Here is a 113234-nt window from a genome sequence, read left to right as displayed (position 1 = left end):
CTCTCCCACCCAGATTTTTGCGCGTTGGTAAGGAAATCTTGGGATGAAGCTAAGATTGAAGGATGGAGTTGCTTTGTGTTCAAAGAGAAATTGAAATTGGTGAAGAGTGCGTTGAAAGAGTGGAATATGAGGATTTATGGCAACATTGAGCACGACTTGACAGATCTTAAGGATGAACTTCAGGAGCTGGACATTTTTGATGACACCTTTGGTCTTGAGGAGAGTGACACAATCAGGAGAAATGAATTACGAGCAAAGATTTTCCTTAAATCCAAAGAAAAATGTAGTCTTCTCCAACAAAAGGCGAAAATCAAATGGGTCAAGGAGGGCGATCTGAATACTAGTTTTTATCACAAAGCAATTGTTGGGAGAAGAAAGAAGAATGAAATTGCAGGGCTTGATGTTGGGGGTTGCTGGATCGAGGATCCAAAGATCATTAAGGAGAACGTCAAAACGTTCTTCGAGAATCACTTCAAGAAGACGCCGCGCGTCCTACCTATGATACCGGGAGATTTCACTGCTCGGAAAATTTCTGCAGCAAATAATGCGGAGCTGATCAAACCTTTTTCAGAATCAGAAATTAAAGAGGCCATTTGGAGCTGTGACGGTGACAAGAGCCCGGGACCGGATGGCTTTAACCTCAAGTTCTGGAAAGCGTCATGGGAGATTATCAAGAAAGATTTTTTAAAGGTGATGACTGAATTTCACTCCAATGGCAAAATCCCTCGGGGATGTAACTCTTCATTCATCGTTCTCATTCCTAAAAAAGAAGGAGCTTGCTCACTTGAGGAGTTTAGGCCTATTTCACTTATTTGTAGCCTCTACAAAGTCATTGCGAAGGTTTTGGCAAATAGGATGAAACAGGTCATGGATTCAGTTATTTCGGATAATCAGAGTGCCTTCATTGGCGGCCGTTACATTCTAGATGGAGTGGTGGTTCTAAATGAAGCAATCGCGGAGGCTTCTAAGAAGAGAAAGGGGAGGATTATCTTCAAGGTGGATTTCGCGAAAGCCTATGACTCCGTTGAGTGGGATTTCTTGGATTTAATGCTTGAAAGAATGGATTTTGAGCCATTATGGAGGAAATGGATCCGAGGTTGTATCTCCTCGGCGACGACGAATATTTTGGTAAATGGATCTCCATCTGGTGAGGTGTGTTTAGAAAGAGGATTACGGCAGGGGGATCCGCTTTCCCCGTTTCTATTTCTTGTTGCAGCGGAGGGGCTCCACTCTTTGATTACGAGAGCTGTTGAGAAGGAGCTGATTAAGCCGGTAAAGGTAGGAAATGATGATATTTCAATTCCGCACCTCCAATACGCCGATGACACGGTCTTCTTGATGGAGGATGATGAAAGAAATGCAGTGGCAGTTAAAATGATTCTCAGAGTGTTCCAGCTACTATCAGGGCTTGCCGTCAATTTCAAAAAATGTTGTCTCTTCGGAGTTGGGGTCGAGGAGGATACGATCGAGAGGATGGCGGCTGTTTTGGGCTGTGAGGTGGGCTCCTTACCTTTCAATTACCTCGGTATTAAAGTGGGCAGCAAGGGTAAAAAGGTTGCTGATTGGAAATACTTGGTTGAGAAGGTGAGAAAGAAAATCGATTCGTGGAAAAATGGGAAGTTCTCTCTCGCGGGCCGTGTGACCTTGGTGAAGGCTGTGCTTCAATCCATACCGATTTATCAGCTCTCTTTTACCTGTTTACCAAAATCAATTGTGAGTTCTCTAAATGCTTTACTTGGTAATTTTCTGTGGGGAGGGGGTGCTAGTAAAAGTGCGATTGCTTGGGTGAAGTGGAAGGTGCTTTGTGCTTCAAAAGATGAAGGAGGTTTGGGGCTTAAAAATATTGAGTGGTTTAATCAGGCTCTAGTCGTTAAATGGTTGTGGCGGTACCTTACTGGAAGGGACATGCTTTGGGCAAAAATTGTTAGGTCCATTTATGGTGAGGTTGAGTGGGGAGAGACAGGTATGGAAAACGCGGGGAAAGGTAGATTTAGAGATGGGTGGTGGCCGAAGATCGTTTCTGCGGCGGGAGGGGCGAGCAATTTTTGGTTTGTTCAAAATTTGAAGCCAAAGGTGGGGGATGGGAAGACCTTTAAATTCTGGACTCAGTGGTGGGTTGGTCAAAAGCCGTTGAAGTTTACTTTTCCTAGACTTTTTCAGTTGAGTGCGAATAAAGAAGCTGCAATCTGTGAAGTTGGGGAATGGACTGATACTGGATGGTGTTGGGATTTAAGGTGGAGAAGAGAGCTGTTTGAGAGAGAGAGGGAAGGAGTTTCGGAGCTGCTTAGCCTTGTTTCTGGTACTAATCTGTGTGCAGGTAACAAGGATGGATGGACATGGAATGGCGACACTGGGAGAGGCTTTACAACCAAGTCCGCTTATGAAGCTATTAAAGATCAAGCAAACGAGACTGCGGAGGTGGTGGAGGAAACTGATACGAGTACGAAGGTGTGGAAGATCCCTATTCCAAACAAAGTCAAGCTTACCGCATGGAGAATTTTGAAGAACAGAATTCCGACGTGTGACAACCTCTTGAGAAGAAATGTGATGTTGTGTGAAGTCGAGGTGGGATGTAACGCCTGTTTTCATCGGCAGGAATCCACGAACCACGTGCTGATCCACTGTCCAAAGACCTCAAAGGTATGGGAAGCAATCTTTCAATGGCTCGGTGTTAGCATGGCGCAACCATATGATGTGCCCTCGCACTTCCAGTTCTTTACTAGTTTGAGTGGCCAGAAAAGAAATAAGAAGCTCTTGATGGCTCTTTGGTGTTGTACTACTTGGCTTATTTGGAAAATGCGGAATGAGAGTAGATTTGAGAACAAAAGATTGGAGAGTGCAAACTTGTTTGGAGAAATCAAAGCTAGAGTGTGGAGTTGGGGTAGAATTTTTGGTTTTGTTAATGATGGAGTTGGGTTTCATAGGTGGATGTCGAATGATGAATCCCCGATGATTTTGTAATCTTCTTGGTACTACTGGTGCCTTATCGTTCTATAATATTTACTTTCTTTATCAAAAAAAAAAATAATCATTTAAATTTAGATTTGAGCCTTGAAAGAAAATTTCACCACATTACCTAAATTACGGCTATTCGTGTATTACAAATAGATCATTCGATACAAATGAGTAAATGACGAATCTAAAGTAAACACAGCATATATATGTAGAGATATATTAATACATCTCCATACATATGAAAAATAGCATATTAATCTTAAACTCAAAATTTCATATCGAACAGCCAAACAAGTCAAATTTATTATACGGTACAAATATCCAAATCCAAACCGTTAATAGGTACTATATATATCAATAATACGAGTGTTCTGTACTGGTGACTACTCGAAAGGAACTTCAAGGTTAAGCGTGCTTGACTTAGAACACAAGTAAGATGGGTGACCTACTGGGAAGTTCGTCAAATGGTATGCAATTAAGGTCAAAATACATTAGAAATACACAAAAAATACTTGTGGGATACAAAGATATAAAAAATATATATATATATTTTTTTCGAAAAAAAATTATTTTTTTTATTAATTTTTAACGACCGAAAATTCGGTCGTTAAAAATAAAATTTCGGTCGTTATTTAAAAAAAATAAAAAAAAAATATTTTTTTTATTTAAATTTTTTTTTTCTCTTTTTAACGACCGAAATTTCGGTCGTTAAAAATAAAAAACGGTCGTTAAATTTAACGACCGAAAAAACGGTCGTTAAAACTCGGGCGACGATGCAAACAACGACCGAAAAAAACGGTCGTTAAATCGGTCGTTAAAAATATTAACGACCAATTTTTGGGTTTTAACGACCGAAATTTCGATCGTTAGAGCCGCATTTTCTTGTAGTGATTTGGCTTATTTGTTATTCCAATTATAACAACAAATAGAATTCTCACTGGATCTCAATTCATATATATATATATATATATATATATATATATATATATATATATATGGAGGGGCTAGACGAAAAATAACTTTTAAAAAATAAGAATCAGCTAAAATGTATGAATTATATGTAGAACACGTATAAATTCGTTGTGTAAATGTTTGAATTTTAAAAATTAAAAATTTTCGCTACTTATGAGATTCGAACTCAGGACCATAAATTTATCCAAAAAATGATGAATCAACCGTAGATCTTGATGATCTAAGGGTTGAAAATGTTTATTATTTTTTATTTTAAGAGGTGTTTTTATTTTGGTCCACCCTTATATATAGGGAGAGATTAGGGGAAAATCAACTCTTAAAATAAAAAAATGTGAACGAGCTAAAATGTATAAATTATACTCCATGTAGAATATGTATGAATTCGTTATGTAATTGTTTGAATTTTTAAAATTAATATTTTCGCTGCCTATAAGATTCGAACTCAGGACTACGAATTCATCCAAAAAAATTGATGAATCAATTGTAGATATTGATGAAGTAAGGATTAAAAATGATTCTTATTTTTTATTTTAAGATGTGTTTTTATTTTATTTTTTCAAAAAATATAATGCATTTTTGTGTGAAAGTATATGCATTTTTGTGTGAAAATATATGCATTTCTGTGCTTAAGTATATGCATGTAAAACATGTAATTTTTTTATGCATGTAAAAATCAATTTTTCAAAAAAAAAATTTTTTTTTTTGGGAGTGGGGGAGGGGTCAGTGGTCAGAAAATCAGTTTTTGAGAAAAAAAAAATTGGTAGGGGGTGGGTCAGTGGTCAGAAAATCAGTTTTTAAAAAAATAAAAAAAATAATAAAAAATTTGGGCGGGGGGGGGGAGTGGGGGGGTAGGGGTTGGGTGGGGTGGGGTTCAGGGGTGTGGGGGGTGGGGTTGGGGTGGGGTGAAATCTTATGCATTTTTATATGAAACTTTATGCATTTTTATATGAAAGTTCATGCATTCTCGTACGAAACTTTATGCATCTAAAATATACCTATTTTGAGAAAATCTATTTTTTTTTTTAATTTAGAAAATTAGATTCCAATTTTACTCCTCTCCAGATTTTGCCTTGAAATGCCTTGCCACGTGTCACCATCTTGATGAGCCACATGTCATAAATGTGTGGTCTAGATTTGGATCTACGGATCTATTATAAACTTGGATACTACCGGAACCCAACCCTATATATATATATATATATATATATATATATATAGGGAGAGGTTCAAATAAGAACCACTAATAAAATAAGAACAGAGAACCATTTTAAGCCATTCGATCATCAAGATCTACGGTGGATGCAGATGCTGGGTTCGAATCCTGAAGGAAGCAAAAAAATTATTTTTTTTGGATGCATTAAATTTAATAGCGGATGCATTAATTTGTATAGCAGATGCAGTAATTTTATTGGTTCTTATGTTCTCACGATAATTGTGGTTCTCACTATAACTGCACCATATATATATATATATATATATATATATATATATATATATATATATAGGGAGAGGTTCAAGAAAGAACCATAAATAAAAGAAGACCGGAGAACCATTTTCAGCCATTCGATCATCAAGATCTACGGTGGATGCATCACCTTGTTGGATGAATGCAGATCTTGGGTTCGAATCCTGAAGGGAGCATTTTTTTTTAATTTTTTTAGTGCATTAATTTTAACAGCGAATACATTAATTTTTACAGTGGATGCATTAGATTTGATGGTTCTCCCGTTCTCACAAATAATGTAGTTCTCTCTAGAACCACACCCTATATATATATATATATATAAAATGTGTAATATCTTTTTTTTTAGGAAATGTGTATATAATATTTTAGGGTAGTTAGTTTGTGAATTTAGCGGGGACACGTTGAACATTATGCTAACTGGGTTGTACCTAGAAGACACAAAGAAGCAGTAGAATTAATAAAAGAAGTGATTTCTTTATTAACTTGCTTTAATTATTTTATCCTTACCTACATTTTGACAAAAAAAATCGCCTAGTTCTTAAGATTTTCAACTAAACGATAGAATTATAATATTATATTGGACGCGTGATGTGAAATAAAATGAAATTTAAAATTAATTGTAATAAAAATATTGAAGACCCCAAAAGCGGAAGACCCATTTTAGACGGATAGGAGAAGCTCCTCCCGAAATCAAGCAACCATGTTTTAGCCTCTTGTGATTAAATTAAGCCATGCCATCCAATAATAGTTGTTCTAATTTGTTCTAAATATTAAAAAAAAAAACAATAATGCTATAAAAAATTAGGGTGACCAAATTAAAAAGATAAGAGCAATGGTCCATATGCTTTGACTTCAACAAATACTACCAATTTTGAATTGAAAAGCCAATCTTTGAATTCAACTGATGAGATGAGACATTGATCAGTAAAAGCTTCTTTAATTAATTATTAATAATCAGAACCCCATGTAAATACATGCACATTTGACATTCACATTCAACAAGATAAATACAGTTTAATAAAACCCTTAAAATATTGGCTTTTATTTAGCAGCTTCTATGCTTAGCCTACTTTTAAGATCTTGATGATAAATTTTAAGCGTTTCAAAGAAAAAGATATCTTGATAAATTACTTTTATTTTAGGCTGTTAATTGTATATCCTGTAAACCACATTGCATTTTATATTTTTCAAAGATAAATAAGAAATGGTTTAAGAAATGAGATCTGATTTTGATAATTAACACTTATGAATTATTTGAGTCCACGTTTGATCAAGACAGAATTAAGGCCATAAATGCAGCATTAACGGAGAGGGGTCGAGGTCCCATTTACATACATCTATCAAGGCCATAAATATTCAACAAATCCAATTAAATAAAATGCAACTCCGATCCATAATATGTATATAAAGATTCTACGGAGAATGTTATACATTTAGATAATGGAGAATACGTGTAAATAAGTCAATAATATATATGAGATCTGCCCTTCTAAAATTGTGTTTCACTCGTATGATGGTGGAATCAAACGTGAATGTAATTTCCACGATGATAATTAAAGCCGCAGCATCGTGTTTATCGCCTTTCTTGAAAACCCCATTTCAAATTTAACACTATATATATTCCACCACACACACACATATATGCCATATTTTGTGTGTGTGGAACAACATGAGATAGATGAAATGAAACCTAAGACATTGTACCTGGAAAAAATGAAGCTTTTGTTGCAGTGATCGATTTTCAGACAAGATGGAGTGGCTCATGATGGTGAAGATGGGCACATGAAGAACTAACTCTTTCACACACTGAAGGTGCAGTGTGTGTTTTTAGCTAGCTTGTCTGAAAATAGTGTGTGTGTCTGAGTTAGCAGTGCACGTGCCCTGCTTCTCCATCGCGCTCATCACTCATCTTAAATTATCAAATTGCAACTGCAGTAGACCTTATAGTTCTCAAAATATATAGTCTCAAGATTGGAGTTTGAAAATTAGGTGGGGTGGAGGGTATTATATACTCCCTCCGTCCACCAATTCATGTCCTAATTTTTATTTTGATTCGTCCACTAATTCGTGTCTTACTCATTTTTAATAACTATATCTTTAATAAATAAATCATTTTTTCTTAAAAGTCGTGCCCCTTTCTCCACTCAATAAATAAACAATACACTTTTTCTTAAAACTTGTGTCCCTCCCTCTAGGACACGAATTAGTGGAGAGAAGGAGTAATATATAACCTTGAATTGATTCTCAAATATTAATTAATTTATAGCAAGAATGGCGATACGGAAGTTAAGTGTTTTGGTTGGTGCAAAGGAGGTGAAATCCCTTTAATAAATAAATTACCCGAGAAGATTAAATTTAACGTCTTGCGCCACATAAATTTAACTATTATATTAATATCCACTTACAACAATCGAAAAACTCGTACGAACTTCACCAATTCTTTTTTACAAATTCCTCGGCAAATTTTAAAAGAAATACAACAATTTTTTCTAATTATGAACACTGTATACTATATAGATATGTGAGTGTGTCTAGCAGATTCAATCGAATCATACACATATTCAAGTATTCAACCAGCAGCGGATCTAGAAATTTGATCATGATCAAGTGAGATTTAATTTCATTTAAACTTTATGATCGGACGGATCTATATTCTCTCTTTTTTTTTAAATCACATATAGGTAATAAAAATAAAAAGAAAATTTAAATGGGCGGCCGAGCCTCTAAAATCGCGCCCCCTGTATGGGATGAGATCCAGTGTCCCACAATTTTATGTGTGCCACTGTGTCCCAATCTTATATCTATTATTTTAAAAATATTTTTTTATAAAAATAAAATTTATTATGATACTATGAATTATATTTAATTTTTTTAAAAAAAAATTAAAATTTTTAAAAAATATATACCATAACTTTGAATTTATCAACCTATTATTAACTAATAAAAGTGAAATTAAATGATAAAAAATAATTATATACCCTAGATTGATGGAATAAACCCTAGTTAATAATCACAAAATTAAACTAAAGCATATAAAGTTGAAATTGAAAAAAAAATATACAAGAAAATAAATAAAATTGAAAGTGGGACATAAAATGTGGTACACTGAATCTCATTCTCGTATTCAACTATACATATGTCAACTAAATGTGCACCCGATATACATCTTCATTCATCGCATCGATCTCTAGCCCTAACCCTATACTCTATAGTTGAAATTAGCAAGAACCCTTTTTTTGAGGGCATTGTAGAAGAAAAAAATTGCAAATGCAAGATCCACCTAAGGTGGATAATTATAGAGAATGAAAATAATTAGTTGAAGTGGGACCTTTTACTCACAACCTAGAAAAATTTCCCATAAATAAAACAAATAGGACCACCCATGGCGTTAAGACTTTAACCTTAAATCCAAAATGTGATATTTTTTCCAACATATGCTATTGCAAACCAACGGTAGATTATATTTCTTGGTGGTGAGTCTTCATCAACATTTTCAATTGTGTCCAAAGCAATTAATTTATATCCAATTTTTTTTTTTTTCATAACTTTGTTAAAGAAGAAGAAAACTCATCTTCCCAAAATAAATTTCATCAATAATCGAATCGAACCGAACCGAGATCGAGGAATTAATGGTGCCAGCACCTGAGGTACATAAATGCAAGAAATTAAATCTGCCAAATTTTTAAGGCTCTTTCAATTGCTCTATCTACCGCCTTTAGTAGGCCATCTGCAGGTTTTATATACCAAACAAATTTTTGCTATTTTCACCTAAATTTAATATCTTTGTTACTTCATTTCATGTCACAGTTTTTAACTTTTTATTAATCTGTCATGAATCATAATAAAATGTGTCTGTTTATAGACATTTTTAATTTATATTTTCTCTTACAGCGTTTTGGACAAGTTCGTCGTACACATCTTGCCTGAATTAATAAATTTCTAGCAATTTTTGGAAGATCCAATATTGAGTTGTGCCACGTGTCGGCAATCTGCATGCTCTCTTGCATCTCGATTTTTTTTCTTGATTAATTGAATTACAATTTTTTTTTTCCTTCCAAAAATACTATGCAAGAAACTTTGAAGTGGTTGAACTGTTAAAGTGTCTGAAGATTGTTGCATTTTGGGATAAAATCCTGCAGGTGAAATTATCGTATTTCATTAATTATATCAGTCGACATCGTTATTTTCTTTGAGAAAATAGGGACAACACATTAAGAAAAATGTGCATATCTGTGTGTATAAAGGACTTCGAAATAGTGTTGTTGATGCTACTTATCATTATTATCAACAAATATTTGGTACAAAGATGCTGGAATCATATGTAGAGGGGGCAATCACCATGAATACGACGTCGTTTTTTATGGGAACTTTAATTTTAATTTTCCTAGTTTAAATCAATCACATTTTTTGACCGGCAATCTTACTATGTCTTAATATAATTAACAGCCTTTTTTCTTTTCTTTCATGCTTTTATTGATTTGATGTAGATAGTCATAGATGCTACTCATGCCCTAAGAAAAATGTGGGGAGGACAAATTTCTCATACATTATCTTCCTTTTAGTTTTAGTCACAAAATTATTTTTTCAACTTTATTTAGAGTCCTTAAATCTTATCTCGACACTATTATAAGATTTTTAAACGATATATTTACATCAATATATATTTTTCTTCATGGTAATTTGGTACAAATTATATATGTCAAAATCAGGTAAGGACTGTATATTTGTTGATGAAAGTGTATTGTTTAAAATCGAGCTAAGAATATAATATGAATCGTAAAAGTTTGTAGTAAAAGAAATGAATTTTATCTTATACTATTAGTTTTTTTTTTTTTAATTAAAGCATGCTCCATTACATTTGAATACAAAGCTTCTATTCATAATTATTGTCAGTCTAAACATAATATTAAGATTCATTGGGTAACACTCATTAGCCCAAAAGATAATATACATACAATTTAAATATTGAAGCGTTCTTCTATATTTCGGATCTATTTTACGTCTTCATTATGTATGCTTCTGTATCTTTTACTTTTCAGTCTTCCCCGCTTGCTCTACGTCAAATCTTTTTATGACTTCCTTCATATTTAATTTGACTGATGGCCAATTGTTCCTCTCTAAAGAATTGCTCTGTTCTAATAAGTACAATTTTAAATATGTGAGATTATTAAAATAAATACTGATAAAATAAACTACTCCTTCTAACCAAGTATGGGCTTATGGGCTTATATACTAAAAAAGAGACCCCTAATTCTATCCACTCAATATTGATCCCATTTAATTAACAATTGTTTTTGTTTAGGCTACATTTCTTATACTACTAGTAGAACTAGGTAGGGATGACAATGGATCCTAGATTCGGTCCAAATCCGCGGATTCAGATCCTTTTTAGAGGATCTGGGCTTTGTAAAAAATGGACCCTATGGATCCGGAACAAATCTAGATTACTCCTAAGATTTGCGGGATCTGGATCTGGAGCAAAAGTTTTAAGACCACCCAGATCCGGCCCGCGGATCCAGTAATATATAAAAAATATAACTATAATTTTATTTTATTGTTATTGAACTCTACCCTAAAATCTATTTCTAATCTATACATCTCTTTTTATAAATAATACTCCCTCCGTCCGCCAAAAGTATTCCACAATTACTATATTTGGCGTCCGCAAAAAGTATTCCACTTTCCTTTTTAAGCCATGGTCCCACCATCCACCTTTATATTTTATCCTTACAAACACTCTTTATTTACAAAAAACCCACCCCAAATTCAATCTCAACCACACATCTCATAAAGTGGTGGGATCCTTTCTCCACTACATCAACATCATCACACATTTTATTAAACTCCGTGCCCGGCCAAAGTGGAATACTTTTGGCGGACGGAGGGAGTATATAATTCTATTAAAGATAATATTTTACTTATATCTTAATTTAAACTTTAGTTATTATTATTATTATTATTACTATTATTATTATTATTATTATTATTATTATTATTATTATTATTATTATTATTACTTTTTTTTCAATGTCAAAATAGAAGACATGTTGTTCTATTATTACTAAATATTGTGCTGAAGATAGAGACGAAATTGATTTTAATGTTATAATTAATTTTCACCATTTTTTACATATATAGTTACAATAAGTGTATATCTCATTATAATACTGACATATTATTTAGTACTTGATTATTATAATCTTAGAATTTTATAGTAATTTTTTTATATAGATTATGATTTAGTTATTCATTGTTTAATAATTGTTGAAAGTCTTGATCAAATTCGATTTTAATTTTAGTTTATTTAAAATTTATAAATGTTTTGAAAAGAAAAAAAAATATGGATCTGGGTCTTGACCCGAGACCCTGTGAATCATATGAATCTGAACTTGGATCTTATTTTTTTAGATCCAATGGATCTGGACTGGATCCAAACCTAAGTAAAAAAATATGGATCTGGATCTGGACATAAAGATTCTTGGTTAGCCACGTGGCTTATTGTGTAATCAATTAAGTGAGATGAAAGAAAAACTATGAGTAGACATCCATAAAAATCTTAATCAGCCTCTATGAGAAATTAAATGAAAAATAAATGGTACCCTAAAAAAAATGGTCCAGGCTGGACATATAAAAAAGTGGAATGTTAAAAATTAATAGTATTATCAATCGAAAAAAAATTAATAGTATTAATTTGGTGGTGGGATATATATACAGATTGCAAACACCTTTTTGTTGGCTTGTTAGGTGTCGTGATAATAATAAAAGGGTTCAAATATTTGTACCTAATCTACATCACTAACTGAGTTTAATCTGGATAGTACCTTTTCAAAATGATGTACTTATTTCAAAGTATTAGTTTTTAAAATTAATAAAATATAGCAGCCCATCATATTCACCTGGGTTTCCACAGACAGATAAATGAGTTTATATATAAAATCGCCAACTATTTTGAATTTGTAATTTTAACGTGACTTTCGAAGTGTGACAAATTAAATCACCACCTTTTCAATTTTTGCAATTTTCTCCCCCTAATTTTTTTTTATTGTTGAATTGTTGAGTTGAAGTTTACGTTGATTAGTTCGTCACATAATATTCATGTTACGAAGTTACTTTCTATAAAATTGCTTAATATTGAAAATTATGGTACAAATACATGATACAATTTCTTTATAATTTGGAGAATTTTTTTTAATGAAATTGTACAAAACGACGTCATTTAGGCCTCACAAAAACGACACCGTCTTTACTAATTCACGTAAGCTCCAATTCAATACTCTGACAATCGAAAAAAATTGGGAGACGAAATTGCAAAAATTATAAAGGTGGTGATTTAATTCGCCACACTTCAAAAGTCACGTTAAAATTGCAAATTTGAAATAGTTAGTGATTTTATTTGCCAAAACCCCTAAAAGAAATAATAAATACTATACTATTAATGAGTATAAACCTATATATATTTTTTATTTTTGTAATTGAAATACAAATTTGTTGATAAAATTAATATTTTAACGCCGTTATGGTGATTATTGCAGCGATCACGGTGACGCGCGCCTTTCCCTTTCTAGTTTCTACCCAACACACTGCTAATTTCCACTCTGTTAATAAAATATTAGTAATATGATTTAATAAACCATAATTAACTGACTATGATATCTAAACATAATACAGACAACCTAATTAATCATGATTGCGACAACCATTAGAGATAATTTGGGAGTCTTTTTGTTTTCTTTTTCTGGAAAAACCATGGAATCATATCCTAACGTTTTTTCCTCAAAATTGATAACACGTAAGGAAATTACGATTATTTATTTATTTATTTTCATTCTGTAAAAAATATATTTTAACACACCGTTGTTGTAAACGGAAGGGGGTTGAAGTTCAAAAATTCAATCTACCATTGATAATTGTATGACTTACGATTATCATATTTTTTAGCACACCGTTATAGTTAATTTTATTTTTTTGAGAATATAGTTAAATATTTTTTTAATTACAAGTATACATTTTGTGTTATTTTTTTATAAAGAAATAATAATGGTAAAATAATATTTTTTATAATTAGTAAAATACTAATTCTCATAAGGAATGATTGTTTAATAATCATCGCGTACCATTTCACATTTATTTTTAAGTTTTAAATTCATATGAAATAAAGAGAAGAGCCCACTAGAACATGTTCAGCCTTTTCTTTGTCGTTTACAAATTGACATATTACCTATAAATTAATTATAAAGCTTCAAAATTATAATTGTTGTTTCATGCTAAAAAATGTTTTTAGTGACGCATGGTACGTCATACCTTTGGAATCGCATCAATGTATATAATGTTTTTTCCAAAAAAAAAAAAAATCAAGAAATGTATATAAAAGTATTTAATTTCTTTTACCATTGAGTTTAGTTAATTATTTGTCAATTCAGTAGTACATTCCTCAAGCCATGCCATTTAATTTACAATCTATGAATAGAAACAAGGTCGATACTTTTTTTTTTGGCAAATTCTTGGGTGAGGTCAACCTCACCCTATAAGACGGGTTTGCCCGACAATCCGACCCGCGTCCCGAATCCGAAAGTCCTAACCTGCACTTCACACCCTAAACCGTAACTTCTTAGTTACAGTCGCATTTCTTCTACCTCTCTATCTCTCTCTCTCTTTCTTACTCTCCCTTCCTCTATCTCTCTCGCGCAGCAAACAGATGGCCAACAAGAATCGACGACGTTGCTCCTTCATCGCGCTCAGTGACATCTCGCGTCACCTTGCGCGTCCGTGTTCAGTGGTGACTCCGCCGATGCCCCTGTCTGCTCCAATTGATATCGCCGCCTCGTACCGCCCAGCCCCACCAGCGGTTTAATGTGCTGAATTGTAAGGAGATAGAGAGGCTTGCAAAGCAATTAAATATTTTAGGGAAAGAGAGATGAGTCAAAGGAACAGTATGATGATTACTTTATCAAACAATGTTCTTGAGTCAAAGTAAACATTATTGTCGTGACAAAAAGTAATCATCGGTATGATGAAAGGTAATGTTTTAAAATATTACATTTATTCTTAACTATTTGGTTAAGTAATGGTATTTTGACTCGCTAGAACTTTTATTCTTAACTATTTGGTTAAGTAATTATTGTCGTAATAAAAAGTAATTATTGTTACAATAAAATATAATGTTTTAAAATTATTACATTTGTTCACAATGATTGTTACTTTTGTTTATGAGAATTTGTACTTTTAAATTGCAACAAAATGTAATCATTGATATGTATAAAAGTAATGTTATTTTTACTCATTAGAACTTGTACTTTTATATATTTGGTCAAGTAATTATTGTCATAAGAAAAAGTAACTATTCATATGATGAAAAGTAATGTTTGAAAAATATTACTACATTTTTTCATGTCAATAATTACTTTTCATTATAATGATAATTACTTTGAATAACATTAAAATAAATAATACTATACAAAAAAAAATCAAGTAATAATCATTGTCGTACGGTAAAGTAAGTATTGATATGACGAAAAGTAATGCTTCAAGAACATTACTTTTAGAGTTAATATATAGATATGACCACTTTCATATAGTAAAATTAAAATTTGGCCTATGAAATAAAAACATTAAAAATTGAACAGTTTTTGTGTAAAAGTACAAAATTACCTCTTACATTAAAATTTTAAAAAATGGCCACTTTCCTCTATCTCTCTCAAAGCTTCACAGACTTCTCACAATTTCGATTTCGACTCTCTCTCTCTCTCTCTCTCCACCATCTTCTTCGTCGTCGTACCATCGCGCCGCCCCTCCGCCTGCAAATTGCCGTCGCGCACTGCCGCCGTCACGTAAGGTTCATCTTCTTCGTCGCGCACTCTCCGGAGCTCGCTCCGCATCTTCGCCGGCTACGCCATCGTAGAGAGAACCAGGACCAGCTCCCAGGCGGCGGCGTGCTACGATGTGCTAGGGATCGACGCCGGCGCAACTTTTCAGGAAATCAAGTTTGCGTACTGGAAGCTTGATAACACTCATGTTTCCATGGTTTTTAGTGTTCATATGATGTTAATTTTATAGGAAATTGAGTGTTGGATGATTGTTTTGTGCTTTTATTGCTTTATCTTGTGAACTATGTTACTTGCTCGAACTTTGATGGATTTTACAGGATTTTTGAGATGGAATTTGGAAAAGTTGTCTGAAATAGAAGTTGTAGTTCGTCTCAAGAGGAGTTCATGAGAACAAACGGATTGTAAATCGGAGTTCGGAAGAAAAAGTTATGGCCAAAACAAGAAAGTCGCGCGCAGCAGTGAATAGTGTTGACGGAAATTTCCGAATTTTCGGGAATTTTCGGGTTTTTTATATTTTCTCAGTATTTTCGAGTTCTACACTGTATTTATCTCATGTGCCTATATATAGGTCATTTCCCTGACCTATTAGACACATCTTTTCACATCTCTTTACCTCTTTTCTCCATCTTTTCAGTTTTAGACTTAGACTTTTATTGTTTTCATAGATTAGCTTTATTTTCCTACAAGATTCAAGCTGTCATTCAACATTCTTCTGGGTTTTATCTATTTTATTTATTTCAATTGCTTTATTTTATTTATGCTTTTATTTTATTTTATGATGTTTGGCTAGTTCTTTTATCTGAACCTAGGGTTTGTACAAAGTTGATTTAATATGTGTGTTTGATTTGTTGATATCAATTTGCCCTCCAACTTGTGATTCATGATTCCTGGTGCCTGTTTTCTTGTTATTTACCTGATCAATAATTTACATGTCTAGCTGTTCAGTTTGAGTCTTGAATGCGATAATCGTTCAGCCGATTCAGGAATGCATGATATAGTGTTAGCCTTGAGTCTTGAATGCGACAGGTGAAGCTATAGGAAGCTATTCTTTGTGTGTTATTTGGAGTAAATTTATTCATTGGAGTCTTGAATGTGAAAATGGGTAAATTAATCTACGTTCATAGGTGTTCGTTAGAGAAGCTTGTGAATAATATAGTGATCTTTCATCATGGTTGGATTAAATTGGTAATTGAATCAATTGGTTGAATACATGTGTTTGATTAACAATAGTACATCCCTAGGGTCAGAGTCTTTTATTATTTGAGTTTTTATCCTATTTTATTTGCTTTGTTTTGATTTTAGTTTTGTTCTTCGTTTTCGTGGGAGTTTGCCTGAATACTACTAGAGTTTACTCGGGATTACTTAGAGTGATTCGTTATAATAGTCCATGTGGATACGATACTCGACTTGATGTTTTGTGCTACAATTACACTGTTTAGTTACAGTTATTGTTGTTAAGAAATTAGCGATCAAAGCTGGCTAGGAGTTTGAATGTGATATGATTTCGATTGGAAACTGTGGTGGTATGTTTTGTTTAGAAGATTTGTGATATGACTTCATCGGAAATTGTGGTTGTTGAATGAGTGAAATTCAAGCATCTGTGATTTCTTTCTATTGAGGGATTTTTGTGATTTTTGACACAAAAAAAACCTATGGTGGCCGAAGGTACAGATTCGAGTTTGGAGCTGTTTGGGGATCTGAATTGGTTCGAGTAGAGAGAGGGAGCCGAGTGGGTTGGGGGAGGGGGAGGGAGAGAGAGAGAGTGTGTGAATGGTGGGCTTGTGCAATTTGGTAATTGCGATAACCAAGAGAATGAATAGGATTTTGTTTTGGGGAGATGAATTTGGAGCTGATAGTTCCAAGTTGGAAAGAGTGGGTGAGAACTCAATGCAGAATGCTCATCATCACAAAGGCCGTATGATATGTGAATGGTTGATAACTCTTAAAATTATGGTTTAATTGTAATTTATGGTTTAAACTTAATATTATTGAATGAATCACAATCTAATGTTCTTGAATTCACAACCAGATCTATGTGATGAGGACTAGAATACTCATCAGCGCTGTGCTTGGCAACACAAGAACATTTTACTTGATTACTATTATGGTTATTATTATCAAAGGAACTAACGAGCGCAGGTCTAATTAAAAAGACTTGCTAACAAATGAATACGAAGAGTCAATCAGCCTTGGCCAAAGTGCAGAGCTGCGCAGCTAGAGCGGCGCAGACCAGAGCAGTGCAGCAAAGCTGCGTGGCCAGAGCAGAGCTGCGCAGCCAGGACTTGGCAGCGTAGACAAAGAAACGGACTTGGCAGCGTAGACAAAAAAACGAACTTGGCAGCGTAGACAAAGAAACGGACTTGGCAGCGTAGACGAAGAAACGGACTTGGCAGCGCAGACGAAGAAACAGACTTGGCAGCGCAGACGAAGAAACGGACTTGGCGGCGCAGACAAAGGGACCTAGCGGTGCGGACTCGCCTGCGCAGCTCAAGGAACTACTCAACACGGGCAACGAAGGACAGCGCAGATGGGTCAAATCAATTCTAAAGTGTATTAAGGCCTTAAAGGGCTAAACCCAATTATTAGAATTCATGGGCCTAAGGCCTTTAGGGCTCACTTTCACATCTATAAATAGAGGGTTAGCATTAGCATTGAGGAGGATGATTTACTTTCTAAGCAACACTTGTAATATGTAAAGACTCTCTCAAAGTATAGTGAAACCAACGAAGAACACCCGTGGATGTAGGTCTTAACGGCCGAACTACGTAAATCCTGTCTCGGTTATTGCTTTTTAGATTAGGCGTTGATTTCATGCTTCACCACTATGAATTCACAACTTAATGTTCTTGAATTCACGACCACATCTATGAATTCACAACTTAATATTCTTGAATTCACAACTAAAATAAATTCTAGTTGTAGTTGTGAATTCAAACTTTAAAAACTCAAATTCACAACTACTTGAATTCACAACCAAAATAAATTCTGGTTGTGAATTCACAACCAAAATAAATTTGGTTGTGAATTAAATTTTGGTTGTGAATTCGACTGGTTGTGAATTCACAACCAAAAAATTCTGGTTGTGAATTCGACTGGTTGTAAAATCACAATCAAAAATTTTGGTTGTGAATTCGACTGATTGTGAAATGCGCGAATTTTTAAAGGGGTGATGTTTAAAGGGTAAAATGGTAACAATGGCCATTTTTTAAGTTTTTTTTATCTTAGTGGACAATTTTTAATTTTACTAAAACAAATAGGTCATTTTCAAAATCCACTCTTACTTTTATTTATGATAATAATTATTTTGAAATAAATTAAAAATAAAAAAATACAAACAAAATAAATTAAAAAAAATATTGTAAAAAAAAAAAAAAAAAAAAACCGGCAAAAACATTACTTTTCTTTATGACAATAATTACTTTGAAATAAATTAACAAAAAAATAAGTAATTATTCAAGTAATCATTGTCATACGGTAAAGTAACTATTGATATGATGAAAAGTAATACTTAAAAAATATTACTTTTATTTATTACAATAATTACTTTGAAATAAATTTTAAAAAAATACAAACAAAATAAATTAAAAAAAATATTGCAAAATAATCAGGAAAAAATACTGGCAAAAAAATTACTTTTCTTTATGACGATAATTACTTTGAAATAAATTAAAAATAAAAAAATACAAACAAAATAAATTGCAAAAAACATTGTAAAAAATCAAAAAAAAAAAAAACTTGCTATAGGGTTTCGAACCCAATACTCATGGGTTGAAAGTGAGAGACCTTACCCACTACACTAACAATTAAATCCAACAAATTTATACTCTCTCCGTCCCACGAATCTTGACACGTTTGGTTTCGACACGAGAATTAAGAAGTTGTAGATTAGTGTTTTAAGTGTATAATTGATAAAGTATAAAAGTGATAAAGTAGGAACGAGAAGGTAATAATTATTACCTTATTTGGAAATGTGTCAAGATTCGTGGGACGATCCAAAAAAGAAAACGTGTCAAGATTCGTGGGACGGAGGGAATATCAAGTTATTAATTTATCCGCTTCTGCGCACGCCCAGCCTGCATACCTTCAACCCAGCCCGCATACCCGCACTCCGACCCGACCCGTCTCATGGTATGAGGTCAACCTCACCCAAGATCAACTTTTTTTTTTTTCCATAAAAAAAGGTCAATACTGTTTAGATTGACATATACAGAATTGTATGTAACAACATACAAAAGTGTTGATTAAAATAATTAATACGTGATAACTAATTATGAAAATAAGATGTGACAGATAAACATGTAATTTTCCAAATATGGATATTATGGTATTTATAATTACGTTTAAATCAAGGTATTTGAATTTTGAATTGGACGATAGTCGATTTTGATTTTGAAATGTCATGAAAGATTACTTACGTGAGGAATTAAAATAAAGTTCACATCATTAAATCATCAAAATCGATAAGATTTTACACCTTGTAACAATCTATAATAATCCTATTTGTTGCAACTACAAGGTCAAATTGCACTATTTATTTTATCAAAATTATTAGTTTGTTAACAAACTATTTATTCTTACATCTTTGAAAAACTATTATCTTTTTTTTTGTATATTAAATTATTGCTTTTATTTTCTATCGCAATTAAGAAAATAAACATAGTTCACTAACTTGCACCAATGGGCCGAGGAACATGTTATGTTTTATAGCCCAACTGTAATGGGCTTAGTAAGAAGTTGTAAAAGAATATTGGATACATATATTATTAACATCGAGTTTTATATAGGTAAAATAAATGTAATAATACTGTGCACTAAAGAATATTACATGCTTTTGAAGAGCAATTCATATTACATGCTCTCGAAAATTAGACCTTGAGCACAAGTAGTATTCCTAACTAATATTACATTCAAGATCTTAAATTGATGCTATTAAAGTAGCACAAGTAATATTCATAAAGAATATTGCATGCTCTTGAAGAGAAATTCATATTATATGCTCTCGAAAATTAGACCGTAAAAGTCAAATGGCTCTAAAGGCCAAATGGTTGTACTCTTTTTCCCTTACTAAATTTGTTCCTACGAGGTTTTCTTAGTTAAGGTTTTTAAATAGGCAACTAGTGTAATATATGAGTAAATATATATGTCTTGTACTCTTTTCCTCTACCGAATTTTTTCCATAGTGTTTTTATGGAGATGTTTTTAACAAGGCATGAACATCTATACACTAACATCATATGGAATCTTGTGATATTTGTCTTGGTGATAGTGCCACTACACATATTATTCTTCAAATGAAGAAGTTCCTTAAGTTGACATTAGTTGAGGATAATGTTAACACAATATCAGGTGCATCAAACATCATTGAAGGCTTCGGAAGAGCTTGTATCATTTTGTTAAATGATACTAAATTAGATATTGAAAATGTCCTATACTCTAGTAAGTTTAAAAGAAACTTACTAAGTTTCAAAGATATCTGCAATAATGGACACCACATCGAGACAATTGTGAAAGGTAGCAATGAATATCTTTACATAAATTCTTTTGTTTCAGGCTATAAGCTGACAAAAGAAAAATTAGCAATACCACCTTCTGAAATGTATTACACATTCATAACAGCAATTGAGACAAACCATGTCATGAGCGTGAAGTTCAATGACATAAAAAGCTTTAAGCTTTGGCATGATAGGTTTGGACATCCTGGAGCAACTATGATGCGCTGAATAATCAATAATTCATATGGGCACAACATAAAAAAAATCAAAAAGTTCTTTTCTACAAATGAATTCCCATATGATGCTTGTGCGCAAGGCAAGTTAGTCATTAAACCTTCATATACGAAGGTTAATACTGAATCTCCACCTCTCTTAGAAAGAATTCAAGGAGACATTTGTGGACCTTTTTGATACTTTATGGTATTGATTGATTCTTCTTCTAGATGGTCACATGTATGCTTATTTTTTACTAGAAATGCAGCATTTGCTAGACTACTTGCTCAAATCATAAAATTAAGAGCTCAATTACCAGACAATTCAATTAAAAGAATTCGCCTTGATAATGCTAGTGAGTTTACGTCTCAAGCATTTGAAAACTATTGTATGGTTATTGGAATTAAAATTGAACATCCAGTCACTCATGTCCATACTCAAAATGGTTTAAGTGGAATCATTTATTAAACGCTTTCAAATTATTGCTAGACCATTACTTATGAAATCAAACTCCCAACTACTGCTTGAGGTCATGCCATATTACATGCTGCAACATTAGTTCGACTAAGGACATAAGTCAATCATGAATACTCCCCAATGCAAATTATTTTTGGCCGAGAACCTGGTGTTTCTCAATTACGAACTTTTGGTTGCACGGTTCAAGTCCCAATTGCACCCCCACAACGAACAAAAATGGATCCCCAACAAAGACTTGAGATATATGTTGGATTTGATTCACCCTCGATTATAAGGTATATAGAACCTTTAACACGTGATTTATTTACTGCACATTTTGCAGATTGTCATTTTGACGAAATGACATTTCCAACATTAGGAGGAACAAATCTACATCTAGAAAAGCACAACAAAATCTCTTGAAACGAGAAAAACTTATCACATTTTGATTCTAGAACAAATCAATGTGAACAAGAAATTGAAAAGATCATTCATTTACAAAAATGATCGCAAATCAAATTCCTGATGCTTTTGTAGATACAAAAAAAGTGACACAATTTCACATACATGCTGCAAATACTCTAGCTAAAATTGATGTCCCTGAAGGAAAAATAGTTTTGATAGAAAATGAGTCTAAAATTCGTCAAAAACGTGGTCGACCAGTTGGTTCCAAAGATTCTATGCCTAAAAAAAGAAAGAGGCAAGATGGAAACTAAACAATGACGAAAATGACTAATCAACCAAATGAAAGTGATGTAATTCTTTACCTAAAGAATTACAAGTATTTGAAAATCATGAGATCTCAATAAATTATTTACATCAGATACTAGAGAGAGAAAATATCATTGTTGATGATATATTTTTCTCTCTTCATGTTTTAAATGAGTATCCTCAACTAAAATCTTTTGCAGAACGCAAACAGACACTTGATTGACCAAAGTGAAAAGAAGTTATAGAAAGGGAATTAAATTCATGTGATAACCGAAAAGTATTTGGACCTATAGCCCTAACTCTGGAATCCAAAATTCCTGTTGGATACAGATGGATCTTTGTTAGAAAGAGAAATAAAAAAATGAAGTTACGAGATATAAAACAAGACTCGTAGCACAAGGTTTCTCTAAAAAACCAGGAATTGATTATGAGGAAACACATGCTCCCGTAATGAACGCTATTACTTTCAGATTTTGATTAGTCTGGTTGTATCACAAAGGCTTGATATGCGCCTTAGGGATGTAGTAACTGCTTATCTATATAGGTCATTAGATAATGACATATACTCCCTGATACGATCCTTGCCGAACCGTTCAATCGAACACGCAAACGGAAGACTTAAGAACGAACGATAGATATGGAATCCCCAACGTGATGTTGACGCAGCAACTCGAGAATGATGAATGACACCCGATGAGGGTTGGTTGACTCGTCGTTACGTCGATAGATGAATTCATCTTGGAATAATAAAGAGGAATTCGAAAACTCTCAAAAGAGAATTAAGATTCATGATTTTTTTATATATTTATCAAAAAAACTCCTAGTTTGGTTATGTTTTTGCATACCCTATATATTTATCAAAAATTCATGAGTTTTACTTCTCTCTTGAGAGTTTTCGAATTCCTCTTGAATATTCCACGACGAATTCATCTATCGACGTAACGACGAGTCAACCAATCCTCGTCGGGTATCATTCATCGTCCTCGAGTTACTGCGTCAACATCACGTTGGGGTATAGGGAATTCATTCGCCTATATCATTCTATGTGTTAGATTAAGAGGTTTTGGGATTCCATATCTATCGTTCGTTCTTAAGTCTTCCGTTTGCGTGTTCGATTGAACAGTTTGGCAAGGATCGTATCATTCCCCATGTCCCTGAAATAACTTCCTCTTTGGTGATGGCACAGGTTTTAAGGAAAAGTTGTAAAGTGTATTGATAGTGGAGAAATAGTGTTAGAATTATTATTGGAAGTTGTGAAAATGTGTTATAATTAGTATTGAGAGTGATGAAAAGTGAAAAATAAGAATAAATAAATATTATTAGTGGTGGGAAGGTTGTCCAAAAATGGAAAGAAAGAAAGAGGAAGTTATTTGGAGGACGTCCCAAAAAAGAAAAATATGAAGTTATTTCAAGGACGGATGGAGTATATGAAAATTCCCGAAGGATTTAAAACTCCTGAAGGATTGCAGTCAAAACCCGAAAGCATGTATTCAATTAAACTACAAAAATTGTTGTATGGGTTGAAACAGTCTGGTCGTATGTGGTACAATATACTGACACTACAAAAAATAATTTAATCGCCGGCGGCAACTCCCGTCGCTAAAAATGAGGCGACCGCCGGTGAAGCAATTAGCGGCGGCGTTTCCTGCGGCACCGTGCCGCTGACAATTTTCTCGTCGGAGATGTGATCCACGATGGCAAAATGAAGCCGTTGGCGATTCCCGGCGGCTATTACCGCCGATAAACGTTGTCGGCCAAGTCGGGTGGTTGGCCGAACTTTTACCGGCTGCGGACGCCGCCGACGAGTCGTGGCTGCGATAATGCCGCCGGAAATTAGCGACGACATTTCTGCCGCCGGAAACACTGACGGTCTCTGATGGCTTGCCGTGGCCGGACTATCACCGGCGGCCCTCTGCCGCCGCTAATTAAATAATTTCATTTTTAATTATTTAATTATTTTATTTATTTATTTATATCCACAAGTATTTCCGTATTTATACAGTATTTCAAACCTTGGACGAACTTCCCAGTGGGTCACCCATCTTAGTTGTGCTCTAAGTCAAGCACGCTTAACCTTGAAGTTCCTTTCGAATGGTCACCAATAGAGAACAGTCGTATTATTGATATATTTATTACCTATTAATTCATTTAAACTCTATTTCAATATACAATATATATCATATATTCATAAGATTAGAATATGACGAGATGATATCCAAGTGATGTTGTTAATTACGGATCGGTCTCGTTTCCGCTCTTATTTTTATGGCGAAAAAATATTTAATTTTTAATTAATTTTTTTATCAATATAGTTTATAAACCATAAGTATTTTAATTTGATAATTTTAATGTATTTTTGAATTCATTTGCATATATATCCTTATTTTTATGTCGAAAAAATATATTTATTTATTTATTTATATGTTATTATTTTTTTTATCAATCTACTTTATAGAGCATAAGTATTTTAATTTTGTAATTTGTAATGTATTTTGAATTCATTTGCATACGTTGAATTCACTCACAATAAATAGGGGATGAAAAACGATTTGAAAACATGAAATAATTAAATTGCATGTTCAATAAAACACAAATGTAAAACAAAGTGCAAGTGTAATTTTATTTGTTCCAAAACATAACATAAATAAAATACTTCAACATGTCCAGATACGTAGAAGTGCTGCTCAAGGTAGCTGACCCGACCGCCTCAGTATCTCCTCGAATTGAGCCATCCGCTGCTCAAGGGCCTTGATTTATGGCTAATTGTTCGTATTTTGGGGGTTTGATTGTGCTATATTTGAGCTAAATATTCTGAAAGTTGGTGCGTTTATGAGTTTGTTAATGCTTTGAAGGAGCTTTTGATAAAACAGGAGGAAGAATGCTAAGTTCGAGTTTTTGGATCAAAAATTGATATTTTGGGCTTAAAGTGGTGCCAGCGCTGACTCCGCATACTCTGCTGCCAAGCCAGAGCTGAATTCCAGAGTCGGCAGAGCTGACAATCCCGCGCCAGAACTGATCAAGCTCGACAGAGCTGAAACGCCATAGCCAGAGTTGACTTCCATAGTCAGAGCTCACCATCTCCAGAGTAGAACTCATTTGCCAGAGCAGAGCTAGAACTCGACAGAGCTGAAACTCAGTCACCAGAGCGGACTGTACTCGCTAGAGTCAACACAATTCCAGATCTGACTACTTATCCAGAGCTAACTTCCAGCTCTGCCATGACTTCCAGCTTTGCTATGAACGCCAGAGCTGCCAAGACGCCAAAATTGCCAGAGCTGCCAAAACTTGTTGAGCAAGTTATCCTGAAGTCCCCTATACGCGCACGCTGCTTTGATGCTTATCTTTTCAGCCCAGTTTTGATGGGCCGTTTTTAGGGATTTTAGGGTTGATCGGTTGTCTATACATAGGGCTTAATGTGCTTCATGAAAATCATTCCTTTAGCCTTTGTGCCAAGAATAGCTTAGACCTTAGGTAATCAAAACAATCTTAGTTTAATGCTCGTTTTTCATAGATAGTTCTTAGTTTTGAGTTTTAGTTAGTTCTTAGTTAGCTTTTAATTCCATTTTAGTTAGTTCTTCGTTCGAGTTGTAATCAAGTGACAGATTTGCTTCTCGACGATTTCGGTATTTATTTTATTTACGTTTATTTACTTGATTCTACTTTAATTATGCTTTACTTTCAATTATGCAATTTCGTTTCTGCCTAGTTAGATTAGAAGCTTTTAATTAAAGTTATTTAAATTCTTAGCCTAGTAGTGTTTAAATTCAACTCGCCTAATTAATTCTTTTACTTTATGCTTTTAATTTTGTCTAGGGTTTTAATGGTTAATTTTCGCACAGGCATTAGTTAATGATTCTTTCTCGCCTAGTTAATTTTAAGATTAAGTTTTAAGTTTAAGTTTTCATTAGAAGCATTAGTTTAATTCTTTTTCTGCCTAGTTAATTCTAAGTTTAAGTTTCTAGTTAAGTTTAATTTCCAAGGCTTTAGTTAATTTTACTACTTTCAATCCGATCTTTACTGCTTTCTTATGATACAATTAGAAGCCTTTTAAGATCTTCCTTGAGAGACGACATTGGGTCAACTCACCATTGCTAGAGTGTCCTTGTCTTATTGCAAGTCAATTTAGAGGTGTTTTAGGTTGAGTCAAATTTTGGCGCCGTTGTTGGGAAGGTTTTAGGCTTTTTAGTTGTGTCACTTTTCTTTCCATTTTTACTTGCTTTATTTTTCCTTTTTCTCGTTTTTGTTACTCTTTCCCGCCGGTGCGTTTGATCTGTGTGTTTAGTGCTGCGTATGCAGGGACGCCGTAGTCTGAAAAGAAAACTGGTGTCTCCCTTAGACAGCACACACACGGGTATCTTCAGAAAGGCGTGTGATAGAGCAGACGATTCTGAGTCTGATTCTGTCAGAAAAGAGCGTTCCAGAGCAGGCGAATTCTACTCTAACTCTGGCTTTGGATCGAACTCTGACTCTGACTCTGACCATACAGAGCAGACCATAGAAAGGAAGGAAAAAGTCGACTCTGACTCTGACTGTCCAGAGCAGACTTTAAATCAGGAGGAAGAAGAGATGGCGCAGAATATTCCTCAGTTTATGGGAGACTGCACCAGGCCCGTCATAGGGGACACTAACACCTCGGCTATTGTACTCCCTACTGCAGTCAGAAATTACAACTTGATGCCAAACGATTCAAGTTTGCTACCTCTTTTCCACGGGATGCCGAACGAGGACGCCTTGCAGTTCATTCACGATTTTTGCACTCAAATGCAAACCATCCCACTGCTGAATCTTACTGAGGATCAATTAAAGCTTAAGTGCTTCTCTTATGCACTTAAGGATAGGGCCAGGACGTGGATGCTATCTCTGCCGCCCAAATCCATAACCACTTGGGGAGAAGCTTGTGAGAAATTCATGTTGAAATATTACCCGAATCACAAGACACAAGAGATCAGAGCTCAAATAATGAATTTCATCCAAGGAACGGACGAGCTCTTTCATGAGGCTTGGGAGAGATTTCAAGAACTCCTCAGCCAGTGCCCGCAACATCAATTTACCAATGTAATGTTGATGCAATTTTTCTACGACGGGCTAGTACAGACTGCCCAATTCATGGTGGACAGCACGGCAGGAGAAAACATAGCTAGGAAGACTGCAGACGAGCTAAAGGGAATATTCAAAACTCTAGCTGAAAGCTCCCAATAGAAATCAGTTCGTGGAAAGAAGGTAGAGGCCAGCGCTGTATCACAGACCGGTGATCTGCAGAAATAGTTGGCTACACTGATGCGCGAAGTACAACAACTCAAGATGAGCAATATGGAAGTTGCACCTGTCCCTGCGCAGAGCATAGAACCTTGTGGAATCTGTGGTGATTTTAGCCACGGAGTTAATCAATGCAATAGAATGGGCTATTTTACTCCAGATGGTGCATCTGAAGTTTATGCGGCGCAAGAAATTCAGAGCAGACCGCAATTTGGGCAGACCTTCAATAGCGGATGGAGAGGTCAACAGCCCTATGCACCGCAGCAAAATTTTCCCCAACAATATCCACCGAGGTATCAGCAGCAAGGGAATTTTCAGCCTGCTCAACAATTTCAGAATGCCCCACAGTATCAAAAGCAGGTTCAGCCCCAGAAGTCATCCTTAGAGGACACTATGCAATCTTTCATTGAGATGACCAAGCAAAATATGAAGTCTCAGTCAGCCACCATCAAACGCCTTGAGACTACTGTGGGGAAGCTGTCGGGAACTCTAAACCAGCTACAGCAGCAACAACAGCCAGGGAAACTTCACGGTCAGCCTTTGCAGGCTCATCAGGCTCTGGCTATTACCAGAGCAGACAACGCCGCCAGCGCTGTCAAGGTTGCCAGAGCAGACTAGGGCGCCAGAGCTGAGAAGGGTACCAGAGCTGAGAAATGCGCCAGAGTTGAGAAGAGCGCCAGAGCTGAGAAGGGCGCCAGAGCTGAGAAGGGCGCCAGAGCTGATTAGGACGCCAGAGCTGATAAGACAGCCAGAGCTAACTAGTGTACCAGAGCAGACCAGGGCGCCAGAGCTGAGAAGGGCGCCAGAGCTGATAAGGCTGCCAGAGCAGAAACTTCACAAGTCCACTATGCCATATCGACCATTGAAAGCTATCTGTAACACCCCGTATTTTGAGAAGCTATTTGTGCCCTAGCTCAGACTTAAATTGAGAGTTTATTAGGAGTCGATATTATTTTCTCGGGCCTTATAAATTCTATTATGGAGAAACCTATCTTCGCCCTATATTTTTATTGAAATGTCTATGTGATATAAATATTTTACTTGGTAGAATATTCACATATGAATTATTGATGCATTGTTATTATGATATTAGTAATATCATAATTGAGATAATTTTTCCTCATGCATGAATAGATATATTTTCATGGAATATATTCCTACACACAAGATGAGAGATAAATTATTCAAGTATATATATATATATATATATATATATATATATATATCTCCCGTCTATCTCCCTTCTCTCTTTCTCTTCTCTTTCTTTTCCCTACATTAAGCACACATGCATGCATAGTAACCCCCCCTAAACCTAACTCTAACTAGCAAACAATCCTCCACAATTCATGCACTCACAAGTACATGCACACTTCTTCTCTCTTCTCTCTCCCCTCTCACGACTTCTCTCATTTCTCTCTTACCTCTCCCTCACCTCTCACCTTTTCTCTTCACTCTACCTTATTCTCTTCCCTATCTACTTATCCTCACTCCTCTTTCTTCTTTCTTTCTTTCTCCCTCTCCTCCTTCCTCCTAACCCCACAACACTCTCCCATTTTTCAACCCCTAATACCTACATTTCATAGCAATCTCTTGAAGATTATGTATTTATTGTGATGAGACCACACAATCCCATCACCTCTCACTCTAAATATGGTTTCTCTCCTTCTTTCTTCTCTTAAGTTTCGGCCAGCACCTTCCTCCATTTAGCCTCACTATTTTCTCCTTTTGTCTTACCAAATATAGTAAAAGATTAAGGTTCCAAAAGTGTTCATCTCCAAGCTCAAGCTTCAAGAAAATACTAAGCATCATCCTCTACTCCACCTTCTTTGATTTTGTTGGAAGTAAGCTCATATCCCCATCTTATGATATGTGTATATGTATGTATAAGATGAATAAGCATGTATACAATTGAAGCATGATGAGTTCTTGGTATGAAAAAGCATGAATATAGTGGTGGAAATTATAGATCTATGAGGATATGTGAAGTAGACTTTGAATATATCAGCTTTGGTTTTTCAACCATTTGAGAATTCTTCACTAAGCTTCTGTACTGCTGAGTCGACGAGGTTTTCCTTGTCCAAAAATCTTGAAACTTTTATGCTGTGTAGACAGAGGTGTCGTGAACATGCTTGTAAAATTTCAAGTCATTTGGACTTCGTTTACTACCTTTATAAATTATAAAACTTCTACTGCAAAATTCTACCGGAAATTTGGAAGGGCAGTCACTGGAGTCACACTCTGCTCAGCTCTGCTAAGCTCAGCACTGCCAGATATGCTCTGCTCAGCTCTGCTATGCTCTTCCAGCTCAGCTCTGCTAAGCTCTGTTCTGCTCAGCTTAGCTCAGCTCTGCTAAGCTCAGCTCTGCTAAGCTCTGTTATGCTCAGCTCTGCTAAGCTTAGCTCTGCTCAGCTTTGCTAACCAGCTGATCCATCGATCCGACATGGACGACTGAGATCTTATTCACAAAAGCAAACTTAAGTAATTGCCATTCAATCCCTCCGTATTTCTGAATTAGCAATTAAGTCCCTAAAGTTTTCTGTGTAAATAATTGATGCATAGATGTGAAGACACATATGCAACAAAAAACATTCAGCCTTCCAAATTTTTATATTAGAAAGATACATGTGTTATACAGATGCACATCGAATTTCAAGCCATTTGGGCAACGTTTACTATTTTTCAAAAATCTTAACTTCCAGTTGTCCGAAACAGCCAAATCTGGTAGACTGTGGGAAAACATCCATATCTCTTAAACCACTTGGAGTTTTTCACCCTACTTTTTTTTAAATGAAACTAGACTCAAAGAGGTTTTCAAAGGTATAAGTCTTGAATCTAGGAGATTTCTGAGATGAAATAGTTTATTCTTTAAAGACAAGGCAGTGCAGAAGCAGTAAGTTGTAGGTGTTCGAAATTTCTTACTTTTGATATTGTATTGAGAATTTTAAAGTTTTGGTGGAGAAATACACCATGTTGTGTCATGAAAATGCTACTGGAATATATATATACATATATATATTTGAAAATTGGAATTTTTCAAAAAGGATTTATGAGATTTAATTGTCACAATTCTTATAGGAAATGATTGTTTGGACTTTTAAAGGTTTGAAAAAAAATGTTTGAGTGGAAAAACTCTTTTATATATATATTCCATAGCTTACATGAATAATTGAGAATTTACTTACAAGGGAAAAAGATTTCAAGTTTCATAGAGTGACTTTAAAGTCATTTGACTATTGAAATAAATTGTGAAAATGTATTATGTGGAATAATTGATTAATTTGAAGTGTGAATGACTATGTGAATTATTTGAATGCTATTTACCTATAAGATTGAGAGTCTTTTGATTGGATAAGATATCCAATTAAATTGGGAGGTCCAATTGGGTAAATAGTGGAGAAGTTATAAGATGAGATTAAGCATATGATGAAAGTATGAGTATTAGATATTAGTTAGATGAATTTCTAACTAGAGTTTATTTTGTCACATGGCAATCAAAACCACGTGCGCTACCAAAGGTTCGAGTGACGGCCGACGTTAGTACGACTCTGAGCTCTACGTCATCGACCCTTGAGACATGTGAGCTTTATTCTAACTCTATTATGGCAAGCTACCATGATAATGAGTTCAAATGCAAATCTTATGAAAATGAAGCATGTTGAAGTATTATTGATGAGTATTATGAAAATTGTCAACTTGCCATATTTATTAGGGATTATAGCCAAAAAATACACGAACTTTGATAAAAGTTGCAATTTTCACATGAACTTTCAAATTGGCCAAAATATACCTGAACTTATATTTTTTGTTGTAAATTTCACCTCGACGGAGTTCAATCATTGTAAGTTCAGGTGAAATTTACAACAAAAAATATAAGTTCAGGTATATTTTGGGTAATTTGAAAGTTCAGGTGAAAATTGCAATTTTTATCAAAGTTCGTGTATTTTTTGGCTATAATCCCTATTTATTATTGGTGAGAATGAAATGTGGTATGTTGCCTCTATGAAAGACATGACTATGATCACGATGCAAGATATCGGCCTTTGACTGATTTAGATGACAGTAAAGGTTTTGTGCGCAGAGGTGATCGTGAGCCGTCTCTAGTCGGCCGATCACGGTGATTTGAAGGAGGCCTCCTTCTCTTCACCTAATATATATATATATATATATATATATATATATATATATATATATATATATATAGGGTTAGGTTCAATGAAAAAGACCTAAATGTATGAAAGAAGAGAGAAATAGTCTCATCCGTTGATCTTATCTAATCTAACGGACATAATTTATTCACGCCATGTTCAACGGATTTTTTCGTTGAACATTCATGAACATATACAATATTTTTGGAGGTTTTGGGTTTCGACCCCCCATATGTTCAATGAAAAAATCCGTTGAACATGGCGTGAATAATTCATGTCCGTTAGATTAGATAAGATCAACGGATGAGATTACTTCTCTCTTCTTTCTTACATTTAGGCCTTCTTCATTGAACCTTGGCCTATATATATATATATATATATATATATATATATATATATATATATGAGTTCTCATAGTTGGCACATCCCCTGAATATATATTGTCTGCAGACTAATGATATTATTATGATGATGCAAATGAGTTTATGACAGAAAAACATGAGCATGTATTTTTAATCTCACTTAATCCTGTTCATGCATTTAAAAGGGCAAGGTTGACATATAGCTCTAAGAGCAACATTTCAATTATTTCCGGCATGAGTCCACTGAGTGCTTTTTGGTACTCAGCCCTGCATATATTTCTAAATGTGCAGGTCTTGCTTGGCGCGAGGATGGGCGAAGGCTGTTGGAACTGTCAGTTGGCCGTGTCTTTCTATGTCTCAAACTTATCTTTATACGCTTTGACTCTATAAGTAACTGAACTCCCTGCTATATGTCTTCACACATATAGTAACGTATCTCGCTGCATAACTCTGATGAAACTTTTTATTCAATTTGCTTATGCCTGTAATATCCCATAAGGGAAAATACTTTTCAAACCCTTGCTAAGTCTCCAATTGCTTATTTATGTTTTACCCAAGTAAGAAAATATTTAGTCTTAAAATCCTTCTTGAAAATGAATAAAGTTTGCAAATGCTTCCGCTAAAACAAGATGTATTTCTATTTCTTTCACTATTACTTTTATTAGTCGTACGATACTTGGTATACGCTATCACTGGCTATATCGGGCTGCGACACTATCCAACGTCCCAGCCAGCCTCTGCGCGCTACAAGAATTTAAGGGTTTTAGCCACACATGGATGTGTGGCTAAAAGTATATTTATGTGTCACTGTACATTTTTACCCACACATAAGTCAAATGTCAACATGCAACATGTGTGGGTAAAACTTTGTAAAGAAAGGTTTTTACCCATACATATGTATATGTGTGGATAAATCACCTAACATTTACCTACACATATATATGTCACGAATAATATCTTTTATGTGTGAGAAAAGATATTTATGATATAATGTAGTGATGATGTGGAAATGACGTCGCATTTACACATGGCAAATGTTATGTGTGGGTAAATCTTATAAATTATGAGAAGATAATTCTTTTTTCAATAATTAAATATTAGATAAAATTTTTGTTATTTATTAAATATTATAAATAAGCGTGGGTAAAATGTACATTATGCGAACAATATTTTTTCTGACAATTTTCATGTAAATATAAAATATCTTATCATACATTATATGAGCCAAATATGATAAATTACAAAATACAAATGACGAATACATTAATTTAAGCAATTACAATTTAAAAACTTAACAATATTCAATAAAATTAAACTAGCTACATAATATTTTTACGAGAACTACAAAAAAATTATAACTCTAACTAACTACACACTTAATTTAAACAATTACAATTTTTTTGAGTTCCTGACAGCAACTTTTCAACTGTCTCAACTTTATATGAGTAAGTGCTTCATTTATTCCTGCTAAGATAATAGAAACATAATGTTATTCAAATACACCATACAAAAAATAATCCAAATCTAATATAATCATATAAGAGCTATAGAAAATTTGGAATCAAATATAATTACACTTAATACAAGAAAATTCTTTTTAAAGGCATATACAAGAAAATTCTTAAAGTTATTGCCATATCATGTGTATAAAATATATTCCTACAAGAAACTGTAACATAAAACATATAATTGAGTAAAACGATATATGCTAGAACACTAATTATGTTATAGTTTGATGAGATAATTAGAGAAGGAAGAATAATTCCACAAATTACAACATCTCAATATGTATGTTTTAATAAAGGAAAGGGGGTTAATGATAGTCCAGACATACCACATATTAGATACAAATGAGCATACGATTGCGAACAACTAAGCATATAAACGTAATTTGAAACAAAAAAAAGGCAAGCATAAGAATGTACTATTGAAGAATGCTAACGTTACTAATCATACAATTAAAACTTTATTTAGGCTCTTCGACAACCTGCTCAATGTGCTACACACATATACTACCCCACCACCTGTTTGCCAAAAATTCAAAGAGTAATTAAAAAAAAATCCAGTCAATATCCAACAACAGAGATAGAAAATTAAAGATTAAAGAATTATAGGTAAAAGCCAAAAGAACTACTATCCCAAAATTTGATTTACCCCAACACGTGGTAGCCACCATTATGCACAGCTTGAGAAAAATCAAACCATCAATCCTATGCTTCCACCTTCATAAACCAAGTCTATGTTCCTCTAAAACTGTATATCATTAATAACTTCATTGAAATAAACAGATATAGATAGATAGTAATACATAATAATTCGGGCGCAACGATTTTCCTATTCTTTCTAGGCCATCCGTTGTGGTTGCGGCTACAATAGGTGTTGGAGGAGGGGCGGCGCTATGAGTCGGAGTCGCAGTCGGGGTCGCGACGGCGCCCTTAAAATTTGAACATCAGAGAAAAATGAGAAATTGAGAAAATCGGAGAGGACGAGTAGTGGGGATTCTAATGGAGGAGAGGAATTGGCAATCTAAACTCCACTATGATTGTGGATAAACTGCCAAGTTTCGTAGATAGGTTTTTAGAGGGATTTTTGGTAAATGGCGGTAAAATGAAAATAATTATACGTGGTTAAATTTTTTTTATAAATTTTCCATATATTAAAGCATAGATTTTTGGGGGAATGTGATTCCCGCCAATTACAACATTGTCTAACCCAAAGGATGTTGCTCGAATTGTCCGCTGGTTAACAGAAGCTATGCAGATTTGATTGCTGTCCAGCTGGCTCCAGCTGGTTCCATTAATAAAGAATAGAAAAACTGGCAGCCAAATTATATTTGAATTTCAAAATCTGCTCACTTTGGAGCCAATTGGTTAAACAACTCAGCCTATAAATATGAGATTATTTCACAATGCATTTTCACAACGCAGAGTTTCTCTCTCTATATTTGTTGTAATTTCTCTCTCTATTCTTACTTTTCTTAGTTGTTCCAAATCTAAATCTTTTTATGTTATGTTCTTATGTGGCACTTTCATTTTAATTGTATTTAGTTTTTATGGCCATTTACGGTCTCAATACAATTCAATGTACAATATTTATTTCTACTTGATGCATAAACTCTAAATCTGGAATATAAATAGCTAATATTTCTGAATTTTCTCTGCAGATGAAGGCTTGAATCTGGAGCATGGGAACCTCTCGAATTCTGCAAAAGCAACAAATAAATGGTTTGTGTATATTCCAGATTTATAGGAAAAATAGATAAAAGTAGCTAATATTTATTTATGAATTTTCTCAGCAGATCAATGGAGCACGGAAGATCTGCAAAAGCCTCAATCATCTTTCAATGGAGCATGGAAGATCTACAAAAGACAAAAAAATTGTTTTAGAGTATATTCAAGATTTACAGCATGTATAAAGAAGAAGAAATGGTATATTCAAGATTTACAACAAGTAGGCATCAAGAAGAAGAATTACATATCACCCCTTAAAGGGTTTCCTCATGTTAATTTTTCAGTGAAAAAATAAAGCAATACATTATAATCACATGCAAATACATATATACATTTCGATATTTCGATAGGTTTCAAATCCAAGAATTTATTGTATATTATCTTTCATTTTCATTAGTTTTTCATTTATATATTATTGAAATAGTTTCATTATATATATTTATTTTCCTTTTAGCATGCGTTCCTATCTGTGCCATAACTTTTCATTTACTGTTTTTGCTTTCCATCTAAAGCCAGACTCATCAGAATTGTGAAAATAGTGTCAAATAGCCAAGTTAGATAAACTATTTTAAATCACAAAAAATCTGATCTAAATTTTTAAGATAGTGATGATACTTTTTTTTCAAAAAAGCTGCGAGTGCTTGACAGAGACCAACGGTGGTAGTGGACTTGCCTTCACAACGGAGTGATACCCCCAACAACCACCTAATACACATCTCCATTTCCTCCATGTTCATCCAGCGCCGACACCAACACCTGAAAATAAACTCTTTTTTAGTACAGACAAAGATAAAACAAAAGTAAGAATTATGCAACAAAAAAAGTTTGAACACAAATAGGGAAACTGTGTCAAAAGAGTAGATGATTGCTAATTTTTTATCGAAGATGATGAAAGAGGAGTATATAGCAGATTCATACTAATCTGCAAAAAAAGAAAAGAAAAAAAAAACTATTATTTTAAGAACCCATTTGTGTAGATATTCGTAGATCTAACAAAATAATACCATAAACACAAAAAATAAATAAATAACTCAAAAACGAAAAAACTAATATGGCTACAAAATTAAAGATCTTACTCGTTATTAATTAAAAAAAAGCTCATCAGCAGAAAAATAAAACTTATTCTTTTCAAATGATATCCATAGATCTACAAAAACTGATACTATAAAAACAAAAAACAAAAAAAAATTAAAAATTAAAAAACAAAAAACAAAAAAATAATAAACGAAAAAAAAATTAGATCTTATGCAGACGAGTAGAAGGCCGAGATCTGGAGGCTGGACTTGGGCGACGCCGTCGTTTGAAACCCGGACGACGGCAGCTGGATACGGGCTGTGCAGAGGGAGGCGGCGAGAGTCGTCGACAGAAACTTCACTCCAGCTCCTCCACCACCGTACGAAGATGTGGTGGCGTTAGCGGCTGCTTCGCCTTTTTCGCTGTCAGTATTTTCGTCCGATTATGAAATTTAGGTGTTCAGAGAGAAGAGGTGAGAGGGGGCGAAAGCTAGGGTTTTATTTTTGGGAGTGGCCAAAGAAAACGATGCAGACGAGGGGGAAGATAAAAAGGGAATATGGAGAAGGCTGGAAGAAGGTGAATATGGAAAAGGCAGGAATTGAAGGGGAAAATGATGCAGACGAGGGAGAAGAGGAAAAGGGAAGATCTGGAGTTTAGAAGTTTCGAGATAGCAGCGCCGCTCATGTGTGGAAAACCCTCAAATGAGAGAAGTATTATGTACACCCTAAAATGAGGGAGTAATTAATTAATAGTTGGGCTTTATCTATGGGCTTATTGTGGGCTAGCCATTTACACCACCAACAACCAGATAAAATTGTGGGCTCTAAAGAAAAAAGTGACACCCATTAAATCAAACAATCAAACAAGATATTAAATTAAGATTTATTAAGAAAAAGAAAAGGAAAAAACATCCCTTGAAAGCACAAAGACGCAGACTAAGGGCGCAAAACTTGAAAAGAGAAGGAAAAACTAAGTAACTTAATACTGAAACTCAGGATAATCATCCATGTCATTCGACCAACGCCCATGGACAACATTATTCATTGCAATCATACTGGGCCTATTGGTGAGGTCAACCACAAATTCCCTTGGCTTGTAACCCATTTCTTCCGCATTCCTGAGACGGCTTTTAATACAACCTTCTGGAATGGCATGTACAGGCTCTCGTCCCTTTACCGAGCCCTTTGGGCGACCACGTCCGCGCTTCTGCTCCGAGAGCAACTGCATCCCCTGATTAACTTGCTCCTCTAACCTAATTATACGACTCGCCATCTCATCCGGAGTAGGATTGGTCTGCTTCTCAACATCAACCGGAGTAGGATAGGATTGGGTCTCTTCTGTCCTAACTACCGAATGCTGCTCTACCACAGCTCCTCCATTTGCTCCCGGAAGAATAGAAGAAACAGTCTCTGTGTTCTCCCCAGCCGGCGACGCCAAAGAGTTTGGCATTTTTTCCAGCTCATGCTCCAGACGTTGTGCTCTGATAGTGTTCTCAAGGGCTAAATCTTTCTTCTGTAAGCCGCTGGCCTCACAGTCGAAGTCATCATTACGCCCCTCTAAATCCTTCCTGGGACTCGCAGCCAGGCGTCTCTCTGTAGACTCCACAACAATATCCTCGTCTACCACCTCCAAGTTTTCCTCCTCAACGTCTTCTGCCACCAAGGATCCAAAAGAGTTTCCTAACAACTTCTGCGGTTCAGTAATCTTGGACCCAACTTGCTCCGATTCAGCCACTACCGGCTCCTTCCCAACCTGCTGCCTTCCACCAACCTGCTGCCACTCCGGCTGTGGCTGTGATTTCTGGGTAATCGGTTGCGGCTGTTTCGGCAGCGCAGTATTTGTATCCTTTGCCTCCCCCGGCGCCACCGATTTGTTCTTGCGGCATCCATTGGGAGAATGTCCCGTAATCTTGCAACGACCACAATAAAGGGGAAGATTTTCGAAAACAAATTCCACATGAAATGAGAACTCCTCCATATCAATAAGCATAGTATGAGGGAGAGGAAGAGACATATCTATTTCAACAAGAATGCGGGCGAACTGTCCAAAATCTCTTCCTGCCGACGCACCATCGATCTTCAAGGGGTGGCCCAAGAAACGTCCAATGCCAGAGATAATTTGTGGATTCCAGTATTCGATTGGAAGGTAATGAATTCTGACCCACACGTTAGCCAAAGGAGAGTTTTCCTTGAACGGATCAAAATTGCAAGTCCACTCCCGGAGCCGAAGATTCCCCTTCGAGAGTTCCCAGATCGCCTTCTCCTTCGCTATAGCTTTATCAGTCGCTGTAGTAAATCGGAGTGTATAATAGCCCTTTCCCAACGGAATCAATTGCCAAGCAGAAACTATACCCCAAAGTTGTTGAAGTTCCGACTTCAATTCCATAGTAGAACGTGGCTTATCGCCTTTCCCCAGCAGGAGACGTCCTGTCAACGCGTGCTCAAAAGCTTTAACCTCCTCAAGATATAAAGCCTTTGGTATTTTCAGGGAGAATTGATCTCCCTCCTTCGTTGGACGCAAATCGTGAAACACATGGGCTGCTAAATCCGGCTGCTTAACAGGTCGCTTCACAGTGGCGTTCGCATAAGAAATCCTAGCGTTTCCAGCCACGCTAGGGTTTGCAGTATTCGCCGCGCCGTTGCCTGATGAAGGGGAAGACCGAGTTGGAGAGTTGAGAATATTTATGGTGTGTGGCTTTTGTGGCTTTTCAAAATTCGCAGAAACGGAGGGGAGGTTAAGGGCTCCCTTGTCGCGAAATCCGGCTGACAGAGGAGTGGCCATCGATCAGCGAGAGGCGGCAGGAAAATGTGCGGCTAGGGCAACGTCTGCATCAGAGGAGTAGCGCCGATTCGCCCCGAAACTCAGCGCCGTCGAATCTGAGACGCGCTGCACCAGAGGAGTAGCGCCTCGCTAGAGGAGAAGAGCCGCGCCGCACCGGAAAGGAGGAGGCGGCCGTCGTGTCTCTGGCAGAAACACGCCGGAGAGGAGCGTCGCCGACGCCGAAAGAGGGGTAGCGGCGGCTGACCTAAATCTCCAATTCGTCTCTCAACTATTCTTCTCGGTTCCCGTAATCATCAAACAATCAAACAAGATAAAATTAACTATATAACTAATAATCTTTGTGCAGACATGTCGAGCCATGTGGCCATTGGGGTATACCAAAGACTATTGCATGAATCAATATTTAATCTCTTTCAATTTAATCTACTTAATACTTTTAGTTATATTATTATTCATAGTGCATGCACAAAGAGTAATTTAGAAAAAAAATACTTAGTCCATGCTAATGAAAACTATCGAAAAAATTTAGTTAAAAATTTACTATTGTTGTGAATTTATTTAACATTTTTAATTCCTTCCTCTTTTTTCCTTTATTTTAAGAAACACTAACTCAATAATTTTATCCAACTAATTGAAAATTACATTATTTTTAAAATTATGAATTACAATCCATACACACATACTTTCTCAAACTCTAATCCAATTAATTGATCTATAAATCTTTCTTAAAATTATATACAAAAAATTATGCACATGTTTCTTTTCAGTACTCTTACCTAAATAATTGATTATTAAATACTTGAATTTGGATAACATCTTCGATTGGGTTTACTCTACATAAAAACAAAAAAGTGATTTTTTTTTACAAAAAATATGGATGATGTAACAAAATATCTATTAATATATATTTACAAAATAATATTGACAATTATTATGTAATATGGGCAGGCGTGTTTTTAAAAATGATGAGGAGTGTGAATGTTTTTATTTTTATTTTATTTATTCTTGACACAAAACAAAATTCTATTTTATAAATTATATTGTATATGAATTTCATATTGACGAACTTTCGTTATTTTGATTGTAAATTTATTTGTATAACTATAGTAATTCACGTTGCCCACTTCTAAAAATTATAGGAAAAAAATACTACTTATTGCATGGATTGTATTATGAGATATCTCAATGAGCTAAATAACTTATTCATTTAGACCGTCTCCAACAGTGCATCATGATTTTAAGGGTTTTGGTGGCATCATCATAGACACATCATCATATTCCCCGTTCTTATTTTCACCTCCAACAATACCTTTTTAAAACTCATTTTTTGCTGACATCATTGTGGAGCCATTTATCACCCACTTCAATTAATTTAATATTAAAATTAATTATTTTATAAATATTATATTACAAAATTAGAAATATTAAGTATTACTTTTTTAATTTTTACATCTAAATATTTTATATTAAGTATTGAATTAAAAAAATACAAAAAAGTAAAATGATGAGTAATATTGAATCAAAATACGTTTTTACAAACTTTTGAAACAAATATTTTATTATACTAATTTTCATAAGCAAAGTAATGAAATTGAAAATCAAATACGAATAAAATTTTCATATAATCAACCGAAGACATTATTTTCGGATCAGCACTATAGAATTTCGGGTTAATTTCGAGCCGACCCTATCGGGTGTCGGGCTATTCAGATTGTAATTTTTATCGAGTTTAAAAATTTCAAAAAAGTTTCTTCCTTTTGCATTTTTTTTTGGATTTTTAACTTTCGTTTTTAATATCTTTCTTAAATACGGTATGAACATTGGAATAAACATAAATAACATAATCAGACTATATGTTTATTACTCCATTGGAATGAGTATAGATATATTAATTAAAAAAATAAGCATGATATTTGAATTAATATATATATATATATATATATATATATATATATATATATATATATATATTTATAGTGCCTATCATTTAGTGATGAATTAAATTGTAAAATGAAATGAGCAATTACCTAATATCAAAATAGTTCATTTGAAATAAAATAAAAGATAAAATACTCCTAATTTAATGTTACAGTATTATCTATATCTTAAAATATATATTATTGGTTCTTACATTTAATTGATGGACAAATCAATATATTTTGTAGAATTTTAGTAGATATTGTAATACTTGAAATTTATCATATGGATATTTCGTTAAACACAAAAAAATTATATAAAATATTTATATTATGTAACACATTGGCACAAATTTATATTTTTAGCATTGAAGTTGTATAAGTTTAGTTACTATAGAATATAATTATAATCATATTTATTTATCCTCTTTTTTTCTACTTTGTTATATTAATAAAGTATATTTATTATGTTTAGTATAATCATTATCACCGGCTTTATAAAAGTAAATTGATGGTTATTTTATAAAATTGTATATAAGAATAAAATAGTTATTGTTAATAGGGGTGAGCAGCGGGTTGGAAACAAATCGATACGGACCGACTCACCGAGTTTGATGGACCAAAAATTTTGAAAATTTGGACCAACTCAGACCGAATTTTAAGAGAGGACCGATCCAGGACCGGACCGAACCCAAACATCGGGTCTGGTTCGGTCCAGGTCTGACCCGCCGAACTGTAAAATTTATATTTTTCCTATTTTACACTCAAATTTTAGATTTAAAACTTAAGAATTTATATACGAACACATATCGTAGTCTCAAATATTCTCAATCCACAAATACCACAACCACAAGAAAAAAATATCACTGGTAATTGGTGATAGTGTTGTTTTAAATCATTGGTGATCTAAAGGATTGTCATAGTGTTGTTTTAAATCATTGATGATCTAAAAATGGTCGTAGTGTTGTTAAAATACCAAGTGATATTTTGCTCGATTGTTTTTGTATAAGATATAATAAAACATTAATCGTATTACAAATCTGAAATATTAAAACTTAAATTAATACAAATATGAAATATTAAAAATATGAAATATAAGATATAATAAAACGGTATATCACATATTTACTATCATTACAAACCTAGAGTTTTAGTACTAATATTTAATACAAAAAACTTACTTAATGCTAGAAAGTTGTTTGTTATGTTTTTCAAAATATGGATGATGTAGCAAAATATCTATTAATATATTATTTACAAAATAATATTGCCAATTATTATGTAATATGGGCGGGCGTGTTTTTAAAAATGATGAGGAGTAGAGCACAACTAAGATGGGTGACCGACTGAGAAGTTCGTCTAACTTATGCAATACTGTATAAATAAATAAATTTCAAAAAAAATATCGGCGGTCACAATCTCCGGCGGAAAAAACCGCCGCCGTCCGGTGAAGATTACCAGTGGCAAACACGCCGCCGGTAATCCTCTGGCAGTTCTCCGCCGCTCACCGACGAATTCTAACGGCGGTAGCGCCGCCAGTAATTATCGCCAGCGTGTTTTGCCGTCGGTAATCGTGTTACCGACGAGAAATCTACCGGCGGCGTCACGCCGCCAGTAATGTTGCCGGTAGTTCATTTTCTGGCGGCCGCTTCGAAATTACCGACGGCAGACGCCGCCGGTAATCAATTGTTTTTTTGTAGTGTTTGTATTATGTTCCACTACTATACTTCACAAATACGTATGAATATTCATGTCGTGCGAAGCGCGGGTATGTTACTCTTATTATATATGTTGTGCGAAGTATGTTTTATATCACTTTTTTTTCTTTTTACAATTCTATATACTCCTTGGATCGTGCGGAGCACGGGTATAATACTAGTTTAAAAATAAACTTCATTAAATAAATAAAACTAAAAAAAATACCGTCAAAATGTCACTAAATTTTTTTGCTACACATTTTAAATGCCAATAACTAATTGAAACTTTCAAATTGATTCTCCTACACATTTTTCAAAATATGTGTTGGTGAATATGTGTGGGTAAAACTTCAATTAAGATTTTAAAAAAAATAATTAATTAATGCCAAAATACAAATGTGGCTAAATATATTTTCTCACATTTATTATATGTCAAGAATTAATAATTATAAAAATTCATTAGCCACACATATATAACTTATAATTATGTGTGGTTAATAAGTTTTATTAGTTTTCCACGTTGGCACAAAAAAATCAAAAACAAATTTCGTTACATAAATAAAATTTAAAAATTTACCGTGGAAATAATAAATGTCATTAAAATGTTTTTGCTACACATTTTAAATGTCATTAACTAATTGAAACCTTTTAATTGATTTACGCACACATTTTCAAATTATGTGTGGCTAAACTACCACACATTATTATGCGTGGGTAATTATGTGTGGGTAAAACTTCAAATTCTTGTAGCGATCTGTAGCTCACTATCGTCCCCCTAATACAACATGCAATTATTAACACAACAATCGATCTTCTCTACTGGCAATCTCAAACCGCGCAAATTCCTCTTCGTACTATAGAAGCTGTCATGGCAGTTGTTATCCTTCGGTAAAGCCTTTTGAACCATCACAGACATCTGACTAAAACATCTCTCTGACATATGGTTACCTTTATGCTCATGAATTGTGTCATCCAGGATAACTGTGAGTAAGTGTCACAGAAAGGGTATATAGGACTATCGGTTGCGTTCAACATGTCATAAATTTGTTGAGCGTCAGGATTGGGCGGCTCCTCGAGATTTGGAGGATCTTGATAATTACTAGGTCCAGCATGATCATGCACCATCCTTTGATAGTTACTGTATGACCTATCATCCTCATCCATTCTAGTATGTTCTGTCGGCATATACATTGGTGCTTCCCCTTGATAACACTAGGTTGTGTAATTGTGGACAAATCCACGCGTAGTAACATGTTCTCTGACTGTAGGTACAGATAAAAAGGCTGTATTCTTACACTTCCTACACGGGCACCTAATGTTACCGATTCCATCTGTATACGCCGTTTGATTTATCGCAAACTCAAGGAAACTCTCAAGTCCCGTTTCAAATGCAGCACGATCATTGTATCTCGCGTACATCCACATACGATTATCACTCATTCTTACAAATTCTAACTGAAAAAAATAAATAAAATATAATAAATTACTTGAAATCTAACAAAATTTCGACAGCATAACCCCACTATCCTAACTATCAAGTGCTCGACTCTACCAGCAGCTAGTGACCATATTGGTCCTAATTTACTAAGCCTATACTAGGTCTACCCGGCCCCCCAATGTCAAAGCAATAATACAATACATATAAAATAATAAAAAAAAACAGGGTGATTAAATTAAACACAATCATTTGTTGGGAGAAGATCCTTAAGAAATAATCAATTTCTATCCCAAAAGGAAAAGATCCTTAAGAAATTGATTAAATCTATCCCACAATATATAATAACATATAATTTCATCCGAAATTTATACTAGCATACTTAAGTTAACAAATTCATACTTAATCATACTTTAAAAACTAACAAAATAATAGTAAATCAATTTAAAATTAATCTAACAAATTACAATTAATCATACTTCATAAACATCCTATAACTTAATTAAAGTTAATTATAATCTAACAAATAAATAATAAATAAATAAATAAAAGTTTATTAAGAACGAGAGCATACGGTTGTGGTCGTCGGCGGAGCGGTGGCGGCAGCGGCAGCGGTGGGGCGGCGGGGACGGCCTGAAATTATGGAGAGAGAGAGAAAGAAAGACAGAGACAAAAGGAAGGAAGGGTAGGGGCTTACCTTGACGGACGCGGACAACGGGGGCGACGGCGACGGTAGCGGCAGGGTGGGGGAGGATGCTGCTGAATGAATCTGCTGCTGCGAGGGCTTGAAGCCCATTTGGGCTTTTAAATTAGTGGCGGCCCATTACCGGCGGCTTTCACGATCGCCGCTGATCCCCGACGGCTTTTTGCCGCCGGTGATTTTAAAATCTTAAAATATATATATATATATATATATATTTGCAGCGGCTGGGATCGTTACCGGTGGTGAGACTGCCGGAGATCGCCGGCGGCTACTCTGCCGCCGCTATTTACGCCGCATATTTAGAAAAAAATGGGTCGGCTGCTCCGCCGTCGGAGAGCTGCCGGGAATCGGCGGCAGCGGCGTGGCCGCCGGTGATTTTCACCGGGAATCATGCATTTTTTGTAGTGTGAGCGAGTATCTTTTGAAAGAAGGATACAAGAATAAAGATATCTGCCCTTGTGTTTTCGTTAAGAAAATCGAAAGTGGATTTGCAATCATAGCAGTTTATGTTGATTATTTAAATTTAATTGGAACTCCTAAAGAGCTCAATAAAACTGCTGAATATTTGAAGAAAGAATTTGAGATGAAAGATTTGGGAAAGACAAAGTTTTGTCTTGGTTTGTAAATGGAACGTATCCGTGGATGAACGTTTATCTATCAATCCACATATACAGAAAAAATATTACTCCCTCCGTCCGCCAAAAGTATACTACTTTGGTTGGGCACGGGACTTAATAAAATTGGTGATGATTTTGATGTAGTGGAGAAAAGGGTCCCACCACTTTATGAGATGTGTGGTGAGATTGAATTTGAGGTGGGTTTTTGTGTAAATAAAGAGTGTTTGTAAGGATAAAAGCTTAAAGTGGGTGGTGGGACCATTTCCATAAGAGGAAAGTGGTCTACTCTTTGCGGACGCCCAATATAGTAAAAGTGATCTACTTTTGACGGACGGAGGAGTAAAATGCTTCTACATGGATAACGCACATCCATTAGCATCACCAATGGTCATTAGATCTCTTGATACTAAGAAAGACCAATTTCAATCAATTGAAAAGGGTGAAATTATACTTGGTCCTGAAGTACCATATCTAAGTGCAATTGGAGAGTTGACTTATCTGGCTAATAATACTAGACCAGATATAGTTTTTTTGTCAATCTTCTAGCTAGATTTAGCGTTGCATCCACTTTGAGACATTAGAATGGTGTTAAGCACATTCTACGTTATCTAAAGGTTACCATTGACCTTGAGTTATATTATCAAGAAAATTCTAATAATACTCTAGTGGGATATTCGGATGCAGGATTTTTATCCGATCCACATGAAGCTAAGTCACAAACTGGATACAATTTCACACGTGGTGGAACTGCTATATCATGGAAGTCTGTGAAGCAAACCTTGCCTGCGACATCCTCAAATTATTCTGAATTCATTGCAATCCACGAAACAAGTCGAGAATGTATATGGTTGAGAAATGTGACGAATCATATCCAAGAGTCGTGCAGGTTAGCTTCATTAAAGGCCAAACCAACTGTTTTATATGAAGACAATGTTGCTTGCATCGCACAACTCAAGGAATGATACATCAAAGGCTATAGGACGAAGCATATTTCTTCCAAGCTCTTCTACACACACGACCTTTAAAAGGATGGCGATATCGACGTTTAACAAATTCGCTCAAGTGATAATCTGACGGACTTATTCACTAAGGCATTAACAACATCGACATTCAGAAAGTTGTTACACGAGATCAGCATGCGTCGACTCAAAGATCTTCAATGATCTCAAGTTCAGGGGAAGCAGTTGTACTCTTTTTCCTTCGACTAGATTTTGTCCTATTGGGTTTTCCTAGCAAGGTTTTAATGAGGCAACATTTTTGTTTTAGGGAGTGGTCAATCAAGGGGAAGTGTTGTAAATATATCTTCTAGATATATCTTATATGTGTTGACCAAGAAATCTCCATAAAACCCTAGCTTCCTACTTGTATAAATCGAGGCCTTTGGCCCTCATATTTAATACACTCAAATCGTATTCTCTTCTCTATTATCTTGTTTCTCTCTAGTTTATAACATTTTCTTAATTCTTAACAATTTATATCTTACTTACCCGCAAAAACTTGGGTGAGGTCAACCTCACCCTATGAGATGGGTTTACCCGACCCATATACAGACCCGACCCGACCCATACTAACAAATATAAAAGCCTTTTCTGAATTACTTTTCATTTTCTCACTTTTTTCTTTGGGTTAATAGCCGGAAAATACATGAACTTTCACGAAAATTGCATATTGCACATGACCTTTAAAATTAGCTCAAGAATACATAACCTTTTAATTTAGTCGTAAATTGCACACGGCGAAAGTTTCGACAACTCTTAAGTTTGACCGGCGATGATGTGGACAATATTTAACATTACATGGCATTACTCGGGGCTTTTTTAACACGCTGGCAAGCCACGTGGGAAAAACGACGTCGTTTTGATATTTTGGAAGAATTTACTAAAAAAAAAAAATCCTCCCTACCACCTCCCTCCTCCATTGAACTGCACCTCCACCCTTCCAGATCTGGAGCTGCCCCCTGCTTCTCCGGCGAGAAACGCCTCTCCGACGGGAGCAGCGCCGTTCAACCGCGACGGGAGCAACACCGTTCAACTGCTGCCTTCCCCTTTCCACCTCCACTCTACTGCCATCTCCACCATTCCAGATCTGGAGCCACCTCCACTCAAACCCCTCATCTCCAACAATGACGCCACCAGTGAAGCCTATTCCAACCACCACTCAAACCCCTCATCGTTTTAGATCTGGAGCCACCTCCACTCAATGACGCCACTCAAACCCCTCATCTGCAACTGCGCCTCTGGAGAGATAGGAAGATGGCACCAGTGGCGGCGGTGGTTGGGAATGAGAAAACGAGGGCACCACTGATTTATGCTTAATTTACACTATTTTAAGGGTTTGAATGTGCGTGTTTTAAGATAATCTTCTGGAATTTGGTGCGTTTATGGTGTATTTTATGCTTTGCAGGAGATCTAGGTTTTCGAGATGAAAAAATGCAGTTTTGAATGAATTTGGATGAATCTAGCGTTTTCCAGAGAAACCGACATCTCTAGAGCAGAGAAATCACCATTCCACTGGAGTCAGAAGAATCAAGTCACCAGTGCAGAGGAACCAATCGCCAGAGAAGTCAACTCACAGTGCAGAGGAACCGACATCTTCAGAGCAGCGAAGTCCCTCCAAAGAAATCAACATGCCAGAGAAATCACCATTTCTCTGGAGTCAGAGAAATCACCGTTCCTCTGGAGTCAGAGGAATCGAAGCGTCAGAGGAATCAAAAGCCAGAGGAATCGAAGCGAGCGCGGAAGTGTCAGAGGAATCAAAGGCCAGTCCAGAGAAATCCGCGGAATACAGAGAAGCGGAACCGATATCGCCATTACAGCGGAATCGAAGCGCCAGAGAAATCTTGAATCCTCTGGCGATAGCAGAGAAATCATCATTCCGCTGGCGATACCATTCCTCTGGCGATACCAGAGAAATCGTCATTTCTCTGGCACGACCCGTTTCCCGGGTGACATCCATTCCTCTGGCGAGAGCTGCGAATTCGGCGCGAGTGGGAGAGTTTTTCCAGAGCACGCATCTAGCTGGAGAGTTGCCTTATTTCACACGATTCTATTACCTTTAGAATTCTACTTTGCATGGCAACTTTCATGGTGATCCGAATGAGATCTGAAGCTTATAAATAGGCCTTCCTTTGACCTATTCGACACACACCCCAGAACCTTAGCATTCATATTTTAGTTTTTAGCGTTAGAATATTTTTTAGCTTTTTAGTTTTCAAGGCTTGGGTCAAGATTGAAGATTCAAGTCGCTACTTCAGTTTTCATTCGGTTTTTTATACAATTAATTTTACAATTGCGTTCAATTTAATTATGTTTATGTTTGATTTTATTATGTCTGGCTAGTTCTTTTATTCTGAACCTAGGGTTTGTACATAGCTAATTAATTATGTATTTTTGATTTATTGATATCAATTTGCCCTCCAACTTATGATTCATGATTCTTGGTGCTTTTTCTCTTGTGAATTATCTGATCAATGATTTACATGTCTAGCTGTTCAGTTTGAGTCTTGAATGTGATAATTGTTCAGCCGATTCAGGGATGCATGATATAGTGTTAGCCTTGAGTCTTGAATGCGATAGGTGAAGCTATAGGAAGCTATTCTTTATGTGCTATTTGGAGTTAATTTATTCCTTGGAGTCTTGAATGCGAAAAGGGATTTATTAATCTACGTTTATAGGTGGTCGTTAGAGACGCTTGTGAATAATATAGTGATCTTTCATCAGGGTTGGATTAAAATTGGTAATTGAATCAATAGGTTGAATGCATGTAGTTGATTAGTGAAAGTACATCCCTAGGGTCGGAATTTCTTCACGTTTGAGTTAGTTATCGTTATATGCTTTTTAGCTTTTATTTTATTAATTTTAGTTCGTAAATCATCTTCATCCTTGTTTTGCCTGTTTACTGTTAGAGTCTAATTAGGAGATAGATAAAGTAATTTCGTTTTACAGTATCTGTGGATACGATACTCTGCTTGCTATTTCTGTGCTACGATTACACCGTGTAGTTGCGGTATTTTTGTTGCTAATAAAATAGTGATCAACTTTTTGGCGCCGTTGCCGGGGACTGTTAAGAAGTTACTTTAATATTTCCGATAGGATTTTATAGTACTTCAGGTTTTTATTTGTTTTTTTTTTATGTTCTAATTTTTTTTAAGTGTGATTTTGTAGGTTTCGCATGAACACAAGATCTCACGGTAGTCCTCTTTTTGAGTTTGATCCTGAAATCAACGCTACTTTACGCAATATCACCAAGCAAAAGAATCAAGCTGAGCAGGATACGATGGCCACTCCTGAACAAATCAACATTCAAATGCGAGCTCTGCAAGAGCAAGTGAAGAAGTTACTTGATGAAAAGGCGGCTACAGGGGCTCAGAAGCCTCCAATTAATGAGGCATTCATTCCGCAATATATTTACCAGGAGCCTCCACGAGTGAACGTTAACAACTTTGAGCTGAAAACGGGTTTGATCACAATGGTCCAACAGAGCCAATATGGTGGACAAGCGATTGAAGACCCTAATGCGCATCTGGCGCATTTCCTGGAGCTGTGTAGCACGGTAAAGATGAATGGTGTCCCTGATGACATTATCCGTCTTCGTCTTTTTCCTTTCTCACTGCGGGATAAGGCGAAGTCGTGGTATCATACGTTGCAGCTGGGAGAGAATATCGTGTGGGAGGATTTGGCTCATGCATTCCTACGCAAGTTTCATCCGCCTGGCCTTACGTTGAAATTGAAGATGGACATCGTACAGTTTCAGCAGTACGATGGAGAAAAGCTAGCGGAGACTTGGGAGCGGTATCAGGAGAAGCTCAGAAAATGCCCAAGCCATGGTTTTGATGAAGGCACGCTTGTGATAATGTTCTACAATGCCTGCGGGGAGCGCACAAGGATGCACATGGATACAGCTGCAGGTGGCTCCCTACTCCAGAAAAGTAGTTCTGAAGCATGGAGCATTATAGATAGTATGGCTTCTACGAGCTACCAATGGCCATCTGAGCTAGTACAATTGAAGAAGGTTGCAGCCGCGTCCAGTTCTGATCCTATGGCAGCAATGGTTACTCAACAGGCAGCTATAGCTACACAGCTGGCAGAGCTGACTACAAAGATTGGTGAGTTGAATGTTGGACGTTCTGAACAAGCTGTGATAGACCATTCAGGCATGGAAGATGTCAATTACGTGAATGGCAGAAATTATGAGAATTTCCAGCGAGGACAGCCAGGAATGTATGGCAGAGGTCCACAATTGCAGCAGGGTCAGCAGCAGTTCCCGCCAGGATCACGCCCACATCCAAACCTTTCTTACGGAAATTCGAGCAATGCTTTGCAGCCTCCACCTGGATTCTCTGTTTCTAGCGGAGGAGTCATCAATGAGCCAAAGAAAGATTCAATGGAGGAGATGATGAAGCAAGTGTTGGTGAAGGTCACCGGGATGGAGGCAAACTCGGCAAGTATGGGAACCAAAATGTTCAGCATGGAGTAAAATTTCTCAGCACTTTCTAAGCAGGTACAGATGTTAGAAAATCAAGTTGGTTAGATGGCTAACCAAGCAGCTGCACATCACAAGTCGGGCCACTTTCCTAGTAACACTGAAATTAATCCCAAAAATCAGTGTAATGCAATTCACTTGAGAAGCGGGACCCAGTATCAGAATCATCCAGAGCAGCGGGATCAGCCAGCGCAGCGAGATTAGCCAGCGCAGCGAGATCAGACAGAGCAGCGGAATGGCAAGGAAAAAGGTATCGAGATTGTTGAGGAGGATGACCTGGAGACGATTGTGCGCGATTCACCGTCTACGTCTAAGGTATCGTCGAATACCTCTGCTGCTAAGAAGCCTATTCCTACTCCTACGTTTCCCAGGCCAGAGTACAAGCCTGTAGCACCCTTCCCGAATAGTCTGGCAAAGCCAAAGATGGATCAGAAGTTAGCCAAGTTTATGGAGATGTTTTCAAAGCTTCACATCAACATTCCTTTACTTGATGCTTTGAGAGATATGCCAGGCTACGCCAAGTTCCTCAAGGATGCAGTCTCCAACAAAAGGAAGTTGGGGAAATATAAGACGATCAATCTTTCCGAGGAATGCAGTGCAGTGCTACAAAGGAAGCTACCATTGAAGCAAAAGGATCCTGGTAGCTTTACTATCGCTTGTGTGATTGGAGGGCAGAACTTCTCCCGCATGCTTTGTGACTTAGGGGCAAGCATCAATTTGATGCCTCTCTCTATTTTCAACCGGTTGGAGATTGGAGATATCAAACCTACCTCAATTGCATTGCAAATGGCAGATCGTTCCATCACATATCCCAAGGGAGTGGTGGAGAATGTTCTAGTGCAGGTGGAGCAGTTTATTTTCCCTGCAGATTTTGTGGTCTTGGACATGCCGGAAGACAAGAATACTCCATTGATTTTGGGGCGTCCATTCCTAGCTACCGGCCGTGCTCTTATTGATGTTCAGGATGGAGATCTCACATTTAGAGTCAATGATGAAAAATTGACTTTATCTATCTATGACGCTATGAGAAAACCAGCCGAGCCGCAGCCGGATGAGTGCAACATGATTGAATCTGTGGTAGATTTTCCTGCAGCTGTAGACGATCCCTTGGAGGAGTGCATCACATGGTCCTTATATCCATACTCTGAGCTTGATGATGCATGTGATGAGATTTTGGAGTACATTGCTGAGCTGGAGGCTGTAGAGAAACATCCCATCGATCCTGTACCTTACATGGATATTCACAAAACTCTTGATGGGGGAAGGAAGTCGGTGCAAAATGAAAAAGAAAAATCATTCGGGCCAGCGGAATCATCCAGGCCAGCGGAACCATCCAGATCAGAGAAATCAGCCAGGCCAGAGGAATAATCCGGGCCCGAGGATTCACCTACGCCAGCGGAAACATCCAGAGCAGCAGCCGCACCCAAACTTGAGATGAAGCTGCTTCCTGAGCATTTGAAATACCAATTTTTGGGTGAAAATGAAACTTTTCCTGTTATTGTATCTGCCTATTTATCTCCGTTGGAGTTAGAGAAGTTGATGCGAGTTTTGAGAAAATACAAGTCTGCTATAGGATGGTCTATTTCTGACATCAAAGGAATTAGTCCTTCTATTTGCATGCATCGTATTCTATTGGAGCAGGAATACAAGCCTAAGGTACAGCCGCAGAGACGTTTGAATCCGGCTATGCAAGAAGTGGTGAGAAAGGAGGTGCTGAAGTGGTTGGATGCCGGCATTATTTATGCCATCTCTGATAGCGAGTGGGTGAGCCCGACGCAAGTTGTCTCTAAGAAGGGAGGCATGACTGTGATTAAGGATGAGAGACACGAGCTCATAGCAACGAGGCTGGTCACAGGATGGCGCGTGTGCATTGATTACCGAGCTTTGAATGCAGCCACACGTAAGGATCACTTTCCTTTGCCGTTTATTGATCAGATGCTTGACCGATTGGCAGGATACGAGTATTACTGTTTTCTGGATGGGTACTCGGGCTACAATCAAATCATGATAGCCCCGGAGGATCAGCATAAGACCGCGTTTACTTGTCCCTATGGCATTTTTGCTTTTAGGAGAATTTCTTTTGGTCTTTGCAATGCTCCTGCCACTTTCCAGCGCTGCATGATGGCGATTTTCCATGGATTGATTGAAAATATCATGGAGGTATTTATGGACGATTTCTCTGTCTTTGGATCCTCCTTTGATAATTGCTTGGACAATCTTGCTCAAGTGTTGCAGCGTTGTGAGGAGACGGCACTCGTGCTAAATTGGGAGAAGTGTCACTTCATGGTTCGTGAGGGCATTGTTTTGGGGCATAGGGTCTCTGCCCAAGGATTGGAGGTGGATCGTGCTAAGATCGTGGCCATTGAAAAGTTGTCGTCGCCTACTTCTGTGAAATCAGTGCGAAGCTTTCTTGGGCATGCAGGATTTTATAGGCGCTTCATCAAAGACTTCTCCAAACTGTCCATACTTTACTAGAGAAGGATGTGAAGTTTGTCTTCACCGATGAATGTCGCGCCTCCTTTGACAAGTTGAAAGATGCGCTAATCTCTACGCCAGTGTTGATCACGCCGGATTGGAGTGCTCCATTTGAGTTGATGTGCGATGCTAGCGATTGGGCCGTGGGAGCTGTGTTGGGGCAAAAGAGAGATAAGTTATTCAAGGTAATTTACTACACTAGTAAAACTTTGGATTCTGCTCAGAGGAATTACACAACCACGGAGAAGGAGCTGCTAGCTGTGGTGTATGCATTTGATAAGTTCCGTTCTTATTTGATTGGAACTCATTCAATTGTCTACACTGATCATGCCGCCATCCGCTACTTGTTCACAAAGAAGGACTCCAAGCCCCGATTGATTCGATGGATCTTGTTGCTTCAAGAATTTGATATGGAGATTCGTGATCGAAAGGGGTGTGAGAATGTGGTAGCAGACCACTTGTCTAGATTGGAGAATCCGATCGAAGGAGATGATCCGAAGATGGCCATCAATGAGTCTTTTCCCGATGAGCAGATTTGGGCAGTGCTATTTAAGGATCCTTGGTATGCAAAGTATAGCAATTACTTGGTCATTGGAGCTCTTCCCGAGGGGTTGAATCACTATCAAAAGAAGAAGTTCCTCCATGATGTCAAGTTTTATTATTGGGAGGATCCTTACCTATACCGGAGGTGCGCCGATGGCTTCATTCGACGATGTGTTAGAGAGCATGAATGGCCGAAGATCATAGAGGAATGCCATAGCTCACCTAGTGGAGGTCACTTTGCTGCCAACCGCACTGCCATGAAAGTAAATCATAGTGGATTCTATTGGCCCTCAATTTTTGCAGATTGCCATGCTTTCGTGAAGTCTTGTGATCGATGCCAGCGCATGGGCAACATTACCAAGCGGGATGAAATGCCGCAAAACATCATTGTCGAGGTAGAGCTATTTGATGTTTGGGGAATTGACTTCATGGGTCCTTTCCCTCCTTCATGTGGTTTTTCCTACATATTGCTTGCTGTGGAGTATGTGTCTCGATGGGTGGAGGCGATCCCAACTACCACTAATGATTCAAAGGTAGTCATTAAATTCTTGCAAAATAATATTTTGACTCGGTTCGGAGCACCGAGAGCGTTGCTTAGTGATGGGGGGTCGCACTTCAACAACAAGTTACTAGCAAGTGTGTTGGCGAAGTATGGAGTAAAGCACAAGGTGACGACTCCATATCATCCTCAAGCTAATGGGCAGGCAGAGTTGGCAAATCGAGAGATCAAGCAAATTCTGGAGAAGAGCATCGCCAACAAGAAGGATTGGGCGAAGCACTTAGATGATGCTCTTTGGGCATATCGCACTGCCTACAAAACTCCGATTGGTATGTCTCCCTATCAACTTGTTTTTGGCAAATCCTGTCATTTACCTGTTGAGATTGAGCACAAGGCATATTGGGCGACGAGGAGAATCAATTTGGAGTTCAAGGAGGCCGGTCATACAAGGCGAGATATGCTGACGGAGTTGGATGAGTGGAGGAATGAAGCTTACGAGAGTTCCCGCATCTACAAGGAAAGGGCGAAGAAGTTCCATGATTTGAACATTCGCACAAAGGAATTCAAGCCGGGACATGAGGTACTCTTGTATGATTCTAAGCTTCGACTATTTCCTGGCAAGCTGCAGTCTAGATGGAGAGGTCCTTACGTGGTTCACAAGAGCAATTGGAATGGGACCTATGAGTTGCTTGCGTCGAATGGATCTACTTTCACTGTTAATGGCCATCGCCTCAAACCATACTTCAAAGCAGATTTGGACCGCGACGTGGAAGTGGTCAACTTCGTTGATCCGTGATTTAAGGTATCGTCGAGCTCTAGACGTTAAATTAAGCACTTGTTGGGAGGTAACCCAACTATTTTTCTTTGTTTTGTTTTTCTTTCTTTTAGTGTAGTTTTGTTTCTTTTTGTCTCCTTTTGTTTCTTTGTTTAGTTTGGGGCAGGTGTTTCTATGCCAGATTTCTGGTGGTCTTCATGTTCCAGCACAGCCACTCTCCTCGCTGCACTTTTCCACGCTGCACATGTCCAGCGGAGCCACTCTCCTCGCTGCATCTATCCAGCGCGGCCATTTTCCTCGCTGCACTTTTCCACGCTGCATCTGTTCAGCGTGGCCACTCTTTACTCTGCCGAGGCCGCAAAAACACAAACCTCATTTCGCCGCCTCTCACGAAGGATTCAGTTTTTCATTGCCGATAATCAGGGATGTTTTCTACAATCTTCTTATTTCTTTAACGCCCTGAGGACATGGCATGTTTTAAGTGTGGGGGAGTGGTGTTTTGTTGCTTTTATTTTTCAAAAATTGGGCGAAATTGATTTTTCTATGCTTAGTTTTGGTCTCGAATCTGGCTAATTTTTATGAATTTGTGGAAGAGAAGATGGTTTTCAATGTACATTTTGGGTTTGTGAATGAATGGAGGATATTCTTGTTTTACTTTTGATGTATGTTTCTTGTTTGTGCAAAGAATTATGAGTTTGGTTGCAACACTTTTGTAAGTTAGTAAAACGTGATTTGTCCGGTAGATGCTAGAAGGAGTGTTGTCATTGTGATTGCCTACGATCGTATCTAATCTGTGAAATTGTTGGACGAATTGCCAGCTCTGAAACATCTGGCCTGTTCTGAAAGGTGATAGCTCTGAGTCTCTGCTCCTCTAGTCTAACTATGAGCATGGGAAACCACGTGAAAAAACTTTGGATTACATTCAAATGGTTCTATATATTCCATGACTTATGGCTCAACTGTCGAAATCTAAAGCACACAAAGTGTGAAAAATGGTGATATTGATTATAAAGGCGATCACATTAGGGAATTCACTTCTAGCGGAGAATTGGGTCTGATCGAATTACTTGCATTACTCTTTTGTTGCTTCTTAAACTTTGAGTTACTTGCATGACCGAGAGATGTGTGTTGATGGTAAAGTTTTGAATTGACTTTGTGAATGTGTGGATGGAAATGAACATTGTTGAAATCAATCTCTTCCTAGGATTCATATAGATTTTGCTTGAGGACAAGCAAAAGACTAAGTGCGTGTTTTAAGATAATCTTCTGGAATTTGGTGCGTTTATGGTGTATTTTATGCTTTGCAGGAGATCTAGGTTTTCGAGATGAAAAAATGCAGTTTTGAATGAATTTGGATGAATCTAGCGTTTTCCAGAGAAACCGACATCTCCAGAGCAGAGAAATCACCATTCCACTGGAGTCAGAGGAATCAAGTCACCAGTGCAGAGGAACCAATCGCCAGAGAAGTCAACTCACAGTGCAAAGGAACCGACATCTTCAGAGCAGCGAAGTCCCTCCAGAGAAATCACAATTTCTCTGGAGTCAGAGAAATCACCGTTCCTCTAGAGTCAGAGGAATCGAAGCGTCAGAGGAATCAAAAGCCAGAGGAATCGAAGCGAGCGCGGAAGTGTCAGAGGAATCAAAGGCCAGTCCAGAGAAATCCGCGGAATACAGAGAAGCGGAACCGATATCGCCATTACAGCGGAATCGAAGCGCCAGAGAAATCATGAATCCTCTGGCGATAGCAGAGAAATCATCATTCCGATGGCGATACCATTCCTCTGGCGATACCAGAGAAATCGTCATTTCTCTGGCGCGACCCATTTCCCGGGTGACATCCATTCCTCTGGCGAGAGCTGCGAATTCGGCGCGAGTGGGAGAGTTTTTCCGGAGCGCGCATCTAGCTGGAAGGCTAGTTCTTTTATTCTGAACCTAGGGTTTGTACATAGCTAATTAATTATGTGTTTTTGATTTATTGATATCAATTTGCCCTCCAACTTATGATTCATGATTCTTTGTGCTTTTTCTCTTGTGAATTATCTGATCAATGATTTACATGTCTAGCTGTTCAGTTTGAGTCTTGAATGTGATAATTGTCCAGCCGATTCAGGAATGCATGATATAGTGTTAGCCTTGAGTCTTGAATGCGATAGGTGAAGCTATAGGAAGCTATTTTTTATGTGCTATTTGGAGTTAATTTATTCCTTGGAGTCTTGATGCGAAAAGGGATTTATTAATCTACGTTTATAGGTGGTCGTTAGAGACGCTTGTGAATAATATAGTGATCTTTCATTAGGGTTGGATTAAAATTGGTAATTGAATCAATAGGTTGAATGCATGTAGTTGATTAGTGAAAGTACATCCCTAGGGTCGGAATTTCTTCACGTTTGAGTTAGTTATCGTTATATGCTTTTTAGCTTTTATTTTATTAATTTTAGTTCGTAAATCATCTTCATCCTTGTTTTGCCTGTTTACTGTTAGAGTTTGTTTAGGAGATAGATAAAGTAATTTCGTTTTACAGTCTCTGTGGATACGATACTCTGCTTGCTATTTCTGTGCTACGATTACACCGTGTAGTTGCGGTATTTTTGTTGCTAATAAAATAGTGATCAACCACCACCACCTCCGCCGCCAATACCCTAGATCCCCAAATCGCGGCCTCCTGCCTGTTGATTCCCGACAACCACACAGTCGGAAGGCCGCTGCCGCCGAGCCCAACCCAAAGCCCTCCACTTCTCTCCACACTCCGGCGACAACAACGGCTTCTTGCCCCAAATCACTCAACAATCAACAATCACCTTCAGCAGCAATTTTTTTCTTTTCCAGCCCCAAATCACTCAACAATCAACAATAATCTTTAGCCCAAGTTCGAGTGGGACCACCTGGCGGCGGCGGCGGCGACGGCGGCGGCTGGGGTGAAACAGCAGGTGAGCGGCAAAGGAGACTTGGCAAAACCGCGTGAAGCTTTTTCTTTTTTCTTCATCTTTTTTTTTTAATTTTTTTTAAATTTTTTATTATTTAAAATTACTTGACAAAACGACGTCATTTTGGGTGTTGTAATATAACAATAAAACGACGTCGTATTCCTACATCAGAAAATCGTTCACGTCAACAAAATCCGACAGCCACATCACCATCGATCAAGGTGGTAGTCAACGCGGGTGCAATTTGCAATTAAATTAAAAAGTAGTGTATTTTGAGGCTATTTTTGAAGATCATGTGCAATATCTAAATTTCGTGAAAGTTTGTTTATTTTTTGGCTATTAACCCTGTTTCTTTCAATTTCTTTCCTCTCGCTCTAATCTTCTCTCTTCACCACCGAACAAATCTCCTTCTTCTCTCTCTCTCTCTCCATTCATCTGTCTATCTCTCTCGAGATTTCTCGCCGGCGATTCAACCAGAGGCAACGGAGTCGGCTCGGCTTTAAAACGCACTGGAGTTTTCGGTTTTTGGCGGCGGAGAGAGGGCCTTCTGCTTCTTGCTCGACTTCTCACGGCACTGCTCCTCCGACCTTGTTCCTTCTCCTCCGGCCTCTGTTCCAAGGAGCCGCTGCGAGATCTGGTCGTCCGCGAGTTGCTCCAGTTCGATTAGAGCACCAAATCGAAAAAGCCCTATTTTTGTACCAAATTAAGAATCGTTTAATTATGGATGATGTTCTCTTGATATGGATGGAGAATTCTGATAGAAATTGTAGATTCGAGGCATCAAATTGCTTGAAGAATCAATGTGGTGATATATACCTTGCATCTAGGTGCTAGAGATTTTGTATGGTTTGATTCTGTAAAAGGAAATGTGGAGTCTTCTAGTTTGGCTATGTTTCTGAGTATTAGATTTTCAAATCTTTGTGATTATTTATTCACTTTAGTACTTGTTTGAGGAGAATTAGCTACTGAAGCACTTCTGGTTATTCCCTTCTTCACTCTTCTTATCTGTGTAATATTGTTGAGATTGAAGAAGCACTTTTGTACTTGTAACTTGTTTCATATGGTCAACTAGGCTCCATTGTCAGCATTTTTGTAACCTGTAATTATGATCTGGCGTATACAATATTCATAATAACTTCAATAAAATGCAAGCAGCAAGAAGCTAAGCACTTAGAGCACCTCCAATGGTGGTGTCGTAGAGGGGTGTCTTAGGAGTGGGCCCCACTTAAAACACACCCCTCATTTCCACAAAATTCATATTTCTACACTTTTATTTTAAAATTTCTAATTTCATTAAAAATAAAATTAAACATTACAATAATTTAAAGACATAATTTAAATACAATAAAAAAAATAAAAATTACACTAATTTTCTAGGACTCAATCGGACCAAAACGAGACCTAATGTGCTCTTTCAAGTCCAAAGTGAGGCGAGCATGCATCTTCGCGTCTCGCATGAAAGCTTGTCGAGCAACAAATGCACGAAAATCCGGCGGAGCACCGGCACGAGGTTGAGATGCGGCGCTACTCGACGCTTCGTCGGCGTCTTCTTCCCACTTGGTTGCTTGCTCGCCTTCGTCTTTGATGATCATGTTGTGCAAAATGATGCACGTGAACATGATGTCGCTCATGGCCTCCTTGCTCCAAAGACGCGATGGGCCTTTGACGATTGCCCAACGAGCTTGAAGGACGCCGAAGGCTCGTTCAATATCCTCGCGAGCCGCTTCCTGCATCACTTTGAACCTCTTCCCCTTCAGATCCGTCGGATGTGTAGGACTCTTCACGAATACAGGCCAATTGGGATAGATGCCGTCAGTCAAGTAGTACCCACTTGTGTAGTAGGCGTTGTTGACTTGATATGTGACCGGCACCCCCATTCCTTGCAGCCGATCGTTGAACAACGTCGAGTTGTTGAGCACATTGATGTCGTTGTTCGAACCAGGAGTCCCAAAAAAAGCATGCCAGATCCATGGATCTTGCGAGGCGACGGCTTCGAGGATGATGGTCGGTTCCCCCTGATCGCCGCGAGTGTATGCGCCTTGCCATGTCGTTGGACAATTCTTCCACGCCCAATGCATGCAATCAAGGCTCCCTAGCATTCCCGGGAAGCCGTGCTTCGCTTCGTGCATTGCTAGAAGCCGTTGGCAGTCAGCGGAAGTCGGCCTCCTCAAGTACTCCGCGCCGAAGAGTTGAATAATGGCTCGACTGAATCTGCGCAAGCACTCCAACGCGGTGGACTTTGCAATCCGGAGATACTCGTCGTACTGGTCCGCTGCCCCACCGTTAGCTAGCATACGAACAGCGACAGTGCATTTTTACAATGGCGTGAAGCCGGGCCTCCCAAGTGCATCCGTGCGTTGTTGGAAGTATGGATCAGATGCGACGACATTAACGATACGCAAAAACAACGCACGATGCATCCGAAAACGGCGGCGAAAGATGTTGTCGGGGTAGACCGGATTTTCATCAAAGTAATCCGCGTGCAAACGTACAGCGCCGGCTTCACGGTCCCGACGAATGAAAGCCTTCTTCCGCTCGCTTCGTCGCCGACGACGAGGTTGCTCTTCTGGATCACCAATATCTTGAACAATTTGGTTAAATTGTTGCACAAGATTGGAAAATTCTTCAGCACGTCGCTCGTCCTCGTGGCTTGATGAGGAGGAAGACATTTTTTGTAGAGGATTTTTTGATGTGGAGATGATTTTTAGATAATGAAATGAATGGAGAAGAGTTGTGATATATATAGATAAAAGGGGAAAAAAAAAAAAAAAAAAAACGCTGAATTCGGCCGTTGCTTCCCAACGGTCAATTTAAAAAAAAAAATTACAAACGGTTATTTTTTTCAAAAAACTATCGAATTTCTAATTTTTTTTTAATAGGCGCGTCCGCCGGACGCGCCATACCCTTCTTCCGCTCGCCCCGGGTCTCCGCCTCGCCACGCCTTCGCACCTGGCCGGGTCTCCAGTGCGGCGGCCAAATCTTCACCCCAGATCGAGGCTCCCTTCGATCCATGCGCTGGAGGTGCTCTTAGTTATTTAGCTACCTGAATCATACCCGCTACTAGGCAGCACAAGATCAATTGTCATTATAGATCACATAAGATTTTCTTGTTTCATATAGAAGGTTTCTCTATCTATGCAGCCAATGTGAAATAGCAAGTTGAATATATGAGGTACATCGTTTTAAATTTATTACATTTGTTGTAATTATTGTTATATTAAAATGTAACTATTGATATCATAAAAAGTAGTAATTATTATTATGAAAAAAGATAATGTTTTTGAAACATTACATTTTTCTTCACAATAAATATAATGTTTCAAAATTATTACATTTGTTTATGATAAATGTTACTTCTGCACATGGAAACTTTGACTTTTAGTTATTTGATGAAGTAATTATTCTAATAAGAAAAAGTAATCATTGATATGAATAAAAGTAGTGCTTATTTTTACTCATTAGAACTTATATTTTTAGTTATTTAGTCAAGTAAAATTTGTCCTAAGAAAAAGTAACCATTGATATGATGAAAAGTAATGTTTTAACAATATTACATTTCTTCACAATAATGTTTATTTTTATTCATAAGAACTTTTACTTTTAATTAATTTTTTTAACAATATTACATTTCTTCACAATAATATTTTAATAATTATTACATTTGTTCATAATAATTTTTACTTTTATTTATAAGAATTTGTACTTTTAGTTAATTGGTTAAGTAATTATTGTTGTAATAAAAATAATTATTATTACAAAGAAACGTAATATGTTTCTAAAGTATTACATTTGTTTATGATAATTGTTACTCATTAAAATTTGTACTTTTAGTTATTTGATCAAATAATAATTATTATTATTATAAGAAAAAATAATTATTGATATGTATAATATTTTATAATTACTTATATTAATATAAGTATATATTTGTGAGAATAAATGTATATCTAATGCTTATTAAAAGTAAATGATCCTATTAGGGTTCAGTGTTTAGTGTTTAGTTTTCAGGGTTTAGGGTTTAGAAAATATAATACTTTATATTAAATGAAGGTAAATACATATAGTATTAACTTAAGTATACATTTGTACTAACAAATGTATATCTTATGCTTATTAAAAGTAAATATTTCTATTAGGTAAATACCTCTGTTCTGGCTTTCATTATCATTGTAATTTCTTAGCATACCGTACGGTTCTTTGAGGTACAAGCCACGTTCTTATTCTTAATCTATTGAATTGATGCATGCAGTCATTATTGTAATAAGAAAAGGTAATTATTGATATGAATAAAGGTAGTGTTTAGTTTTACTCGTTAGAACTTGTATTTTTAATTATTTAATCAAGTAAACATTATCGTAAGATAAAGTAACCATTGATATGATAAAAGGTAATGTTTTTGAAACATTATATTTGTTCACAATAATGTTTATTTTTGTTCATAACAACATTATTTTTACTCATGAAAACTTGTAATTTTAATTATTTGGTCAAGTAATTATAGTTGTAAGAAAAAATAACCATTAATATGAATAAAAGTAATATTTATAAAAGTAAAATGAAGGTAAATACCATATTAAATAACCATGGATATGAATTATAGTCGTAAGAAAAAATAACCATTGTTATTAAATGAAGGTAAATACCTATATTAACATAAGTATACATTTATGCTAACAAATATATATCTTAGGCTCATTAATAGTAAATAGGTTCATGATTTAGTGTTAAGGGTTTGGGGTTTAGAAAATATAATATTTTATATGAAATGAAGGTAAATATTTAGATTAAGATAAGTATACATTTGTGATAACAAATGTATATTTTATACTTATTAAAAGTAACTATTGTCTTAATAAAAAGTAAGTATTCATACGAAGAAATGTAATATTTTAAAAAAAAAACACACGAAACAATTGTAATCTTAGTTATTTGGTCAAATAATTATTGTCATAAGAAAAAAAAAACAATTGATATAAATAAAGGTATTATCTTTAAAAACATTACATTTTTTTATGTTGATAATTACTTTTTATCATAATAACAATTGCTTTGAAAAAATAAAATAACAAATAATAAAATAAAAAATATATCGTAAAAAGAGCAGAAAACAAAATTTAAAAAAAAGAAGAAACAGTAAAAAACACAAAGAAAGAAAAAACAAAACAAAAAAAAACTGAAAAAGAAACAAAAAAAAGGCAAAGAAAAAAGAACAAAAAAATACAGACTAAAAAACATAATTTTTTTTTTGGCAATAACAGGTTTTGAACCCATGCCCTCACGGACAGAAGGACCTAAGGACTAGGGGTGAGCATCGGTTCGGTTCGGTGCAAAATCGAACCAAAAACTCAAAACCGAAAATCGAATCGATGGTTAAAATTGAAACCGAACCGCACCAATTGGGGGTCCGGAACCGAACCGAACTGATAAAACCATTGGTTTCGGTTCGATTAACCGAACCGAACAATGCAATTTTTTTTATTTTATTTTTTTCGAAAATACCAATTAAGAATTATAAAATAATGTAAAATACACAAATTTCAAATGTCAAATCCCCACAACATGAACATGATAAATAATTATATATTATAATTGTGAATTAGGGTTTTAGTTTTAGGTTAAAAAATTAGAAAAATAATTAAATATTATAACATAATTATATATAATAAAATATCAATATATATCGGTTCGGTTCGATTTAAAACCGAACCAAAAAATGGAAACCGACACCAAACCGAAAATTTTCGGTTTTAACTTTTCAAAACCGAACCGAAAATCGAACCAATAGAATTGGGACCGAACCGCACCAATCCAATTCGGTTCGGTTCAATTTTCAGTATCGGTTCGATTTCTGCTCACCCCTACCTAAGGTGCATACAGCAGCCACTACACCACAACTTTCATTTAACTTAAAGCTGTCATATGTGGGTTGTGTATAAACCCGTCTCATGGTATGAGGAGGTCAACCTCACCCAAGAAATAAATTCAAAAACATATTTATTGTTATACTTTTCTTTTTATATTATTCACATTTTTGTTATTTATTTATTTATTTATGTCTATGAAATTATGCATTTATTTATTCATATAAACATATGTTTATTTATTTATATAAACATATTTATACTCCCTCCGTCCCTAAAATAACTTCATCTTTTTCCATTTTGGGACGTCCTCCAAATAACTTCCTCTTTCTTTCTTTCCATTTTTGGACACCTACCCCACCACTAATAATACTTTATTTATTCTTACTTTTCACTTTTTACCACTCCCAATACTAATTATAACACTTTTCACAACTTCCAATAATAATTATTTACTTTTTCTCCACTATCAATACACTTTACTTTACAATTTTTCATTAAAACCCGTGCCGTCCCCAAAGAGAAAGCCATTTCAGGGACGGAGGGAGTATTATTTATTATGTGTATGAATTATATATTTTTCTTTTTATATTATTCATATTTTTCTGACTATTAATTAATTTTAAAATATTTAAATACGAACTTTTGATAATAATATAGTTTGGATTTTTAAGAGTACAAAATTATTATATAAAACGATGACTATTAATTTTATTATATTAATAATTTAGTGTTATTTGCTCAAAATAAAATTGATTTAAATTATTTACTTTGCAATCTAAAAATATAATTACTATTATACGAATTTAATTATTATTATACAATACTCATTAAATTTTATATTATACTCATTAAATTGATAATATTATTATTATACACTATTTTAAATCAAATACTCCATCCGTTCCCATAAAATGTGTCTACTTTCTTTCCACACATGAATTTGAATGGAGATAATTAAAGAATAAAAAAATAAAAAATGATGAAACCACTTTTATTTTGTGAGAAAAATATATAATTTAAGTGAAAATAATTAAAGGATAAAAATAAATATAAAATGGTGGAACCCTCTTATCTCTTTTTTTTTTAAATAGACATTTATTATGAAACGGAGTAAATACTACTCCCTTTGTCCCTGAAATAAGTTTCTCTTTGGGGACGGCACGAGTTTTAAGGAAAAGTGGTAAAGTGTATTGATAGTGGAGAAAAATGTGTTATAATTAATATTGGGAATGGTGAAAAGATGAAAAAGTGTTATAATTAGGGTAGATTGTACCCTGCACAGTGTGCATTGCACACTGTCGTTGCGATCCTTACACGTGTCCTCTATTTCAAACCACCCTACCTAATATCTAATACCCCTAAACCGTTTCCAATTACCTTGATTTTGGCGATGACGTGTCGTGAGTAATTGATATCTGTGCATGTCCGATATGTATTTGCATTAACCATTGTGTAATAGATTGTCGTGACTTTCAACCTTTATTTTTTTGAAACTAGTGTCGTAATACTCCTGTGTCCTACCTCAGAAGAAACTTTTTGGAATAATATTATTTTAGGAGGACCTGCAATAGTATAAAGTTATTTATTGTATTTATTATTTATTTAATTCCCGCCCTACCTCACACTGTAATTTTTTTGAAAGGTATTAGAGTTTTCTTTATTTTTTAAACGTGTTTAACCTTTACTTCTATTTTGCGAGATAATTTTTTCCAATAGCACTCTTTCTTGGCCCCTTACATACGCTAGTCTGTATTCCGTTGGGAGTATTCAAAATGTGTGTATAATATACCATTGTCGGTCTGCGTCGTGGTTCCGGGAGCGGTGGCCTGAAGAGTATCTTAAGCTGAAGTGGTCAAGAAATTTTTCTACCATCAGGTACTGATGGTAGTGGATCTTTAGTTTTTCCCTTTTTACTTGAGAGTTTTTTGAGCTATTAGGTCATTAACATGGATTTTAGTATTTTTTAGTGTTCTTTCTTTGGATATGGTTGGCGTTGGACCCTATTTTATTTGTTTGGTTATTTTGTCCCCATCTTCTCTTAAACGAAAATTTAGGCAAATGTTTTATTATTTTATTTTAAAAAATTTGATGTTATTTTTAGCTTTGTCGTGGATCTTTTTTTTGTATTAATTTGTGATTTGAGTTTTGTGAATTTATAATAAAGCAATGTGGTAACTAGTGACATGTTTAGGTTTTGGATTGACGACAGTATGTTTCTATGTTTCCTATGTTGGTGCAATTATTTTCAGCCTTGTACTTATAATATTGTTCAATTACAGATACATGTTCATTGAGCTGATTCAAAATGAGGATAGATTTGAACATATCTTATGTGAGTGATGTAGCTTCTGATTCCTTGAGTGGCAGAGGTAATCTGGGAGAATTTGGCTTTAGTGTATCCGGTGCAGAGACGGAGGTGTCTTCTAAAGAAGATTACCATTCGGACAAGAGCATATATGTAAATGAAGTCTTGGAAGAAGGTGACAGTAGTACACGAAACACTAGTACAAAATTTTTTGAACAAGAAAGGAGTGACGCAACAACCAATTCCGTTGATGTATTGAGGAATAAGTCAGAATGTATGCTTAGTGTGGGATCTGTTTTTGATACATTGGATGAGGTTTTTGAGGCGTATTGTGACTATGGAGGATTGATGGGGTTTTCAGCAAGAAGAAGCACTCAAGCATATTTTACAAGAACTGAAATTGCTTGTTCGAAGGTTTTTGTCTGTTCGTGTGCGGGATTGACTGATAAGAAGTGCTCTAATGGTAGAGTGGCTGCATTTAAGAAACAGACATATAGAACCAACTGTGGCGCAAGGTTACGGGTTGGAAGGACTAATGTTGAGGCTCCATGGATAGTGACGTTATTTGAGAAGCAACATAACCATCAATTGCTAGAGCCAGATGCGAGTTATCTATTGCGCTCAGCCCGCAATATCCGAGAGTCTCAGAAGAGTCTACTTATAGGTATGAAGTCAAGTGGCATTGGTGTAAGTCGTGCTTACCGATTTTTAGAGAAGGAAGCAGGAAGTCGGGCAAATATAGGCTTTACACGCACGGATGTGTATAACGAGCTGAATCGTGAGGCGAGAAATTTGTCAAAAGTAGCAAACTCAGACGTGAATCGGTTATTGGAGTTTTTCACAGAAAAAGGTCGGAGTGACCCATCATTTTATTGGAAGGTAAAGGTTGGTAAAGATGGTCGGTTGAAAAACTTATTCTTTCGTGATTCTAGGTGCTTAATAGATTACCGCCATTTTGGGGACGTTATGTCCGTCGATGCTACATACAAGACTAACAAGTACGACTTGATATGTGTTCCTATAGTTGGTATAAACCATCACCGGACGAACGTCATATTTGCAATTGCATTTTTGTCGAATGAGAAAACCGAGTCTTACTCATGGTTGTTTAACACATTCCTCGAGTCCATGTATCAGAAAGAGCCGGATCTAATATTCTCTGACCAAGACCAAGCTCTCATGAATGGTCTTGACCTCTCATTCCGCGAAGCGTCCCATAGGCTCTGTCAATGGCATATTAACAAAAATGCCGCAAAGCAATTTGGCAAGCTAAACCACGATAAGCGTTTCAAGAATTTGTGGTATCAGTGCATGAATGGCTGTGAAAGCGAGGAAGAATTTGAGTCGACTTGGGTTAGTATGATTGTGGAGAACAATTTGTCGGAGAATAGATGGTTTTCGACCATGTATCATTTAAGAAAGCGTTGGTCTTCCGCCTTCACGCGTCACAAATTTTCCGGTGGGTTACATGCGACATCGCGTAGCGAAGTTACAAACAAAGTCATCAAGGAGTTGTGCAACTCTACCTCTACTGTACACGACTTTGTGATAGGTTTTGAAACTATTTTGAAAACGTGGCGTCAAACTGAGTTTGAGGAGGACACATTATGTCGAGGCATGCCGGGGATGTTTGTTGAACAAACATGCATCTTAATCCAAGTTGGCGAATTGTGCACTAGAAACATTTTCAAGTCTTTTGAGTACGAGTTATTGCATTCAGTGTCTGTTAAAATGACACATGAACCCCTTGATATGAATGATGATGAGTTGGTCTTCAAAGTTTGTTCGAGATCGGCATTTACAGGCTGCCGGACGGTGAGGTTCAATCAAGCTACTAAAATGGCTAGGTGTTCCTGCCATATGTGGGAGACTGAGGGGATTATGTGCCGCCACATGTTTCGAGTATACTTTCATTTGAACATGGATAGTGTTCCGGATGAAATGTTGATGAAAAGATGGAGGAAGGATGCGAAGGATCGAATAGCTCTAATTCGTCATGAAAGTGATGATACAGGATCGAACACCTTCAATAACATGCTTTTCGTGAACCACAACACGAAACGTGTGTACGACATGTTGGTGGATTGCAAAAATGATGCTATCTGTAGGAGTGCAATGGATGAGTATATCACGAACATGGAAGATGCTATGCAAAAGTTGAGAAATGATTTAAACAGTGTAGGGCATTCTGGAGGACCAAATAAAAGCTTTAAGGAGCCTTTGCATCGGCCTATTAAAAACCCAATTTCAAAGAAGAAGGGTCGGCATCGGCGCAAGATGTTTAGCAAGTATTGGGCGGTTCGTGGCTTGGAAGGTAATCAGAGATCGAAGAATATTGATGTAGTTGAAGCTAAGTCTTTGACACATTATTAACAATGAAATGATTAGCCTGGTGTATTAATTTTTGTTGTTTCGAATGTGCAGAAAGTGCTCACTTGGATGAACAGAGTGGTTCCCAATTCTGTGGTACGCAAGCTAACAATGAAGAATTTGTGGACGACACGGATCGCTTCTCTGTGGACTAGCTCTTGAAAATATCAATCCTACATGCTTCTGCTAATTTGCTCTGATTTCGCTGTTTTGCTTTTCTCAATGGAGGTGACACTTTGTTTATAGAAATTGTGTTTTGTTTGGATAGTTCTTAAGCACTGACAACATTAAGACTTCAATGGGTTGTAAACTTCTGTTTGTGTACTGATTTTTTAATGTTAGGAGTATGTGTTGATGTTTGCTCAATGGTAATTTTTTAGGTTGTAATTTGATTAGCGGGGAATTGGTGTTTCACAACTTTGACTTGGATGAAATATGATATATATTTTATTCAATTATCGCTTGTATGTGCCATTCCAAATATTTGAGATTTTTCTCAGCACCTATTCACATCTCGGGCCCATTTTACTTTCATTTGGGCCTAATTCATCTGTTTTGGGCCTTTGATTCTAAGGCTGTAAACCTTGCTTTGACCGAGTTCTGTAAAGGCAGGAAAATATACGAGTAACAAGTTTTTTTACTAATGTTTTATTATGTATGAGTTCTGTTAAAAAAAACAAACTTTTACTAATTTGTACAGATTATCATAACAGCCCCAAATTTTTCAAAAAATTGGGATATCAATATAATCACCCTTTTTGTTTGACGCGGAATATATGTTCATTTGGGCATATTTGCATTTTTTATGGGCCTTCGAAATAGGGGCTTCACGAACTTCATCGGCGAGATATTCTGTAGAGCTGTAGCAATATTCCAATTTTTTCGAAGTGATATACGTTATGAAAACGCAAAAAAATAACTACAAATTAAATCGACAATATAAACACATGAAAAACAGATCAATGTAACGGAAAGGATCAAATTTCAAATTGACAGTGTTTGCTTTAGCTAATAATACAAAACGCATATACGAGTCGAGTGATTGAATGTTTTTTCAGACATTACAGATTTCCGAACTCAATTAAAGACCTTCAATAGCCCTACATAATTGATGTCAAAATGGATCTTTGGAAATCTGCAAGCAATCACTACGTCAATTCCTTTGATTTAATAGTGCACCACCATCATATCCTGAAATTGTTTAATGACATACGTGTTAGTTTGTATCGTGTCAAAAAATGGAACAACTTGAATCATTTAAATGTATTAAATCCACCCTTGTTTTGCTTACCAAAAAGATCGATACCAAGTTCACCACCTACGCCCTCGCACCGCGGCGGGTGCACTCGTAGAGTTCATCGGAGAGGCGTTTAACAGTGTTGACAAGCATGTTGTTCACCTATAAAATAATAATTGAAAAATATATAATTCGTATCCAGCAACGTCTACAGTGTAACATTAGGGTATCTTAAGCAATACCAAATAGCAAAGACATAATACCTCCACCAGGTTTTCAATTCTGGCATCGGTGCGTGCTTTGTAGGCGTCCACATCATCTGCGCGTTGAAGAGCATCCTCCAGCTACATGGAAAAAAGAACGATTCAAATTTGTGGCCGACCGCGCGTTGAAATAGAGAACAATAATCGATTATATGTTATTACCAATTCATCCCTTGCTGAGGTTGGGTAAACTCTCTTCACATCAGCAGGATAAACATCTTTCTTACATGTAGGACACTGTGTATCATAACAGCAAAGTTAAAAAATTAAGCATATGCAAATTCCGTGAAGGCAGTAGGGTTTCAGTGTTAGTTTAGATGCGTCTTACAATCGAAGGCATTCCTTTCATCCATTTTTTTATGCACTTCTCCCCGAAGATGTGCCCACAGCTTAACATACTGCGAAATCATTCACGGTGTTGTAGACAGTCAGACACGGATTCGTCAAGAAAAAAAAAACTCACACATGTCGGCGGAGTAACATGCATCCAAGCCCTAATACACTACCTACGAAATGTTATCTGAAACTTTGTTCGTCACGTAATATGGGTATGGAATACGAAATGTTTGCAGAATGAACAATGGCCGAAGAGACATAGTTTTTTTTTTTCCAAAGGATAACAAATAAGAAACATACAAGCATGCACCCATTAAGTTAGAAGGCATATCACAAAAACTCTTACTGGGGATTGTGACTTTCTCCATCTGACGTAGCCCCCAAGCACACTATACACTTCAAATATGCCACATTTTCAGGTTGTTCACTGCTTTCGCCCAACGTCTTCAACTTTTTCTTTTTCCCTTGTCCATGTTCGGCTTCCCCCGAGCTAGAGTCTTCAACGTCCACGACAGGCACTGGCGCCATGGGGGGTATGTTTTCCTGATTTTCCATGGCCACCGACTGGGGAGGAGCATCGTCATCTTCGTACTCATCGATGAGTGCGAAGATGCTACCGTTTCTGGTAGTAGAACGGTAAGGCATGGTCGGACGGCGTGGGTGTGGACGGGAGATTCTGGACATCTTAAGTTTGGATGAGCAGATACTACTGAAGCGGCGGTAGGGTTTGTGTATTCTCTCAAGTATTTAGTTGATGCGAGATATGTGAGATCTTTTGATTTGATCTAACGTACACTCTTTGCAAATATTTTGTTTCTTAACACGGTAAATTTAGTAAATCGTTTTAAGGTTTACACTGCAAGAATTTTTCCTATTCGCGCGAAGGATGTTGATATCTGAAATTTTTTGGAAAAATCCAACTTTTTAATTACATTATCTCTAATCGAATTTTTGAATGATGAAGCTTCCGATCTAGGGAGGGCTACGGGGTGCTGAAGCCCCCTTCCAAATGTTGAGTTTTAAAAATATATATATATATAGATATACATTATTTTTGTTATTATACTTGTTTTTTAATGTAATTGTCAAGAAACATTTAAATTCGGCCACGTTCATCTTATTCGTATTTGCTAATGCTAATTCGCTTAATTTGTAATAGGACACTTGAAGATATTAAATGATATTATATATATATAATATATATATATTAAATGATATTATATATATATATATATATTAGACATAATAAAAATAAAAATGAATATAAAATATGATTTAAAAAATAAAATATCAATTACTCAATAAAATATTTTAGAATGTTAATAGCCTATCCATTTTCTATTTATTTTTAATGACTTTTATACTATATTAAAAATCTAGTTAGGAACTTAAATTTAAGATACATAAAAGTGGTGCAAAGTGAGTAGAAATAGAATACTTGTTATTTTGTTTATTTGGATGTGTATTTTAATGTAATGGATGGATATAGATTGATGGACACGTGGTGAATTTTTAAAATTTGAATAATAAGGTGGGTTAGTGGGTGAATGTAAGTTAAATGACTTATCTTGATATTGTCGTTAAATATCAATATATATATATATATATATTCTCAATAAACTGCCGTTAGATGTAGGGAATATTCTGTTAAATAAATGATGGTTAATAAATGCTGTCAAAATGGTTCTTTATATAATATATAGATTTGTTTAACAATTTTTGGATATCAAAACTTTGGGCATACGATAAAAATAAATTAAAATAGTACATTAATGGAAACCTTGTTCGTGATGAAATATATGTGAATTTCATTTAATCCCAAACTATGTTGGGATTGTAGCCCAAACAAAAATTAATGTTGTTGATAAATTTCTAAAATCCGGAGACAGGAATCTGCTGGCAAATGCAGCCAAAGCCAAACATACAGGATTTGACATCCGCTACTATGTGAGGTCACTATCATAACATGTGTGATGTCCTTTTCACAGATCATGTGCAGTTGATCGGGTCCGAGACAAAATATTTTTCACAATGACATTTGAAGATGCATGGGATATCGTGTACATCTAGGAATTATTAATACTCCTTCCTATCGAAAATATACTCAAAAGAAAGCCGGTGCTGTATTCACAGCCAAAGGTTCTACTGTGGTTCTGCCGTCTGTTTTGTTAGGCATCAATTTACATGTCTAGTTCACCTTCAACATCTCAGGTACTTTGTTTTATTCTTAGTCGGTCGTTATTATAATTATTTTTAACACAGAAGGACTCGCGGTTTAAAACATTATTTTGGAGATTAGTCCTCAATTTTTTTGTTTTCTTGTTTTTGGTTTGATAACTGTAGTAGGCACGTATCTCACAGTATGGTCGTTCTGTTTCTCTTAATTCCTAGAAATGGTGTTTTATATTCACTAAATTAGAATTTTAGTAATCAGTTGGTTTTATGAGATATTGGCTACGTGTCTACAAATTGCGAGATGAATTGTGTTGTGTCATCTCATAACCAAGCGGTTCTCACCGCCACATTAATTATGGGTAATTATGGGTTTCTTCCAATTATTGTTTTGGGTTTGATGACTTTTCCTGATGGAAGTGTTAAAACAATTTGTGTGACAATTGTTTTTATTTTTCACAATATAATAATGCCTCAACCTTTTAATTGATTTGGATGACATGTAGATTTCGAAATGAATGAATTACCCCATAATATTATAGTTGAAATTAAATGATCTATTTGAATAAATAAATTTAAATATTAAATAGAAACAAAATATAATAAATATAAAAATGTTGAAAAAAGAATTAAAATTATAAAAAGATTTAACTATTAAACATAATATACATATATATATATATATATATATATATATATATATATATATAGGGGAAGGCTAAAATAAGAACGCTTCTTAAAATATAAATTAGGAACCATTTTCAGCCCTTAGATCATCAAGATCTACGGTTGATTCATCACCTTGTTGGATAAATTCATGGTCCTGAGTTCGAATCCCAAAGGTAGCAAAAAATTATTTTTCGCAATTCATGCCTTTATACAGTTTATTCATGCGTGTTATACATAAAATTCATGCATTTTTGCTGGTTCGTAATTCTTAAAATAAGGGTGGTTTATTGAATAACCGCCCCCTATATATATATATATATATATATATATATATATATATATATTTATATAAAAGTAAATACAAACATAAATGATGTCAATAAAAATATGAATGTGAAAACATTCGAAATTTCAATTTTTGAAATAGCAATTAATTGATTTAATTGATAATGTGTATAACTATATAAATTATGAAATATGAAAAGCAAGTATAGATGATAATGAGTATCATTATGGATCATATAATATTCTAAGATGTACAAAACTATTTATTTATATATAGTATAACTATAGTTTAATATAGTCTGTGAATAAATATTTAAATCATATTTATGCGATTATTTTATTTAAATAAAATGGATAATAGTTCTCCAATTAATGATTTTCCTATGAGTCATTTTGAAGCTTAATAATATTCAACTACAAGTTTTTTATATTTGTACATGTAGATTGAAAAATATTTCATCACCTGATTTAATTTAATGTAAATTATTTGAACGTGATTAATAATACTATGCAGTTCAAAGAAATATTCGTAGTTATAGGAAGTCAGTTGTGACATGATTATATTCCCTTTTTTTTCTACAAAATAATCATTGAAATAACAATTTATGTTATAAATTTGTGTTTCACAGTTGTCGGACACCTAAAAACAATTTATGTGTGTTAATAATTTTTTTACAATTATAGGAGGATCCGATTTATTTGAGGCCAAGTACAATTAATGTCACTTCACATGTTGGGACATATTATCGGATTAAAGACTTGAAAGTGGTTAAAGAGGTATTGTATGGGAAAGGCGGTCAAGCATTGGTAGACAAGTTTTTAGGTGGTTGTTTTGGAGACTTATTAGATTGGAATCCGGGGGCAAAGTGTGGTATGGCTCTTCACCATGTTGTTTCGCGCCAAATCCGGTCAAATGATAATGGCTTGTGGTTTTACATTAACGGGAGCAGGTTACACTTCTCGGAGATGCATTATGCTCTTGTAACAGGGTTGAATTTCGGACAAAGTGACTTTGATGTGAGGGCAGAGCACAATCTTCGGAATGTCGAAGTGTTTGTAAAAATTTGTTGTGGCCGGAGGACTTTAAATGTGGAGAATGTTATTGACCTTTTTCAGAATTATGACATAGTTGGTGATCCTGATGGGAGTTTACTATTACGTGTGGCCCATGTGATAGTACTGTATGGCATGCTACTAGGGTACGAGCGTGATAAGAAGGTGGCTGATTGGGTTTGGGCTTTGGTGGATGATGTTGATGCATTTAACCAATTTCCGTGGGGAGCTTATACGTATCAGATATTATGTCAGTATGCGTATAACTGTTCTACAAACAACCAGTATAAATTATACGGGCCGGTTTGGGCTTTACATGTATGGTCCCTTGAGATTATACCTGAGTTGGGTTCTACAGTTGGTACATACGTCGAGGGCTGTGCACTTCCCAGATGTTTGAGGTGGAAGTTTCGAAGTAGGCCCAATGTGGCGGATTTATGCCCCCTATTTGAGCAAGAGGTAGTTACTTTTTCATATCATTATCTTTATATATATTATCTTGTACATTTTTTTTTAATTCTTCTTTTTAAATTGTAGCCGCATCATCAATTTGAGATTCAGCCCGACGATTATGAGATGAAGAGCTATTATTACGCTACGTCAGTCATGCCCATGCCCATTGGTGTTCACTATGAGCGACCAGCGAACCCGTTGAGGGAGGGTAGGCAGTTTCCCCCGCGACCTGCACAGGATATACGTGTTGACGAGCATGAATTGCCGAGGAGACGAGAAGAAAGGCCGGCGAGGTCTCGAGATAAGGGAAAGCGTACTCGGCCACCACCGACTACATCATCATCTAGTAGTAGCGATCACGTGATCCGAGGACGAGACCGTGACTATATAGCAGGCGTGGTCAAAATTATGGGCGAGGAGCATGATCTTCGAATTAGAAGGATATCAGAGGAGCAGGAGATAAGAATGAGAAGGATGGCTGAAGAGCAGGACATCAGACTGAGAAGGATGGCAGAAGAACAGGAGATTTGAATGAGAAGGCATAACGATGATATGGAGAGTCGAATGAAGAGGACATTGAAGGGTTTTTTGGATGATTTGAAGGGGTTTTTCAGTTGTAGTGTTGTACATCGTAAGGGTGTACATTCTCCTGCCCCTCGTCGCACGCCTGCACCAGAGACTAGAGATTGTGATGATGTCCAACTCGACGATGGTGGTCCAGTGGCCGATGATGCGTCACATCATGCTGAAGCGACAATGTCCATGGCACATCGACATTCTGTGCATGAGTATGGCAACACATCTACTTCTCATCAGAATCCGCCACGTTTTTCTCTTCAAAATCCATCTGCTTACAATTATGATCCCAGACATATGGAGTATGTGATGCAGGTAGTAATTTTTTTTTTTTTTTTTTGGGCAAGCCTACTAATAATCATACACAATTTTTATGACATTTTTTTTGAAGGGATTGACGACTGAGGGGCTCGAAAAAGTACTGTTAGATATTTTCAAAACGCCATCGATGCCTTGAAGGAGTGAACGCGAAAGATCTCCAGACGCCAACAATTAGGTCGTTCTTGGTTTCGGTGATCTGCTCGTATGTTGTGCTTGTATTGTTTTTTTTTTTTTTTTTTTTTTTGTAGTGGTTACCCCATTTGCCTTATAAAAAGATATTGAAGTGGAATTTGAGAATACCGCCGGGAAATTGAGAATACCGCCAGGTAATTTAAAATACCGCCGAGTAGGTTGAGAATACCGTCGAGAAAAATGAGAATACCGCCGAGTAAGTTGAGAATACCGTCGAGAAAAATGAGAATACCGCCGAGTAAGTTGAGAATACCGTCGTGACAAATGAGAATACCGCCGAGTAAGTTGAGAATACCGTCGTGACAAATGAGAATACCGCCGAGTAAGTTGAGAATACCGTCGAGAAAAATGAGAATACCGCCGAGTAAGTTGAGAATACCGTCGTGACAAATGAGAATACCGCCGAGTAAGTTGAGAATACCGTCGAGAAAAATGAGAATACCGCCGAGTAAGTTGAGAATACCGTCGAGAAAAATGAGAATACCGCCGAGTAAGTTGAGAATACCGCCGAGAAAAATGAGAATACCGCCGAGTAAGTTGAGAATACCGTCGTGACAAATGAGAATACCGCCGAGTAAGTTGAGAATACCGTCGTGACAAATGAGAATACCGCCGAGTAAGTTGAGAATACCGTCGACAAAATATATTACAATATTTTTTTCATTTGATCAATTATGCCTTTTTTGAATACCGTCGTGAAAATATATTACAATATTTTTTTCATAAAAAAAATCCACAACATACATTTAATAATAATTAATGAAGTGAAAAACTTAAATAATAATAATATTGAAGTGGTATATATTCAGCAGAAAACTTTAAATATAAAACATTCTTCAAATTATATTTTTATATATATATATATTTTTAATTAATAAACATAAAATAAATAATATAACAACTTTAAGAGATGTCATAATTTTTATATTAGAAAATAAATGTATAAAGTACTTTTACAAAGTTTGTAGTGAATTCCGTGGGAAGTTGAATATAGTATAGTGCAGTCCATGTAATGCTAATATTATAACCACACCTATGTAAAAAGACTATCGTTGCCCACTTTTTCCTACGAAAGTTCTGCAACTCATTATCTTCGTCGACGATGATGGACCAAGACGATATGACGATTGAAGAGTATGTGGATCTGCTGGAAAACCTGGTGTCCGAATTTGACATATGCGATTCCGGTGGGGAAGATGTCTTTGACACTGATGGAGAAGATTATTTCTTGCCTGGTCCAATTCAGCTACCCATCATATGCCCACTTTGTGAGGGACCAACAGCAGATATTGGTGAACATTCCTTGAGGTTCGGCTCGCGAATTTGTTTTCACAAAATATTCCATTAAGTACGCATTCTTCACATGCTTAAATCTTAAAACACCACTTTAGTTACTTTTATCTTATTTTGTTCGGCACAACTAAAGCTCGTTGCCATGCGGCCATGCGTTTGGATGGGGATGCATCAACGTTTTCATTGAGCATGAGAGTAAGGTATGTGTATTTTGCGAAAGGCAACACCCATTTTTGTTTTTCCTATTTAATTAGTTGTTGCTTTACCGTTCCCGTTTTTTTTTACAGTGTTATCTGTGTAACGCTCATAGTGTGTTGAGCGACATTAAGATCCTCCTAATCCATGGCCAAGTGAAGATCGAGCAGGTTTTTTGAAATCGTATCATACGTTAATAACCTATTATTTTTTGTTAAAAATTGGTTATAATTAATTTGATTTTTCACCTGATCTTGTAGGCGTGAAGCTTGAAGCATCCTTCTAAGTGTTACTATATTATTATGGATTATTGTGATGATGTATGCCATTTCGACCTTTAAGGCATTATTTTATGTAATGTGAACCTATTACACTAATTAATCTCTGTGTTCTAGGCTAATTTTAATTTCTATGTACCTCCACCTTTAAAAACTTTTAGTGGATCGCTGTATTATGTTATATTATTTTTGGAACCGTGGCCATTATTTTTTTTTATGTTGGGAGGGCGTTATTTAATTGGTAATTTGCACAAGATTGGAGAAGTGTAAAGGACATAATTGCATCTAATTTAGCAATACAAATGGACGGTCATACAAATGATAGCATTTGTCTCTAACTTTATTCCTGGATATGAATGGGAAACACAGTTAAAAATTTCCAGAAAATTAACAGATAGTTTGAAAAGTAAAAATCTGAAGGACAGCGAAGCATGCTAGAGCGGCTTAATGATAATTTCGAAATTCTTAGAATATAATTTTTCTTCCTGTATGTGTATTCATTTGCGCTCTGGATTGACGTATAATTTAATCACTGATTACCCCGTTAATAACAAATTAATTATAGATTTAAAATATAGATATGTGGTTTGTCCGTAATAGCAGAATTATCTGTAAATCATGATCGTGGGAATTATAGCTGTAGTACTTGGTTAGACAAAAATTATTAGGCGGGAGAAAGGAAACAGTTTGGGCGGCTGGATCCTTTCATCGATAATGCAGTGGAGTTGCTACAGTTTGATGGACAACTCGAATAGTACACTGTAAGCCATACTTTACCTTAAATCCAGCTGATGAAGGCTAGGTGATATGATGTTTACTAGGTAACGTGTCGAAATTTTGTTTCACCACAATCCTATGGGCTGTCAACTTGGAAAACCAATTCAGCTTTGCCTCCAAATTTATTTTCCAGCTACTTCTTTGACATTGTAAAATGAAATAAATTAAAAGGAACTTTAAAGTAACATTTGAAGAAATTTAAAATATATACAATGCACAAAATTAAATCACCTTTGTAAGTAATAAGTCTTACATTACTATTTATTTTGCCTTGGTTTCTACTCTTCGTTTGAGTAGTTGTGAAATAGGGCATTTATTGATCACCTTTGTAATGAATAAGTCTTACAAGTAGTTTATTTAAGAAGGTGAACGCAAGAGATTTGATACTGTTAGCAATGGATGCTTCTGGCAATAGAATTCTTTCTCCATCCTTCACTCCACTTTCATCTATTCCTACTCAAAAAATCACGTTCGGATGTCCAGTAATTGATTGTTTGTTTGGTGGTGGTTTGTGCTTGAGGACTCTTACCGAGGTTGTAGGCGAGAGCGGAACGGGAAAAACACAAATTGCCCTTCAGTTAGCTCTAAATGTTCAATTACCTATAGTGCATGGTGGTCTTGATGCTTCCGCGTTATACATTTACACTGATTTTTCATTTCCGATCAAGAGGCTCAAACAATTATCGCTACGAATACCAAACTTGCCACGGAACGCACTTGACAAGGTATTCGTCCATAGTGTTGTTTGTGTAAATGACCTAATTGGATTTCTCGACAGTGCTGACGTACAAATTGAATTATGTCATATTAAGCTCATTGTTGTCGACTCTATTGCGACTTTGTTTAGATCTCAATTTGCAAATACAGGGAGCGATATGACAAGGAGACAAAATATTTTTTTCAAATTATCATCGAGACTTAAGCAATTGGCCACATCATTCAATTTGGGTGTCTTCATCACCAGCCAAGTAGTTGATGTCATGCCCGGAAACAATTTGGTGAGAGTTGGGAACGATGTAAATTTGATCAGTTCCGGAAGGAGTGTAGCACCTGCCCTTGGTCTTTCGTGGTCGAGTTGTGTTAATTGTAGAATAGCGATTGTCATTATTGACAACAACAATACGACAACATCGACATCGACATCCACATGTCTTCGGCCGCGTCGGTTATTAAAAGTTGTTTTTGCTCCACATTTGGGAACGCCAACTGCTGAAATTCTTTTCGAGGATTACGGTATAGTTGGAATGTAACTGCTCAAATTAAGATTCTGGTCCATATTTTATGAAATTTGCATTGTTGATTTGCACTTTGATTTCATGGCTTCCTAATTAATTTCACCAAATAATGCATACAAGTTAGACGAAAGATTTTGTCACCAATTTACGAAAAGAAATTGGATTCCAGAATTTATATTTATGCTCGTAGTTGTTATAGTACAAAATGAAAATAGAAGAAGAGTGAGAAAGTAGGAAGACAACAAGGTTTAATATTATTATTATTATTATTATTATTATGATTATTATTATTATTATTATTATTATTATTATTATTATTAGGATTATTATTATTAATTATTATTATTATTATTATTAGTATTATTATTATTATTATTATTATTATTATTATTATTCAGTATTATTATTATTCTTATTATTATTATTACTTAGTATTATTATTATTATGTATTTTATTATTATTATTATTAGTAATTATATTATTATTACTATATTAATTATGATTATATTATTATTCATGATTACCTTCTATTGATTATTATTATTCTTATTATTATTATTATGATTATTATTCATTATTATTATTATTATTACTTATTATTATTATTATCTATTAGTGCTTATTCTTAGTACTTATTCTTATTCTGCTTATTAAGTTATTATATATTATTAGTATTAGTAGTAGTAGTAGAGTATAGTAGACAGACACACAAGGTTGAATCAATCATTATTATTGTTATTGTTATTATTATGAAACAATTTCTTTTTGAATTTGTCCCACATATTTTCTCATATGATAAAGATATGATAAAAATAAATTAAAATAAAATGATGATATTTTCTCATCTTTTTATATTCATGAGTGCTACTGATTTTAGAAAACATAAAACATCGGGCACATGAATTTTTTTGGGTTGCCGTAATTAAAATATCGACTGCTATTTAAACGCACTCGGAATTCAACAATTCATCCATTAAATGAAAAATATTAAGAATTTCAAAATTGCTCGACAAAATAACAATTTATTCGTATCTCACATTTATTTCTATGATTTGTTTTCTTGATCTCACATTTATTTCTATGATTTGTTCTCTTGAATAGGGTGGAAAGAATCTTCCTTCCAGTGGAATGGCGATGATGAAAGGCTACCACAAGACTTTTCTATTAGATTAAAATTAAGAAAATTTATAGTTTTCCCTAACGGCGATGTAACTTCTAGTGCCTTTAAGTAAAATTTATGTAAACAACCTTCTATTTGTGTTATGATTGAAGAGTAACTTGTGTCATTTTATTCAAATTTGTTCTTGTGTTATAAATTATAATTGAAGAGTAACTGTTCGCTGCTCCAGAGTTTCAGCTATTTTACTCCAATTTCACAACGAGAAGACAAATCTCCACCATCAATATAGACGGGTAGTTAAAACAAAAAATTAAAACAAAAAATTAAACTGCAAAGCGTTCATAGACCGCCAAAAAGAAACCAATATAAGAGTCTCATACATACTCAACAAGCATATAGCAAGAAATGAAGTCAACATCCCGGTAAAAGGTTACAAATTACATTAATTAAAAAAACTATCAAGCATGCCTAATTTCCATTCGAAGCTTACGAGTTAAATTAACCAGAAATTCATGTTAAAGGAGTTTGATACACCAGCAAGCACTAGGGTCTTTAGCACACCTCTACATATTAATTAGCGATAACATCACCATACAAAATAAATAGTGAGGAACAATACGAGGGTGTATCAAATGCGACAAAATGCTCAACACAAAAATCACGTCTTCAATGTGCGCTTAAGCTCCTCCGAATGTTCAAATAACTTCGCACAATATCGCCGGCGAAACTTTGCACATCTATGAGGGATAATTTTCGAAACAGGAACATCAAAGGCACGACATTCCATATATTTCATCGCCATTATACCGCAATCACTTTGATTCAATTGCCTTGGTGGTCTAGGATATTCAACAACATACCAACTCTCCCCAGCATGATTTCTCGAACATAAACCTCCCAATCTACATAAAATGGCTAAGTTCTTTCGGACATTTTGAAAATGTGCATACACACATTCCCAAGACTGTTGTACCGAATTATACACTGTAATTACATGGTCAGCTAATGAAATATCAAAAAAGACCCAATGGCAATTGTTTATGTTGCCAACACCAAACACATGAGTAGCATTTAACCAATTCAATCCCCCACTTACCGGGCGAACGCCGCAGACATATGGCATCACAACTGGGATAATATCATCCATGTTCGTCTTAGTCAGTGCTTGCTACATTCAAACAAACACGGCAACGAAGCTCTTAAAGTTCGTGAATAAGGTGTCAAAAAAAATATAAGATCTTTCATACAACAAATGTACTCTTACCCAACAACATATCTCCAAACACGCCCAAGTACGTGGTTTGTGAGACTTAACCTCCTTATCGTATCGGATAATTAGGAGATTGATGAGAGCATCAATGTGCTGTGAATTTTATTCATGGGACATGGAATTAGTGTAAGAGCTAAATAATACTTCGTTATCTTACAATAAATGACTTCAACGGAAACTAACCGAGTTATCGAGCCATCCATTAGGCCGCCACAAGATATTGAACCAACTCAAATCTGCATATCGCTGAATATCCGTTGGGAGGATTACCTGATTCTGACTGCAACCAAATGTCATTGAAGTTCATAAGTTAAACAGGCTATCCATGACATAAATTTCTACAAACTAAATAGTAACTAATGCAAAGTACCTCCTGATATTATCAGGGCTGCAAGTCCAATCCAAATACGGCTTCAATTGAGAAAACTCCGTGTTGAATTCATTAGGATCATATACAAACTGCCCAGCCGTGCAATCGCCATTATTGTCTCCAGTAACAGCCTCAGAGACATTGCTTCTATCAAGTGTCATTGCCTCGGTTTTTCGTGATACTATATCCGTGCCTACATAGTCTTCATCTTCAATAATTTCATATAAGTTTTTATCTCCACCGAACTGAACGCCAGTATCAACATGTGAAAAGTTTACAGGTGATTCATGATTGCTCAACCTATCAGCGACACCATATTCATTCCCCAAATATTTGCCTTTTTGCCCTTTATCAAGACAATCAAGTTTCGACCCACACGAACAAGACGCACCAGATGTGTACTTCTCTACATAGGCTTCAATCATTTTGAACTTCGTGTCCACCAAATCTTGAAGGCACTTAATCTGCCCTTTCAAGCTAAGGAACAATTGCATTACATCTTAAAGGCATAAAAACATAAATTTATAATAAGTTTCTAAATTATTATATGTACAAATAAACTTCCCAACGTGATACATGAAATTACTCACGTAATTGACGGCATGTCCCCCCATGGTAGCATTATCCTGCATCATAACATTAACGTTGGTATTACTTTCGCTAGTCGGTGTTCCATTCTTTACATAATGCCCCGCTTTCCTCTTAACACTCAACTTCGGGGCAACTTTCGCTGTGGCCTTGCCGCCACTAATCGAACACTCACCAACTTCCTTAGACTTACCAGTGCTATTGCTCAAAGGGGAGGTACCAATACTCGAGGTCTTCCGCTTACGTGTTTGCTTCTTGGAGTCGCATCCTTCGCGCTCCACGCTATCGAAATTAAGCTTACGACCAACATTCTTCGCAAATTTTTTCACGGGAGAACGAGAGGCAACATGCATCGGGGAAGATATCCCAAGGTTCACCAATTTCGTACTCTCTCCCGAAGACAATGATATACGCACCTATGGAGTACCAAAAATAATTACAGGACCTTACAACAACAAATGAGGCAACATGTTTAGAAAAATTTAAAGAATAAAGATTTTATAATGTCAAATTATACTTACAGGGTCACATCCATGATCCGGCAAAAAACACTTCGACAAGCCCTCACCAATAGACTTCAGATCTGACGTAGCAGCCCATCTTCGTAACCGAGGAAATGAAGTTAGATGATCAACATTCAAAGATGCACACATTGTCCCAAGTGCCGGATTCACTTCATAACACCAACATTGTAAAGCATGCACAAATCCACAGGCTATAAATGGACGATTCAGACTTTCATTCGGACTTTCATGTGCAGCAGTTGATAATTCTCTTTTGAGTCGATGTGTCCATTGAACTAGATACTCATAAGCAACATGGCCCCAAGGATACTCATTAAACTTCTTAACATCGTCGATCAAGTGCAGATACCCCATTTCCAGTCTCGGACTATCATAATTAATCAACCCAAACAATCCAAAAATAAGTAATAAGTATGCTAACTTCAAACTATTAGCTGAGTTCCCTCCACTTTCAGCACATTCCTTCCTAAATTGTTGTTCAATATCATAAAATAACAAGTTACGCCGAGATGCAAAGACATCAAAATGGAATTGGGACTGATTCGGTAGTACCAAACAACCGCTAAATTTCAATCCAGTCATCAGACAGAAGTCCCCACGACCAAATTCAACTGTACGGCCTCCAAACTTAAACATCAGTGTTGTTCTATCCAGGCTATTCGAGTGCAACCTCCTACACAACAATTTAAACAATTCTCCTTGGAATTCAAATTCACAAATTTCCAACAAATGGCCAAAGCATGACTCCCGCATAAGACTCAAGTTCGACTCTGATAATAATTCTCTAATATCATCCAAATACCATAACTGAGCTCTACTAATCAAGTCCACTGCAACATAAAACATGAATAACTAAATCAAAATACAAGTCAAACATAATTTCATGTTAGCGAAAAATAGTCAATTCCTATATTCAACGAATATACATCTATTATTGCTAAATGACGATAGGGTGCACTAAACCGTAACTTAGATCCTATTAAACGAACTAATGTCGTGATTTAATTCAATAATGAACTGCAAATTACTTCTCTTACAATCTGAAAATATAAAGATATCTGAAAAACAAAAGATGTAATCAACTATAAAAAAAATACAATCATTTTCAGATCGATGTTAAATGATGAAAAAAAATTACCGGAATCTTTTACTAAAACATTTTACTCAGAATGTTTCAAAAAAAAAAAAAACATTTTACTCAATATTGACCCTTCTTCACAACGCCATTTAAACCATTCCATCAAAATATTAAACAATAAAACACTCTCGTCCTAAACAAAACAGTACAACGTGTATAAAATGAAAAACGGTAAAAAACTACTCCGGAAAATTTACACAGTCAACATAGAATTTTTACAACACCATACCAGTTGGTTTACACCTTCCAGCTTCCATGGCGTCAATGGGTCGTATCCGGCAAATAAATTTCAACTTTAAAAGTCCAACTTATTATATATAATGTTATGGATACAATCATCGATATGGATCGGATGGTGTAGATTCAATGGAATGTAGATCGGACGGTGTAGATTCAATTTCAACTTTAAAAGTCCACAAAAACCTAGTTCTAACCTAAATGAAATGTGGATCGGATGGTGTAGATTCAATGGAATTCAAATCTAACCAACCAGTATGCGAAATGTGTACCACACATATTTTGCAAATTGAAAGTCACGACAATCTATTACACAATGGTTAATGCAAATACATATCGGACATGCACAAATATCAATTACTCACGACACGTCATCGCCAAAATCAAGGTAATTGGAAACGGTTTAGGGGTATTAGATATTAGGTAGGGTGGTTTGAAATAGAGGACACGTGTAAGGATCGCAACGACAGTGTGCAATGCACACTGTGCAGGGTACAATCTACCTATAATTAGTATTAGGAGTGGTGAAAAAGTGAAAAGTAAGAATAAATAAAGTACCAAATACCCCCCAACGTTGGCGTCCTTATCGCGTACAGCCCCCCATAGTCAGGGTAAGCGCTGTTTACTACCTCAACATAGCAAAATCGTAGCAATTTTCCCCCTGCGTTTTAACACCGTTAAGTCACCGTTAAAAAAATTATTTTTTAAATTTTTTAATTAAGATGGTCTCTCTCTCTCCCCCCATCCCCCCATCGAGCATCCTTTCCCGGTAAGAGAACATCGCCCCTCCGCCGTGGTACACGGTCGACATCTCCCCTCCCCACCTCCCCACCGCGAACTCAGCAAATCTCTCTCACCCGAGCTCCACCACCACGACTTCCCTCCTTGCAAGAACCCTTCGGCCGACCATCCATCTGCCTCTCCCTCATTGTTCCCTCGCCGACGACGTACACCGCCTCTGTCTCCCTTGGCCTTTCTCACAAATTGACTCCTTCCCCTGCTCTGGACAGAACGACAGCACAGCCGCCATTGCCGCCGAGCTTTGGTGGCCTGCTCACAAATTGACGGTGACTTAATTAAAATTAGGGTTCTATCAGATTCCTCATTATTAGGGTTCTTATTCAGAACGGCGAGAGTCCTAATTCCACCACCACCGCCTCCACGTCTCGCGCCTCCAGCAGCAGAAGCACCAGCACCAGTTTTAGCGGCGGAGCGGAGGCGATACAGGCAGGACGCAAGCGGCGGCGACGGGGATCGCGAGCGGGAAGGAGACGGCGACAGTGACTCGGAAGGCGAATAGTGAGCATTCGACTGCGCTGCCGGGGAGGCCGGACCGCCTGCGGCGGGCTCCACGGGGTTAGCGTCGTCTAGGAAGGTGGAGACCACGGCGGAGGGGCGATGTTCTCTAGCCTGGAAAGGATGCTCGATGGAGGGAGGGGGGAAGAGAGAGAGACCATCTTAATTAAAAATTAAAAAAAAATAATTTTTTTAACGGTAACTTAACGGTGTTAAAACGCAGGAGAGAAATTGCTACGATTTTGCCACGTTGAGGTAATAAACAGCGCTTACCCTGACTATGGGGGGCTGTACGCGATAAGGGCGCCAACGTTGGGGGTATTTAGTACTTTACCCATAAAGTATTATTAGTGATTTGGTAGTTGTCCAAAAATGAAAAGAAAGAAAGATGAACTTATTTGGGGGACATCCCAAAAAGAAAAATATGAACTTATTTCAGGTACGAAGGGAGTAATATTTAAATTAAAATATTTTTTTTATTACTAATTAATCTAATTCATAAATAATAGTAATATTTTGATATTTTTACATAATTTAGAACTTTAAACATAAATATTTATATCGCAGCACTTACATCACACATTACGTACATCGCACGAGAAAGTAGCACTTAATTACATCACACATTACGTACATCGCACGAGGAAGCGTACTCATAAAAGAGGACGACGAGTGCAAGACAAAGAAAACTAGTATGACACAAAACTACCGCGCCATTGAGTTAATCTGTATGTTGAGCTTGGTTTCGAGCTTTCTCCTTCTCCTTGACGTGGCTCCCTTGATCATGGTCGAATTCTTGCATGAAAATTCAAGATAAGAATCGACATCACATAGTAATACAACTCCCCCAAATTTATACTCCCCACGTCCTAGGAAAGATGACTCATTTTTTAATTTGAATCAAAATGTCTCATATTTAACTTTTGAAAAGATGTTGACCCTACTATTTTTATCCAATTTATACGTTCTCCTTAAAGATGTGTCATATAAGTAGTGGAGTAATATTTAACTTTAGAAAAAATATTGAACGTTTTATTTTTATCCAATTTACACGTTCTCGTTAATTTTTGTGTCGAGGGCGAGAGTAATATACATACCTAAGGCATCGGCATGGACATTTTTGTCGTCTCCGTCCTCGGAAAGGGACTGGTTTCCCCTGTAAATTCCACCGAAACCCTCCTCATCCGACCTCGTTGCATATCCCTCGCCCAAAGAAGACATCGAGTCCCTTCATCGTATCAAAAACACATACATCTTTACAAGCAAACCACGAGGAATAGGCAAAGCCTACCACGAATGAACTTATAAGATCATCATAAATAGCTTAATTAAATTTATGAAAACTAGTTCCAATAATTTATAATCTGTCTATTGAGTCATTGACGGAGCTAAGAGCTATGTGTACTCTTAAGTTAGGTCTTCTGTTCATGACAAAAAAAAAATACAAGTATAAATTTGTTTGATTTGCTTGATTTGGTGTTGGTTAATATATAAAGCTAACTCTTATTTAAGACCAAAAATGGTTTAGAGAAACTAATAGAAGACCTTCCCGACTGCATAGATCACCTCATCACCCCGCACAAAACCCAAAACCTTCCCTAAAAATTAATAAGCTCCCCAAATTAAATTTCTTAGAGCAGCTAGGGGTGGGGCAGGGGGGTCACTGGCCCCCCTGGGATTTTCAAAAATACTAGGATATTTTCGTAATTTTATATTAAAAATAAAAAATATATAATTTTATCTACATTATTATCTTGTTGAGCTATTTTATACTGTAATTGATATGTAAGCTTTAGAATTAAGATGCTTAGAATAAGTAAACACATAATTAATTTATGCATATCATGCTTGGATTTGATTTTAGAGATTTATTTTTTGAATTTGATATTGAAAGTTACTTTGCCTTACAAAGTTTCATGGAATTTTGGAAAATAAAATCATAAACTATTTTGAATTTGCAATTTTAATGTCTTTTGAGTGTGGCGAATTAAATCACTATTTTTTCAAGTTTTGCAATTTCTTCCCCCAATTTTTTTCGATCGCTAGAGTGTTGAATTGGAGCTTACGTGGATTAGTAAAGACGACAACGTTTTTGTGAGGCCTAAACGACATCGGTTCGTAACATTTCAAATAAAAATTTCTCCAAATTAGAAAGAGATTGTATCATGTATTTGCACTATATATAATATTCAATATTTAGTAATTTTATTGCAAAATACATTGTAACATGAATATGAGCTTGAAAATCTGTTAAAATATGTTTTTTTGTAATTTAAATAATATTATAATTGTGTTATTGATCATCATTTATTTTTATTATAATTTAATTTATTTTTTATTTTTTTATTTAATTATTAATTTTCTTTAAAAAAAAATTGGACCCCCCTGAATAAAAAGTCTGGCTCCGCCCTGAGAGCAACCATAATGGTTGGTAAATATAATTTGTAATTCCAAATCTTCAATTTTTTTAAAAAATAACCACTTAAAAAGCTAAAAAAGTAGTAAGAATAAACTCTTTAAAAAAATAAATCCCTTATTTTTTATAAGAAAATAATTTGCAGAAATGACCAGTTTGAATACTCTTTTGGATATTTTGTCTCTTTGATTTTCTCTTTTACTTACAAATTGAATTATTCAAATAACTTGACAATATAAACTCTAGTTATAAATTATTGAAGCTTATAATCTAAAATAAGCTTAGGTAACTTACAAGGTTTGGGATTCAGGCTCTGTTTGTTTCTTCGATTCAGGCTCTGTTTGTTTCTTCGAATCCATTTCGCCGGATGCAGCTCGTACGAATCGTATTGCAGAAGGCGGCGCAAGATGATTGGCGTATGAGAGAGGAAATGAGGTGAGAGAGAGAGATGGTCTTGCTAATCTCAGTGCATTGAGCTGCATATTTGCGTTATGCTTCACACGGCATAGAATAGCTGATCATATTAAAAGAGACCACGCGTATTGTGCCTTCTGGTAGCTTCACACGTGTGCGATCGGACTGGACACGTGTTTCATCAACAGCGTGTGTCTAGGTTCATCATTTTTACTCGCAGTGAAAACATCAAAATTCACAGCTCAGTAGATTTCTCTCCTGCGAAGCCTTGGAGTTGGATGCTCGATCCTAAAATTCGAAACTAAAGAATCCAGAGCTCCATTTGCTTTTCTTCCGATTGAATCGAAAATGGGGCTCGATGTTGCAAAAGGCGAGGAATTCGAGCGGAAAGCGGAGAAGAAGATCAAAGGATGGGGCTTGTTTGGCTCCAAGTACGACGACGCTGCCGATCTATATCAAAAAGCCGCCAATTCGTTCAAACTCACAAAATCATGTGAGTTTTCCGGCTTATGCTCTCAGTTTTATCAGTTATTTTAGAGCGATTTGATGATTATTTATTTTTTTTCATTTCGGAATTGATCATGTGCGTTAACAGATTAACTGAATGTTATTATGTTAGCTGCGTTTTCAGGTTGATGTTCTTTGACTGAATCGCCTTTCCGTTTTTCGTACTCAATATAGTTAAAGTGAATTTCTAGATTTAGATTGATAAAAACAATTTGGCTAATCCACCATATACATTATTTTGAGCTAGTTTTATCATCTAATTCTTCAATCTAATTTATCACTCAAAGCAAACGCCCTAAGTATTATTTTGCAGTTTAGGGATTTGAGGTGGTTTTATAGATTGGGAATGGAGTAAAAATTTGCAAATTGAGCTGTGCGCTTATGTGTTTACGATGATGTTGCTCTTTACTTTAGGGGACAGAGCAGCTACAGCTTATATCAAATTGGCCGGCTGTAATTTGAAGGTTGGTGATTTTAGTTGCGATTTTTAATGTTTATGTTGGTGTGACTGAGCTGTGGAAGTGATTATCGTAACTTAACTTGCTGCAGTCGGACAGCAAGCACGAAGCTGCAAGTGCTTATGTGGATAGCGCGAGTTGCTACAAGAAAATTTCTCCCAAACGTCTGCATATGTTGAAGTTACTCTAGATTCTTGAGTTTTTGGATTGATGTGGTTGAGATTTTGTGTGTGTGTGGAAGTTGACCAGTGAACTGTAGGGTTGATTTTGTCTCATTTTGTGCAGAGGCTATATCAAGTTTGGACCAAGCAGTAAATTTACTTTTGGAGATCAACAGATTCAACATGGCTGCGAAGTATTGCAAGGTAAAGTATATGCACGAAGGACTTCTAGACTGCCTGATACATCTTCCGATGTCTGTCATGTCTCTAGACTGGTGCTTAAAGGTTTGAGTAGTGTGGAAGCTTTTGACAAAGTTTAAATCTTTTAGGAAATTGGTGAGTTGTACGAGCAAGAGCGGAATATGGACCAAGCAATAACTTATTTTGAGCGCGCTGCTGACCTTTATCAGACTGAGGAAGTTAACACTTCTTCAAGTCAGTGCCGGCAAAAGGTTGCAGAATTTTCCGCACAATTAGGGAAGTAAGTAACACAACACCCAATTTTTTTTTCTTTTTATAGTTTTAATGATTCCTGGGGTATTTAAGTAGTGGTTGATTTCGATCAGTGTTTAAAACTTGCTGGTGTATTCTGAACTCTTCTGTCACAGGAAATAAAATTAGACCAAAATGATAACAATGTAGTTTTTGTGAACAGCTGAAGCAATCTTATTCATATTAAGAGATTGCTTTCTTTTCTAATTAGGTACCAAACAGCTGCTGAGATATACGAAGAGGTAGCTGGCTATGCGTTGAACAATAATTTACTGAAGTATGGAGCTAGAGGGCATCTTCTTAATGCTGGAATCTGTCAGCTGTGTAAAGGAGACGTTGTAGCCATCAACAATGCACTAGAAAAATATCAGGCAAGTCTTTTTCTTCATTGAATGAATTTAAATCTTCCTTCATGTTGGAAGTGCTGACCCATTTCCTACTTCTATAATAGGACCTGGATCCTACATTTTCAAGGACCCGAGAGTGCAAGCTTTTAGCTGTAAGTGGGCTTGCTTGTTTTGGCTGTTGAAGCGTCCCCCATCAGATTTGATTAAAAAAAACACCTTTCCTAATCATGTTGTGTGCTCGTTAGGCTTTGGCAGTTGCATTTGATGAGGAAGATGCAGCAAAGTTCAGCGTTGCAGTCAAGGAGTTTGACAGCATAACCAAACTGGTAAATTCATTTCCTCTACTATATTCATGTTTCTGAGGATGAATTATGCTTTATCAAGAGAAAGAATTGTCCTCGTTACAATATATTAGTAGAAACCCAAGTCATAGAAGTCTTTTGTACAATCGGATCAAACCAACAACATGAAGCCCCCGACCTTGCTGAGTAAGAGTAGTCTAAGTCGTGTATTATATATATACCGCAGGATGCTTGGAAGACGACACTCCTCTTGAGGGTGAAGGAAAATATAAAGGCGAAAGAACTCGAGGAGGACGACCTGACCTAAGCAGCATTTGGCTCTGAAAATGCTCCTTTGCTGAGAAGTATTATACACCATTGTTCAGCTTGCTGCTAGAGCTGCCTATTCTATATACAGTTTTACATAGATTGATTTAGCTATAGATGCAATATAAATGATAAACTTGTTAGAGTTGTACACATTTATTTTTTTGTGTGATTGTGATTATCTCTACTGTATATATTTGTGTGGGAGTATAATCAAATAATATATGCTGCTGCATCCATATACGGAATATTCATTCTATTTTATTTTGGCAGGTTTTTTGTTCTGAATTTTCTGTTGTGCCCGTCTCTTGTTTGAATCTGGGCTTTGTTTTCTTGAATCATACTTAAATAAAGTTGATTTGTTGTCTTTGGCATTGTCGTGTTGATTAAGACCAGGAAAGATTCCAACTACCCAAATAAATTAACTTCTCCATATTTAAATAAGTTGGTCCAATTTTTTTTCTTGAATATTATATTGCTTCCAAATTTGTCGCTTATCCTCGTACTTTATTGCAACCAATTTCCAGCAATAATGATTAGCAATCCTCTTTCTTTTTAAATTCGTTTATCGGTCGTTGTATGTCATACATATATATAAATACTGTAAGAATTTTATTTGAGTGGGCTAATAAAACAATCATTTTATTAATCATCTTAAAGTAATGAAGATAAAGTTTGCCACTAATTTTAAAATAAGAAGTTATTATTATTATTATTATTATTATTATTATTATTATTATTATTATTATTATTATTATTATTATTATTATTATTATTATTATTTCACCTTGGAGAATAAGTTTAGTGGGGAATTGAATTGACTCGTTGAAAATGGTGGTAATTCACAGCCAAAAATAGGTTTGGTCATGATTATAGTCTTGAATTTGTTAATTAAAACAGAATAGTACATTAAGACAAAAACTTATTTTTTAAAATCTTTTTATTTTGGGAAAATTGCACATAAATACACAAACTTTGCCGAAAAACTTATTTTTTAAAATCTTTTTATTTTGGGAAAATTGCACCTAAATACACAAACTTTGCCGAAAATTCATTTTTGACGCGATTCCAGGATTTTACATTTTAATACACCAATTTAAGAAGTTGTTCAATTTTGACACAATTTTGAATTTCGGCGACCGGGATATTGACGTGGCAGCCGGAATCGCCACGTCACACACACACACACACACACTCCACCCTCTCTCTCTCACACCCAACTCTTTTTCTCTGCACGTCAGCTTCCCCCCACCACCCCCGGTCGGACCCTCCCCCTCCCTAGAACTGCGTCGAACCGCCTCTTCCACCACCGGCTTCCCCCACCACCATCACTCTCTCTCACCACATCTTCCACCGCCGCCCATGCTCTCCCCACCATCACACCTCTTCCTCCACTTCCTTTCCCCACCACCATCACATATCCGCCGGTTCTGGGAGGGGGAAGTGGCTGACGGCGGGAGGGAGGGTTTGCGGCTGGGGGCTCGACGGCGGCGGTGCGACACGGTTCTGGGGGAGGGGGAGGGTCCGACCGGGGGTGGTGGGGGGAAGCTGACGTGCAGAGAGAGAGAGAGAGTGGGGTGTGAGAGAGAGGGTGGAGTGTGTGTGTGTGTGACGTGGCGATGCCGGCTGCCACGTCAATATCCCGGTCGCCGGAATTCAAAATTGTGTCAAAATTGAACAACTTTTTAAATTGGTGTATTAAAATGTAAAATTTCAAAATCGCGTCAAAAATGGATTTTCGGCAAAGTTTGTGTATTTAGGTGCAATTTTCCCTTTTTATTTTTATAGCTACTTTTATCTCTTTAAAACTTTTACACCAGCTTTTATGTCATTTTTGGACTATATCCAGTGATCAAACTCAACAATATAGTTATTGTTCATTAATTTTTCAATTACACCTTCGAATTATCCATTGAACTTGTGATAATCAAATTATTGATCAACAGAGTTTAATCTCTGGACAAGTTTGAAAAATTTAGAAGTTTATATGTTTTTCAATTAAGAAAATAAATTTGATTAAAAACTGAAATTTGAACTTAATACTAGTACTTTTTTTTGTGCGGAAATTTGAACTTAATTTGAATAGAAATCAGAATGAGCAAACCTCCTTTTTAGAAAGTTAACGGACACCAACAAAAACGAGCGCACCGCGCTCGCTGACGCAGCCGTCCAAATATATATATATAAACTCTCTCTCTCTCTCACTGTGTATATATATATAGAGAGAAATGTACGGCTAGTTCACCGGGAAATTCACTCTACGCAGTAACTATACTCCACTCCAATGGCTGCCTCTTCCGCCGCGCTGAACTCAAACGGCCTCCGAAGTGAAACCGCCGAGCTGCTCCACTATCCTCCGTCCTTCAATTGCCGTCGCGGAGTTCTGAGCCTGCCGTCGAATGCTCTCACGAAGCGGAGTTTAATATGCCAGCGCCGCTTTCGCCGCGTCGGAGTGGTGAGATCGTCCGCCACCACGGCGGAGTCGGAGGCTGACTACGCCGCCGGTGAGGAAGGCAGGATTTTGAGAGTCGGACTAATCTGCGGCGGTCCTTCGGCCGAGCGCGGGATTTCCCTCAATTCTGCCCGCTCCGTGCTCGATCATATTCAGGTCTGCAACTTTTATTTTTTTTTCTTTTGCAATTTCGTTTTCTATTTTGCTTTTAGAACTTTGATGATGATCAAGGGAATATTAACTATATTATCAGAGGTTTTTCTCCTTTTTTCTCCTTTTTTTTGTTTTTTTTTTTTGCAATTTAGTTTTCTATTTTGCATTTTGCTTATAGACTTTGATTGTGATCACGGATATATTAACTACAATAACAATTTTTTTTTAGAGAAAAATCAGTAGCTGGAGTGCTTGTTTTAAACAGTTTTTGGTGGATGTGAAATTTCGTTTTCTATTTTGCAATTTCGTTTTCTATTTTGCTTATAGACGTTGATTATGATCAGGGAAAAAATAACTAGCTTTTTTTGTTGTTGTTAAAGATGTTTGCTTGTTTAAAACAGTTTTTGGTGGTTGTGATTAGGGAGATGATTTGCATGTGAGCTGCTATTACATTGACTACAGCATGAAAGCCTACGCCATTTCGTCTGCTCAGGTTTGTAAGCTTTTCATCTCTCAGATTTCTCTGTTTCATTACATAATTTGAAGGAATTAAGAATAGGAAGGAAGAATATTTGGAATATTTGAGTTTCTTGTTAATGTTTTTAGGTATACTCAAACACACCAGCAGATTTTGATTTCAAACTTGAAAGGTAGGCTTGTTTGTTCGCTTCCCTTCACCTTGTTTTGATTCCTTATTGAAGTTTGTATCTCAATAAATTTAAACACAATGTCATTGCAGCCTTGCCCAAGGTTTTGAATCATTGTCTGAATTTGTCAAACACCTTGCTACCTCTGTGGATATAGTGTTTCCTGTCATACACGGCCGTTTTGGTGAAGATGGCGGCATTCAAGTGAGACTATGATTGCTAAAAAAAACTATACTTTTGTTAGTGCAATTGTATATGTTTGTTGTTTTTCTCATGTGACACTATTTTTTCAGGAGCTATTGGAGAAATCAAATATTCCTTTCGTGGGGACGCAGTTCAAGGAATGTCGCACTGCATTTGACAAAGTAACTCTTCTCATCCCATGAATCACATATGTTACATATTTGTAAATATACATTCTAAATTAGGATATACTATTTAATATTTGCAGTATGATGCCTCTTTGGAGCTTGACAGACAAGGATTTGTTACAGTTCCGAGCTTCGTGGTGCAGGTAACTTTCTGGTGGAATGTGATTTTGGCTTTCAAAGAAATTGTGTTATGATCTTTACTTTTATTATTTTGTTTTGGACTAACTTAAGCTTAAGTTTTTTTTTAGTTTTATCCACAGTGTTAGCTGGTTAGTTACTAGACTCAACCTTCTGGCCTATTTAAGACTTTTATTCAGTACAGATACATAATCCTTGAATTTATGGAAAAACGCTGTTGTGATTTACATTTCATTGAACCTCTGGCATTTGAAGATCATTCTTTTTTTCAGGGATATGAATCAGAAGAAACTGAGTTGTCAACTTGGTTTACTAAGAATAATCTGGATGCTGAACAAGGAAAAGTTATTGTAAGACTGTTTCTTGATTTTTAAGCATTTGGAGATACTGAAAAACATAACATCTCCATAAGTTTCTTTACAGTTTCTGCTTTCGTGATACAATTTCAGGTAAAACCCGCAAGAGCTGGATCGAGTATTGGAGTTACTGTTGCTTATGGTGTTACTGATTCTCTAAGAAAAGCTCATGCCATTATATCAGAGGTAACACTTAATCTAGCTCCTCCACTTTGACATGTGTGTTTTTTCATCACTCAAATCAAGTCAAGTTTCATTTTCCGGTAGGAAATCGATGATAAAGTCCTTGTAGAAATTTTCCTGGAAGGAGGTAGAGAATTTACGACCATTGTCCTTGATGTAAGTTCCGGTTTTGACTGTCAACCAGTGGCTCTACTCCCGACCGAGGTATAAGCTCATCTCTCTGCATAAGTCCTATTTTGTTTAAATGAAAAAATCCATCCACATTTGCATTAAGGAAATGGTGTAAATATATTTCATTTTGATTCACTTCATTGTGAATGCTGATGCCGTGTAGGTGGAACTTCAATCTCACAGCAATGTTGATTTAAGTGAAAAGGACATCATTTTTAATTACCGGCGAAAATATTTACCAACACAGCAGGTAGAAAGATTAAAATATCTCAGCTTTTTCTTCATGTTATCTGACAAATGATCTTGCAATCTTTGCAGGTTGCTTACCATACTCCACCTCGATTCCCAGAAGATGTAACTAGAATGATTCGTGAAGGAGCCTCTCTATTATTCCAACGGCTTGGCCTACGTGATTTTGCTAGAATCGATGGTTGGTTTTTGCCGCCCTCTGCTCATACTGCTTACCTTACAGGCAATAAGTTGGGGCACTCGGAGTCAGGAACGATAGTCTTCACTGATATCAACCTGGTCTGATCTGCAATCCTTCTTCTTTTTCGCTTCCATTATTTTCCTTCATCCTTACCATCTTTTTTCACCTCCAGATAAGTGGGATGGAGCAAACAAGCTTCTTATTTCAGCAAGCTTCAAAGGTACTTTCCATGATAGTTCAGAGCAAAATTTCTTTACCAAGGACTGACTTATCTTGTACAGGTTGGATTTTCACACTCCAATATTCTTCGCACCGTGATCCAACATGCTTGCTTGCGGTTTCCTAGCCTCCACCATCATAGTGTGGTATCAAGCCCCTCTCTGAGAAAGAAATATTCTGCAAAAAGTCAAGATAGGAGGAAAGTTTATGTTATTTTTGGTGGAGACACTTCAGAGAGACAAGTATCCCTTATGAGTGGAACTAATGTTTGGCTAAATCTGCAAACATTTGATGATGTAAGTATTTAATCAAGGAACACTTATGGGAGTTTTGAAGGAACCATCACAATCTTCTTTTCCTTTGTTCAACATAGCAGCTATCTGGTGAAATAAGTGTTCTGTTTATGTATACTTTTTCTACTACAGCTCGAGGTGACACCATGCTTGCTCGCATCCAGTTCAAACTCTGATGAGACGGCTTCAGGAGCGAACTCAAGGGAAGTTTGGTCCTTACCGTAAGTCATTTCTGTATTCAACACCAGATTCTTCAAACTTGATCTCAGATGGTCCTGTGCAGTGTGAAAAATCTTGACATTTATGTGTCAATCATCATTTTAATGTAAAATGTTCTCTAAATTTATTTTAAACCTATTTGTTGCTAAATGTAATTGTCTTGGTGCACAGATATTCTGTGGTGCTCCGACATACTACTGAAGAAGTTCTGGATGCATGCATTGAGGCGATTGAACCTGTTCGTGCAGCACTGACCTCTCACTTGCGAAGTCAAGTAATGGAAGAGATCGCGGAAGGCATGAAGAAACACACCTGGTTCACAGGGTTTGATATATCTGATGACTTGCCAAAGAGACACTACCTTGACCAGTGGATCAAGCAAGCTAAAGAAGAAGGGGCAACAGTTTTTATTGCTGGTATGAAAAAGCTTACTACATATCTTATCTAGTTACAATACTGATTATTTGATTTGCTGGACAGTTCATGGAGGGATAGGTGAAGACGGTACTCTTCAATCGCTGTTGGAAGCCGGAGGAGTTCCTTATACTGGTAAATATATACCTCATACTGTTACTGTGAGTTAGGACAGTTATACAAGGTTTGATCATCTGCTGTCTGAATCTAAGGTCCCGGCGTTATTGCTTCCAAGACATGTATGGATAAAGTAGCTACTTCGCTTGCCCTCCAACATGTACGGTAACTAGAAAACTGAGTCTTCACATTATTATCAAATCATTTTTTCTTGCAAAAATCTTATTGCAAAAATCCCTTTATCTTCCTTATGCTGCAGCATGTTTCCAAGGGTTCTCCATGATTTCCTAGTAGCTAGGCTAGTAGATATTGTTTAAAACGATGACAAAAACTTTGGTATTGGTTTCAGCTTGCAGCTGATGGTGTCCTTACAATCAATAAGGATGTAAGAAGGAAGGAGGATTTACTGAAAATCCTCCCTCTGGAAATATGGCATGATTTGACATCAAAACTCCGGTCCGAGACACTGTGTGTTAAACCAGCTAGAGACGGTTGCTCAACTGGAGTAGCAAGATTATGGTAAGTAACTATGCATTCACATCTTTGTTGCTTCTTCCATTGATATATATATATATATATGCATTTCACCCTACAGTTGTGATGGGGACCTTGCTGTGTATATCAAAGCACTAGAAAGCTGCCTAGCCCGGATTCCCCCTAATAGTTTGTCAAAGGTATTCATCATCTACATACCACCCTTATGCCACATGAATGTACTCTGTAGAAAAACATTTTTGCATACTTGGCTTCAAGAGTAACATTTGTCCACCGACTCATACAGGCACACGGAACGATTGAAATGCCAGTTCCTACTCCGGAGCTCTTGATATTCGAGCCCTTTGTTGAGACGGATGAGATAGTTGTTTCTGAAAATACGCATGATTTTCTGTGGGAAGGAAATAGCCGATGGGTTGAGATAACAGTTGGCGTGATAGGCAAACGTGGGTCGATGAGGTCATTGACTCCGAGCATCACTGTTAAAGAGACTGGAGACATACTATCACTAGAGGAGAAATTTCAAGGTATTTTCCATCTAAGTTTTAGGAATACTCATATTTCCAGAGGCTTATCATTTAGTTCATTCCTTTTCTTTTTCAAGTTAAACACATTTTTTTTTCTAACACAGTTAAATTTTTGGTTGTAAGGTGGAACTGGCATCAACTTGACTCCACCACCCCTCTCAATTATAAGGTTTTAATTTGCCTTTTCCTTGCTTGGGATCTTGATTCTACTCTGAGCTTTATATTATGCTATTGAGATCCTTGTTTGATATACTCCCTCCGTCCCTAAAAATTGTAACTTAAGGGAGATGACACGGGTTTTAAGAAAAAATGTAGCAGTTGTGTTTGAGTAGAGATTGGGTCTCACACTTTTTTGTAAATAGTGAAAGATAAAGTTTGTGGGGTCATTTCCAAATAAGGAAATGTCACAATTTTCAGGGACGTATCGATATAGTAATAAGGTCATAATTTTTAGAGACGGAGGGAGTACATATATAGTTGATGATGATGCATATTCTCAAAGGACTAATATAAGAAGCTAAGACTCATAGTTTAACATCTGCATATGAATTTTAGTTCTCCTCTGGTGCTGGAAAGGCGGAATATCAGTTTATGTCCTTGTCTTTTTCTGTTGCTCGTGCTTACGTTCTTTTCCATATAAGCAGTAACGAGGCCCTTGAGAAATGTAAAGAACGCGTTGAGCTCATAGCAAACACCCTCCAGTTGGAAGGATTTTCGCGGATTGATGCATTCGTGAACGTCGACAGTGGTGAGGTAAGTTGAGCTACATTCATTCCTTCCTTATTTATACCAATGAATAATAATGTGACATTATAATCAGCAATGTGTATATATATGTATCTTGTAGGTCTTGATCATTGAGGTTAACACAGTTCCTGGGATGACACCTTCCACAGTCCTAATTCATCAGGTAATTAATTATCTTAATTAGCACTTCCCATTATATATGTTAATTAGTGTTGTGAGATAAATACAATGAGTGTGTGTTGTGTGTTTTTATCCTGTGCAGGCACTGACTGAGAAGCCTCCCTTGTATCCTCACCGTTTCTTTCGAACACTGCTGGACTTAGCATCTCAAAGATGTCTGTAATTGTTTTCCTCTTGCAACCTTTTCTCTGATTTTTTGTGATGTCAGAATTTTATGTATGCTTCTCCTAGTCTGTAAGCATCAACATGTGTCTGAGAAGGAATTCTTTTTGATATTGAAGATTATAATATAATATTTCTTCCGTCGCCCAAAATTATGTATGGTTGACTTCGACACGTGTTTTAATAAAAAGCTATTTGTAGTAATGATAATAGAGAAAGTGTCACACATTGAGGGTATTGTTAAGTAGATTATGAGTAAATAGTGTAAGTTAAAAGGATAAAATTGTAAAAATTATGTGGGATAATGTCCAAAAATAGAATATGCATAATTTTGGGGGACCTACTAAAGAGGAAAAATATGCATAATTTTGGATGACAGAGAGAGTATATGTTAAGCAAATACATATATGCATGTGTGCTTGTTCTAAATTTTGATATGTTACAACTAGAAGTGTCAAGTAGGAGGGTGTTCCAAATCCATAAAAATTCACAAATTCATAAAATAAATACTACATGAACTACAAAAATATAATAATTTTCTACCATAATTCAGGATTACGTTTCACGCTAAAATCCATAGAAATAAAATATTACTACAAATAATCCAAACTAAATCATAATGTCATCAAATACCTCTAATAATTAATACACCAAACTTATGCGTGGTTCTATTTCAAAAGCAAAACGTAATTTAATGTGTGGCAGTATATGCTGCATCTGCATGATTTTTTCAAAAGCCTGTTGTTGCTCAAGTGTCGCCACATGCCTAATATAAGACAATTGAGGTTCGATGATGATCTCACTAAGGAATTCATTATCATAAACCACAATATCCCTCACCAATTCAACACGATCACAATGCCCATAACTATTTCTTCAAACACAACACAATTTTCCACAATGTATCTCACCAAATCCAAACTCGCTTCAAAATTACTAAAATCCAAGAAGCTCATTTTGCTCACTCCATAATACCCGGATGACAAAAAAAGCTTAAGATGCCGGTGTGGATAGCATCCACACTGGCATCTACTACTAACTTTCGGAACTTCAAAAATACCCGGTGGTCTTTCTCTCATATAAGCCTCACGAATCTACCAACACACGAAAACACAAATGAGTGAGCGAGAGAGACACAAACATATAAATAAGGATTAATTATGTTTTGCGTACCCAACTTTCAGCAATACAATATAAGAGTCGACTCATCAAATTTGTAAGCATTTTATAAGATGAGGTAGAAAAAAAATCCACTTAAGTATCCAATATGTTTTTCGGTTAATTGCCTCAAAAACCACATAATTTTATTTTTTGGAATTTGCCTTACTCCAAAAGTTAATTGGCTAATACTAACTTGATTGTCTAAATTTCGATGGGCAATCCAAAGGTACCGTTGGAAAACTTTTGACCTTGTCTTTACAATGATACTTATACCATTGGTCGAAAAAATATAAAGTTTCACGACATCAACTTATTTTTACCATTTATAGTGATCAAAATCTAACAATAAAAGTATCGTTAAAAAGATAATGTCAAGAACTTTAAAACGGTACCTTTAAATTGTCTATCGAAATTCAAACAATTAAGTTATTAGTCGACGAACTTTCAGCTCAAGTCAAATTTTGAAAAAAATAAAATAATTATTTTTTGACCAAAAATATAGATTTGGTTATAAACAAAAAATTGGGTATTGTTCATCTATTTATAGTCAATTAACGCTACATTTGAATAGAGAGCAAATATTGTGATCATAAACTAAAAATATTGAAAGTTAGAGACACAAAACACGATCACTCCTACAAATTGATAAATTACATTAAATTTTCACCAACCTCTAGTTTGAATCTTCTAGATTAGGCGCCGCACATAAAAAACAAGTCATGGGTAAATAAACACCCTTAGAATATGTTTATTAGCAACCACCCAACCATCTTTAATATTTAATTAATTTCTCTCTCTTCCACGTCACTAATATTCATCTCAACCCAACCACCTCTATTTTTGTTGATTTATCAATGACCACCCCAACCACCCAACCACAACATAACTTAATAATCATTTTATTATTATTTTTAATGTAATAATTTTAGTAATATTAAATATAAATTAAAATATTACAAGAAAAAATTAAAATGAAAAAAAATAACAAATTAATAAAAAAAAATAGAGAAAGAAATACTAGATGTAGATGTAGAGAAGGGAAATAGAAGGATTTGAATGTGTATTGAAATATAGCAAGAGTTGTCTCTATTTATAGATGATGAAAAAATATAAATTTTGATATTTTTATTTTTATTTTTTAATATTTTACATAAAAGATATAATTATTTTTTCTATTTATCTAAATACAATTTTCCAAATCAATACAATATAAAAAAGTGTCAAAGTCTTATTGGTGCTAGAGTGAAGGAAAGTGAGAGACCATGTGGTCTCTTTATCTCGGTGGTCGAACGCTTGATTTCAAGCATATCATTTTTTTTAAATCTATTAATCTACATGGCAGCAGACCTGATCGGTTATTTGAAACCGATAAACATGGTCTTATATGCAGCACGGAAATAGACGACCAACTTCTTCAATTTAGGCATTTGAGGCAGGGAAAATGCAGCCTAAATAGAATATTATTTTTTTTAGGGAAAGACGGAATATTATTAACTTAAATCCCGACTAGCTAAGTCTAGGAGCCAAACCAGGAAGTTCGACTCCCAGATCATCACATCATCGCAAGTTAAAGCGAAATGAGCTAAAGAGTGAGCTACAAAATTAGCTTCACGTCTAACATGGCGAAAATCCACCACACAAACATCTCGAGCATGATTAAACGCAGCACGAAGATCTTCACAAATAGTTTCTGATCTAACCTCCACATCACTAACAACATGCACAGCCAACAGTGAGTCCGAATAAACCATAATCGGGCCCAAGTCCAGATGAAGGCAATTACCGATACCCAAAAGTAAGGCCTGCAGCTCACCCATCAAAGTCGTCGGAGTGTAGCCAATTCGCTGGGCAGCTACCATAACTAAGCTGCCCTTCCAGTCACAAACCACCATACCAACACCTCCTGCACTTCCATTACTTCTCGCTACATCCACGTCTAGCCTAAGAAAGGTTTTTTTAGGTGGGATCCATCTCTTATCACCCACAGCAGGGAGCATGCGGTTTTCTGCCTCGCAAGCCCTCATCGCCTCAAGAAATTGCGACAGAAACAACTCACAAGTCTCCACCATATCCTCCTTATCCCAGCTCTTCCCCTCATGCTTGACATCACATAAACGCCTCCACACCCACCAAAGACAAACTCCAAACAGATCCATCTCTTCCTCGCTTTCAGTCTCCGCCAAACGAGAAAAGATGTCACCGATGGAAAGATGTGAGCTGCTAACAATAACTCCCCACCATCGAATACGTTTCCAGAAATGCCGAACCTTGTTACAGAAAATCAAGCAATGGCTGGACGTCCCCCAATCTGCCTTACACCAAAAGCAAATGCCAAGAGTAGGAATATGATGTCTTCTCAAATTTGCATCCGCTGCAATCCAATCATTAAACAGACGCCACAAGAAAATCTTGATCTTTGGCGGTACTAATCTCCCCCAAACTTGACTCCAAAAAGTCTTAGTAGCAGTAGACGTCGAGTGCGGGTCCGGATTGCAGAATCCAACACCATAAAGATAACCCGACTTGACGTTGTAATTCCCTTTCTCATCGTACCGCCAGAATCTGGAATCATTTCTCGAACAAGAAATGTCAATTGAAGCAATAGCTTCAGCCTCATGAACCAAGAAGGAGTTATCAATTTTCTGTTTGTCCCATCCACCAGCAGGGAGAATGAAATCAGAAACAAGAGTCGTTGTATCAATAATATTTCTTTCAGCCGCCACTCCAGACCCAGAGCCTGGTATCCAAGCATCAATATGAGCTCGCACATGCCTGCCATTTCCAATTCTCCATTTCAGACCTGGCGCAAGCAGCTTCTTTCCCCAACATATGGATCGCCAAGAATATGACGCATTCGCCGGGGGAGTTGCCATCATAATATCATTTTCACAAAAGTATTTACTCTTGAGAATCCTAGCCAGCAGAGACTCCGGGAATTTAATAATTCGCCAAGCTTGCTTAGCCAATAAAGCACGATTAAACACTTCCAAGTCCTTGAACCCCATACCTCCTTTCGACTTTTGCTTACACAACTTTTTCCACGAGGTCCAATGGAGTTTGTTACTCGTTTCCGTAGAGCCCCACCAAAACTTTGCACACTCTCTTTCAATGTCTCTTCTAACCGCCTTCAGAATTTTGAAACACCCCATCGTATAAGTTGGGATGGCTTGAATAATAGACTTTAGCAAAACCTCATTTCCCCCTGTTGAAAAATGTTTATTTTTCCATGAACTCAACCACTTAAAAACTCTCTCCCGTAAGAAATCAAATTGCATCTTCTTATGCCGAACAATGAAAGTGGGCAAGCCCAGATAAATCGTATGCCCTTTCGTCTCTTTAATCCCAAGGATACCCACTACCGCATCCATGTCGCTTTGAGACGTATTTCGGCTAAAACTAACAGTAGATTTCTCCAAATTTACTGCCTGTCCCGACGCCCGAGAATACAAATCCAGAGTTTCCCTCACCGCCGCAGCTCCTTTAGCATCTACTTTGAAAAAAATCAAACTATCATCCGCAAAGAACAGGTGGGACACAGATGGGCTGGTCCTGGCAACTTTAAGCCCTTCAAAAGCCTTTCTTCTTTCATAACATTGAAGAGTAGAAGATAACCCCTGCGCACACAACACAAACAAAAACGGAGAAAGCGGACAACCTTGCCTCAAGCCCCTAGAAGGGATGACAGACCCAAACACCTTAGAGTTGATAATGAAAGAAAACTCCACAGAAGAAACACAGTCCATGATGATGGAAACCCAAGAGTCAGGAAAACCCACAGCCTTCATCATTGCTTTAAGGAAACCCCACTCAACTCGATCATAAGCCTTTCGCATATCAAGTTTCGCTGCCGCGTAACCCTTCTTACCTTTCTTTCTCCCTCTCAACCAATGCATGCATTCATATCCCACCAGAATATTATCCGTTATCAGCCTCCCCGGAACAAAAGCGCTTTGCTTCTCATCAATAACGCCACTAAGCATACCTCTTAGGCGATTAGCAAGAGCTTTCGTGACAATTTTGTAAGTAGTATTGCATAGGCTAATCGGTCTGAACTCCGTAACTTTAGTGGGGCTCTCGTTTTTGGAATGAGCACCACGTGCGTCTTGTTCCACTCTTTAATGCTAGCTCCCTCATTTGGAATAGTAAGAACCTCCTTGGTAACATTCGGTCCAATCTCTCCCCACAATTTCTGGAAAAAAAGAGGAAATCCATCGGGGCCTGGTGACTTATGAGCATGCATCTGGAAGACTGCCCTTTTAATCTCCTCATCCGTGAACGGGGCCGTCAAAGTCTTCTTAGCTGCCTCGTCGAACACCCGAGATAGATTATTGGTTATCTGTTCAAAGTCTGACACCCCCGGATTAAAAGAGGTGAAAAGCTCTTTGAAGTACTCCTGAACAATCATAGATTTTTCCTTATCATCCTTTTGTGCAACGCCATTATGATCTAGAAGAATTCTGATTTTATTATTCTTTTTACGGTCTGACGCAAAATTATGGAAATACTTGGTGTTCCTGTCGCCCAAGCTCAACCAATTAACTCTTGATCTTTGTTTCCAATGGATTTCTTCTGCCTCCATTAACCTCTCAAGAGCTATATCAACCTGTTTTAACTCCTGCTTCGCTGATTTATCATGAATCTTGTTCAACATCACAACCCTCTTCTTCCTTAGCTCCTCTATAGATCTCGCGGGATTCTTATATTCAGACTTGTCCCATTTGGATAAGTAATGTTGGCTGTGGTGAAGGCAAGTATGCAACGGCTCTCCTCCCAAAGATCGCCAATTCATCAAAAAATCTACCGCGAAAGCCTTATCTAACATCTATTTCTGCTCGAAATGAAATCTTTTGTAGCCACCCCTAGCTGAACCTTTTTCTCTTTCTTCTACCCTCAACAAAATCGCCCTATGGTCAGAGCCATAGGAATCCATGACTCGAGTGCTTCCAAACCCGAACACCCGAGACGCCGGCTCGTTAAGGAGGAACCTATCCAATTGCTCCTGGATAAGCTCTTCCCCATCCCTTTTATTACTCCAGGTAAAATCAACATCATTCTTTATAGGTTTCAAGCCACAAGCATCAATGGCGGTTTTAAAAGCCAACATTTGGGGCCAAGGCTTTTTCGGACCACAAATTTTCTCATATTGACATAAAACCTCGCTGAAATCCCCACCAACAATCCAAGGGACCGTGGGGGCAACCCCATCCGCGATTCTTTGAAGCAACTCCCATGATTGGGATCTTTTAGAAACCTCGGGCTGACCATAGAATCATGTATAACGCCAAGACATAGAATTCCACGAGACCATGCAGTCAATATGTCCGCTCGAGTAACTGCGAATGGCCACATCAAGGGGTTCCTTCCAAAAGAGCATCAGTCCTCCACTCGTACCTTTTGGATCCACAACCAAATGCCCATCAAAACCGAGCATAGACGTCCATCGTTCACACCTTTTCACGCCTATCTTAGTTTCCGAAATAAACAGTAACCATGGGGAAAGGCCGGCAACAAGCCGGCGCAGCTCAGGGAATGCCCGAGTATTCCCCAGCCCCCGGGCATTCCAAGCGACGCAAATCATTGTGCTCGGCGGAGGCTGCGGTTAGCGCATTAGGTTGAGTTTCATCAATGCGGGGAACTTTCATTCTAGGAGCATCCACTTCCTCCGCCGTTGTGGAGCTTCCAACCCTTTTTTTACCCGAAATCATTGCTTCAGTTTTCTCCAACGTAATTACTTCTGAAGCAGTATAAACTTCCTGACCCCCTTCTCTACCACTCTCCTTCTTCCCTCTCCCTATCTCCTGACCTCTAAGCTCCCTCGTCACACCCCCCAAACCTCTCCCACCTCTTCCACCTCGACCTCCTCTTCCCCATAACAGCTCCCCCTTCCTTATACCTCCCATCGCACTACTTTGATCCTTATTCTCCCTCACTCTCATTTTCCACGTTGACTTCCCTCCCCCACCAGCACTCAGACCCGAAGCCACCTTTTCCTCCTTACCCCCAATCCCCTTAAGATGAGAGACCACTGCCCCTCCCCTCCAAAGTAATCTCTTGGGTATGAGTTGTCTGGATATCAAGCTGCCCCGGTTCATGGATCACTAATTCCCTCGACTTAACAACCTCAGTCGAATCCTTTCCTTGATCTTTACTTAAGGAAGGTTGATTCGCTAGGCTTTTGCTTACTGATCCGTTGTTTTCTTGGCTGTCCCCCCAATCAGACTTCGATGGGGACTGGGGTCTTGTGTTCTTCTTAGTCCAATTGGACTGTTTCTTCCTCACTTCATTTGGTTTAGGCGCCATAAGCCACGTACCATACTTGAAATCTTCTTTATCCTTGCCGGATGTTTCACAGAAGCGGAACAGATGTCTGATTCTTCCACATCGAAAGCAAAAGTTTGGTAGTTTTTCGTAAAGGAGTAACACGATAACCCCTTGCATCTCTCCATCTGGTAAAATCCGAATACATCTTTGTAAAGGTCTGGTTAGGGACCAGCGAACCCTAACCCTAGCGAACCTTCCCCGACACATTCCTCCTGCCCCCATATCGATGTCTTCCATCGTCCCGATCTGCTCGCCAATCCTCCGAACAACATCCGGGTGCATGCAAGCCACCGAGAGGTTATGACATTGAATCCATCCCTTAAAGAACTCGAACTGCACGTCACTAGGGTTTTGGAACCCGTCTATCTCGGCAAACAAAATTAGATCTTGAAAAAAGTGCCAAGGGCCCCCATGCAAAGCATGTTTTTTATCCAGATGCGACAAAAATTGGACCACAAAAAGATTGGCCCCCACAATCTCAACTTCAATGCGCTGTTGTGTCATTAATATACTTGGGAGATGTTGAAGTAACTGATCTCGGCTTACTTGCTTACCCGCGAAGACTTTACCTACAAGACAAGATTTGATATTGTCCCGTAGGTTAGCCGTGAGCGTCGCCGGAAGAGTGACGATAGTGTCATCCGCCTCCTCCGTTAGTTGTAGTTGATTCACAAGCCTTTGAATCTCTTCCGGATCCATACAAACACACCGAAAAATGAGAGTCTTCTTCGTCAGGCGAAAGGTCAGTCACCAAGGCGGCAAAAGTCTGCTATCTCAAAACCCTAGGAGAACCCTAGCGTTGTGGAGAAAAAAGCCAGCCTAAATAGAATATTAATCACAAATTTGAACAATATAAATGAAAATTGGTTAATGACTAAAACAGCATAAAAAGAAACAAGGGTTATTGCCGAATAATAATAAAAGTTTTCCAATTTTATAAGTTTATATCATGACCTTTTTCTGCCAGAAAATATCCTGAATCGTCTCATGACTTGCAATTTCGACCAAATCCAATTAGCAAAATTCCTATTGTCACATTAAATTGAATTTGAAAAAAATAGGATCTGAACAAAATTACAAGGAATAATTTAGAATCAATCTTAAATTCAATCATATCTCTTCTGCAAAAGAAAATGATCATAGTGTATTTTCGGCAATAACCCTATATGACTAAACTAACCGGGGGTTCATATAAGTGAATGATGAGAGTTTGGAGTTGCGCGGCTACCTTCGCAAAATGGTGCATTGTAAGATTTGACGTAATCAAATCTTTGGAGCACAATCAAGGCACACCCTTTCTGAATATTGGTCGATGGTAAGCCAAGTAAGATTTGGAGCACAAACTTTTATGTTGTATTCTGCAACATAAGGCAAAGAATAATCCCTGATGCATCGTGAACGCATGTCCAAGTGCTTCAACGATGGCCCACCAATCTCCACGTCAGATCTAACAAAGTGCAGCTCAATTGATAAGACAACTTTCTCTAAAAAATCAAATCAATCTCAAATAAGGGCTACAAATGAGTCAATTACTCGTGAGCTATTCGACGTTCAACTCGATAAAAGCTCGATCGGTAATTTAATGAATAGCTCGTTTAGCTAAACAAGCCAAGCTTGAGCATGACGATACTCGACTCGTTAGCCCGTGAGCAAACTCGTTCAGTGAATAATCTTAAAAAGATAAGATTATTAATTAAAAATGTCGTAATATATTTTATACTATAATTAGTAATATTTTGATTAAGTATTTAATTAACATCATTTATTTACAAGAAAATAGTAAATATATTACATTGTTGTGAATAGAATTACTTATATATTTGAAGAGCAACTTATGTATTAGAATAATAACTAAAATTTTAAATAAGCTCGATTAGGCTCGGCACTACATATATTCGACTCGATTAAAGCTCGATCAATAATTAAAGCAAACAGCTCAATCGATAACCATCAATTAAATGTGGCAAGACAACTTTGTCATAAGGAGAGGTAAAGATTCATATGCCGGAACTAATCCTACGTAGCATTATCACGTGATCGAGATTAAGTCACGGGCCAAACCACAACATATCATGAGACTAGAAGGGCGATTGGCTGAACTTATCTAAGTTATTTATGAGCTTGAAAGCTCCTTATTTCATCGTATAACCTCTCAAATCTTATAAACTTTTGAAACATCTTATCAGCTCGAACAACTTATAAATTCTTAAAAATAAGCTTTAGCCAAACACCCTCAAAATTTATCTAATCCATCACACGATCACCACCTTAATTGATGATACTCCGTCCGTCCCCCAAAATTATGCATAATTTTCTTTTTTTGGTACCTCCCCAAAATTATGCATACTTTATTTTTGTACACTACCCCACATATAATTCTTACAATTTTACCCTTTTAACTTACATTATTTACTCATGATTAAAACCCGTAAACCCATGCCGGAGCCAACCATGCATAATTTTGGGGGACGGAATAACTAAGCACGTACTTTCTCCTGACCCGCACACGGACCAATCTCTCCAACAACTTGCAATGGCATAGCAACATCTATATAGCATCACCACTCGCTTCAATACATCTCACACACAACACTTTGAGGGATGATTTGAAAGCATCAATGCTCTTAATCATCTCTACATCAAGCACAACACCAACGCTCTGCGCAGGCCTTTCATGCCAACCCAAGTTTAGCTCCAGCTTCTCAACTCCCCTCGAAAACACAAATTCAACCCATTCCCCCACAACCTGATGCTCCACTCTGCTTAAAAAGAAATTGATTTTGAATTTCTGCAAAGAGAGGGCTTTGTGTGATTTCAAAGCCGAGTTTACCCGATCTATATCTCTCTCTCTTTCATGCCAATCTAGTTTCAATTCATTTATGGTCTTCTCATTCAATTCCACAAATCCACCTTTCTTGCTTGCGTATTTGTGGTCGGCTCCACCTTTGAATGTGAGCTTAGATGTGTATTTCCACAAATCTATCCATCGCTAAGAAACAACGCTCGTCGCCGCCTCGGCATCAAAGACAATATGCGCGCGATGATATCATCAGGCAACTCGCAAATCGCTTCACACCGATTTAAACGCTTTATATCTACAGAAAATTAAAACGAATTCAGAATTAAAACAAAAACTCTGAAACGAATTCAGAATCTACTACGGTAAAAATATGATTTGCAATTTAATTTTGTACGAATCAATTTGAAAAGCTAAGAGACTTTTGATTTCGGCTACTGAAAATAAACAAACAGCAAGTCCGAAGACAAGAACGCTACCTTTCATTCCGACGGCGTAGAGAAAAAATTATACGTATTTATAATGATAATTAATTGTATTGTAATTTACTAATAGGGCCTACAATATGATAGATTATTTCTAAATATAGAAAGAGATTAATTTTTTGTGGATATCCTGAAATGGCAAAAAAATAACTATTTTTTGTGGATGGAGGGAGTAGAAAAGAAACCGCGCATGAATGCGGAAAAAACACACACACACACACACACAAGAGCCGCTATTTAAAAGATAGTCCGAATTTTAATTTAATATTTGAATTTATAAGAATTAGTAGTGTTTTATGTCTTGAACTTTTAGTATTTTTCGTAACATATTTTAAATTTTCGCTTTTTATCGAACTTTTAGTATTTTTCATAAAATACCCCGGACTCTTTTTGTCCTAAAAGATCCTAAACTAAAAAGTTCATTATACAAAATTTGGTGACCGAAAGATGAGTCATTTCGTCATAGAAGTCTTACATTATTAACTTAATTAGTAGTATAAGGTTCACAATTTGACTACAGTCAATTTGGGAAAGTACATTTTTTTGTCATCGAATTTTGTGTAGCGGGACATTTTATAGAAAACGTCGTGTTGGGAACTTAATGAAATATCCTAGCCGTAGTTTTGATGATACCAAAAACCTTAGGTTTTCTTTGTAATAGACTAGAATCCTTTGAACTCAACTGTTGGAGTTCACTTTCTAGCTTATCTAGTGTTCTGAAGACTGAACACTGAAGACTGAAGACTGGAGGAATAAAGACTGAAGAACTCAACTGAAGTTGCAATGAAAGGCAGAGTCAAATACTGATATTTTGACTTAACGAGTTTCTCAACTGAAGAATCAGTTATGACTGATTCATCAAATACTGGCTACATAATTAGCGGACTAATACTAAAGTCAAGTATTAGTTGACATTCTTCCTCGGACTGAATCTCCAACGTTAAAAGGAAGCCACGCACTTTCAAGTACATACGCATTAAATGCGGAGATATTGAGGATCGTTATTTTCTCTGCAGAGCATTCCTTTTTGGTGATTACTTTTTAGAGGCACTTTATCTCCTGTACCTGAGACGATGTTTCTCACCAAAACAAGGAACCTCGAAGATTGAAGCCTCAGCCAAATTAGAGTTACTCTCACAATGGATGAATTCTTGAAGACCATCTCCGCACCGATTCAAAAGCTCAAGCTTAAACGCTGCCAAAATCGCAACTCAGCCATTCAAAGCATTCAAAGATTTGAATCGAAGAAGAGAATTCACAAAGCCGAAATCAGACTACTGATTTCATACATTCTCTTAGATCCTTAGGCAAATATCTTGTTATATTCAAAGCCTAAGCTCCTATTACAGAGAGCCTGTTCTCTAGTACTCTAGTTGGTACTTTGAACCTCTTTTCAACCGAGCGAAAATAGTGTTTGCATAGACCAGTGTTCTGACTCCAAGAGATCTTAGCTACCCAGTGCGTGCTAAGTGTGATTGAGAAATCCAACCCAGTGTGTTGGTACTGAAAAGTGTATTTTCAGTTCAAGGTTTGCTGTGCACCCGCAAGCACAAGCCCAGAGTGTTTGTCAGTGTGATCAACTTACCGTGGACGCAGGAACTTGTTCCGAACCACGTAAAAATCCTTTGTCGTTTATTGCTTTCAGTTTTACTTTCTTATCTGTGCGCAAACATCTCTATAACTGAAACTGACTAATTGCAAAGTGAAACCTAAACCTGACAACGTGTTTATCAAAGGCTTTTTCAAAAGATAAGTTTTTCGCTGTCAGTGTTATTAATCTAACTGATAAATCTTCGGATAGTCAGTCCGATTCATAACACTCCCCTGTTCAAATTCAAGATTGAAGCTCTACGAGTATATCAGTTAAAGTCTTATACTCAACTGATATCTTTATTGAAGTAGTTCAGTATCAGTCTTCAACCTTTGTTTAACTGAAGTCTTCGTCAGTCAAGCTCTTCTGTATCAGTTAACTTCAAAAGATTGTCTTGTGAGTTTTAAAAAATAGCTTATAGGTGTATTCCCCCCCCACCCCACCCCCATACACATATTCTATACCTTCCGGGACCTAACACGTCGAAAGCTCGTAGGTTTTTTAGGAGAAAACAATAGTCTAGGACATTTTATGAAATATTTTATATAAAAAAACGTTAAAAATTCGAGACATAAAACACTATTAACTCAATTTATAAATATAACTCATGTCTATTAAACTAGCTCGTTTAATATGATAATTTGTTTAATCGCCAATGGCCCAAATCGACTTCGACAATATACATCATCAGTTTCAATTTTATTGAAATGTTTAAATCATTGTAGCCTCTTAGTTTTCGGAAAGTAAATATTGACTTTTGTTCAATGTCATAGTATAGGAGATGAAATAAACGACAATATCGATATTGAAACTTGAATGATAACCTTGAATCACATGAAATGA

The 113234-nt window shown here is 36.5% G+C and overlaps 8 protein-coding genes and 2 long non-coding RNA genes across 12 annotated transcripts; 6 read left to right on the top strand and 4 right to left on the bottom strand.

The window, feature by feature from the left end:
* Positions 1 to 33741: 33741 nt before the first annotated feature.
* LOC131022754 (uncharacterized) lies at positions 33742 to 34463 on the bottom strand. The gene is made up of 2 exons (XR_009101407.1): positions 34006 to 34463; positions 33742 to 33875 (listed from the first exon to the last, which is right to left on the bottom strand). It is a non-coding gene; the product is annotated as an uncharacterized LOC131022754 (long non-coding RNA).
* A 154-nt stretch (positions 34464 to 34617) lies between these two features.
* On the top strand, positions 34618 to 35568 carry LOC131022753 (uncharacterized). 2 transcript variants are annotated; one of them, XR_009101406.1, is made up of 3 exons: positions 34618 to 34800; positions 35015 to 35075; positions 35147 to 35568. It is a non-coding gene; the product is annotated as an uncharacterized LOC131022753 (long non-coding RNA). The 2 variants fall into 2 exon arrangements; XR_009101405.1 differs by lacking the exon at positions 34618 to 34800 and having other exon boundaries at positions 34862 to 35075; positions 35150 to 35568.
* Positions 35569 to 59314: 23746 nt separating this feature from the next.
* LOC131023007 (protein ALP1-like) lies at positions 59315 to 60235 on the bottom strand. Its single transcript, XM_057952545.1, has one exon. It carries the CDS (start codon positions 60233 to 60235, stop codon positions 59315 to 59317), a length of 921 nt encoding a protein of 306 aa, XP_057808528.1.
* A 5875-nt stretch (positions 60236 to 66110) lies between these two features.
* On the top strand, positions 66111 to 68635 carry LOC131023006 (protein FAR1-RELATED SEQUENCE 5-like). Its single transcript, XM_057952544.1, has 2 exons — positions 66111 to 68424; positions 68535 to 68635. The coding sequence occupies exons 1-2, from the start codon at positions 66111 to 66113 to the stop codon at positions 68633 to 68635; spliced, it is 2415 nt and encodes an 804-aa protein (XP_057808527.1).
* An 8346-nt stretch (positions 68636 to 76981) lies between these two features.
* Positions 76982 to 77989, top strand: LOC131022752 (uncharacterized). The gene is made up of 4 exons (XM_057952274.1): positions 76982 to 77345; positions 77464 to 77530; positions 77618 to 77695; positions 77786 to 77989. The coding sequence occupies exons 1-4, from the start codon at positions 77140 to 77142 to the stop codon at positions 77789 to 77791; spliced, it is 357 nt and encodes a 118-aa protein (XP_057808257.1). The 5' UTR covers positions 76982 to 77139; the 3' UTR covers positions 77792 to 77989.
* Positions 77990 to 78944: 955 nt separating this feature from the next.
* LOC131022751 (uncharacterized) lies at positions 78945 to 79845 on the top strand. Its single transcript, XM_057952273.1, has 2 exons — positions 78945 to 79305; positions 79448 to 79845. The coding sequence occupies exons 1-2, from the start codon at positions 78976 to 78978 to the stop codon at positions 79457 to 79459; spliced, it is 342 nt and encodes a 113-aa protein (XP_057808256.1). The 5' UTR covers positions 78945 to 78975; the 3' UTR covers positions 79460 to 79845.
* Positions 79846 to 81315: 1470 nt separating this feature from the next.
* On the bottom strand, positions 81316 to 84500 carry LOC131022750 (uncharacterized). 2 transcript variants are annotated; one of them, XR_009101404.1, is made up of 5 exons: positions 83686 to 84500; positions 82577 to 83580; positions 82390 to 82486; positions 82201 to 82299; positions 81316 to 82104 (listed from the first exon to the last, which is right to left on the bottom strand). XR_009101404.1 is itself a non-coding variant. In XM_057952272.1 (5 exons), exons 2-5 carry the CDS (start codon positions 83068 to 83070, stop codon positions 81595 to 81597), a joined length of 1200 nt encoding a protein of 399 aa, XP_057808255.1. In that variant the 5' UTR covers positions 83071 to 83580; positions 83686 to 84499; the 3' UTR covers positions 81316 to 81594. The 2 variants fall into 2 exon arrangements, 1 of the variants encoding a protein (XP_057808255.1); XM_057952272.1 differs by having other exon boundaries at positions 83686 to 84499.
* Positions 84501 to 86892: 2392 nt separating this feature from the next.
* On the bottom strand, positions 86893 to 89281 carry LOC131022749 (uncharacterized). The gene is made up of 3 exons (XM_057952271.1): positions 89070 to 89281; positions 87457 to 87587; positions 86893 to 87154 (listed from the first exon to the last, which is right to left on the bottom strand). The coding sequence occupies exons 1-3, from the start codon at positions 89255 to 89257 to the stop codon at positions 87081 to 87083; spliced, it is 393 nt and encodes a 130-aa protein (XP_057808254.1). The 5' UTR covers positions 89258 to 89281; the 3' UTR covers positions 86893 to 87080.
* A 4-nt stretch (positions 89282 to 89285) lies between these two features.
* Positions 89286 to 92050, top strand: LOC131022748 (alpha-soluble NSF attachment protein-like). The gene is made up of 9 exons (XM_057952270.1): positions 89286 to 89682; positions 90111 to 90160; positions 90246 to 90318; positions 90440 to 90519; positions 90645 to 90796; positions 91019 to 91178; positions 91259 to 91306; positions 91400 to 91480; positions 91683 to 92050. The coding sequence occupies exons 1-9, from the start codon at positions 89538 to 89540 to the stop codon at positions 91761 to 91763; spliced, it is 870 nt and encodes a 289-aa protein (XP_057808253.1). The 5' UTR covers positions 89286 to 89537; the 3' UTR covers positions 91764 to 92050.
* Positions 92051 to 93809: 1759 nt separating this feature from the next.
* On the top strand, positions 93810 to 100188 carry LOC131022747 (uncharacterized). The gene is made up of 24 exons (XM_057952269.1): positions 93810 to 94370; positions 94789 to 94860; positions 94974 to 95017; positions 95107 to 95218; positions 95308 to 95379; positions 95466 to 95528; positions 95796 to 95873; positions 95973 to 96065; positions 96147 to 96266; positions 96397 to 96483; positions 96552 to 96761; positions 96836 to 96883; positions 96945 to 97178; positions 97308 to 97396; positions 97566 to 97810; positions 97875 to 97943; positions 98021 to 98085; positions 98275 to 98444; positions 98521 to 98599; positions 98707 to 98947; positions 99071 to 99116; positions 99592 to 99700; positions 99795 to 99857; positions 99957 to 100188. The coding sequence occupies exons 1-24, from the start codon at positions 94047 to 94049 to the stop codon at positions 100035 to 100037; spliced, it is 2814 nt and encodes a 937-aa protein (XP_057808252.1). The 5' UTR covers positions 93810 to 94046; the 3' UTR covers positions 100038 to 100188.
* The last annotated feature ends 13046 nt before the right edge of the window (positions 100189 to 113234 follow it).

This window comes from Salvia miltiorrhiza, chromosome 4, assembly GCF_028751815.1.
Source record: "Salvia miltiorrhiza cultivar Shanhuang (shh) chromosome 4, IMPLAD_Smil_shh, whole genome shotgun sequence".
Taxonomy (NCBI): Eukaryota; Viridiplantae; Streptophyta; class Magnoliopsida; order Lamiales; family Lamiaceae; genus Salvia; species Salvia miltiorrhiza.
This window is presented reverse-complemented; position numbering and strand designations above follow the sequence as displayed.

Coding starts and splice junctions, on each gene's coding strand:
- LOC131023007 (XM_057952545.1), bottom strand. CDS start 60,235: ATGCTAGCTAACGGTGGGGCAGCGGACCAGTACGACGAGTATCTCCGG.
- LOC131022748 (XM_057952270.1), top strand. CDS start 89,538: ATGGGGCTCGATGTTGCAAAAGGCGAGGAATTCGAGCGGAAAGCGGAG. Junction 90,161..90,245: donor TGGCCGGCTGTAATTTGAAG/GTTGGTGATTTT, acceptor AACTTGCTGCAG/TCGGACAGCAAGCACGAAGC. Junction 91,307..91,399: donor GAGAGTGCAAGCTTTTAGCT/GTAAGTGGGCTT, acceptor TGTGCTCGTTAG/GCTTTGGCAGTTGCATTTGA.
- LOC131022750 (XM_057952272.1), bottom strand. CDS start 83,070: ATGCAATTGTTCCTTAGCTTGAAAGGGCAGATTAAGTGCCTTCAAGAT. Junction 82,300..82,389: donor ATGGATGGCTCGATAACTCG/GTTAGTTTCCGT, acceptor TAAAATTCACAG/CACATTGATGCTCTCATCAA. Junction 82,105..82,200: donor GTTTGGAGATATGTTGTTGG/GTAAGAGTACAT, acceptor GTTTGAATGTAG/CAAGCACTGACTAAGACGAA.
- LOC131022749 (XM_057952271.1), bottom strand. CDS start 89,257: ATGCAGCTCAATGCACTGAGATTAGCAAGACCATCTCTCTCTCTCACC. Junction 87,588..89,069: donor GAGCCTGAATCCCAAACCTT/GTAAGTTACCTA, acceptor GATACGATGAAG/GGACTCGATGTCTTCTTTGG. Junction 87,155..87,456: donor TGTCCATGCCGATGCCTTAG/GTATGTATATTA, acceptor TTTTCATGCAAG/AATTCGACCATGATCAAGGG.
- LOC131022751 (XM_057952273.1), top strand. CDS start 78,976: ATGGATGCTTCTGGCAATAGAATTCTTTCTCCATCCTTCACTCCACTT.
- LOC131023006 (XM_057952544.1), top strand. CDS start 66,111: ATGAGGATAGATTTGAACATATCTTATGTGAGTGATGTAGCTTCTGAT. Junction 68,425..68,534: donor GGCGGTTCGTGGCTTGGAAG/GTAATCAGAGAT, acceptor TCGAATGTGCAG/AAAGTGCTCACTTGGATGAA.
- LOC131022752 (XM_057952274.1), top strand. CDS start 77,140: ATGATGGACCAAGACGATATGACGATTGAAGAGTATGTGGATCTGCTG. Junction 77,346..77,463: donor ATTGGTGAACATTCCTTGAG/GTTCGGCTCGCG, acceptor GCACAACTAAAG/CTCGTTGCCATGCGGCCATG. Junction 77,531..77,617: donor TCATTGAGCATGAGAGTAAG/GTATGTGTATTT, acceptor TTTTTTTTACAG/TGTTATCTGTGTAACGCTCA.
- LOC131022747 (XM_057952269.1), top strand. CDS start 94,047: ATGGCTGCCTCTTCCGCCGCGCTGAACTCAAACGGCCTCCGAAGTGAA. Junction 95,529..95,795: donor TTCCGAGCTTCGTGGTGCAG/GTAACTTTCTGG, acceptor TCTTTTTTTCAG/GGATATGAATCAGAAGAAAC. Junction 96,762..96,835: donor TCTTCACTGATATCAACCTG/GTCTGATCTGCA, acceptor TTTCACCTCCAG/ATAAGTGGGATGGAGCAAAC.